Here is a 144,179-nt window from a genome sequence, read left to right on the forward strand (position 1 = left end):
GCTTGGCGGTCTCGAGGTGATGGTGGACCGCATTGATGTTTCCGTGTAGTCCCCTGATGTTACAGAAATCCATATTAATAGTGGATAGGGGTGCCGCTGATTTAATGCGATTCCTTTTCTTTTTTCTGGCCATTTGGGTATTGTTTTTTTAAGGTTGGAGGGGAATGATCGCGCCGGTATTAGAAAGGACAAAGTATGTGTCAATGCACCTCAGTATTGCACAGGTTTGGCAATTTGGTGGCACAGCGGCCGGAAGGGCCCCGGTCCCCCCACTGGTGTAGCAGCCGGGTCCACTCCGGTCTCCTTCTCCGGCACGACTACTACACCAGGGATTATGCGCAGGCGGTGGTTCAGCCTCCCAGGGCGGAGATTAAGTAATCCCTGGGTTCGGGAACCCAACAACCTGCGGGCGGCCAGCGGTTAGCCGTTTCACCGGGTCTCCCTGAACGCTGTGCCACCACGTCGCGCCTATGCAATCCCGCGGCACTGTTGAACACACAGGTCCTCAACACCAGCACAACCAGTCCCCGCGGGGCTCTGGTCACCTTACACACCACAGGAACACAGTGCTGTCGCAAGTACAACACTATTTGGCTGTGGTTTTCTGCTTGGTGGAGGTACTACGCCAGTTCGGGCCGCCCCAAGTCGAGCAAGATGTATCAAAATACATCAAGCTATGCCCTCCCTTCGATAATATTAGGGTACCTGAAATAAAATAAATATTTTGTTGTATTGTAATGAACATTGATATATGTATAACAAGCTGTACCCGCGACTTCGTCCGCGTGGAATTTAACTTTAAAAATAAAAGTAGCCTACTCCTTGTTACATCAGCGACCTACCAAAAAAGCCCCGTTAAAATCGGTCCAACCATTTAAAAAAATAATATTTTGGTGTATGTACTGTATTTATATTCATATGCATTTAGTAAAAAACGGTTATTTCATTATTACAAACAGAAACACTCCAATTTTATTTATATGTATAGATAAGACATTTATGTTGTTTATGTATGATGAAGTTCTTGAATCTCACTTTATATGTATCTTTGATATATTTATATAGGATAGGCAAAAGGGCTCAGCCCATAGCCATTATCTTTGATTTGATGTCATATTTTTATGCAAGTTTGTCAAACTGACATTTGTTTGACATCAATCAAGCCTTCATTTTCATATATTGTCGGCTCTCAGTCTGTTTCTGTTCTTCATGTCATGTATAATACCATCAATATGTGATTTATTATATAAAACATAATATCATAGCTTATAAACAAGAAACAAAATCTAATTTTAAATTTATTCAAGACACTGATTCAGTTTTTTAAAACTGAAACTATTACATTAAGTATCAGAACATGTCCGCAAGCAAATTAGATGCAGTCTACAGAAGTATTCTCTTAACAAAGTTTTTTACGAAAGGTTGGGGTAAACCGGAGAATTTACGCAGGTTTGAATATATATTGTAACTTAAATTACTCGTTTGGAATTATTCATTGATCTAACTACAACGCTATTTTAAATTTTTAGGTTATTTGAGTTCAGAAAAGTAGTATCAAATCGCGAGGAATGCTACAAATTGATTGATAAAGATTATCCAGTTACTATTACAAAAGTAAGTACATATAGGTATTTAGGCAAAAGTTACTAATTTAAAATTTCAAAGGACAGCTATATTTCCACTATAAAATTAATAAATTGTGTATATATTTGTCCTTGAGTGAAACCAAACAAGGTTGCTTATGTAACATATATTTAAAGTTTATAGAAGGTAATAAAAAATATATATAAATATATATTATTGAAACACAAATTATTCACAAATCAATTGTCTACTAAGTCAATTAATATACTTTTCCTTGATGCTACTATTTAAAAAATAACTTCTTGAATAATTCTATTGTATGTATTCTTTGTCTTTATCTGAAATGATATCTTCACCAATTCTGCATGGTTTATGATGATTATTTTTGTAATCAGTTGGATTTTCTCATAATTTAGGTTAATAGCAATTTTTTTCAGTATTAAAGTAGGGTCTATTCATATTAAACTAAATTATAATAAAAGCAACAATTGCTTAATTTTAATTCTTTGGATCATATGACTTCAGTATAATTAGCATAATAATCCAAGATTTTTTTTTCACCTAAACATAATTTTATGTCTTTTATGAGAACCAACCCCAAGATGGACAATGCCTGACATTGTCCATCTTGGGGTTGGTTCTCATAATAATTATGTCTTCAAAGGCTTCTTGTCTATGTTTAATAGGTCGTTATTTATGGCACCTTTTATGGTCCTTGTAAGTCAAGTACATACACACTGCTGATAAAGTTTGATCTTAAACACTTTTCTAATCATATGGTCTTCTAGTCTTCTCACGATATGACCCAGGTAATCTGGACCCAGCTAATTTATCATGTACCTACACATTCGTAAACATTATTCTACTTGCAAATTGTATTTTTACAGGAACAGAACTTCTCAGATTGCAAATTACTGGAAGGATATTTTTTATCACCTTTGGAAAAATATTTACCTGGAATAGTTCCTGAAGTTGCTCAGAAGGCTCACTTTCAAGCATTATTGCCTGTGCATTGGCAAGAAAAAGGATGTAAACCAGTTTGCCTTCATCTTGCGGGCACCGGTGATCATGTAAGTATATCTTTGTTTCCTACAAGAATTATATTATAGTAAACCTGAAAAAGTCAATTTTACTATTTGACTAGACATAGACTATAAAAAATGCATGGGTAACTCAGTCTCACCTATTTCAGCTGCCCAGCAGGTTGCTATGTAAGTTGTTTTAGTTGTAGGTAGTTGCAGGTTAGGCAGTAAAATACATAAAAAAACTAAATAATCTGTTGATTAATAAATTTAGATCACTTGACTGATATAAATAATCAATAACTTATTAACATGAACCTTGTTACAAATGACTAGTCCTTAACAAATCTAATTCTGGAAACACACGATTCTTCTTGAATTGTACTATAAGCTAGGATTAGCAGGATGAAAAAAAAAATATCTAATACAATTGTATGTACAGTAATATAGGAATATCAGTTTGAAAAATTAAAAAATAAATATTCTATAATTTTGAAGATAGTGATAATTAAAGATTCTGTTCTATAATTATATAAACTTCGGAAAATATTTTTAGTATATTATAGCTATGTGAATGTAAGTTTATGTTTTTAATATGTTTAAAAACATTTTATATATTTGACTATAAATTTCGGTCTATATAAAAATTCCTCAAAACATGATGGTCCAATTTTAGCCTCAAGGTATAATTAGACTTTTGTAAACACTTACCTCTTTGTAAACATCTAGTATCTAGCAATTCAAATATCAATTTAGCTCTAAGATCTCTTATCTTAAGCTTCAGTGTTGTCACAGTAGATGTTGACACTGTCTAATGTATTGATGCATATATATAGTAAATGTAAACATGACAACAACAGCAACAACAACCTAAAAGAAAAGTTGGCGCCAATCCATAATATTGATGATAATGTGCGTCATTGTGTTTGTATCACAGATCACCCACAAAGTCGTATATTTTATTTTTATTACTTACAAGTTCACTAACATAGTTTTCGAAAATTTTAGTGTTAGTGAACTTGTAAGGAATAAAGATTTATTTATTATTATTTGTGTATTTTGTGTGTAATAAAATTAACACTATATAATATAGTATATTCTATAGTGTTAATTTTCATTTCATTAGTTAACTGTTCAATCTTCTATTTGAGTATTATTTTCCTTATGTTAGCATGTTCAGTATAAATGAGTATATTTGGTCGTTTCAGTTTTTTTGGCGGCGACGAAATTTAATGGTGAAACCATTACTAAAAGAAGCTGGAATAGGCGGTATTATACTTGAAAATCCTTTCTATGGGCTTCGAAAACCTACCGATCAAGTGTAAGTCTCTGTACAATTATAATCCCTTCCCATATGAAAAGATTATGATGAACTACATAAACATAATCTTATATTATATGGTATCTGTAATTATAACTCTGGTTCAACTTTAATTTTGGTTTTGACATCCTGGACATTACCTTTTCATCAATCTTTTGTACCAACATGATTCCACTGCTTTTACTAGTATGTATCTATTATCATCATCATCTTAAATTAGCACTAATTTCAATATTCGTCAATTACTATAATGTTGTTCATTTGCAGTCGTTCGTCTCTACATAATGTATCAGATATATTCGTAATGGGCGGCTGCCTTATCCTGGAGTCGCTGGTGCTATTCCACTGGTGCGAGCGCAACGGATACGGGCCACTGGGTGTCACAGGACTATCAATGGGAGGTCATGTTAGTATCAATTTAAACCTGTCTCAACAAGTACAATAAGATTAAATACATTATTAACTGAGATATTTAAAAGTAGTACATAAATAGATATATATATATATATATATATTACTGTGTATTTGTATATTTTCCGAAAAAAAAAAAACATTTTATTAGTTAAACACATAATAATGTTTTGATGTTAATTATTATGGGACACAGTCACCTAGATACATAAAATAATAATTGCATTTAATAATGTCGAGTAAGACAAATTCAATATTGTCTACTAGGCACTGCTGTATCTAAACTGTGTCACCCCACCTTATATTTTCCTACTTTTATTTAGTATATAAGATCATTATTTCTATGTACACATTCAGTTTATCATCATCTGTAATATACATCGTCTCGACCAACATCTTATTATTCACCCGCAACAGTGGTGACCCCGACGTGATCTGGCCGACGTGGTCGAGACGATACCTGGGAAAACGACGAGATCAAACAAGAGATCTCTGTCTGACGGCATCCTGCGCACCACCAACGATTGCACATTTCCACCGGTTTCCCAGAAGCGGGTCTCACCGGCTCGGAAATTCAAGAGGCATAAAATTCGTTGGCAATACTGGGCAACAAGGATCCTGCCGTGCTACTGACCCCCCAGTAAACACAACTGCCTGCTGGATATAATCTCTGGACGAAAAATTGAAACTGGAAAAATAAAGCCAAAATTCTGTCTACAAAAGTACAGCCAACAGTTACCGCCGACGTCATTGCACACCTGTCGTCACTAATTGCGACACTGCGATCAGAAATTGCTGATATACGCGAAAAGCGCTCGCCACACACAAACAGACGCAGCAACTACCGATCTAGGTCAAATTCGCACCTACGGTCATTGCATAGTCAGAAAAATTACTATTATTTATATTATATCATCGCAAATATAAAGAAAAGGCATACAAACGTGACATGCCGCGCTCCTATAGACAACCGTCGGAAAACTAGATTCGACACAGAATAAGACGGAACGCTGTGCTGTTCATCCGTCTAACCGCCTAGCTATAACCGACTCTAACAGTGGCTATAGAATGTTGGTGGACACCGGAGCAAAAATCTCGGTGAATAAAAAACAAGCACAGACCAAAGAGAGCGCTAGCGAAATCAAATTATTCGCCGCAAACAATTAATATGAGCAAATGCGAGTTCTTCACAAATGAGTTGGATTTTCTTGGTTATCATATAACGAGCCAAGGGATGAAACCAACGCAAGAATCGACGAGTACCCTAAACCCACGACAGTCGAAGATTTACGTCGTTATTTGGGTATAATGAATATTTATTGTTACTAAAATGGATAACGTCTTAAATTTTACAATTAACCTTTATAATTTTTTTTATGTGTAATATATATTTTTTTTTCTCTCAAGGGGGGAATATCTATGGGACACAGTCACCTAGATACATAAAATAATAATTGCATTTAATAACTAGTAAGACAAATTCAATATTGTCTACTAGGCACTGCTGTATCTAAACTGTGTCACCCCACCTTATATTTTCCTACTTTTATTTAGTATATAAGATCATTATTTCTATGTACACATTCAGTTTATCATCATCTGTAATATACATCGTCTCGACCAGCAAATCATATTATTTACCCGCAACAATTATCATTACATTTTTATTATACAAGTACTAAATGCTAAACCATAGTTTCGCATTGCATTTAGCAATAGGCAAAAAAAATTTACATAATTAAATAGACAGAATTTCCTTTTGAAAATTAAATTTTCATATGGTCATAGAATATTGAGAGTATAATGTTTACAAAAATATATATTTAATGTTTTCAGATGGCGTCTCTGGCAGCAACAAATTGGCCTAAACCCTTAGTTTTAGTACCATGTTTGTCCTGGTCCACAGCATCTGCAGTATTTCTACAGGTATCTTATAACATATTTGTTTTACCAGTACCTATATTATCATAATCCATATGCAGCTTACTAAATTATAAGATTATTAACCTTTGTGTATATAAATAACATACACACACACACACACACACAGTATAAATTAAATATAAAACAAATATCTTTTAAATTTTTAAAATATATTTTCATATAAACAAAAGAATCATACCTTATTTCAGGGTGTTATGTCACAATCAATAAACTGGGACTTGTTGGAGGACCAATATTTGTCAGATGGCATCTACAGAGAGAAACTGTCTAAGATGGTCACAATAATCGACGAGGCGTTCCTGGCCGGCAAAAAGTTTGCACAAACTTACTCTCAGAAAATGGACAACACAGCACAAACAAACGCACAAGCAGATAAAACTCTTTTGAATAGTGTTAAGTGTAATAGTACAGAAAAGAAACTAGATATTACATACAAAGAATCTAGTCGTGCCAAATTAGACCCACCAAATATTGTAGATGTTAGTAAAAATTTAGAACTAAACAATAAAGTGCCTAAAAATGTTGTACGATCGAAGTCGTATGAAGACATAGAAAAATTAAAAGAAGAATTAAAGAGATTATTAGAAGAGAATAAAATTACTAGGATCTTGTATGAGAAGCTGATATCGAATGATAAATTTGAATTGAATCCAGAAGAAATTGAAAATATTAACAAGTTAAATGAAGAGAACATTAAAGGAATACTACTAAAATGCAAAATGGGTAAGTATTGACTATGTCATAAAATTATCTAAATATATCGTGGTATTGTCACCACAGGGTAGGCAGGTAAAACATAGGCAGCCTAAAGACAACATAATATAAATCAATAACTTGGTAAACTTTTACAGATACTCTAAAAATTGATTCCAGTGAAGCACATCAGCCATCACAGAATACTACAGCATCAGCTAACGAAACAATACAAACAAACATATCCACTGAGATTGAAATTCAAAAAAGTCCATCCATCGAAGAAAAACCTACTACTATACAGAAACCAGAAATGAAGGTAAACATATTAGAAAAAGAAGGCAATAGCAAACCAGAGAAAAAATCCTGGAATGTCTCAGACTTGACTTCTGACTTTTGGGTAAATTTGCCATTCCTGCGATCAAGTGGAAAGAAGATTGATATAAACAAGATCCATTGGAGGGACAGAGAAGCATTACAGTTTATGAGAGGCATCATGGATGAGTGCACACATTTAAGTAACTTCTCTGTGCCATACGATACATCATTGATTATAGGTAAAGTAAATGATTTACTAAAACTATTACTATGATTTTCTTTTAATTAATATAAATTTACGCATATCTATTGTTAGTAAATTGCGACATACATACATAAGTACTTAAAATTACCGCTACCAATTACCATTATTATGATAGTTTAATTTAGAAACTCAATTTAATGATTATTTTTTTATATTTATTTAACTGGTTAGAAAAAGGTACGGTCCAAGCAACGGGTACAAGCTACGGTCACAAAAATAGGCAACCGCCACATGTCCCACCATAGGCTAAGTTAATTAGTACCATGGCCTGTGGTTATTGATAATGTAAGTTTTACGTATTGATGTATTCTAAAAACGATATCGTCGACAGCCGTGTGCGCGAAGCACGACGCATACGTTCCTCGCGAGGACGTCGGTCGGCTCGAAGAGATCTGGCCCGGCGCTGAGGTACGATACGTCGACGCTGGACATGTCTCCGCTTATATACTTCACCAGTCACTCTTCCGGTATATATCACATGCAATTTCTTATAAAATAAATAAATAATTGGTATATATAATTGCAAACTTGAGCTCAATTTTATAGCACGCGATCTGCAAGGTAACTAACTATAAAAGCACTTAGCGCGAATTGGACCAGCGTCGCCTTAATGATTTTGTTAAGTTTTATATAATAAACTATACCTTGCATAGATTTTCGTTACACTTCACTTGCCTACCCAAATTGAATAGTAAGTCTCGAAGTAAGTGAAGTCAATTTGGATAAATTGACTTCATTTATCCGCGTCAATTTATTATTACTTCTTTTAAACTTACTCTTTCTAAATTTATATATAAAAACAATAAGATTTGAATTAATATATATCTGATATATTTTTTTACACAGGTCCTGTATAAAGGAAGCTTTCGAGCGCTCAAAAAAGAAATGGATAGATGGTAAACACATTAACTGACACCTGTATATGTGAGAAGCCTGTTTATTGGCTTCTTTATATCTAATGTGATGTTCCTGCCATTTAGTTTGCTCAACGTTAACAAGGGAATTGTAGCAACAGTGTTTTTACTATAATCATGAATTAAATTGTCTTATGAATTCTATTTAATTTCTACTATTTATTAGCTAAAATTTACTCTTTATATAAAACACAATATTTTGCACAAGTTGCCCATTTAGAGAAATCTAGTCTGTTTTCTTAAATATACTTCATATAGACATGAAATATAATTCATATATTTTTTCATATACAATTTTGATGTTCTGTAATTTTTGCAATCAATATCATCGAGCAATAGTTTGTAGTATTGATAAATATTTATGTATTATAAAAAACGTTAAGGGAATTCTATTATTATTCCTTCTATGAAGTACAAAAATGAGTTTATAAACTAGGAGTGATAAATTTACAATCGTGCAATGCTTTTAGGTACTTTTTATTACCGACTCACATGTATATAAGATGTTATTCTCTATTGAGATTATTGTAAAGTGTAACTATATTTTTATAAATAAATATTGTTTTTATTACTCCGGAATTCTATTTATTTGATCAAAAGCAAATCCAAATCCAAATATAGCATTAAAACATGCCAATGGCGGAAGCACTTCACTATTATTAACAAAAACATTGTGCTAACGGTAAACATTCATTAGAATAAACCCATAGTAGTGAAAGGTAAGGGGTTTCTTAGTAATGTGGGCTACTCACTCCATATCTAGCAATGTACAATGCAAGGTTCACGTCCACGCGGTTTCTCCTGGAAACCATTGTGAATTTATGACATATCCTGGTGAATATGCTCAGATGAACTTACTGCTCATCTTATCATACGCTACTGGTGCCCTGCCAGCATAAGCCGCAAGCGAGGCGAATGCGGCATTTCATTATAATCAGTAAAAAAGTAGTTAATTTCATGATCAAATAGCTTTCCATGCGTACCTGCCTATCTACTTCGGAGTCTAACCTCAAACTGGATTTCAATTTAATCCAGTTTCATACTGTTCTTTTGAAACGTAATCGACAGTAAACCGAATAAACAAATAACAATGTCAGTGTGTTCTTTCATTAACCACAAAATATGTCAATAAGTTTCTAGTGTTTAATTTTAGAACAAATGGAATGATTGGTGTATATAGTATTTTGATGCCTTGTTATTGCCAGGTTTCAGTACTTGGCCAGTAAGGGAAATTGGTACTAGTAGGGTATTTTTTGTAAGCAATGATAATGGATTGGTTCCTACCCTAGGTTTACGCCGGCGGACACCAGTGGTGGATAACAAAATGAGTAAGATCAATTAGCCCATTGTGACGAATTCATCAGTACACATTGCCCTTTCCCCTAGTAGGGTAATTACACTTATGGATACAAATGCTGTCTACCCAGCAGTAGGATGTTAACACCATCAGTATTACACAAATACCTCTGCATACTATCGTGGTTAATTCCCCACGTTAGGCTTAGCGTCCTCACTTCATTATCATCCTGACATCGTTCTCCCGCAAGAGCTGTTAGCGCAGTCATTAGCGAAGTCAGAGCATCATTCCATCATGCATTAAAAAAGTAGATTTTTATAACCAATGAAAGATATTGATAGAGAAACAAATACTTTTTATTCAGAATTATCAACCATTATCGCATTGTAACAAAACTCCGACATAAATAAATAGTACGTGTAAGTAAAAAACTGACTTCAACGATACATACAATGTATTTATAATTACAGCTGATTACATAGCCTTTCCGTGTATCCTATTAATATTAATTAAAATTTTAAAATAATAGAAAAAAAGTTTAATCTGAAATCGACCATATTTAAAGCACAATTGGGAACATATTGGAAGGTAATAATCATAAACGTGTGTGGTCATTGATGGCAAATAACATTCAACTTTCTTGAAGATTACTTAAAACTACTCAACATTTGGCCGTCACATTGTTTCTATACTTAAATAATATGAGGCCAACCATTGAATGCTACGAAATATTACGTGTTTTACCGATATAACGTAATAAATAAGATTTCTTTTATAATGTGCAAACATCTCAAAATAATCTATTATCTGAAAAATTAAAACATCCACCGCAGGACTTTAATATTTTAGAATAAATGTGCATTTCACATTTATTCTAATATATAAATAATTCGAAAGAACATATAATTTCTATATATATGCATATATCCTTATAGGACTATCGTAGCCTTATAACAATTTTACTTGAGAGCAAAATAGACAAGAGACGAAAATGTAGGCTTTATTTAAAGCGGATGAAGCAGACAAGATAGTTAGAAATACTTGCAAATTTATTCTAACATTATTAAACTAGACATTATTAAATGCAATTATTATTTTGATGTATCTAGGTGACTGTGTTCCATACAGTGCAATATAGTATACTAGCGACCCACTCGGCTTTACAGAGGTGCAATTATTTTATGGATCTCTAGTTTTTAAAAATATATAACCCATGTTTCTAGCTCGTAATATACCTTTCTAGAGGTGCAATAATTAAGTCAGTTAAGTTTTTATTGAGTTTATCATCATAAACTAAAATTAAATCTTACCTCTATGTCATATAGTAACTATGGTATATGCAGACGATACTTTGAAGATAAAAAATACACTTGCTTAAGAGTCTTATCTCAGTTCTGCCTTATCAAGTAGAATGTAAATATAGTAGCGGCGCTATAGTGTCCATTTAATATAGTTTTATTAAATGTTATTTTTTTTAAGGTATTAAATATTAATATATATTAACAACTCAAAAATTAATACCTATGTTAAGGATCTGCACAAACGAAAGACTTTGTCTGAGAAACAATTGTGTCAGCCGTAGATGAATCCGAGTTTTATTTGATCTAAAAAAATAAATATACTGAAAATGCCCGTCGTTTCCCTATATTTTTTATATACAGGCATATTTCTTAGGCTATAAATAGAACTATTATATAGATATTGCATTGTCTGCGTGCTACAGGAAATAAAATTTTGGAACACACAATTGTATGTGGAAAATCCATTGCTAGTACAGTTACTAAGATTTTAGTAACAGTACTAACAATGGAATTTCCAATATATTAAGTAAAATCATGCAATGTTTTCTGCAATTTTTTTTATATTTTATGATAAAAGAGTCTGTATATCCAATTTAACAAACATTTTTATAATGAAGATGTCTTCATACATAGTGTTGTGTTCAGCCTAGCACACACAACACAGTAGCGCACATCAGCACACAGGAAAATGTCTCATAATTTACTCTACGGAAACAACTGTGAAGGTTCAAATAGGAAAATAACGACTACGTTATGAACTTTCATTGATTAAAATCATAATCTAACACATTCTTATAACAACGCAACAAATACACAGGTAATAAACACAAAGAGGGCTAACTTCTTCGTAAAATTTAATTGCAGTAGTCTTCTACTCTTACGATTAGCTTATAATAATAATTTTAGAGTCTATATGATACATGTCTACAATGCTCTAAAGTTAAAATGTTTCAATATTACTTACAAACTACTGAGTTACCTTACAATTAATTATTCATTTCTTAAGCAGCATGTTTCTGAAATCGCTATTACTGAGCGGCCGCTTCTCCCCGTTAGTGTGGTCGCCATTGGTAGCGGCTTTGCTGGTCGACGGTTTCTGTAGTACGCTCGGTATAAAACTGCTTAATTGTGTCCGCCGCCTATCAATAATATAAAAAAAGGCGTTTAGGGCGTGTTTAAAAAAAAACAAAAGCCCAAATAAGGATTCGTACTGCCTGTAGATTCCTAGTACAATATGTAAGCACATTTATGCTTTGTTACAATATTTATATAGCTTTAAAAACATTTGAAAGTCATTAATAATATCATATTACATTACCAGCCGTTAGAATTAGCCTGTGTGAATTTCGGTAATTAGCAATCTCTGTTTTAATCTAGCATATAGTCTATCATTTTTACATAACAAAGTAACTAACATTCATTCTCACCAAATTCTGCATTTATAAATCAACTTTTCTCGAACTCAAAAACAATATACTCAGCCCCCTGGTGGTATTTTGCTTGTTATTTTTCAGCTTACCAAGAGTAAATCTTTTTAGGAAGAAGTTCGCTTGGTAAGATTTGTTGAATGAAAATAAGATAATAAAATTACAGGATAAAAAGTATGTCCTTCGGAAGGGCAATCCATATACCACGGGCTTCACATGATAACTTGATATTCATGTTCCTGTCCAATACGTATGGGTGATGGTTACACCTTACTATGGGCCTACTTAAGGGCCGTTACATTATTTGTAATTTTTAATAGCATAGGGGACAAACGAGCACTCTCAACACCATGTGCATTGCAAGCTCGTTACCGGCCTTTTAACAAGGAATACACTCTTGAAGGTTTCAATATCGTATCGGTTCAGGTATATCATTGCTAGAAGGTGATTCCACAATGTAGTGTATGGCAAAAAGTTGCTATTCAGTTACATAAAAAAAGTATGGTGTACGTACATGCCGCTGCTGCTGTCCCTCTTGGGCTGGCCGAGGACGGGCGTGGGCGCGGTGGTCGGTCTCGGGGGCGGCGAGCTGAGCGCGACCCCGAGCTTGCGGCCCGCCACCACCAGCGCGTCGGCCTCCGCCAGCGCGGCCTGCGCACCCGCCTCGTCCTCGTACTCCACGTACGCCAGCCCCTTCGGTTTACCATCCCTGAGATTACAAGCACACTCAATATTTCAATTGAATGAAGTTAATATTCGAATACCACCTAAACTCCCTAGACCGGGGGAAAGGGGATTGTTAGCAACGTGAAATAATAACCCCATTCCTAGCAATGTACTATGTCAGATTGACTCCCACATGGCTCCTTCCTGGAAACCATCGCGACAAATTCATGGTGAATTTACCATGATGGAAGACCTGACTTTATGCTCATCTTATCATCCTCCACTGGTGCCCTGTCAGCATAAACCGTTAACGCAGGCCGGTGTATCATTCCATTATCATCAATTAAAAAAACTCCCTAGACCGAGTGGATATGGGGTATATATATACATTACTGTTATTCATATAAAGAACCAATTTTGGTTCTATCTATATTCATTTATCTTTACTTATTTACTCTTAAATATATCCAAAACTATAGAATAAGGTTTTTATTGGTGTCAATGGTAGAAACACTCAGCTACAGTAACTGATGGCCATATCAGATAACAGTTAAACTATAAAATAAACATGTTTACATAAACTACTTACTTATGTGTCACAACCCGTATGTCTTTAAGTTTGCCGTACTTTTCAAATATATCTGTGAGGGCTTCTTTTGTACAATGTCCGAACGGCAGATTCTTCACAAACAATTTATTCTTTTCCTCTGTAGTAGGGTACTTGAAGGTGGGCTTTGATTTTTCCGCTGAGTACCGTGATAAAAACATGGGCCGTCCATTTAGAGGTGTTCTGTCATGTTTTATTGCTTTCTCCACTGCCTCCTGAAATTTTAAATTATTCAAACTAGTCATTAGTGACTTTGGCGAATTGATAAACGTAATCGATGATTCGTGACATAAATATTAAAAACAAACAAAAAAGTAAAAATAGGTATAGTGATATCGGTAAATCACTTGCAAAAAAAATAGGCTGAAGACGGTAACAAAACTGCATGCATGCAATAATGCTGGACTAACCGGTGTTTTGTATTGGCAGTAACATATTGAACCCCCGAATGCTTTGACGCCAGTCCTTACTCGAAATGACACAACGTCACCATATTCTGACAGCTTATTCCTTAAACTCTGTTCATCCACTCTGCAATTAACACAATTACAAAAATTACAACATAATTGATAACCGTAATAAACATATTATTGCGAAATGGAAATACATATTAATTACAAGTACATTTTAATTCACCATCAAAAGAAATTGACAACCAAAATCCACATCAAGTTTTCCACATTTAGCCCTTGCATTTTGGCGGTTGTGCATGTAAAGCCTACTAAAGTACCCATCCGAACTCCTTATAGAAGCATAGAAGCTATCTAGTATCGATAGTAAATGACGATAGTGGTACCAATAAATACAAAACTAATTTCTATATAGCTTTTGAAAAAAACTATTAATTAATATGATTGAATTCAGGGCCTTCTCCTTTTTATGTTTTAAACTTTTTTGTTTTAATTATGCCAATATATTAAGTAAAAAATATATTTATATATAGCTATAAATTAAAAGAATTATAGTTAATGTAAGTATTTGTAACTATTGTATTTAACATACTTGAACTCTAAATTGCTGACAAACAGCGTGCATGCGTCTCTAGAGGTAACTTGGTTGCTTGATTCATTATCAGTCTTTTGACGTTTGCTGTCAGTAGCTGAAAAAAATATATAAAAGAAAAAAATTGTTAATATACTTTCAAAAACAGAATTAATTAACTAAAGTTAAAATAACCGAACTGTACTATGATAGTAGTTAATGATTACTTCAACAATTAATAAAATTATTGTAATAATACCATCAAAATCATTGTTATCCTGTTCATGAGATCTCTTGACTCCACTGCTTTCAGCATTCTGTATCTTGTCGTCGATATCCATACTTTCGTCTTTTTTCTTCTTGGCTTCAATGTCTTTATTGTCTTCGTCTGACTTCCTTTTTCGGTTTGGCCTGTCATCCTCTCTTTTTTTCTTTTTATTTTCAAATTTTGCTTTTTTATTATCCTGTTTCAATTTCTGTTTTTTGCCTGTCATCTTCTCTTTCATGGCTTGGTAGTTTTCACGCCATTCCTTTAATTTTGCCTGCAAAATTATATTACAGTATTAATTGGACGGCATAAGTGGGTACACCGAACAGTACAGATTACTAATAAAATTATTGACCAAATAATTAAATTAAGTTTCATGCTACTATTTGATAATAATGGAGTGAATCTCGTAGAGGTCGGTCCACAGTCCACGGTCCCCGTCGCCGCGCTCGCACTCACCTCGCAGAGCTCGGCGCAGTCGGCGCGGGCGGGCAGGCCGCCGCGGTCGGTCCACGGTCCACGGTGCCCGTCGCCGCGCTCGCACTCACCTCGCAGAGCTCGGCGCAGTCGGCGCGGGCGGGCAGGCCGCCGCGGTCGGTCCACGGTCCACGGTCCCCGTCGCCGCGCTCGCACTCACCTCGCAGAGCTCGGCGCAGTCGGCGCGGGCGGGCAGGCCGCCGCGGTCGGTCCACGGTCCACGGTCCCCGTCGCCGCGCTCGCACTCACCTCGCAGAGCTCGGCGCAGTCGGCGCGGGCGGGCAGGCCGCCGCGGTCGGTCCACGGTCCACGGTCCCCGTCGCCGCGCTCGCACTCACCTCGCAGAGCTCGGCGCAGTCGGCGCGGGCGGGCAGGCCGCCGCGGTCGGTCCACGGTCCACGGTCCCCGTCGCCGCGCTCGCACTCACCTCGCAGAGCTCGGCGCAGTCGGCGCGGGCGGGCAGGCCGCCGCGGTCGGTCCACGGTCCACGGTCCACGGTCCCCGTCGCCGCGCTCTCACTCACCTCGCAGAGCTCGGCGCAGTCGGCGCGGGCGGGCAGGCCGCCGCGGTCGGTCCACGGTCCACGGTCCACGGTCCCCGTCGCCGCGCTCGCACTCACCTCGCAGAGCTCGGCGCAGTCGGCGCGGGCGGGCAGGCCGCCGCGCGGTCGGTCCACGGTCCACGGTCCACGGTCCCCGTCGCCGCGCTCGCACTCACCTCGCAGAGCTCGGCGCAGTCGGCGCGGGCGGGCAGGCCGCCGCGGTCGGTCCACGGTCCACGGTCCCCGTCGCCGCGCTCGCACTCACCTCGCAGAGCTCGGCGCAGTCGGCGCGGGCGGGCAGGCCGCCGCGGTCGGTCCACGGTCCACGGTCCACGGTCCCCGTCGCCGCGCTCGCACTCACCTCGCAGAGCTCGGCGCAGTCGGCGCGGGCGGGCAAGCCGCCGCGGTCGGTCCACGGTCCACGGTCCCCGTCGCCGCGCTCGCACTCACCTCGCAGAGCTCGGCGCAGTCGGCGCGGGCGGGCAGGCCGCCGCGGTCGGTCCACGGTCCACGGTCCACGGTCCCCGTCGCCGCGCGCGCACTCACCTCGCAGAGCTCGGCGCAGTCGGCGCGGGCGGGCAGGCCGCCGCGGTCGGTCCACGGTCCACGGTCCCCGTCGCCGCGCTCGCACTCACCTCGCAGAGCTCGGCGCAGTCGGCGCGGGCGGGCAGGCCGCCGCGGTCGGTCCACGGCGGTCCCCGTCGCCGCGCTGTTCTCGCAGAGCTCGGCGCAGTCGGCGCGGGCGGGCAGGCCGCCGCGGTCGGTCCACGGTCCACGGTCCCCGTCGCCGCGCTACTACCTCGCAGAGCTCGGCGCAGTCGGCGCGGGCGGGCAGGCCGCCGCGGATACATTATTCAAATCAAATCAAATCGGTCCACGGTCCACGGTGCCCGTCGCCGCGCTCGCAACTCACCTCGCAAAGCTCGGCGCAGTCGGCGCGGGCGGGCAGGCCGCCGCGGTCGGTTACGGTCCACGGTCCCCGTCGCCGCGCTCGTTATTCGCAATATAGTCGGCGCGGGCGGGCAGGCCGCCGCGGTCGGTCCACGGTCCACGGTCCCCGTCGCCGCGCTGCACTCACCTCGCAGAGCTCGGCGCAGTCGGCGCGGGCGGGCAAAATATATACGGTGCCCGTTTTAAATCGCAGAGCTTATTTAGGCCGCCGCGGTTATCCACGGTCCAATCCCCGTGTCATCACCTCGCAGAGCTTATCGGCGCGGGCGGGCAGGCCGCCGCGGTCGGTCCACGGTCCACGGTCCCCGTCGCCGCGCTCGCACTCACCTCGCAGAGCTCGGCGCAGTCGGCGCGGGCGGGCAGGCCGCCGTGGTCGCGCTCGTAGTCTAGTCTGCGACGCAGCTCGTTTACGCCGCAGCAGCGCGCGCAATAATGTGGGCGGCGTCGGGCACGCGCCGCATCTCCAGCTGCAGCAGCGCCTCCCAGTACTTCGACATGCTCTTGTTCTCGCCGTACTCTGCGTGCGAGCCGGAGAAGGGGGATAGTACAGTATTATGCGTTAACACCACTACTATCTAAATAAGAGCCACTAAGTATGTGGCCCTTATGTATGTGTTTGATACATTATTCAAATCAAATCAAATTTATTTGCACTAAACATAGGTTTACATTGGTTGTTATTGTAATATAATGTCCCATTATGTTTTGCCTAAAGAATCTTAAGGCATACAATAATATATAGTTTTTTAAATATATTTTTATTAAATCAATTGTCATCAGGAGAATTACAAAGACATATTATTATTATTAGATATTAGAAATCATAAAAATATATTGACTATATACTTTGACAACTTTGCCATTTTATCCCTCTCCTTCATTAACTTCCTATATCAATTAACTGTAAAGTACTGTCAAAAAATACTTACTAAATATTTCTTCAAATATCTCCTTGCCTTGCTTGGGATCATTCATTCGTTTGTATTCAAGTCGGGCCCAATACAGAGGTACTTCACAATCATTGGCTTCTTCTCCCCATGCCTGTAAATTTTATGGCTATTATAATATTATACAAAAAAATCCATATCATGACTACACTGCCAATTACAAGAGGAATCATAAAAATCCACGTAATTTTACCAAATCTAATAGAACAACTGTATAAATTATGTTTATTGTAATTAACTTTTAGTACAACAAAAAGTTAATAAATAATAAATTCAATATATTGAACTTCCTTCTTTTAGAGAATCTACGAAATTTATAATATATATTACTAATAACGTAATAGCATACACTATTATAACATTAGTTTAGTTGAAACAGATATATTTTAACATAAGCATCTTGTCTTATAATATTAACATCTATGTATTCTTTTAAGATAGGTACTAGTGCAATAAAAAAAAAAATTAAAAACCTCAGCAAGTGAATCCCAAGCGAGTCGGAAGGTCCTCCGAAGTTTATCAACGTCAGATTCATTGTCGAACGCGGTGCGACGACGTATGAATTCTAAGTAGCCTAACCATAGAGCTTCGGCTTCTTTGTACGACTCCATCCCTTTTGACAGAGCCGTCTCGAATATCCCTTTCACCTATTACAATAGAAAACCAATTATAGATCTGAGCTTCTGCAGCTCAGATCTTTCATAATAGACAAAGTACTAGGTATTAAAAACATTTAATTTAATTAAATTCATAAACGTGGTAACTCAGTCCTATTTCAGTAATCAAGAAGCTTGCTTTGTACTTTGTGTTTCAGTTGAAAGGTAGTGTAATTATAGAGGTAATGGAAATTTCTGACTTCCAGAACCGTCAGTAATGAACTCAACTGAATATTTTTAGCGTATAATCAGATCAAAATATATTTATTCATGTGGGTCTATTAGACTCTTGTGATATGTCAAAAACTACCGGCATTTCAAAGAGCATTCGAACTTAGGAGAACTGACAAGAAACTCAGCTTTCATTCTTTTCAAATGTGCTTGTACATGTTTACAAAAATACAGGTACATTACATACATTAGTATACATTTTTAAATAAATTAAATATAATAGTAATATAAAAGTTACCTCTTGGAAGGTTTTCTCCTCGTGCTCGGCCTGCTGCATCTTGAGCTGCCAGAAGGTGTGTCGGCGTGGGCAGCGACGCGTGCAGGCGTCCAGCACGCGAGCAACCGTCGCCCGAGAACTGCCGCGCGCCGCCCGCGCCCACCCACACAGCAGCCCCGCCGCCGCCGCGCCGCCGCACGAGCCCGACGCGCGGTCGTACACCACCTGCACGCGCGCACGATGACCGCTAGTGTCACGACTACACACCCCCCGCGCCCACCCACACAGCCAGCCCCGCCGCCGCCGCGCCGCCGCACGAGCCCGACGCGCGGTCGTACACCACCTGCACGCGCGCACGATGACCGCTAGTGTCACGACTACACACCCCCCGCGCCCACCTACACAGCAGCCCCGCCGCCGCCGCGCCGCCGCACGAGCCCGACGCGCGGTCGTACACCACCTGCACGCGCGCACGATGACCGCTAGTGTCACGACTACACACCCCCCGCGCCCACCCACACAGCAGCCCCGCCGCCGCCGCGCCGCCGCACGAGCCCGACGCGCGGTCGTACACCACCTGCACGCGCGCACGATGACCGCTAGTGTCACGACTACACACCCCCGCGCCCACCCACACAGCAGCCCCGCCGCCGCCGCGCCGCCGCACGAGCCCGACGCGCGGTCGTACACCACCTGCACGCGCGCACGATGACCGCTAGTGTCACGACTACACACCCCCCGCGCCCACCCACACAGCAGCCCCGCCGCCGCCGCGCCGCCGCACGAGCCCGACGCGCGGTCGTACACCACATGCACGCGCGCACGATGACCGCTAGTGTCACGACTACACACCCCCCGCGCCCACCCACACAGCAGCCCCGCCGCCGCCGCGCCGCCGCACGAGCCCGACGCGCGGTCGTACACCACCTGCACGCGCGCACGATGACCGCTAGTGTCACGACTACACACCCCCCGCGCCCACCCACACAGCAGCCCCGCCGCCGCCGCGCCGCCGCACGAGCCCGACGCGCGGTCGTACACCACCTGCACGCGCGCACGATGACCGCTAGTGTCACGACTACACACCCCCCGCGCCCACCCACACAGCAGCCCCGCCGCCGCCGCGCCGCCGCACGAGCCCGACGCGCGGTCGTACACCACCTGCACGCGCGCACGATGACCGCTAGTGTCACGACTACACACCCCCCGCGCCCACCCACACAGCAGCCCCGCCGCCGCCGCGCCGCCGCACGAGCCCGACGCGCGGTCGTACACCACCTGCACGCGCGCACGATTACCGCTAGTGTCACTACTACACACACCCCGCGCCCACCCACACAGCAGCCCCGCCGCCGCACGAACCTGACTGCACACGCCGTACCGTCAATACGTATGTAGCCCGTGTAATTGGGCAATACCCCGGGTAATCGTCCACCCCATCGATAGATCCCCTGTTCTATTAAGTAAGTAATCCCCCCCATGATCGCCGCTGCATTAGCACGACGCGCGGTCGTACACTACCTGTACACGCCGTACTGTCAATACGCATGTACCCTGTGTAATTGGGCAATACTCCGGGTAATCGTCCACCCCATCGATCAATCCCCTGTTCTATTAAAACGGCCATCAAAACCTCGCCGACCTGAGACGAGATCGAGCCGAGTCGAAATCCTAGGTATGCCCTTAGAAAGGAGTCGTATACGTCACGCCGAAGATGGTCTTCTGCTGCTTCAAGGAGCCACCTTGGAGCTGCAGAAGAGCATCTTCTACTACCTACCTATTCCGAAGGATAGGAGTCTATCTCATTATCATCCAGTGAAGCAATAAAAATCAATTACCGTAAATAGCACTAGAATAGTTCAAAGAAATGTGATACAAATAATAATAATATTTTAGTATACACATTAGAAACTAAAGTTATCCGAACTTCAAATTAACTAAGCTACTGGCTTGATTTTAATAACACAGAAACAACTATGTAGGTGTGAATATAATAATATACCTATATATATAGTAATAAAATTTCAAGTCTCGTACAGATATATTTGCCAGAGCATGCCTATAGCAAATACGCATAGGGGATTGTCCATATTTTGATAACAATATTACAAAGTGTGTACCTTGAGTATTCCGTTACAGTCGCACTCGGCATACTTGTCACGTTGTGCAAGATCCTTCAACGTTTCAATGTAATCCTGATAAATTTTATACTTTTCCTCAATGTTTCTGCAATAAAAAAAAAATATTAACATTTATCATCACATGGGGCCATCCATATAATTACATCACACAAATTTCATCTTTCATTCAACTCACAGCTGGTCACATATGACTAGCTTTTGCCCGCGGCTTCGCTCGCATTAATTTAACCCTTTAGGGGTGGAATTTATCAAAATCCTTTCTTAGCGGATGCCTACGTCATACCTGCATGCCAAATTTCAGACTGATCCGTCCAGTGGTTTGGGCTGTGCATTGATAAATCACTATGTCAGTTAGTCACCTTTGAGTTATATATATTTAGACTCCCTCACCCTAGAGTAATGTCACATATTCTACAACTTTATTTATTCTTATGTAAATATTTTAAGGTTTTTGCTAAAAGCTTAAATTTTGTTGTTAAATACATAAATACAATATATTCAGATTCAAATGCGACGTCACGAAACATAAGAACCATCACTCCCACCCCTTGTTACAAATTGTCGTTTCTCTCCTTCCCCATAACATATGACGTCATTTATGGACGGCCTCTAACATAAAGGAAATAAAATCTGTTTACATTATTTGTTTGGAACATTCGTTGAGCGACTTTGACTCACACCTGACTAATTTTATTTATATTATATAAACTTACTCTGTTGTAAGAAGCTTATCTTCAAATGGTGTTATTTTTTGCAAATAATCTACAGCTGCCTCGTGTTGCTTCTTTACCTGTAATCAATTCATCAGAGATTTAAAATAAATAATACTGAATTGTACATATTACATTTTTTTTGTAAATAATTAAAAAATATTATTATATAATAATAATAATTCTAATAATCATCTCAAGACAATTCACACAACGCCATCTAGACCCAAGTTAAGCTAGCTAAAGCTTGTGTTATGGGTACTAGATAACTGATGCAAATACATAGATTTTTTTTTGTAAATATATACATATTATACATTGAAAATACCCAGACCGATACAAACGATCATACTCATGAATACAAATGTTTGTGCCGTGCGAGGAATCGAACCCGCGACCATCGGACGTAAAACGGTGGGCTGGACCGCTAGACCATCGAGGCCGTCTTGGATACACATTGGATACTTTGTAATACTACATGAAGCAATAAAATAGAATTAGAAGTCAAACTCACTATTCTGAAATAATTAAATAAAAAAAAATCCAAACACTTTCAACATTTAAATTTAGACAAAAACCGTGATATATGTACATACAACCATTCAATAAATTAACCTTTTCAATATATTTTTCATCATGTAACACAGTGGCCAACTCTTGCAGTTGTGGCCATGCTTCTTCTCCTCGCAAAAGCGGGCGGGAAACGATCTCTTCAAGACACCATAGTACACGTTCTTGCTGCGCTTTATATTCCGTGTCTTCTTCACTGAAAATGATAGCCAATTTACTACCACAAATATTTAATTTAATTATCTACCACCTTCAAAAATAAGAAATTTCTAAGTTTAACTATTTAGTTTATACATGGTTTTTAGTATATTCACGAAATCGGATTTAAAACTTTTTATTCACCTAATAAAGTAAAAATTGGTTTGTTATTTTTATAAGATTTAAGAAAGTGCAAAAAAAACAGAAAACTAAAGATTTTTCTGAAATAAATTCTTTTTCTTTCCTCTTTTTCTAATGAATCTGCACTTACCTCATAGTCTCCAACTGCGATTTTTCCAACTCCAGCTTGGCGTCCCAAAACAACTTCCCAGAGAAGGGATCTGCACCTGCACGTCGCAACACTTCGTCGAGCTGCTCGCGCGCCGCTGCCACATCACCGACCCCCATCGCCCATGTGCACCACTCAGTTAGAATTGAGATTGCTATTAACATATAATATAATACATTAACAAATAAGCAAATTTTCAATAAGTTTTATTTACCTGAGGGCAAAGTAATTAAAATAAGAAATATATTTAGGATATTTGCCTACATTACAATGCAACATGTAGCTTTAGTAAGGATATACTAAATCATTGTAGCTTAATGATTTAGTATATCCTTACTAATATTATAAATACGAAAGTATTTAAAATTTTTTAAAACACTAGTCATAACAGACCAAATATATATATATATATACACATAGAAATGAAGTGAGTAATATTAAATTCATGCATGCAATAGCTTCACATGAAGAATTAGCATTAATTATTTAAGTGAGATTAATTATTTAAATTTTCTTAATTGTACATTAAAACTATACTCTAGTTCTTAAAAATAGGTACTTACAGTAACAGTCTAGTGTAGCCTGCTTAAACAATTCAGCGATACGTTCACGCGATTGCCACGTGTGCGCCAGTGATGCCTCTGTCTGCAACCATAGCAGCCAATGTTCCGCCCTCAGTGCCATCATCTGCTGCAGCCTCTCGAACGCACTTCGCCATCTATCTAGCTCTGTTAAGGCCCTATTAAAAATAAAAAATGCATAAGTCATTTATCTGTACAAAAACATTGAATAATAAAAATGTAATTAATTACCAAATCATGTAAATGTAACAATGAATGTGTAGTTAGTAGTACTAAATGGTATGCTTTACACAATTTTTAATATGATCTAGTTTGTAGCTATTTAATGGACTTAATTTTGATCAATCAAACTTAAGTCTATAATAACCCTAGTTAATTAATTAATGATTTATGTTGTAGCATTTTTTGTCAGTGTTATTTTATTTATATCTTAGCTTTTTTAAAGCAATTACAGGCATTGATACTTTGCATTCGAACGAATTCAAAGTTAAATAACTTTATTACGTTAAAATAAATTTTAATTATGTTTTTCAATATGAAAGCCTTTATTATAGTAGATCATACGGCATCTTCTTGGCCATGCCTTTAAAGCTCGGTTGATCATTATTTGTGGGATTTTCTTGACCTCTTCCCGTAAAGTCTTTTTAAGCGACAATATTGTCTTCACTTTTCGCTTGTTCATTCGCTTCTTCAGATATCCCCAACAAAAGTAGTCCATAGGAGCACAATCAGGACTGTTTGGTAGCCATTGATGAGATGGAATGAAAGTAATTCTGCTTGTCTTAAGGAACTTTTGGGTCTTTTTTGACATATGACTTGGGGCTGAGTCTTGATGGAAGACACAGTCCTTATTTGGGTACAACTTTGGTATATCGTGTCGAATAAATGGATTTAAGATCTTCTTTATGTAGTACTCTGTATTGATCTTTGCACCGGGTGTCACAAATCTGAGAGAAGTACAGCCATTTGCCGAAATGCCCAACCATACCATAACACCCTTAGGATGTGACTGTTGTTGGTATACGTCTAGGTCTTTGCGAGTTTGTCCTCTGGATTTGTACTGGACACGTGTTTGACGATTACGGTTAGCAAGGTAAAACCATGCTTCATCAGTAGTGATGAACTTTTTCCAACGATTACATCACAATTTCATATACATAGGCCAAGAACGGCAGTATCTCTTTTGCACCGAACCCGGACTCAATGCTTGTACTTTCGGTTTTTGGGCCAACTTTTTATTAAGTTTTTTGTCTATTTGATACCTCACAACATGTCTCTTCACTTTCAAGATATCGGCCATCGCTTGTTGTGTCGGAGGGTTTGGGTTATTAACCATAGTTTCCAGTTGTTTGAATTGGCGTTCCGTTAGTGGTGGTTTACGACCCGGCGGTTTACCCTTTGGCTTGATTTGGTTAACATTTTCACTTCTCTTCTTGATCTCAGTTATGGTACTCTTAAGCAATTTGATTTTCAGACCTTTAAAGTGTTTTATTATTCGAGAGTATGACCACTTAATACTTAAAAATGCCAAAACCTGATGTTCCACTTCAGGAGCTGTTCTGGCCACCATTTTGATTGTGATTGGTATTAAATTTAATATAAACAAAAATAGAGAATTCAATATTTATTTTTATATGAAACCTGATTACTAAGCTTTCATTACAGTTTTACAATTAACTATTGAATTCGTTCGAATGCAAAGTATCAATACCTGTACAACAGTAAAACATGGTAAAATGTAAACTGATGACCAACCTGATAACCACCTGTCAGGCACCCAGAAAACCATCCCCTATTTACATAAACAGCACTATAGGCATCACATTACCATGTGACACCATTGATACAACACATACCTTACCTTTCGAGTGTACTAAGATGTTATGCCTCTTATTCTGTGATTTACTTAGTTTTACTTTATTTTATAATTTTCTTATCATAAAGTAAAGCCAATTTGTTAAAGACATGCAGTCTTTAGCAAAGTCAGACTTCATGACTGCTACTTTCTTTGCTACTTTATACTTCAACAGCCACCTTGCCATCCAGTGCATGCAATTTAAGCACTCATATGATAGGTAATTTTTATTTTAGGGATTTTTTTTATGGATGTCAATGGAATGGTGCTCCCGCGATGAGCATAAGGTCAGGTCTGTGGGTAATTGTATTATGAATATTATGTGGGTACTGTATTGCATGTTCCTTTATTAAACAGTCTCAATCAAAACGTCTTTCTGTTAGCACCTTGGTCCTGCACCTTGACATGGCGCAGCCGGTATTAAAATAAATATATATATAAATAAAATTGGTAAAAGTGTATTTTGAAAGTATATACATACAATTGGAGAAGAAGAAAAAAGATAATAATTACGTGCAAAATGGAATCTGTTTTACAACCACCACAACCGTTTCTTTTTGAAAATGACCTTGTAAATGTCACATATTTAAGCAGAGAATGGGAGAAGTGGAAAAAATCATTTTTAATATACTTCGAAGCTTGTGAATTATCGAAAAAAGAAAAAAAGGTACAGATTAATATTTTGTTGCATATAATTGGAGAAAAATGTCGTGAGATATACGACCAGTTCACAGAAACATTCAAGACTATTGAGGAGGTGATTCAAAAATTTGATGATTTCTTTTTACCTAAGAAGAATCTAACAATAGAGCGACATAGATTTTTCACTCGGAACCAGCAAGATACGGAGACGGTTACGCAATATGTTTTTGAATTGAATAAAATGGCGGCTAAGTGTGAATTCAAAGATTTATGTAGCGATCTTGTACGCGATAGATTAATATGTGGAATAAAAGATGCAGCAATGAGAGAAAGATTATTGCGTGAATATAATTTAACATTAGAAAAGGCGGTAGACATATGTAGATTGGCGGAATATGCGCAAGCTGAGCATTTGAAACGAAAATCCTGAATATCATGTACATGATGTGAAGAATAATAATAACGAACATTGGAGGGAACGGATGATATTCACTGGATAAATCGTGGATCTTCAAGAACCAGAGCCAACCGGGGTGTACGGCGGATTCCTTCAGATCGTAGGTCGGGTCACGTACCGACTTCATCTCATGGCGTGAAAACGAATCGGTTTTCGTCGAACAGTGAGTGTAATAGATGTGGTCGCATCCATAATAGGTACAAATGCCCTGCATATGGACAGAAGTGTAACAAGTGTAGCCGCATGAATCATTTCTCAAGAATGTGTAGAATATTTGAGGTGCTGGAGGAGGATTCCACCGATCAGGTAATTCATAACCTTAATTACAAGTTCATTTAGTAGTGATTGGTTAGTAAAATTATATATCAGAGGTCAGCTGGTTGATTTTAAGTTAGATACAGGTGCAGACGTAAACGTTATTCCGTTAAAATTATTATCCAAATTAAGTACAAACAAAAGCGATTTGACGAGTACGAAAATTAAATTACAGGCATATTCTGGTGACAGCATTAAAGTTATTGGTAAATGTTATTATAAAGTAACTCATAAACAGAATAACTATATTTTAAAGTTCATTATTGTTGATGTTGATTCTTCGGCTATTTTAGGCAGGAATTCATGTGAGGAATTACAATTAATAAAACGAATTATGTCCGTAAGTACAGAGGATAGTAATAACAAAATTTTAAATAAATATTTGGATGTATTCACTGGATTGGGCTGTTTACCCGGTAAATACAAAATAAAATTACATAAAAATATTAGTCCTGTGGTACATGCGCCTAGAAAATTACCAATAGCCCTCAAAGAAAATGTTAAAAATACTTTATTAGAAATGGTGAACGATGGTATAATAGCGAAGGTGGATATGATTGGGTCAACAGTATGACTGTTGTCAAAAAGCCAGTGGAGATCTACGCATCTGTTTAGATCCCCGAGATTTAAATAAGGCGATTAGGCGGGAGCATTTTAAGTTACCCACGTTTGAGGAAATTACGTCAAATTTATGTGGTGCAAAATTTTTTACCACTTTGGATGCTAAGCAAAGTTTTTGGCAAGTCATGTTACACGAGGACAGTACCGATCTATGCACGTTTAATACACCATTCGGTAGGTATAAGTTCTTACGGATGCCGTTTGGTATCTCTTCAGCGAGTGAGATATTCCACAATAGACTTTATAATCACTTTGATGATATAGAAGGTGTTATTTTGTTCGTTGACGATTTATTAGTTTATGGGGAAACCAAGGAAGTTCATGATATACGTTTAGAAAAGGTATTGCAGCGGTGTCGTGATATAAACATAAAATTAAATAGAAAAAAATGTAAAATAGGACTAACAGAAATAAAATATTTGGGACATAAAATAGCTAAAAATGGTGTGTATCCTGATGATGATCATATTAAGGCGATAAAAAATATGCCTACTCCTAAAAATAGAAAAGACATTGAGCGATTTTTGGGGTTGGTCACTTATGTAGGTAATTTTATCCCTAATTTATCGGAGAAAACGTCACTGTTACGCGAATTACTGAAGAAAGAAATTGTGTGGCACTGGGACGACAGACATGAACAGTGTTTCAGCAATATTAAACAGTGTTTAATTCGACCACCTGTACTACAATATTATAATTTAAATAAGCCAGTCACTATATCTGTAGACGCCAGTAAAAATGGTTTGGGCGCGTGTCTATTGCAAAACAATTTACCGGTATGTTATGCATCAAAATCTCTAACCAAAGCGGAACAATCATACGCACAAATAGAAAAAGAGTTGTATGCTTGTTTGTTTGCTTGCGAAAAATTCTATACATATATATACGGTAGATCAGATGTAACTATAGAAACAGATCACAAGCCGCTAGTAAGCATAATTAATAAACCTCTGTATAGTACCCCCGCACGTTTGCAACGGATGTTGTTACGTTTACAACCTTATTCATTCAATCTTGTCTATAAGCCGGGTAAGTATCTATATATAGCGGATACACTATCGCGTGCAGTAGCACCGAGTGACGGGGCGCGCGTTACACAGCGCTGTGATTACTTGGACTTGCAAGCGCAAGTGTGTGCAGTGTCTGCCAGCAACCCATTGACAGACACTCATTTTTTGCAAATACAAAAATGCACTAAATCTGATAATGAACTACAAGAATTAATAAAACTAATAAGAGAGGGATGGCCAGAACATAAACATCAGGTACAGAGTAACGTGTTAAAACCTTATTGGGATATTCGATTTGAGCTTACTGTATCATTTGGTATTATTTGGAAAGAAAATAAAGTCGTAATTCCAAAATGTATGCGTAGGGAGATGATAAAAAAAATTCATGTCGGTCACATGGGTGTAGCAAAATGTAAAATGCGTGCACGAGAAATAATGTATTGGCCTAACATGAGTGCTCAATTAGCAGATTATTTATCAAATTGCCAATCCTGTTTGACGTATAAAAAACAGAACGCCAAACAATATATATATATATATATATATATATTTCAATTCAAAATTATATTTATTAGTAGTAGATTATTATAGTAAATTTATAGAAGTGGCGAAGTTGAATTCTCTGAAGTCAAATGATGTTATTGAAAATTTAAAATTAATATTTTGTAGGCATGGTATTCCGGAGATTGTAATGTCCGACAACGGTCCTGAGTTTTCATCTAGTATTTTTAAAACTATTTTTTCTCGTAATTGGAATTTTCAGCATGTCACTTCGTCGCCAAGATATCCACAGTCTAATGGCCAAGTTGAAAGGTCCATTCAAACTATTAAAAATATGATGAAAAAGACAAGTCATGATCACGCTGATTTTAAATTAGCATTGTTAGAATATTTAAATACGCCTATAAGTTTCGAAATTCCTTCGCCGGCTGAGTTACTGTATAATAGAAAATTACGTAGTATATTACCTAGTTCACCAGAATTGCTGAGGCCTAAAATACATAGAAATATAGATACTAAGTTGAGAGCCCGTCAAAATATGCAAAAAATGTATTATGATCGTCATGGATGTAGGAATTTAAAACCTTTAAGTGTAGGTCAAAAGGTTAAAATTAGAATGCAGAAACAATGGGAACCGGGCACAATAATAGATATTGCAGGTATACGTTCCTACGTTGTGCGAATGTTATCAGGGGATATTGTTAGACGCAATAGAAGACATATTATTAGCGACAGTGATCAGCGAGTCGATGACTCATTACCCTTGTGCTCGTCAAATCGTTATGATGATAGTTACAGTTCGCACACTCCAGCAACCACGTTATCAAATCAAGCCAGTGACTACAACAATGAAAATAATTCCAATGTAAATATTAATGGTCATTTTACACGTTATGGCAGGGAAGTGAGACGCCCTGATTGGTGGATAATTCCTGACAGCTGAGCAGGTGCATAGACCTACTACACAACAAACTACATACATACTATGAACCTGAATGAAAAACTGTAATTTCAAATAAAATATAATAAATTGCATGCTAGTGAAATGATATTTTGTTTTTGTATAAATGATTTTTAAGACTAATAAAATGTAAATTGATATAAAATGAATGCAATTAAATGGCAATATAAATAAATAATGTAGAATGTAATGACATTTAAATATATATGTATAACTAAGCAACATTGTTTACTAATCAATGTCATAACATTAAATTCAATTAAAACAAAATTATAAGCATCAAGTAGAGATTCTAATTGTATATGTATTCATCAATGTTGAAAATTTAAATAGCCAATGGCACTAATATGTGTTAATTAATTTATAAAGATTGTATATTATTAATATTTAATTTCTTCCATCAGTTGTGTTTATGTAATTGTGATTGGTAAGAATAAAGATGAATTTAAAAATAAATTTATATAGTAATAAAAAATAAAATATATATATATGTAGTGAAATATGGATATAAACTACTCTATTACTACTACTACTACTACTATATTACATTGTAAATACAAAATTACAAATATAAATATGTCTTAATTTTATTATGTTGAAATAATTATTAATATAATATATAAGTAAGCGTCAAAAGGTATATATAAATATAGATTGTGTAAATTTTTATACATACATACTTCATTTATTTTGATAAGGGGGATGTGGGTAATTGTATTATGAATATTATGTGGGTACTGTATTGCATGTTCCTTTATTAAACAGTCTCAATCAAAATCTTTCTGTTAGCACCTTGGTCCTGCACCTTGACCAGGTCAGTTAGCCCATTATGACAAATTCACCAGGAATTTATCACAATGGCGGGATTGTGATGGGGGCACCGCAGGTCAACCAGACAGGGTACATTGCTAGCAATAAAATCAACAATCCCCTTTTGCCCCCCAATTTAGGGGTTTGGGCAGTTGCTTGCACTGTAGTACTTTAACCTATTGGAATCTATTGTGTTTACTCTGTTTCAGAGTTAGCTATCTAAACCTCTTAGGAATAAAATGTTTGAGATACACAGGCTAGAGGTTGGGTTTTGCATAGGAGACACATATAAGGGAGTATTTTGAGTACCCTATTAGGTCTTTTGAATGTACTGATCCTAGCAGTGATTTAATGTTATCAGTAAAAAGTAACAAAGTTATTTATTTAAAATGTTTTAGGCATTGAAGCATGCCACAGATGTGTTAAAGGCCATATTGGGTCTTTTTTAACATAATATATTGCCCAATTGATCAACATTTTCTACTTCCTACACTTTTTAGTAATATTATACCATATCTAGAATGGATACTAAAGAATTGATAGAAATTGAAATACTAAGAACTAGACAACAAAGTCTGTTAATAATAATAGCTTAACATTTCGAATACAATTTAAAAATATTATTTTATCACTACTATCAAAAAATTTTGTAAGTGAATAGATAACCATTCATCATCTTACCATAATGATTGTATGAGTTCAATATGATCATCATAGTTATATGGATCCTCCCCGATGCGCCGTTCCAGTTCAGCTACTTTCCTCTCAAGTGCACCTTCATCATCATCATCCTAAAAGGAAGTACCTATATGTAAACCTTATTGCATATGATGCTTAAATGTCTACCTAAATGATTGCATGAATTTGATGTGAAGATTGTATCACAAGAACAAACATAGACCATTATTTGTATAAAAAACACAAACATAGTTGCAGGAAAGAGTTATTAACTGAATTCCATCATTAGAGAAAGATTGTATTTTCCAGATGAATCGATGAGAGAATGTTAGGTTACATGGTTTAATTAAAGATGTGTAGATATCACATGCAAAATATGTAAGAACAAAATGTACTTTGAGTTTAATGTTGTCCATGATGTTGTCACTGAAAAATTTTTTTCTATATAAAAATGTTAGTATTTATATTGTTCGAAATTTAAAAAAGTACTGCTATTAATTAAATATAATAATTCTGTTATTATATGTAAATACTAATGTAACAGTAACAGCAGAGATTGACACTGTACAGGAATCACCTAACATAGCACTCTTTGTATGGTGCCACTTGTAACATCGCTTTCTATTTTTATATAGAATTTTATGTACTCGCATGACTATGATGTAAACAAACAGAATGGAATATGTGGTCCTGGTCCTGATTCCTGATTCCTCACAAAGGATTTTGCTTGATATTTTCAGACCTTGTTTGTAAATTTTGATTATGCTTATGGCAAAGATTGAAGATAATTAAATTCTAACCCAATACGGAAGCGAATTACGAATTCTAATTGCAGGTTTGCTGGTAAGTTTTTAAGGATAAAAAAGCTAGTTAGTTTCAAAAATTTGCTATAAATTAAGGTTTACTTCAATCATATAAAGCAATTTAAGAAATACATCTAAGGTAAAGTTTTTTTTTATAAATACGGATATTGCTTACATCTGAATCATCAGAATCTTGTTCCGCATCATCTTCCTCCACAACAACTTCTATCTCATTCTCATCTTCCGATTCATTTCGCACCTCATCTTCCACGATTGCCATTGCTTACAGCGACTGTAAAAACACTACGCAGAGTTTTTACAGTAGGTAATCCGTGTTTGATAACAAATTAAATGCTGCCCAGCAAAGCAAACGATGAAAGAAGAACGATGGCGGAACTGTCAAATAAAATTTGACTTTGATTATTAATTATATGACGTTTATGAATCCTGTTGCTATCTAGAAAAAAAAATAACAGTTTTTTGTATTCAGCTATATAGTAAATAAAAAACAACGACAAGCAGTAGAACAAGCAGTCTTATAAATACTGGATTTATTTGCGTTATGAATTGAAATTACTATTATACAAACATCCGTAGATGTAGACTTCTTTCTAAGCATAATTTAGGGAAAAGTATGATAGTCATTGCAAGGAACATAATACTCTAAAGAGGTCATTTGGTAACACTGCTTTTGTCTGTCAGTATCAGAATAGACTGTGTCAGTCAGACAATATTACAGAGTACATTTGTATCTAAGACAATATAAAACCGAATACAACTACACACACAAACGTCTATTCTATTCTATTTAGTGCTTTGAAGAGTGTTTATGACCACACACATTGAATATTTTCTTGAATTCCTTTTTTAGGTGGTTTCGGGCGTTTACCTTTTTTATATGATTTACAAACAAATTATAGCATAATTGAAAACATTTTATTTTACTAGTAAGTTAATTTGTTGATACTTGCCACGCAGCTCAAGAGCAAATACCAAGAAACAAAATGTCTAACGAAACTGGAAAAAATGTAAGTCACTCATTTTTCATTCTATTTAAGTTACAAAATATTGTAATGCCAAATCATTAATACCTAATTACTTTGTATAATGTTTACAGTACATACTTTTTATGTGTTGCGTCGTATAATGGATTGGTGTCTTGTTCGTGTAGGAATTTTGTGTCGTCGGCGAAATGGATCACGGTACAGTTAACAACGGACGCGTGCGTTGAAGATATCTGTGATTGTTTACAAAATTGTTGCGATTGCACATCGTTATATGATGTTTCATCTATATATTAGTATAAGTGTATGTAGCACAAAAGAATTGTAATGAAGTATCCAACTTTGAATGCTTATCAGTGTTTATTTTTGTTTATTGTTTGTTGGTATGCATAACTTCATTACCTTATCTTTGTGTAATTGTTGAACAATGTAGGACATAGAACTAAATGTTTGAGTTGATTGAATTGAAGAATTGAAAGTTTTTTTTAATATATAAAAATGGAATGGTGTACCCTCCAGTGCTAACAGTTTACGCTAGGCGACATCAGTCAAGGATGATAAGATGAGCATCAGGTCAGGTCAGTTAGCCCATTGTGATAAATTTACCAGGAATTTATCATGATGGTTTCCAGGGGGTACTGCGTGGAGGTCAACCTGACATGGTACATTGCTAGGTCATCAGTTCACATTACTAACAATCCCCTTTCCTAAATTTAGAAGTATTAGCAATCAATAATGTGTGTCATATAGTGTCAGTCAATCTGTGTAATGATGTATCTATGTCTTTGTGAAACAAAATTTATTGGTATGTTTGGGATAACCTCGAGAAACTACTGTACAAATTTTCAAGTTTATTTCTTTTATCAATAAAACAGACAGTCCTGAGTGAGAGGCTCTGATAAATATATCAATATAAGTTCTATTCTGTCCATGTTACTGAAATAATATATATATATTATTCACAGTTTTCCAACCTGGAGACCCCTGGGTATGTGGGGTTTGCCAACTTACCAAATCAAGTACATCGTAAGTCTGTAAAGAAAGGCTTTGAGTTTACACTGATGGTTGTTGGAGAGAGCGGACTTGGGAAGTCTACACTTGTTAATTCCTTATTTTTGACTGATCTGTACCCTGAGAGAGTTATACCTGATGCTATTGGTTAGTATTTTTTTTGTTATCTAAATTATTTTAGGGATTTTGTTACCAAACATGGCAATACCATTATATCTAACCTAACTAACAAAAACTAAACAAAAAGTAAATAATTACTGAATGAGAGTGATCTATTTATCAACTGGCTATTATCAGGGAACACAAACATTGGAATCTTAGAAGAAGGGGATGTGGTATGCCCTGAATAATATCCACATCAAATTTTTTAATTTCAAAAGTTTTAATAAATAGTTTCCTCTGTTTGATTCTTATCACACTCCATTAATAAGTTGGACATCTTCGAGGTTAACATTATGATAATATAAGCTGGCTATGAACCTAAATGCTTCAAATAATATATTCCTATAAATAATAATTCAAAATTACTGTTTGCACTGTTTGATATTTGCTTATTTCTTCGAAATCATACAGGGCATCTTGATAAATGTTTCACTATTATTTTAAGAATTAAAGGTTTATAGGACAAAGATTTGTGCAATCAGTTTATTAAATAGTTACATCCATATAGTTATTACTATATCCATAAATTATACACTTGTGTAAGGTAGTAGTGAGTTCCTAGTTTTAAATAAAAATAAAATAAACACAAGTTATATTTAATATTATTTATAACAAATATTATTTATCTGTCTATATTGTCCTGCTATTAAAGGAACTACATATATTTATAATATAATAATATTTATATTATAATAAGTTATTAATCATTATATGTACCATTTATTCAGACCTTATCTTGTTTTTTTAGTTGTTTGGTTTTATAGATATATATGACTGTCTGCTTCCTTCCAAGCAAAGGCTGCCTCTATTCTGTTTTAAGAGATTCTGGTCCAAAATTAATGATAATGATTATTAATTTTTCTATGTACACATTCATATTTGCAGAGAAAACAAATCAAACTGTAAAGCTAGATGCATCTACAGTAGAAATAGAAGAACGAGGTGTGAAACTCCGCTTAACTGTTGTAGACACACCTGGTTATGGAGATGCCATTGATAATACTGACTCTTTCCGAGTGAGTATAGGCTTACTTTTATATGACATGTCATTATTTGCTTTATATAATCTTTAATAATATCCTCACGACCGGCGTCAAGCAGCTTGCTTTGTAAGATGTGATTCTGTTGAAAGGGAAAATTAATAGTATGAAAGAATGATATCTTTGTACTCTGGAATGGCAATGTGGTCGTATTTAGTGTATATACCACTTAATACCACCATATTGCTATTCCAGAGAACCAAGATCAATGTATGCACAAGTCAGTTCAGTTTGTCTATGTACACATAAATATATAAAGGTTTACCTTATCTTTTACAGTAATAACTTATACAGACTCATCATATTATTAATCACGATATCCTACTTTTGTGTCCGAAATGTTTAATTACAGACTTAAAACTTTTTTTAAGATGGTGCTATAAATGTAAAGTCAATTAATTCTTTCCTAACACCATAACCAGCATAAAAGTTAATACCACTTCTTAAGTATAGTACTATATATACAACATGAAAGGTTGACAATTTACTGCCAAAAAAAATCATCAAGGATAGATTTTATTATGATTCTTAGTTTTAGTACTATTTTAAAAAATTAACTGAATACAAGTTTTATGCTCAACTAGTTATATAAATTTTACTTTATAGACAGTTGTTGCGGGTTTTACTAAACTATGTTTTTTGTACTCAGTCTATTATACAATATATTGACGAGCAATTCGAGCGATTCCTGCGAGATGAGAGCGGCCTCAACCGGCGGAACATCGTGGACAACCGCATACACTGCTGCTTCTATTTCATTTCACCGTTTGGACATGGGTATTGTCTTTTGTATTCTATACTTAAAAGAAATTAATCTCGACTATCAACACGCAACTCTTAAAAACTAATATTTGTGACCAAAATAAAATTTTGAAGTTAGGGAAAATATTATGAATAATACATACTAACTAATGGTTTTTTAAAACTAAAGGACACGATATGGTACGAAAACAAAAAAACGGATGTGTTAAATATAAATATATACATCATTATTTTTCTCCCCTGCTTTGTTTATGAAATATCCTATCCTGTTTACAATATATACATACATTTACAATTTCTAGAGAGCCACGGCTTTGCATGGTGCACCCGAGTTGCTGTTTATTTATTACTAAGTAACCCGCGCAGCTTCATCTGCGTTATATTGTCACTGTTTTTGTAACATTTTTCATTACATAGCTTCTATTGGTAGTAGCGTATTATCCGATAAATGGTCTATACAACATTAAAAGAATTTTCAAAGTCGGATCATTATTACCATATATTACCTGTACCATACATTACCTACATACAAATTCACGCTTATTGTATTTTGTATAGTGTAGAATGTAAAAGTTGTAGGTATTTCTTTTTAATAGTTATTTAGCCCGTATAGTGATGATTTAGTTTTTCAAATATTAAAGATTACTTTGATATTAGTACAAGTATAATATTTCTAATTTATGTGACTTTTTATTTTATTTATGGACATTTACGTCTTTGGTAGATTATAAAATATAGAATATTTAAATGTAACCAAATTACTTTGTTTTTGCGATTATATTTTATATTACTGTTAAATTTTATAAGCAGCAATTTTAATAGTATATTATTTGAGACATATAAAGATTTTAGATTATTACTATTATTATAATGTAAATATGTGATTAACTTTACTGATTTTTTATCATAGGTTGAAACCTCTGGACATTGAATTTATGAAACAACTCCATAATAAAGTGAACATTGTTCCTGTGATAGCGAAGGCCGATTGTCTCACCAAGAAAGAGGTGCAGCGTTTGAAGACTAGAGTGAGTTCTTAGTACTTATCTATGTACAGTCTTCCTAAAATACAAATATCTTTAAATTGCCTGAAAAGTGGTTTACAGGATGTAAACATTTTATGAATCACACTCTTCACCAGAATCTGACTTGCAAAATTAATAGTGGCTAGTTGTCCTCTATATAAGAATAGTATAAATATTCCGCAGATTCATTTTATATATATATATATTTTGTTAACATATTCATTGGTAGTGTTTTATTTCATGCAACTTATTGAAATATTTTATTGCCTATATACTATACCTATTAATATGTATTGTATGGGAGAATGAGATTATATGGATACCTTGTATTAAAATTACAGTATTCACAACACTGTTTGAAATTGTTTATAGTATTGTCACCATGCCAAAGTAGTAAAACGTTTACTCATTATTATGCGGAAGTGTAAATAACGGTATCACAGAATTAGTATTACATTCAGGTATATTAAGTAGCTATCTATTTATGTATGTAGGACTAGTAGTTTATCACAACTTCATCTGAATATCCTCCTGTGAACATTGGCTATCATTTATCTCGAAATAACAGCCTATTTCCGTTCTCGTGATCAATGTACCTTCACATTTTAATCTAGAAAATGTAACAGATTAATACACTTTGGCATTTATAATACTACTTGCAGACCCGGCCACGCGTTATTGTAGCTAAGGTTCTTGAATAAAATAATATTGCGACTATAAATTAGAAGTAAGCTGAGATTTGAAGTAAATCTTAAAGTTGGATCAATATTGCACACAATGTGCAAATCAAATTTGCAATCGGTTCAGTAGTTTAAGAGTCCATCGCAGACAAACAACGTGACACGTAATTTTTCTATGTAAAGATTAGCTAGTACTGCGCGCTACTTCTGTATAATCTTGGAGTCATCTATTTTTTTTTCGATTCGAAATTTATTGATTCCCCATACAACAACAAACTACTGTTTTACCCCTTCAAGTACAAAAAAATCATGGTTCCATCTATCTATAAACCAAAATTCATCATAATCGATTTAGCGATTTAGGTGTGTAAGCATTACAAAAAAAAATGATATTATGATATCAATGAGTTGACATAATTGTGTGACCACAACAGACATTGTTCAAATGTGTGTATATGCCCCTGTTTTCAGGTTATGGAGGAAATTGAGAGAGAAGGTATCAAGATTTATCCACTGCCAGACTGTGACAGTGATGAAGATGAAGACTACAAGGAACAGGTAACATAATCATATAATACATGAATTGAGACTATCATGTGTCAGTGGCTTATTATTCTGAATTACACCTAAGGTCGCGAGATCAATTCTGGCCAATACAAAAAAAAAACTGTGGTAAAGGAAACATGTATAACGCCAAATATTTAATGGAATGTTGACGGGTACACCATGATGAGAATGAAGTCAAATCAGTTAGCCAACTGTGCCAAATCCACCGAGACTTAACCACCAGTTTCAATAGAGGACTGATATGGTATTTATATCCATATAGTACTAGTGCCTATTACTAACAATACCCTCAACCCTGTTCAGAGTATTTTTTTTCCGCCCGCAATAACGGTATATGATGGCGGGGCTCCAATGGAGGATGATAAGATGAATTTATCATATTCACAATGAATTTATCACTACGTTTTCCACGTAGATGTCAATCTGACATACTACATTGCTAGTAATGGTGTTATTAGTCCACATTATGAACAATCCCCTTCTCCCATCCATCATGTGTTTTTATGTTTATCGTGTGACACATTTCATTGTCAGGTACGTCAGCTGAAAGCGGCGGTGCCGTTCGCGGTGTGCGGCGCGGGCCAGCAGCTGGAGGTGCGCGGGCGGCGCGTGCGCGGACGACTGTACCCGTGGGGTGTGGTCGAGGTCGAGAACCCCGACCACTGCGACTTCATCAAGCTGCGCACCATGCTCATGTAATGCTCCCTTTACACTATCACGCACCCCTTCCCATCGATCCCTCGCCGAATTCAAACGGAGATCGAAATTACGACAGCCTGAGCCGAGGTTCGAATCCCTAGCGGTGCCCTCAGATTAGTGGTATACGTTAGGCGGAAGTTGGCCTTCAGCCGCTCCGAAAATCCTTCCGCGGGTTTTGAATGCCATCTGCGCTCGCCCCCTATCATCCGGTGAAGCTGTAAAGGCCAGATGAGGGAAACAGCATCAGAGTAGTCTGAAAAGAAAAACCATTATACATTTTTCAAATATAACCGTATGGTAAACAAGCTACCCAACTGATGTTAAGAGGTAATCATCACTTATATTCATGGAGGACTACTAGCCGAAGGGGGTGGTGTATCGGCGCTACCGTGGCAGATTGCCGTTATCACTGTCGTGACCACAGAGACCATTTATATTATTATTACATCACATATGTATGTAAGTTAGTCTATAAAGTATTTATAATATGGGCTATTAGTAGCCTGAAATAAATAAATAAAAGTAACCAATCAAATCAAAATATCTTTATTCATGTAGGTTTGTTTTATATGTGTATATATTTTTTTATGTAACTAGAATGAATCGGCAAATCTTAGGATGAGTGTCAATTTTTGTCCATATACATGAACTAATGAATGAGTTGCTATACAAAGGAAACTGCTTGGCAAGTGAAATGGGTGACAGAGATGACTACGCACAAAGTTTTCATCGATGTATTTTTAATTTATAATATGACTCCTGTATATGATATTTAATGTAGAGCAGCTTAAAGTGAAGAAATTGTATAATGTAGAAAGATATATACCATATAAATATATGAACTTTTTTGAATATGAGCTTGATTATTTTATTTTAAGTATAATTTACAGAACTCACATGCAAGACTTACAAGAAGTAACCCAGGAGGTGCACTACGAGAACTATCGCTCCGAACGTCTCGCGCGCAACGGACAAGTTCCCAAACGGCACACGTTAGTACTTATACTGCATTTATGTCTATTCTATATAGTTGCATGTAATCTTGAATTGACATTATTATTTTATTTTACAATACTTGTACTTAATATTTTTATACCAAGACTGATATAAATACTTGTTTATTTATATCAGTCGTTTAATAATAAACTGCATTAATATAATTGTTATTTTGGGAAATCGACTTAAAAAAAGATTTTTAATTTTAAAGTAGATTTCTTTTTATTTGTATTAATTCTATGATATATTATAATATTTATTGAAAATAATTCTACTGTTCGTAATATATAATTACTCAATAAGTGCTTATAGATAAATTGTGTAGTTAATACTAGTGTACACTGTTACCACATTAATTTGTTAATATATAAACAATGATATTTTTTTACAAAATAGGACTTTAGATTTGTTGTTTTCTACATTAGTATACACCAAAAATGGTTATATACAAAAAAATAATGAAAAAAGATTTACTAATCATTATTAGACACAGATAACCGGAACCGACGTGCGTCTATAGAACAAGTTATGAATGTAAATGAAGTAAATGTTACGTGCAAGGATAGAATCTAATGCTGTGATTCCTCCTGCCAACCCGACGTGAATTTAGATTATAGTTCTTACTTAATATTATGAATGCGAATTTAACTTTTTATATGTCGCGCTTGTTCGCCAAAACTACTGAACCGATTTAAATGAAATTTGTTACACGGATAGTCTGAATCCTAAGAAAAACGTAGGTCACTTTTTAATGCTAAAAATTGTTTATAAAGGGAAGATGAAAGTTTGTAGGGCAGTATCGTTATTATTATAGCTTATTTTTTTATGTCGTTAAGTATAAAGGAATGAGACATTCAAAGTTTGTAAAAAAATTACCCTTAAGGGAGTAAAATAAATACGGGTGAAAGTTTGTATGGAAATTCATCGTTTATTCAGCAGTAGAAAAATGCCAATATTTATCTATTGTCATTTATTTTAAGAATTCGGTTTAATTTTGAAAACCTGGGTTGAATATTGATACCAAAAGAGGAGACTCTTAAATTCTCCTCTTTTGTTGTCCTTCTTGCTGTTTATCTTATTATTTTACATATTATATAGTTGTTTTGTACTTCTATTATTTTGTGTATTTATATATGTATATATATATTGCATGTAGTTTTCATACCACTTTTGTTGTTTTTTCTCTATGTGAAGGTTGACTAGAAAAGATTGCTTACTTGCGGTGAGATCACTTTTTGTATATCTATATCTCCTTTCTGTATAATTCTTGTGTAAAGTGCTTGGTGCAATAAAGAGTTTATAAATAAATAATATTATTTCTTACAGTTCCACTGAAAGCGGCTTGAGCGAGGCGGAGTCCAACGGACTGGCAAACGGATCAAGCGAGGACACCGCTGAACGAGCATTACGAGAAAAGGTACGTAGATGTTTGGCGGTATCTAATGTAGCGAACGTATTTGAACTACTCAATATTAATCCTTATAAAGACCACAACAACAGAGAACATTAGTTCGCACAAAATTTTGTTCTTTTTTTCGTACTACTCTAATCAAAATTGGTCGAAGCTGACCGTCAGCTTCACCGGACGATAGGCGGCGAATGCAGATGGCACTCCCAACTCGCGGAAGGACTTATAGAGCAACTGAAAGCCAACTCCCGTCGGACGGATACGACTTTAGTCTAAGGGCAAGGCTAGGGGTACGAACCTCGGCTCAAGCCGTCTTAATCCCCGTTTCATTTGGATGGAGGATGGATCGGAGATTAAAGTAACACCATTTTTTTCATAACAGCAACGTATAAGATATTTATAAAATTTGTACCGGCACTGAGAGCATTCTTATATGTAATTCAACGTAGCAACGGGTCTCATAATCGTAGTCTCTTATTTGGTTTGTCTTCAGTTGAACAATAATCTATGTTGACTGATTTGAAGTCACAAAATTGGATAGTAAACCAATTGTATGTGCATTGTTCTAAAGGAAGCCGAGTTGCGACGCATGCAAGAGATGCTGGAGCAGATGCAGCGCCAGATGAAACTGCAGGCCGCTAGCACCACCACAGCATAGTGCACGCGAGACGCACAGGTATCACTAGTACAACGATATCTTTACATAGTATAAAATTAAGTAGCTTCCGCTGTCTGTTCGCTTAGATCTTTTAAACTACGTATCCTATTTAATGCAGTTTTTAGCCATATATACAGTGATTCCAGAGGAAGGTTTATATGTATATATAATACTAGTACTCCGAAACCAGTGCGGGTAGCTAGTTTCAAATAAAGCTAAATCAAAAGTATTATGCAGAATTAAAACAGTTTACAGATTTTGGATTATTATTCCATTAATTTCATTATCAAATAAGCTGTCCAAATGATATAATAGTAAAAACCCTATTAAAATCAGTTTTGTGAATTAGAAGTAAAGTGAGACTCAAACAGCCTATAACAATTTTGCTTTATAGGATTTTTTTATTATTTATGGATAGATATTATATTGGTTCATAAAGTGTCATATACATTTTTAAAATTCCAAACCGGTAGACACTAATTGTAATTGTAAAAGGTAATAAACAATAATAGATACTTACTATTTATTTCAGTTGCATGCTGGTACGACGATATATCTTCCAAACGCCTGCGACGTCGTCAACGCGATACTGCGCGTCATACCCTACTGTGTTACAACCAATTAACTCGAATATAAATATAGTAAGTAACTAACTGTAGTAACATATGGAAAACATTTTATATAGGTAACATAATTGACGGCAATGTATTATATACATACGTGGTTAACGAAGTATCAGAAATTAGAAGTATATTAATGACTTTACTTGATATCGATTCTAAGAATGGACTATGTAATCGCGCAAACGTCTACGATATGCGGTATGTGTACCCTATTTGTTTATGGTAAGGTTTAAAATATAATACATTCGTTTCAGACTACGTTCGGATATCCAAGATGTTATAAAATATAAGAAAAAAAAACAGTGCTTAGACACAATTACCTGGATTATTGTTACTATTAAAAACAGAAAAACAAATACTATATAAAGTAAAGACAAAGCATTAAAATGGTGGCAACTCTGCATTTTGAATGTGCCGCTGGTGGCACCAGTGTGCATAGAAAATACGTATGTCCCGTTCGTTCCCATGTCGGGTTTAACAGGTGATTTACCTATAATCTGTAATGGATGCGTAATTCCAAGAAGTATATTATTACGGCAATGTAAAGATTGTAACATTGGAAGAAAATATTGTATTCTGTAAATTGGCCTAATGAATACACTTGAGACTGAAAATGTGTGTTATTGATATAACGATATAATGCGATGCTCGAAGTATTGGATGTATCCAAAAATATTAATTTTAATATGTATTTTTTTTACTCTATTATAATCAGAAACTGTTAAGATTACGATTTAGTGTGAGCGAGCAGGCGATAATATTCATTTTTCGTGAATTTATGAATCCCTAGTTTACGATAATATTGATTTATAATTATAGTTGTTATAAGTATTTGCAATATATTTAACTTTATTCTTTATTTTAAATGTTCTCATGGTACTGATAAATTGAATTTTCTCGCTCTACAACAGAAATTGACGTATACGTGATATGACTATATTGTAAAAACAATATAGTTATAATTTGTTTTACTACAGATTTTTTTTTATTTTTAAGGGACGTTTTATTTTTTCTATGAATCTTGTGGTTTAATAATGTGAAACTTAAGTTTTTGTTTTGTTACTTCGTCTGCATTTCTATTGTAATATTCTATTCAAATAAACGCAAATGAAGAACGCCGTGGTATAACTCGAATTACAATACTTTTGTAAACTAGTCTGCACTTTATAACCCCGTTGTTTGATGTGGGTATAAATATTTATTAAAAAAAAAAGGAGTTTGGAAATAGTTACGGCCAATAAAATATGGATAATTATCAAATACCAAAAGTTTTCAATATCTGCAGAATAGTACTGTGGATAGCTAAGGGAATTTAATGAAGCACACATTACCCGAGTGATTGACCCAAGACCATCGGATCTAAGTACAGAGACGGTCCAAGGTCTAAGTCGCATTGGGGTAACCTGACAACATACCAACTTTATATCAACGATCATAAATGAAGTTGCGCCGTCTTTGATTGTATATTGTCAGCTTATGCCTTGTCAATTCATCGTCTACGGAGTCGTTTATCTTACGCAATTGCAATATACACAGGCATACACAACATTGGTCTTGTTCCAGTTTCTGTGAAAGGACAGATATACAGTGTATTTTTATCATAGAGGATAAAAATTTTATTACTTGTTGCAATGTTTAAAGAAATAGAAACGTTTCGGAATATTGTCGTTAGTCAGAATTCTAGTAAGTATATTAGTATGTTAACAAATCTATATTAGAACCTATAGTATATATATCCAATCACTAGTATTCTAGTTTCCTCTTTAGGGTCTCACATTAAAATTTAAATAAAAAGGAATTATTAAAATATGTTGCACTTCAGAGGTATATTAATATTAATCAGTGTCATAGACTAAGACTTCCAATTGAATTAATTATACAGTGTTAGTCGAAAAGGGTAAACTAAGCCTCAACGATATGAATTTCATATTAACCCTTATATAATTTCAGCATATTATATGCTAGGGTAGAGTAAATTTGTTTAACCTTGGCTATAGGTATTTGAGTTATCATTCGGAACTGATTCTAGATTAAAAGAGTTTGTTTCCGGACCATATTCAAATATATAAAATTTATAATAGTATATTACTATCGTTGTTAGCCTACTATCGAGAGCAATAGCAAATAAAGTGACCCTGTAACGTAAATAACACATAAAACATGCGTACTGTTAAGGGGTAGTCAGAGACATAAACAAGTGTAAATGATGTCGATGTTGTGGAGAACGCAGTACTTGACATGCTCATATTTCGCTCGGTTATATGTGGGAATAGTTTCCTGAAATTCCTCTCGATTCTAGTACGTTGTATAAAAAATTGTATCTTTCCAAGTTATATTCCTTACTAGACCAGTACGGTCCGAACAAAGAATTAGGCTATCATATAACATAAAAATCAAATTACGAATCGATAATTTAGTCTGCAATTCAAATCATTACATAGAAAATATAAATATGTAGAAATAAACTAGCAGTATGATATTTCAAATAATAGTTGTGAGATACGATTTGTGTATGTAGGTAAAATGTAATTGTATAAAAATAAATTTCTATTTTAAATTGTATATGCTTACAATATGTTCAAGTCCATTCAGAGTGAATTTAACGACACTCGAATGTTAATAATCTGATATTATTGAAGTTGTTTTTGCTAAATTACTTTGTTAGAGCACGAGATACTATACAAACCTTTTTTTTTTTAATGTAAAATATTTCAAGATTTAATTTAGATCGTATTAAAGCAGAATATTTAATTAAATTTTTATTATTGTAATCAATGACTTGTCTATTTTATGCATTTTAAATATTTTATAAACTTATGTAACCGCATGTATTCGTTTTAGTATTAATTTGAATGTCTAGTGATGTTAATGGAAGGCTGATATTGCATTGCGTTATGGAGAGGATAGTTCTAAATTATGTTAGGTACTTAAAGATCTTATTCAGTAGAATATATATCCATATTGGTGCATTTATATTTACTTCCAATATTAATTAAACAACGTAAATTATTGCATTGTGGTAGTCAATACAATTTAAATTATTATGATATTAATTGGTGCCAAAGTATTTAAATCATAAGGTTTTCTGATTCTAAACAATTACATGAATGAAATTTTAATAATTTACTGGCATATCTGCGAATTAGGTACCCTAGTATGCAATAGACATATGTAATCACTATTATATTTTTTTATAAATAAAGATATATGAATTAATCAAATTGATAATTTTATTTATTTTATTTCCAGCTTGAACCCATTTGCAAAAATGGTGACTACGGTGTGTTACTTGAGTGTCTAATAATATTATTAGACACTCAAGTAACACAGACAATATAAATCGGAGTTTAATTTGGTGCATAATATAAAAAAACCTTTGATAGTAATAGCACTAATGGACCCTACTACGATTAGTATCCCCACCCCTCCCTCTCCATCTCAACAGATAAGTATATAATCCAGTTTTAGATTAGTACTTTCTGTAACTCTCGTTTTGTTGCAGATTGCAAAGTTTATATATTAATGATGATTCTTATATCGTAAATTAATATACTCACATACAATTGTAGGCTTACAGTGGCATAGCTACCTAGGGGCTAGGCGGGGCAGTGTCCCGGGGCCCTCGAACCCTCACCAGAAAATCTCAGTCAATCTGAACTTTTCAAAATATCTCTCATTTTCAAAATACTTATGACAGGTTGCAACCCGACATTAATCGTGGAAAATCAGTTGAAAGAAATTCGAAAGTTATACCTGCGGAATTCCCCTAAATTCCTTCTGTGGGTTGGCAGTGTCAACAAACAAAACAAACTGTAATTTATTAAAGTTACCTAATTATGCCACGTAAAATTACAGGTTACGAAGGCAAGATACTTTAATCCTTTAGAATAGCAAGACGTGAGCGGTAGCATGGTCGTCACAGTTATGATATGACGAGATGGCGATCCATAAGCTGCTAAAATGTCCTACATTAATAAATGATTTTTGAATTTGATGTCCCTGCTGCTTTTGTATGTAGGCTCCTAGTAGGTAGGTGAAAATACAGTTCAAAAACTTGCGATTGCGTTTATTAGTCTTAATTATATTATTAAATGCAAAGTTATACAGAATATCCCTATTAATATTAATTAATACATATAAAATTAGAAACCATTAAATAAAATGTATATAATAATAAGAGTAACATAAGAAGTATTAACCCGTAGATATCTGCATTGGTTTTACTATTATTAATTCATATTTATGTACTTGATTACTTAGTAAGTTGTGAAACTGTTTGTATCCCAAATAAAATACCTTGATTTGATGTTAGAAAAATGCAAAAACATATTATAGTAGGTTTCAAAGGTACATCATTGTCTTCTCCTGCAAGTATGTGGGTGATCTGACTGAGGGGCTTGGCAGTATCGGGATCGGATGCTCAGTCCGGCGTATTATTATTGATAACGTAAGGGCTAGATTTCAATAGATAAAATTTTCAATTTAAATAATAATTAATATTATTTTGACAACACTTCTTACAAAACTATGTTAAAAATACTAATAGAGGAAGAAATGCTTGAGTAAACACTAAAATATTAAATATGATAAAAATAAGAGATCAATTATTACACAGAATCAAATTTAACAAATTAATTTTCAAAACTAGAAATGAACATCACATAAAATGTATTATTAAATGTAATGGGAATGTTAAAAAAATTGGGAAAGAATTAATTATCTTATAGGAATCATTAAAAAAATCGATAGACAATTGTGAAGGATGGAGACCAAGATGACAAGCAAAAAGTAAAACGGCACCGTTGTAGTTGTAGAATATTTTTGTATTGAATTGACTTATGTCATATAAAAACAATATAATATTATAAAAAATATAGACAATAAAAAGGTATATAAAATAGTTTCCAACAACAATATTATATGAAATAATATAAATAATATGAAAGATAATAATCATAATTCCCAAATTGCTAGTAACTTTGCCACAACATTCCAGTCAGATGTTGAAAACATTAAACACTTATGTGACGAGACATGTTTCCTAGATCTAGTTATGTGAGTGAATCATGAGTGCATATGAGGTGGAAGCTAGTTACGCAGTATAATGTCCAAAAAATAATCAAGCGTCTAAGTCACAGAAAGGACCTATGTACCATTCACGCCGGTTGCAACGTAGCCGAGGTCTCGCGTCTCGTGCAGGACGACGGGGACAATATTGTAAAATGGTCTCATGACAATGGTATCATACTTAATATAGAAAAAAAAACAAAATGTTAATAATAAAATCACCCTACTGTATTATAGTCACTCATAGTTACGATTATTTACACAAACAAGCAATTGCATCTGTAAACCTATAGAGTGTGTAACTTTGGTATGCAAATAGACGAATATTTTAACTTGGGATATCATATAGAAACAACTTTGTGATAAAATGCGAGTTATGTTATGTAAATTCTGCAATTTGGAATTTAAAATACCACAAAAAGTATTTATTTGTATATGGATCTCTATACATTCTATGATCGAGTATAGTCTTAAATGTTATGGTTTAACCTTTAAAACTTATATAGAAAAAATAGAAATATTACAAATAAGACTTTTAAAATTAATGGTTGGGGATAAACTAAAAATAAAATATAAAGAAGGCTATAAATAATTATATAAAATTTGTAACATTCTGTCTGCATCAGAAAAACATAAATACTTATTAGCTACTAAAAACCACAGCAAGCAACACCATACGACGAAGACAAGCCAGAGTATTGCAACTAGGAAATGTGTACAAGGGAAATACGAAACCTCGCCCTTACATCTAAATAATTATTAAGGATGTCGATTGTTACAAATAAAATTAGCCTTAAATATTTTATAAAATGTCTCAAAATATATATAAATCCTTTTGTATACATTATAAAAACCATTTATTAAAAACATAGAAATAAACATACATAAAAATCTTGTCCTAATTTAATTTTATCTGATACTTAATATTATGTGTAAGTGTATTTTATGTGTAAGTACGTTAAAATACTGTCTAAAATAATATATATAAACAGGTACCTATTTAGTAAATAGTGCTGGAATGGCGTATTAACAATGTAATGAAATTTATCTATCTATCCATGTTTCATGGCAATAACACCTCGGTCACATGATGTGTCAGAAGACTTAAGTGACGATTATGATATACTTAGAGAGGAAGCGAAGAGCGTTGTCGGTCCGATGTAATATGCTGGCCCGTAGGTTTGCAAGGTGTCATAACGACGTGAAGCTGGAGGAGCTGTATGATCTACCCCTACTATACGCTCTAAACCAACAGCTCACAAACGATCATCTGTACCTCGACGGCGACTTATCCCCGTCTGCCCGTCTTGCTAGACGCCATGGCGGCGTCCACCACCACCATAAACGAGACTTCTCGCCGTCGTGAGGAGCTCAGCAGCATCAGGACCGGGCAGAAATCGTGGCACAGCACCTGGAGGGGCAATTCACGGCCAATCCCGTCGCCGCCGACGCACCACGAGCGAGTCGTACGTCGCGTATGCGGCCGCCGGCCGTCTCGTCAGCCGCCTGCCGGCTCTACAACGGCATACTCCGGACCGTCCACTTCCCCAACAGCTGGAAGTTGGGGCGAGTCATAGTTCTCCCGAAACCCGGCAAGGACAAGCGCCTGCCGGCAAATTACCGGCCAATCACTCTGCTCTCGCACGTAGCAAAGTCGTTCGAGCGCCTCCTGCTCTGCCGCTTGAGGCCGACACTGTCGCCTCGCGACGAGCAGTTCAGCTTCAGAGGCGGCCACTCGACGGCTTTGCAGATGACGCGCGTGCTCCACCACCTATGTGTCGAGCACAATCGTGGCCACTTCACGGTCGCCGTCTTCCTTGATATCGAGAAGGCGTTCGACCATGTCTGGCACGATGGCCTCGTGTCGAAGTTGCACGAGCACGCCGCGCGCATACGTGCGGGTAGTGGACCCATTCCTCTCTGGCCGGAGCTTCTATGTTTCGGTCGAGAATAGTAACTCCACCACGCGCCCAGTCGCCGCCGGAGTCCCGCAGGGCAGCTGCATATCGCCAGCGCTCAGCAACGTACACAGACGAGATCCCCACCTTGAGGGATGAGCTCCGAAAGGGAGAGAGGAATGTCGCCCTCGCTCTATTCGCCGACGACAGTGCATTCCTCACGTCGTTTCGCCGAGCCTATGTTGCCGCTCGCAAAATCCAGCGGCTGTTGGACCTGCTCCCCGAGTGGCTGGATAAGTGGCGAACCGCCGTCAACGTGGGTAAGACGGTGGCGCTGCTCACCCGCAACCGGTGCGCTTATCCGCCGCCCCTACAACTGAGAGGTCAACCCATAAAATGAGAATGCACAGTGCGTTACATAGGGGTTAAAATAGACCGGTCGCTGCGCATGAAGGCGCAGGTAGACCGGGCCGTGACCCAGTCAAGGGCCGCACGCGCAATGCTGCGACCGCTCCTACAATCCAGGCTGCAGCTGCGAACGAAGGTCTACAAATCTACAAAACCTACATTCGTTCGCGGCTCACATACGCCGCCCCCGCATGGTACGCACTGTGCTCGGCCTCACAGCGGCGGAGACTGCAGGTCCAACAAAACGCCGCCCTCCGTCTGTGCACAAATGCCGGTCGGTACGTCTGTAACGACGTGATCGCCCGTGACCTCAAGGTCTAATCGGTGGAGCAGTTCGTCGTCCGGTTGACATGCGCGATGTTCTCGCGAGCGGACAGCGGGCGCGAAGCGCACCTGCGCGACTTCGCCCCCCTTCACGCGCGCCCACCGGACGCGACTCGCGCGCTCCCGCGCGATCTACTCTCCACCGAGTGATCACGTCACTTGCGTGACATAGCGGCGTTAAGCCGGCTCGGCGAGCGAAATTATGATCCCCGCCACACGACGCCTACAGGCGGCTGCTTAATAACAGCCGCCCTCGACTCGGCCCGGTAAACGAATGACGCTGGGGTGGTTCACCCCAGCAGTACGCCCGGGCAAAGAGCCAAGCAACAAGACAACGTTGTTTAAGCGTAAGCGTTAGTCGTATTACACGTGCAGCCTGTGGTTTAGGTATATAAAGAGGGCATGCAACGCTCATCGCGTACTATATAATAATGGGTTTAGGATGTTGTTTGGGCTTCCTCGGTTCTGTAGCGCATCAGAGCTTTGCAGCAGCGCGAATAGATAGCTTTGAAGCTATAATACGTAATAGAACTGCATAATTGATGTGTAGAATTCGGGGGATCGCAAACAGCCTCCTAACCACCATAGCAAATATGTCAGATTGTACACTCAGAGACACTGGACATCACTGCACTGCTGCGAACCCAGTACTTCTGGACATGGAAATAGACATAAATACATGAATTGAATGTATATAAATTGTAATTTACTAATATAGTTTATAAATTGTTTACTAACATAATATGGGATACATGTCCGAATTAAATGAATGAATAAATATGTATTTCGGTCCTGATATTTATATATGTATATCTACTATTATATTTCTTATTGGATTTGCAAGTCATCAGAAAACGTATATCGGAATATCATAAATTAATCTTTGTATTATCAAATAAGTCAAGTGCTAAGATTTATATCTAATTCTATAAAATGTTAGTAATGTATACATTATTTAAAAAAATGTTTACAGCTATAAATATAGTACAAAAATTTTTTTTTTCTCTTACTAATAAGAATAAATATATACAAAAAACAAATTGAAAGAAAGTTAAGTAGTGGGTGTATATAGGTGGGTCATAATAGTCGCTATTTTATTATATACTAGCTACTCGCCCAGGCTTTGCACGGGTTTATCTACATGTATTATATATATAAACCTTCCTCTAGAATCACTATCTATTATAAAGACCGCCTCAAAATTAGTTTCGTAGTTTTAAAGATTTAAACATACATAGGGACAGACAGCGATAGCGACTTTATTTTATACTATGTAATGATTAATCCTGATATTTATTAACGCATCATTTTCTATTGTTATTTTATACAACAAAATACAATAAAGAGCACTATCACCAAGGCAAATAAATTTCCAATAAATTCTATGACCACCATAGGGATAAGGAAAATTTAATGAATGCCTATTGTGTAAAATAGGCATTCATTAAATTTTCCTTATTTCTATAAAAGTACATATGTATTGCATAACATTTAGACACGTTATAAATGGGAATACACATTTTTTTTTACTTTTAGTATTATGAAGAGCCTTGTACAATTTATACAACTAAAACTACAACGTATAGCGGAGGCTTTTTGAAGCTCACTTGTTTCTTTCACCAAGGAAAATATGTTTCTAATTTCTACTTAATTCTAAAACATTCAATCTCGTATATTGACTTGATAGTTCAGGCAATAAAGACAAAAATAAGACCGAACTTCGGAATCATTAGGGGAAAGCTAGATTTTTGCATGAACCTTACTTTTAGTGTTCTAAACAAAATCTCAAAGTCCCCATTCATCCGTTTTCTGCTAAAATAGTTATTCGAGGTCAAACGTCACAAAAAACAGTTTTTCGCGAATATCATTAACGGTCACAGTTATAGAAAATTTAGTGGTTATCAAATCATTATTCATTATTTTGTCCGTAGATCTAATAGTTTTCGAAAAAAAATATATTTAAAATTAATGTTTGTTTCCTATAAAACGTGTAGTCCTTTCCACGCCTTCCTTTTTTCCACGCACACAATACTTGTTCTTCTATCAGATTTCTCAATAGCAGTTTCAATAATGACAATATCAGCATCTTTTAGAGTTTGTTTTACACTGATCTTAGCAGCTTTAAATGTTTCGCATAACATAAAAATAAATCTATGCTATTGTTACTTGCAAGGATTTTTTCTTGACTTGTTTAAATAGTCATAGATTCATCAAAGACAATATCAGCATATGAAGAAAGTTTGATATTTTTTTAGTCATCGTTACAACCATGGAATACGATTACAACATTATTTTATTACCGTAATATTTATTTACATAATGAACACATGTATCTAATGTTTCTTCCTTATTCCAAACAACACGGTGTAAAAGAATTACGCCACCAATTATATGTAAGTAAAATTGGATGTATCTAACTCAACGTTTGCTGGCTGGAAGCATTTATAAATTTATACATTCTATTCTCATCAAAGAGTGATAACGGAAATATATCTAGTTCATACCTATTCCAAAAATTATTGAAGTTGATCGTCAAATCTTAAAACTTATGCATTGGAATAGTAATAGAGGATCAATAGGTTCATTCGCCAAACTTATCCAGCTCACTTTCAGAGAGCTGGATAAGTTTGGCGAAATATTGTTCTCTGTTGCGCTATAGAATAGCTTCCAACGTAGGGTGTAGTATGTGTTTATTTTGGTTATGTGTTCTTAAACTGTAATATAAATAAATTTTCGGATATTTTAATACATATTCGACGTTTACTTACTTATACATATATGATTCATATATACTATTAAGGAGTACATGTTGTACGATATAACTTTTTATATCCAATTTTCTCGAACACTATCTGTTTTACTATAACTGTGACCGTTAATGAGATATTCGCGAATTTGTTTGGTAGCAAAGAAAAACAGTAAAAACCGTTTTTGAAACTTAACATAACAACATATTTATATCACCCAGATAAATATAATACATATATTTCTAGTATGTACTTCAAACACCCAACGAAACGCAGAGTAGGCACTTATTAAAGCTTTCTAATTAGTATTAGGCATACCTATTTAAAAATGGTATATAAATATATTCTTGGATACGTAGGTCCACTTATTTAGCATAGATTTATCTTATTATTAACTTTAGCGTGACTTCAAAATATCGAAATAGAAATAAAGCAGACACAAAATTAATAATAAATACTACTAGATTAACATGAAAATTTTGGTAATTTTATAAAACTTATTTTATATACTAGGTCTCCATTACATTGATCGGTACTCAAATGTTGTCAAAAAAACAACATAACATATCAGTAATACCAAACCATTTGTAGAGAACAAATATGTAAGTAATTAAGTAGAAACGCACGGACAATATTATTGAGACTAAATAAACGCTCTAAAATAATTGTAAGACAATATTCTTCATATATGTACTGTATATTTTTAATGGACATTGAGTTTGCTTTTGTATATTGAGATCTAAATTACAATCATACATCATAAAATCAATAAAAAACACAGTTTAAAACAAGCCATAAATAAATGTGTAAACATATTAATTAATATACAATGCAATTATAGAATGGCATTAAGTTCGCAATTTATTTATCCTTTATTGAATTAATGGCAATAATTCAATAAATGCGTTTCGGTTGAAGAGTGAGATATAAGGTATAAGAAGCCTGAAATCTCAGTCTTGAAGTCAGTATTTATGAAAAAAAAAAATTGTACAGTCATGAAGGTTATTCTCGTCAACGATATCAGGAATAAATAAAACCATGATAAGAACGATCCGAAAATGCGGGACCATTTTATCATATTATTAATAACATTGAGAGACCGTATTAAACCTAAAATAATTAGATATGAGTCAGTGACAAAGTTTTCAGTTAGTAGGTAGAGTTCTATCTACTAAAAGACGCTCGACACTTCTGATTTAATTATATACCAAAATTAATTAAATTCATGTTCAAAATCCTATAGTCATTTAATACTAAATATGCCTATAATTAATAACATTTGAGTATCAAAGTTTTTTTCTTTACCTTCTTGTCAAATAGTCACTTACCTATAAAACATCATAGATCAATAAAATCTATAACAAACGTAGGATCCACAGATGAAACATTTTGATATTTACATGTGCATTATTTATATTTAGGCTTTGGTTATATGTATATATAAAAAAGCACCAGTTATTTAAAACAAATTACATATCAAATAGATATGTAATATATTTTAAAAATTTTGTCTGTATCTTTGGGTCACGCAAAATTTACTGGACCAATTTTAATACCAAACTGGGATGTGTACTGGAAGTGATTAAAGTAGATAAATAAAGCAAAAACACGCATTGTCAATGGACATTCTGTAACACACTGCTTAACATGCCCATATATAGATGAATATATATTAAATTGTTTGTTTGTAATACTTCAGTTACAGAGAGGAATAGTGGAGTGGTGGAAATAGGTACAATAAATAATACGCGTCACAATGCAAATGCAATACATGCAAAAGATAAGCAATAATATATAAATTAATTTAGTATTTGGTTTGTACTGATAACGTTTTAATTTTTTTATCTATATAAATATCTTGCTAAAGAAATACTATCTATTGTAGATTCATTCATAATGTAGATATCTGATGCGTAAGAAGGACCTAAAAAAATCTATTTGATGATTGTAGATTAGATAAACGTAAGTTCAATGCATTCTGTATTTTGAAATGCGTTGCTGATGTGAATAGTTCTAATAATTAAAGTCTGTAGTCGTCAGTTTATAAAATTATATATCTACTATAATTCACTGTATATACGAATTCTAAATTATTGAACCATATATGTGATGTCATTTGTATGGTAGTTCTGAATGATAATTAGTGGTTTTATATTGACTGACGAATGCCTGTTTATCAATACGACTACTGTATATGTATCTAAATTATTAATTATATAATGCTGCGTATTTTATAACTACTAATTTAGATACATACATATGTATATGTAGTATTATATCAAATACTCATTCTTTCATTCTTTACTGTTCTTTACTCGTCAGCGTACACCGTTAGCGCAAAAGCTTTACCTTTTTAATTAGAAAGTCTACATATATGCCTTCAATTTTTTTTGTGAAGTATATTTTTATAATAAAAGATAGCACTTATTATAAATAATAAGGGTCCGAGATTCAGCAGTGCTATTCCTGTTCCCCGTTTATACCTATTCTCTTCAATTCGGTATGTTGACAATATAAACATCCTCGTTCCATTGTATTCAGTTACTGGGTAATCTGCAATGAATATGTAATAATAATATCCCAAGCCAATTAACACAACGTTCTAGTTCCAAGCTATGCATACTTATACACGACACTTAGGTACAGAGTGTGTATCCATAAGTTACTAGATATTAAACTAATCAAACTATTATACATTACGATCCATGAAATTGTCATAAGAGACGTGGCCGGCATGGTGGAAATTGAACTGTAAACAGGGGTAGTGCTGTACCTGCGATACCGATTTCTTAATCGGGAATATTAATTTCAACATATTAGTTTTAAAGCTTTACATGACATTTCCACAACAGATTTTCAAAATTTACGTACTGAGTTAACTACCTATAGTTAACTACTTAAAAAAGCTAAAGTTAAAAACCTAGCAACATTGGTAATGTCAAATTTGCCTCCGGGGTTAAAAAACAGACTATAGGCAACTGACAAATGCTTTTTTTATAAATACACAACAAGACAGATATACACACACATCCAGACCAATACAAACAATTATACCTACTCATAAATGATTACTCACAGATCGTCATAGTCCCCCCATGTTTATAATAATAATAAATTTATGCTAATAAGTAATTTATGGATGGACGATTAATAAAATAATGTTGATTTTTAAATTAAAAATCAATCTTTTTTATTGATCCCGATCTTTTTTGTTAGGCATTTTATTTTAAGTAACTTTCAATATATAATATACTTTCAATATATATCTAAATGCTGTAATGAAATATGTATATCTGTGTATAAACCAGTCAAATATGCTAGTAACGCAAGCGAAGATTTAATTCGGCAAAAATTTGTTTGCGATAAGCCAGTCTAACGACAAAACTCTCCAATAGGATCTTCTTTCAATAGGATAGTGCTCCAGCACTATCCTATTGAAAGAAAAAGAGATCAATTCGATAGCTAAACCCCAGCCGATACACATACATATACAGCTAGACATTCGATAAATAAAAGCAAAATCGTTTTCATTGAATCATGCAAAGTGCATTCGTATTTAATACCTATTTTGTTATTAAGAATATTATCCAAGCGAAACAGTGTAAAAAGTTGTCTGCGTGGGTACCTATTTAAACAGCAAAGCTTTGTAGCTGCGTTCCGGAGGTAGGTGGTAAAATAACAAAAAGACGAATAACACCTTAGTCCTCTGGAATGGGAACGCATGAGTGGTGTCACGGATATCACATGATAACGTGATTTCCGTAGTTCAAGAACATACCGGCGACGATCACCGTTGACTATCAAGTGTATCATCAGCTTGTTTGCCATTTCATGTACATTTAAAAAAGTCTATCCTAATATAGTCACAATAGTTTAATATTCTAAATTAGGTATTTAATATAATTTGAAATAATGAAGTAATGTAGTTAACATTAAAAATTACAAAAAATATAAAACTCACTGTAATCAATGCGCAATTTATAACTTCCACTTTCAAGTGTATTAGTGGCATTGAGATACCACAATCGATTTTCAAAACAACTCGTATTCAACGTCTGTGTGTAGTCTGAAAATGGATACATTTTTAATTATAATTTTTTGTTGTTTTAATATATCTCTTATTAAAATTAATACTCTATTCCCCTACAATTAGAAGATCGATTAAAAATCCAATCGAATTTTATTAGAATTGAAAATAGATGTAGATAAGTTTTATAGGATAGCAAGCAAACGAACTAGCGGTATACATTATGGCAAACGTTTACCGCCACCCATAAACTCCCAAGACACCAGGAAGAATTGCAGGAGTGTTGCCGGTCTTATTTAAAAAGGGGTGAGTAGGGGATGGAATTAGAAATAAATAGGGCGAAGAGAGGAAAGCGTACGGAACTTGAAATCGCATGTGAAACGCCGATATTCTGAAGAGGTGTGATATTTACAGCTATAGCAACCATCAAGCTATAACTGATATATCTGGAGTGTCATACTTTCTTGTGGTTATGTGTCTAGATTATTTATGTCTAATTATATATGACTTATGCGGAATGCATGCTAAACGTTGATACGTACGTGTCCATTTTTTAGAAGCCATCTATAATTTAAGTAACACGATTTTCATGTTTTTTTTCCTCATTCGTCCATGTTACGTCTCGTAACATATGTGACTCTCCCTCCTACTTAGTTTGATGTCACATATTTTGCAAATTTTTTACCAGTGCTAGCAACCCACATGGGTCCAATATTTAAGCTTCTTCCGTTTTATTATTTAATATCCAGTTTTAAGAACATCTTAGCAAAAGATGCATTATTTTAGAAGAAATTTGATTACCATAAAAATTGTTGTAGTAAGTTAACCTTAAACGATAGACATGTTGTCGCAAACGAGAACTTTTAGAGGAGAACAATTCCGCCATACATATTTATGCGTAACTTTAACCGCTTACGCAGCGCCCCACAGCGGAAGCACTCAAAATGAATATGTTTTGCTACAATATTCATTGCTACTCCGCTCCTTTTGGTTGTAGCGTAATGTTATATAGCCTAAAGCACTCGGTGATAATATACCTTTCTAACAGTGAAATAATATTTAAATCGGATCAGCAGAACCGGAAATTAGCGCGAACAAACAAACATTAAACTTTACCTCTTTATAGTATTAGTATAGATGAGAAATTAAATATATATGGAAGATGGAAATATTTGAAAGTTATTTGTTAATAGTTCGTTAAAAAATCATGAATATCGTGTGACATACTTTATGGATTATCCCTATTAGGACTAGTATTGATTATAATGAACAGACGACATCAAGATATTCATAGACATACAGGTATAACGTTTTTGGATGGAAATTTATGAAAAACCTAAAAAGAAACTATTTACAGCAGAAAAACGATAAAAAATGTAAGTTCTTTTTTATCAATGGCAACTTTACACGTAGGAATTTTGGGTGAGGCAAACGTGTTGAGCGTACTGTCCAATATAATTCAATAACGATTACATTGACCTTAGTAATATCCTGTGGACAGTCAAGTGTATGCTAATAAACGTGAACATTATGCCGGTATTGAAATTATTGTTAATTTTAAAATTTTACTAATAGTATAAACGCGACGTAATACTTATAAATGCGAAAGTTTCTGAGTATGGATGGATAGATGGATGGATGTTGTATCTCTTTCCCGTAAAAAAACGGGAAAGAACGAACTTTAATGAAACTTTACAATATGTAATATAATTTATACACCAGAATGACACATAGGCTATAAATTCATGCGGGTAACCGCATGAATTTATAGCCTATGTGTAAAAAACGGGCACAGCTAGTAGACTCATATATAGCATTTAGGTATGTGGTTACTGCATCATACTATGTGAATAACATTAGGGATAGGGAACAAAAGAGTTGAAAAACCCAGAGAACTGACACACTCATACATCTATCAGGTAACGATTAAAGTGTTTCGTTAATATGTATAAAAACTGAAACGCCTAGATAAGGCATTGTTTTAAAAAACGATATTGCAGTAGCAGTATACCATAAATGCATAGTTTTGTTATATTATATTCGCACAACATAAAACTAATTAAAACAAAATATTACTTGGGCCTCCTGATGACTCTCCTTTACTAAACGGTTCATCCGTCACTGTCTCAAATTTATCTCGAGAACCGTTTATTTTTAAGGAAAATCCATCTAAAAAAAAGAGATATTATTAAATAATATAAATTCCCTCAACACGGGATCTTCGACTAAAACTAAGTGAACAAGGTGGACCACTACGATCATCAACGCTTACCATTGAACCTGTTGTTTATACATGGCTTATGAATTCCTGCAGAAGTTTGTGATTGGTCTTCGTTCCTGTGAAAAAATAATAGCAATTAATGTTGAAAATCAGTTGAATGAAATAATCTTCACGTATGTAAATCGTAGGTACTTTAAATTCGGCTAAACAATTAACTACAATGAACTAATTAGCGTGTATTTTTAAACTATGCTTAGGGGAAACCACTAATAGATTGAGTATACCCACACAGGGACATTTTTAATGCAAATATACGTTAGTAAGTTAGAGTATATATGAACGTTATATAAAGAAGAAGCACTGTAGATTCGTAGTTAAACTACAATTGTAATTAATGTTATTAAAATTTTCTTTGAAAACACAGACAATTATATTTGGATGCGGGTCTAACTAGCACATACCTATCTATTAAACGGAATTATTAAAAGGAGTTATGTAGAAACCAAGAAGGGTATATTAAGGTTTCTTAAGGGTCGGCAACGCGCACGTGATACCCCTGGTGTTTCAGGCGTCTATAGGCTACGGTAACCATTTACCATCAGATGGGCCGTATTCTTGATTGCCACCATCGTAGTTTAAAAAAAATATGTATTTATTTTATAAACCTTCTAATTTTAGGCTAATAGTACAAATTACGAATTAATAATGTATCCTACATATTTTTTTGTTCATTAATTAAACATTCAACTATGAACAGTTTTATATGAGTTAGGTACATGTTTTATCTTATCGTATTTAACGTTAACGTTTTACTTTATTTAGGTTGTAATTTTATTTATGTAACTAATAACTCACTGATTGAATGTACTGTGGAATGTATGTATACCGGATGAGTATATACCGTTCAGAGAAATTAAAATTTTTTTTTCAGTATCAATTTTCACCAACGTAGACTTTCTACAAAGCCGTCTGCGTGCCACTCCGTACGCTGTATTTCTGTTGCGTAAGTAAAACCTCTTTCTCCGTTAAAAAATTATAACATTTATTTGCAACCAAACATATTCGTTTTGTCTCTGTCATTAAATAATAAACGAGCATCATACTTTAACGGACATTTTAATTAATACTACTGGTCAACATGTGGTCGGAATTCATGACCATAACTATAATAATTTAAATTATAAGTTTGAACATTAGCGTTCTATTGTCACAGATTATACTTCGATAAAATCATAAGCACTGGCAGTATCACAGACAATAAAGAAAAGGATATATACACGTGTTTGTGTGTCATATACATGGTAGTGTGTGTAAAAAAATATTATTTAGTTATTTCATTTGACCGTTTTTTGCATTCCTTCTCTATATAAACTTGTATGAAAGGAGTACAAAGTTTTTGATTCACGTATATAGAAATTAATAAGTACCTATATCGATGTCGCATTTCGTAGGAGGCGTACGATGGTTCTACGATGACATTATGTCAGTGGTGGTATTCGTATACCGGATGAAATGTAAGGTAAATGAAGGTGTATCAACTGATATGATTTATGTTTTCTGTTTTTTGTGTAGTTTGACTGATTTTTGTTTTTTTTATGTATAAATTATTATTTTTGTAAAGTTTACAAAGAAGTAAACAATATACGATGATTAAGTGACTGCTTATGACTCCTACGTTGATTATAGTAATTGGACTAGCCCGCCCCGGCACATACGTTATCAACAAAATTATTACGTTGGTGAGTCACAATAATAACTTTACAATTACAACTTATTTTACATTAGAGCTTTATGACAACTCTCTAGTAAAACTCAGTATCCACTATATATATCTATATACATATTGAACATGAATACACATTGTAGATGATTACATGGCGACGAGGGGACATAGATATACATATATAGGTATGTATATATTATATAAAACTAGCTGAACTGCGTAACTTCGCCTATATCACATTATTTAAGGTTTTGCAACATTTTTCATAGCAGGCCTTCCATTCACATTCCTATTGTCTACGGTAGCACCGGGAATTACACAAAAAAAAGTAAATTCCTCGCAGCTAAAGAAAGACACGGGTAACATAACAGCTAGTTATAGATATGAATATTATTTTTACTGCTATACTGAAAAGGACAGAATGTGGGAACCATTATATTGTATTGTTCCCACATATGTATATCAAAACAAGCAAAATAATATAAATGTATATTAGACTAGCTTTCCGCTCGTGGCTTCGCCCGCATGGACTACAGGTTATCACGCGAATAAAGATAGCTATATTTTAACCAGAAATTGGAGCCGTTTAAATGTTATTGGCTTATGTTGATCAGTTAGGATTATCGGTATTCCGATTTTTAACGTCAATTGGTGTGGTGGCAATCCAGAAAGGTTTAGTGAATTTATTAATGCCGGTAATAACTGAAATATTAGGCACGGTGTCGTTTATCTTATTTTAGCAAGTATCCCCTCTCGTACCCCAGTGACCACCTACATCGTTACATACATTGGATTTAAAGCTAATCGAGCGGGGTTTTTTTAATACTTACATTTTAAAATACATACGTGATATCTTTCGAATGGAATGTCCAAATTAAATAATTCAGAAAGTTATGTAAAAATATTGAACCAGTCGTGAATAAGAAGTTAAAGTGAATTTATTTTGATAAGGATCAATATTAAAGTTATTAGTATCTTGCTATAGCAAGATACTAATAACTTTTCAATGAAATTTATAAATTAAACACACTTATTGTGACATAACTATAAGACATGCTGTCGCGACACTTTTGTAGATAATGATGTGTTCAATAATTTTATTCTATCATCAATACTTTTTGCAGCGCACGGGTGTTAGATATTTTTTGTTTATTTTTTACACTTTGGGTACTAACTCTCTCTTTCTATATTGGAGTCAGTAAGGATCCCTAATTTTTTTGGAAATATAATATAGCCTATGTCACTCAGGGATATGAAAAGTATATCAGGGAAAGAATTTTTCAAATCAGTCCAGTAGTTTCGAAGCCTATTCAATACAAACATATATACCTGTACATACACACAAAAATACAAATCTGTCCTCTTTATAATATTAGTATAGATATAGATTGTATGTCAATAAGGTCAAACGCTTTGAAACTCTATTCGCATCAATAGCCAAATATTGTAAGAAGCTCGCGCTCGGACCCCGCCTGTTTATACGTTCCCTCGACCGTTACACAAAAATAATCCTTATAACATGATATATCTATACCGATTTATATTATTCTTTTAATTAAATAGGTATATATGAGTCAACCATTTCCGTCATACACGATTTCTGTGTAGCTTTAACCATTAAGGCTGCACACGCGACGTAAGCTTAAAAATGGAGTAACTTCTCCCGTTTTCCTAACATTTCCTTTAACTGCTCTGCTCCTATTGATCCTAGCGTGAAGAAAAGTATACTATAACCTGCCCAGGAATATGAAGAATAATTGTACCAAGTTTCGTTAAAATCCGTCGAGTAGTTTTTGTTTCTATAACGAACATACACAGACAGACAGAATTGACCTCTACAAATTCTCTTATCAATAATAATAATCTTATAAGTATAGATATAGATTACGTAATTTCTACATTTGATGGCACAATAACTAGGCAAGGAAAGAGCCGAATTAAAAATATCACAAAATTACGCCAAAAATAGGATCCCCGTTCATAAAGAGAGCTTAAATTAAAGTTAATTGAATAAAGATTTTTCTATTATATTCTAATGTGTTGTATTTTTCTCCCGAGGACTAATGTATGGTCGACTAGGTGTACCTAATGACCGAAAAAATCTCTGATGCACGACGGTACGGCCGCAATGAGTATGACGTGACGGTATGAGTAGGTACAAAATAAGCGACAGGAAATTTCCCGTTCCGTTCGGTAGACGCGCACATCCATGGGTTGATTAATCTCAGGGTTATGAATCTTATAGGTTTTTTAATATTGTAGATTTTTTAATCTAAATATCGCGTATTGTTTTCAGTGAGGGCTGGGGGCCCTTTATATCCACAAGGCCCTGGGCTGCAGCCTATAGAGCCCGTAGGTAGATCCGCCCATGCTTTGTGCAGTATGTAACACGGAACAAATATAAATATCATCAAGTCATCACCATGGAATGAAAATATTGTAAAAAAACTTTTTTCAAGCAAAAAGGTCCGAAATGAAAAATTCAAATGGGTTATGAAAACTATGTATAGGGATTGATTATACCTCAATATAAATTTTTATTTACTTGCATGGCACGCAGTTTCCTTTTTAGAATAAAATATCTAAAAAAATACCATTCTACCTTCTATTTTATTGTTTGGCATGGCATTGGCATGTTTTGGCTGACCAAGGATTGCAAAGTATTTAATTTAAGTTTAATATTTAGGGCTAAAAACCCTTTGTAAAATTAAAAGTAATCCGAACTTACCCTACATATCGTGATTTTACTTAGCAAAATAATATAATAAGGTTCCCCCTGGAAATCATCGTGTTAAATTCCTGGTGAATTTGTCATGGGCTAACTGGGCTCATCTTATCATGCTCCACTGGTGCCCCGCCAGCGTAAACCGTTAGCGCAGGCGGGTGCACCATTCCATTATCATCCTCAAAAAAAATACATCATCTCTTTGTATTTAATACTAGCTGTACACGCGACTTCGTCCGCGTGGAATTAAACTTTATTTTACTAGAATAAAAGTAGCCAAGTTACTCCTTATTACATTACCTACCTGCCAAAGAAAGTTCCGTCAAAATCGGTCCAGACATTTCAGAGATTAGCCGGAACAAACAGACAGACAGACAAAAATTGTAAAAAATGTTATTTTGATGTAAGTGCCGTATTTATATTCATATGCATGTAGTAAAAATCAGTTATTTCAATATTACAACCATACACTCCAATTTTATTTATATGTATAGATATATCTATACTAATATTATAAAGAACTTAAAAGTTAAATTTGTTTTTAAATTGTGTTGTTTTTAAAATATAACATCACGCTACGACCAATAGGAGCAGAATTAAAATAGCACAAAACTTGTTTCATTGTGACTTTTTAAAAATCTTTCATTGTTATATCCTTACTCCTTACTAATATTATAAATGCGAAAGTAACTCTGTCTGTCTGTCTGTCTCGCTTTCACGCCAAAACTACTGAACCGATTTAAATGAAATTTGGTACACAAATAGTCTAGACCCTTAGAAAGGACATAGGCTACATTTTAATGCGAAAAAGGGTTGTAAGGGGTTGAAATTGGGGATGAAAGATTGTATGGAAGAATCGTCATTTTTGAAGATGAAACAATGAAACTTTTTTATTTGGCTTTTATTGGGTTAGGTCGTTAAATATTTTTTTCATTATTTAGTCAAGTTCACTATTTTACGCGGACGAAGTCGCGGATAAGGCTAGTATGTGTATATGTATGATATAGTTATATTTTAGTCTACCTTGCTAAAAATCCCATTGAACAAAAAACTTAGTCTACTATTTTGTTCTGTGGATGCCCTCATTCGATTGCCCCTTCCTCCGATGCCCTCATTCCATCCATAACCAACCATTGTCGGTGTTCAATTGACATCAGATTACTAATGAAATCTAAAGAACACGACATACCTTTTCAAGAAAGGGTTATATAGACATAAAAGTGAACTTACTGATTATTATTTGGCTCCTGATATGATGGCAACTCAAAATATAACTTAATCCGCTCTCCATAAAACTTTTCAGTAATCTTAATGTACAATATACAGGTGCAAGTTTTGTTGGGTTTTGTAACGGATTCTGCACACTTTTTGTTTGTGTTTTTTTCTATACATTCTGTGTAGTTGTTCTCTATCTTCCTCTCGATTTTCTGTAATTATATTAATGTGTGACTTAAGTTTGTATAGATATCTACTGTAATAATAATCTATCCAAATATTACGAACTTTTGTAAATAAATGTAGCCTGTTGTCCTCGCCTGTTATCTGTTGGGGTAGTCAGAGGCAATTAACTTTCGACGTCATTTTAGGCGAAATACAAGAAATCAGAAAGAAATAGAAATTGATACCTACGCAACCGTTTTTTGCTCCTGAGCAGACATGAACTCGCGTACTTCCGGTCTAAGTTGGTGTAAGTAAGTCGCCCCAGCAATGATAGTCAATTCTATTTTTTTTAAGAATGATAATGGTATGGCTGCCCTCCTCCTGCGGCGGGGCACCAGTGGAGGATAATAGGAAAGGACGACAGATCAAACCCATCGCAACTACTGGCCTATCAGTATCGCATCTCTACTATCCAAGGTGATGGAGCAGTAATTAATACACAGCTCTTTGGATACCTAGAGGATCACGATTGATTGTGCGATCGTCAATATGACCTTCGCCATAATCGCTCAACTGGTGATCTTTTAGTGTATCTCATACACCACTGCGCTCTTGCCATCGAGAGTAAAGGTGAGTCGTTGGCAGTCAGTCTAGTCATAGTGAAGGCATACGATCGAGTTTAGCATCAAGGTGGGATTGATTGATAGACCAGTGGGATTACGCAAATGGGTTGCTTGTCAAATGCAGTTTTTCCCCTGGCAGATGCGTCAAAACCGTGGTCGATGGTAGAAACTCCGATAGCATGGACATTAACGCTGACATCTCTCAAGACTCTGTTCTCTCCCTGGCACTATTTCTGCTACATATCAATGATTTGTTAACTACAGTTAACATTCATTGTTATGCGGATGGGATTACTGGGGACGCATTTTACACGGGCCATGCTAACATCCCTCTTTCCGTTGTGGAGGCAAACCGCGAACAGCTTGTGTCTGAAATCAAGAGCACTCTTACCAGTCTCCAATTGGGAGCGATTGAACTTAGTCAATTCAACGCTACCAAGACACAAGCCTGCGCGTTAACCACTAAGAAAATCTCTTTTGCTATGGCTTCAGAATTCTAGAACACGTCCATGGCCATATCTAAGAGTATTGGTATTCTCGTTGTCGACATCTCTAGCACAGCTGAGTTCCGTAGTCACCTCGAAGAAATGGTGAAGCTGGACTCCAAAAAGGTAGGTGTGCTCAAAAGAGCGAAGCGGTACTTCACTGCGGATCAGAAATTTCTCTTATATAAGGCGCAGGTTCGGCCACATATGGGCTACTGCTCTCATCTTTGAACCGCAACATCTGGATAACAGCTCGGTCCTTTGGACTCGGTTCAGAGACGTGCTTTGAGAATTGTCGATGATCCCGAGAGGCGAGACTGTTTGACGCTTTGTGTATTCTACCGAATATACAACGGACTGTGTTCTCATGGGACTACAGAATGGGGTTTTACAAGAAGGGTATATTAAGGTCTCAAAAAAGTTAAAAATATATTAATCCCGACAATATACTTTATAACATCAATTCATTAGGTATTATTTATAATATTCTTAGTACATATACTACCTACTATGTAAATAACATTGAGGAAAATTTAAGATACCTATACCCAATTTGTTTAGGTTACTTATATAATTTATGTCATTTTCCTTTATTGAGTACAATAACTGGCTTGCTTATACACCAATGTGTAACGTTGTATGAGAGGGATATACTAAAAATATTCCATATACACAACACTCTGTTGTGAATATTGTATTGGGAATATTCTTAGTGAAAGAATTATAATTAAGACTTAAGAACAATAAACAGATTCTGTCAACATTTCAAACTGATATTTTATTTATATAATATTTTATATTAAAAACCTTTAATATAACAAAGGGATACCAGATTTTGCGACATCACATTTCAAAATCTAATAAAACATTGAAATATGTCCTATTAGTGACAAATTTAAAATGTTTATATAATATTGAATAAAATTGCAAAATATTTATAAAAAAAATATTAAATATTATAAGATTTTCTATTTAATTTATGGACGGTTATTACTGTGTTATTATTATTTAACGTTATTATATATGTATTAAATAATAAATATGGTTATGTACCTGTATATACGTCGTCACTAAAATGCACCCCACAATTAGCAAAATTATACTCGACACTACAGCGATTCCTAGAATATACATGTACTTTTTCATATTGCTGGAATGAAAAATATATAATAAGTCTTCTGCAGATTCCACTGATAACAAAAGGAAGAAAGCTAAGTACGTTATTTATATTGTTTGTTTTTGCTGTTTGGAGAAAATTATGTATACAAGTATTGGTACAATAAAATATTAAATTAAACCATGATGCGACCAGTTTTGCGCAATATATAATAAGCAAAATAGTTTTTTAAATTTTTGTGGCTGTTAATGTAATTAACAGCAGATAATGAGAAAATGAAGAGGATCTTTTTATGTAATATATTTTTCTCTACAACTTTTATTTGAGATATTTTGTTACATTTCTTAGCGTTATCGAGTTATTTTCAGAAAAGGCGTTTTTCAACCCTTTTTTAATTATTTCATCCCTTTCCCGTCAACTTAAAATAATTTTCTTTCTGTATATTATTATTAACGTCTGTATTTGGGGACTTATTTTTATATATTACTCCAAAACTGGTCACATCACGGTTTAATTTAATATTTTATTGACCAATATAAGCAATAATAATATATACATAGATGTGAAACTGAGACAACAATTACATTCATTTATAGTCAAATCATTATAAAATAAATAGCCCTGGCTTTCGAAATAGGTAAATCTGTGCCACGAAAGCCAGTTCCAGACAACATACTATAGACATTTTAAGTAAATTTGTAGATGATTGAGTAAATACAGGTATATAATATAAAAAAATATTTTTAAATATAATAAGAAAAAAATGTATAAAAAACACACTATTCTTTTTTACATGCTACATTGTTCATGATTTGAGGTTAACATAAAACATAGAAAACAAAATAAAGAAATGAAGAAGAAAAAAATATTATATAGTGTCCATGTAGTCGATTAGGAGTGTGTGTGAGTGTGTTGTTTATATAATTTATATTTATGCAGTTTTTTTTTACTATGGCTTCTTTTATATGTAATTAATTAATACCTGGGCAAATTTTTTAATATATCTTTTATTTTACAGTATTTTAGTATCTTTCTTAATTGTGTTTTTTCGTCTATTTTATTCTCTATAATTTGTTTACTACATTATATAACTGAGGTGCGTGGAAGATATAGTGTCTTTGGACAAAACTTATTGTGGCGAATAGTACTGGGCAACGATCGATTCTTTGTTTTCTACTATAATTAAACATGGTACAGTTTGTCTTTGGTACTTCATTCTACAGTTAACGATGTATAATTTTCTAACGCTTAGAACCTGATAAAGCTTGTAGGTAGGAAATAGGAAAGACTGAACGAAGCAATACTTTCAATACCACTCTTTTGTACAGGTTTTTCTTGCGCCACCCCATGAACGAATAAAGTAGTTTATTAGAGACACACAGAGTTCTTTATAGACCTGTATTATGAGAGTTTCATGTGCAACATCTCTAAGATTTTCAAACACGTATCCCATTTCAGTCCCTCATCTGTCATAACATCAAGGTATTTTATATTGTCGACTGTCGTACAATTTTTGAGTACCACGATTGTAAGGAAATGTATGTATGGTCAATATCACTGCTTACTATTATTGCTACATACGCCCCTAAACTTTATATCTAAGGGCGTTTGTCGCAGTGATATTAAAACATAAAAATGTAGTATTTGTTGTATTTAATGTTAACAGACTGTCTGCTAGCCATCTGGACGCTTTCGAGAGTCCGTGTTCTGCCATATGTCAGCTACACATGTGTTTGCATGAAAGAGTATAATCGTATCATCTAGGCTAGAATATCCGCATTTTGTATCATGAGTTTATTGAGCTCGTTTATGAATACCAAAGCTCGTTTATGCATAGTAAAGAGCCAGCGTATTTCGCTGTGGGTTCCATAGTTACAGATGGCTCTCAATTTATTGACTTTAATAATGATAATTTTTGAACTAAGACAATACTGTACAACTATACCACAATTCTCAATGTCCACTACTCTCAACAAATCTAACGATTGTCTATTTTGGTCAATTCATTATCTGTAATTCTGAATTTCGTCAGCGTGTAATTTGTTAAGTTTTGCCTACATTTGGAAAGTATTCGTTAATTATATCTAGGGAACCACTGGATTACTTTTGATATTTAAGAGATCTGTACAAGAATCGTATATTAGTTTTAAGTTACATACTTCTTTGACAATTTTCCAGGCTTCGTTACTACACCAGTGTTTTTTAAATTCTGTTTCACAATATAACTTCTTGACCATTTTATTGCATGTATTTCTATACTGTATATGTTTGATATAGTTCTGTGTCATTAAAATTATTTTTAGTTAATTTATCACGATGAATAATTGTCCTATTGTAACCATTCCTACTGTAATCCATGGTTTTAGGGGGCGTTTTTTCTTAATGCATTTTATTAATCGTTTAAACCTATTAATAAAGATTGAATTTTATTTACTAGATATTTAGCAGTAATATTATTATCAGTAGTTTTATATGGAGGATATGCCATGTGTCCTGTTTAATATTTTATGAATAATATTATAATCAATTATTTAAATTTTATAATATTTAGTTTCTCTATTCAATATTAAGTTTTTTGGACTATGTTGTTTGCTATTTATTTCTAGTTTTTATAAAGAAATGATCGATATATGAGTCGGTTTATATCCGGACATAAACCATATGAAAGATACTGTACACTTGTAACATTTTTGTCAACAATTGAAACCCTTCCATTAGTTAACGTCTCCACTAAAATATATTTAATTTCAATGTCTAAATCAGTCTACATCCCGACTCCACGTCGAATAAACGCGTTACTAATAAGCCATAAACTTCCTAATATCACAGATAACATAATATTACATACTAATATACAATAAATAGTACAATGGTCGCGGGTTCGATTCCTCGCACGGCACAAACATTTGTATTCATGAGTATAATAATAATAATAATAATAACTTTATTGTGCAAAAAAACAAATACAAAAGGGACTTAACTAAGGTTATATATTTATATTAATTCATATATATACAATAGTTCTTAAAACTATTTAATATCAGTCCAGTGCAGTAGTGTCTAAACTAGGCCTAGCCTGTATCTCAGACACCATTGCCCACCTAAAGATAACATGCTATACGATTCTTTAGAGGTCTTTTAGTATGATTGTTTGTATCGGTCTGGATGTTTTCTATGTATAATATGTTTGTATTTACAAAAAAAAACAAATATACCTATGTACATATGTATGTAGAAAACCGGTCTAGTACCCATAACACAAGCTTTAGGTAGCTTAACATGGGTGTAGGTGGCACTGTGTGAATTGTCCTTAGATTATTATTATTTCACTCACTACCTAGATACTACATTAAACAATATATTATGTAGCGACAGCGCATATAATATAATATTTGGTTCCACGACAGTGTAAAATGTTTAAGATCTTATGTACATATATGACCACCACCAACCACTCAGATAACAGCTTAAAATAGATAGTGACCTTTTTGTTTTAGAACTGTATACATGCAAAGTCGAGCATTTTATTGGGTCGTGGAGAACAGCGCAGAGTATTTCATTCGTACTAGCGATGTTAGACAGTACGGATGTGTTGTGGAATGAAAGTAAATGAAAGTCAGGCGAGTTCATTTGCCAATTTTTGTAAACAAACAAAATCACTTGTATTTTATTAATTACAGTTATGGCAATACTAAGCACAGTAGTAGAAATATTGAAAGTAAAGTGGGTATTATCAAATTAAATATTATGCTGATAAACAATTATATTGTTCTATTTATGTAGTAATGTATTTCAGATAAATGTATGCATATATTAGATTGCCAGTAAGTATGAAATATGTATGTTGTTTCTTTGTGTATATTAATAATATCTGGGACTCTTTGTTAATTTTATTATTGTAGTAGTGTAGGTGAAAATAAAATGGACCATTTGGACAGATTGTATTAAATTGCGTTTGACAGGGCCATCAGGTATTAAATTACATATAGATGACAGGTTGCATTAAATTGCGTTGGCTGGGCCGTCTTTAATTGTGTTTAGTACCGATAGTTTGCATTAAATTGACTTGGCCATCAGCCCATTGGATGTTGATGGATACCATACATTAAATTGCAAATTGATAGGACGTTGCAAAAGTTACGGTTGAAAATGACTAAAAAAAAATTACGACGGTAAAGGTGGATTTATACTTGTTTGATGTGTCGTGACATAACGCTTCAGAACAGTATCGTCCAAAATTATTCCGGTGAGTCAGAGCAGATGGGCGAGGGAACGGGGCGTCATGACACGTCAGACACATGTACAAGCGCCAGAGTCATATTGTAATTTGTCGTTAATTAAAGAATGTACCTACTTGTTCAAACTGCGCTTTCGAAAATATGAAATACTGATGAATTTTTCATCATCGTTTTAAAGCTCTTTAATGAGACAATGAAACTCGCCATTAATTTCTCTTTTTCTATTGAGTAGATGAATCCAATATCTTCTTCTCTTTCTTTCTTTTGTTAAAAAAGTTTCCAGTATCAAAGGCCAATCGACAATTGGCTAAGAATATACACACTATAATTATAATAATTCATCATCTGCTTCATCCTTATCCCATTTATTTGGGGTCGGCGTAATATGTTTTTCGTTTCCATTCATACCTGTTCGCAGTCATCGCGTTATTTACTTCCTTTCTTACCATATCATCTTTCACACAGTCCATCCATCTCTTTTTTGGCCTTCCTCTGCCCTTATAACCATCCACATTCATTTGTAACATCTTTCTTAAAATATTATCCTCGTTCCTACGCATTACATGTCCATACCATGATCCAGACGATTACTCTTCAACCTCTCTGACACCGGTGCCACTTTCATACTTCCTCTAATGTATTCATTCTTTATCTTATCCATTCTTGTCACACCACACATCCACCACACAATAATTGTAGTGTGTATATTCTTAGTAAAGTTTGTATGTTTTATATGTATTGTTTTGGACGAATATGTATACTTTTCTTAAAACAGAGATTAATAATAGAAGAACAATAGATAAAAATAGACAAACAATCATAATTGAAAAGATACTTCTATAAAATAACATTATATTTATATTAAAACGAAATGTAATGACGTTATGAAAGCTTAACAGGTAACAGTAACAGGCTTAGGTATTAATTAATTTGATCAGATCATCTTCGAACTTAATTTATTTTTGTTATGTATCTTCGGCTTGTTTCACAAAAAATCGGCCATGTTTAATCCAACAAAATTCATAATTATTTTACAAAATTTAGACAAGAAATATAGTCTTTTGTCTTTATCTGTTAGGTTTTCTGATGATATATATATATATAATTTCGGTCCTCTTAGATGTAGATTAGTCGTGTAAAACATGGCGACTTCATGTTCTTTATCCTATTTTTCAAAAAGTTTTATCAAATTGTTAAAAAATCATAACACTCGTGAATTTCACTCGTATGGGTTTTGCGTCGTTACTTTTTGTGTTTACACTTAAACCCCTTATATCGAATATAAATATTTAGAGCAGTACTAATTTTAACAATTAAATTGGCTAGTTAGAAGAAAACCAACGTAGATATTTTCTAGTAATTTTGCTACGATTAATTGACCTGATTTCATACTCGTACTTATTATCCTCTGCAGATCTCCCGCCAGCATAAACCGCTAGCGCAGGCGGATGCACCATTCCATTACCATATACATATTAGAATTCGTCTAAGCAGCGTTTAAATAATGAAATAGCCTTTTGCTGAATAACTAAAGTAACAATCTGATATTAATATCGACTTCGGTTTTTTTTTTACTAAATGACATTGGATTGGAGCACCCACATGCACTAACAGTTTACATTGGCGGGGCGCCAGTGGAGGATGATAGGAGCAAAAAGTCAGGTGAGTTAGGCCATCGTGTCAAAATTCCACACGAATTAATTTCGATGTGTTGATGATAGATTGCTCTGAAATAAAATACTCTGAAAAGATTTTATTAGTTTCCGTAACGATCATAATGAACCGTCATACTTACAATGGTGACGGTTCTATTCTCGACCGATATAAATTATATTATATATATATGGTTGCTTTAATTTTTTGAAATATATTTCAGACAAACTTCATATTAATGTAAAGTTCTCTTATGAAAGAGGAAGTGATAATTATTCTATCCCTATATAGACATTACTAAACAATGTTGTTTTGTCTATTGTTAACCTGACTAAGCGCTGAGACACACCTATGTTTATACAAATAAATGTAACGGATTTTAAAAACTCTTATTAAAAACTATACATTAAAAATATATTTTACTTATACGTACATCATCAAATAATCATGATGTATTTTTTTATAAAATAATATACAACATAAGTTGCATATTATTTTATAAATAAATAGCAAAACAGCCTATAGAGGCGATATTTCCTTTACTCTTACTCTGTGTTATACTACTCTACACTACCACTCGGTTATAACTTAGGTACAGAAAACGCCCATGTCATAGATGTCAATCAATACTATTCTAGTAGTAAACACTTACCGAGATTCTGAACGAGATCACGAAAACTAGTTAGAAAAAGATCTAGCTGTAATAAGAGCGTAATATTCACTACTATTCGATTATTAAATGCGTCTACATTAGTATATAGTACGCATTTCTACTTTATGTGTGATTTTAGTTATACTCGATATATATAGTGTTGGCAACTTGACTAATACTAAATATGCTAAACTGCTTTTAAAATTATGCCGAAACGCTAATTGTTATAAAATATTGCTAAAAAAATGTGCTAACATTTTCCAACGTCATATAAGACTCATTTAATTTTAAATATTTAATAATAACCAAAAATTTAATTTATTTTCTTTATAAGGATTGATGTGTTAATGTTGGGCGATTATCTCGCAACAAATAAAGAATTTTGCTCGTCTGAGTACAGAAACGTGAAAACCTTATTGGTAGTAAATTTTGTATTTATCTTCAGCACTATTATAGATTGTTTGAATCACAACCAAGTTATCAAACTCTACTAGCTACTTTTAACTTTCGACTAAAATTATAACCTACATTGGAAAATAAACATTTCGAAACATTCAGAAATTCATGATAACATACATCAAAGTGGTCTTTACAGAAATAAAGTGGTAAATTACGAAAGTGACGACGTCGTTAGCGTTTCGCCGCGTCGTGTGAGCTTCAACTATTTATCTCTTATTATTTTCTTATTCAGGACATGTACAAACACGGGTGTTTTTATTGATGTGTTTTTACAATGAGGTACTGCATACCACTTATATACACTGTAGTTCATTTTTATCACCCGAAATACGTTCAGTTTTTCTCTAGCTGCGCCTACAACGTTCAATGCACAGAGTACATTGCTTGATGTTTACCTAAGCGTGACGTCACAGCTGACGCCATGACAGTGCAAGCTGTTATCACGCGCTTTTAAAAAAATACACGGAAGAGCATTAAAAATTATTTCATCATGCTTATTAATTTTAGGGCACAACGGGACTGGCATATACTTAAAGATTGTACAAAAGTCTCTGAATTAAAAAAATACATATATCTTGGTATTTATCGACAGCTGATGCTGATCGACAGATTGCCAACAATGACAAAGGAAATTTTCGTACTAATATTTCCGAACCCTTATTAGGTTTCGGAAATAGGGTAAAAATTACACTGACAAGAGTCAGTTCTGTTCCCTTCATACCAACGTCCAAGTGTGATAGGGACAAACTTTTGTCAGTGGAATTATTTTATGCTTATATTTTTCTGAAACAATTATATGCTAAAAAAGTAAGCTATATGCTAAACAATTAATATGCTAAACAACGCAAAAATATGCCAAACTAGCATAAAATATGTCAAATTGGCAACACTGGATATAGGTACGATGTAGGAATTGCTTTTTATTATTCAGACAGATGCCTTGCAGACAGGCTATGTTAGCATCAGGGGATATACTTCAATATTCTAATTTGTTTATCTTAAGTCTTACTGTTATAGTCGTAAAGCTTAAAATCGTATAGCAAAATAATTGAGCATAGAATGAGGTGCCCGAGGAGATAAAAACCATCGCTCTTAAGAATATCCTTCAATTCTTGTCCCTGACGGGTCTAGGTAGCGAACTCTAAAAAAGGGCGAGCACAATAGATCTCTGTACATTGTACATATATGTATTGTAGGTCGCAGTATTACAGAATTTAGGGATGGCGATCTGAGATCGATTAATCGTAAAATCGATTTTTAGAGCCATAAAAATCGATTTTTTAAATCGATACGTAGCACTGCATCGATCTTTTGGATCGATACATCACCCTTGAAAATCAACGTTCGATTTTTTCTGTTTTATGTTGTATAAATAAATCATATAAATTAGTTGAAGGTACCAGTATTACAAAGAGTGCTGCCGGTTAATTATTCAAAAACTCGCGAGATGGCTGTGTTTGGTCTCCTTCGCTTAACTTCTCTTCTATAAAAAAAGTTTATATTCTTTAATTTTTGTATCTGATTGACATTGCGTCCCGAGATGTTAATTAGTACTAGATGAAAACCCGGCTTCGCTCGGGTGAAATGTGGATTTCTGTAGTCATCGGTTCTCAAGGAATATGAAAGGTAAGCAAGGCATAGATTCGTATAGCTTTATTTATTGTTTTTAATAAATATAGTAAATAAAAAGTGCACAACCAAATAATTTTTATTTTAAATCAACATTCAAAATAAATTAACAAAACATATAACTTTTAAGGTTTATTCTCTGTAAAACTCTTTGTTTTAAGCACTCTCTACTTTGGCAGATATTTAAAACCAATTGCTTTATCCAAATATCTTTCCCATTCTTGATCGTCAACTGAAAGTAAATAAATACTTATTTTATTTCTATTTCTATTTCCCTTCGCTGCACCCACTTTCCACAATTGTGACAATGTTTTCCAAATGCAAGGAGATTCGCATGTTAACAAAATGATACAGGTATCATCAAACAAAAGACCAAACAAAAACACGACCAATGAAATATTTTATGAAATACTTACGATTTTCGGCATAATGTGTGTAATCCAAACAAAGTAAATCACTATGCAAAACTAAATGACAATGACATTTGACTAAAACTTCTACTGTTCTGATTATGGTTATAGTGACTCTCTGGTCTTCCGCACCCCTCTATGGAGGTGAAGGTTGGGGCCCCGGGGACCCCTTTGTCCCGGCATCTACTCCGGGGACAACAACCCCCGGGTGGCCAGATCAAAGCTCCTAGGGCAAGTTTACATAAGAAAAAGAAATAAAGAAAAACTACTTAAATCTTACTACACGTTGTGCCACTTGGGGACAGAAGTATTTTTTTTTTATTTAGTCCGCGCGACTCTCAGGGACTTGCTAAGTTCCTAGTTCTGTCGCTCTTTCAGTACGACGACGTGGTCCACCACCGTCCTTTTCCCCATCCATTTCCTCTTCCTTTCAACCTTCCCTCTCGCCCCGCGTTAGCCATTTGCTATGCCCCCACTTTGGGGTCAAGCCCCCATACACATGCGGGGCGCGGGGCGACAGGGACACCGGTTGGACACCGGACAGGGGTTATAGTTTGTTTTTTAATCCCGGAGACTAAATTGACAGATTGAAATCAAATTTTCAAATAATGTTACCACCTGTAGCGGAATAGGGGTGTACCTGCGATACCGATTTGTTTAATCGGAAACTTTTATTTTAACAAATTAGTTTTAAAGCTTAATATGACGTTTCCATAACAGAATTTTATAATTTATTTTTGTCGCAGCACAAAAATATATTTTTGTCGTTTCCGTACAAATAGTAATTTTACAGTATTAATCTACAAACCAACATTTTTTTTATTACAAGCCGCTAAATAATTTAAATAGTTTCATAATATATGACACAACGAAAATATCATTTGTTTTATAAAAAAGGCAGTTAGTCTTTATTTTAGTGAAAAATAAGAAAATTCAATTTTGATACAACAACCATATATTTATTAATACTTATACTTTATTAATTTTGTGTTAATGCTTTTTAAATAAACACCCACACATTATTCCTACAAAAATGGGTAAATAATTTACATTTACACACCACAACATTATTTAAAAAATGCAAATACCTGGCAATAATAAAATGTGAAGAATTTGTGATTGTTATTAAGTTTTTTTTTTAATAAGTTCAGTCATTCGTTCGTCAGAACAGAGAAACAACATTTAACATTTATTATTATTTGACATTGGACATTGACTTTAATTTTTGTAATTTATATTGTAAAACTTTAAGTTGGGCTAAAAAGAACTTGTATCCAGAGCCGTAAAACAAATTAATAAAAAAAATTGTTAAATTTGTCTCGCAATCGGCCAATTTCAGGTTTAAAGAAAAAACACATACACACGATATACGATACACGATTTTATCATAAAAAAGTGTCAAAAAAGAATATTTTAGCGAAACGTCAACGTCATGTTTCCGGCAAGATCTTTCGTTTTACATTATGTTATCTTATTGGCGCAAACGCACGTGATGTGTTGATTGGTTGTTAGCTAGTGAAATGAAAAGATGGCGACTGCAGTTTTTTTGTCAGTGTCATTAGAATTTAACGAAATACTCCATAATCCGAATTTTGCGGATATATGTTGTCGACTCGAAATCAATATTTTTAATGTTTTGTTATTCACATAAGGTTTCGTTCGAGTATACCGTACCCCTTGACGGCATTATTAATATAATAAAAATGAGTGCTCCCAGTAGACTTGACAGACTGTTGTTTTTAAAAAATTTGCACATTAAACATTGGGATATGGGAACTATAAGCTAAATTATTACAAAGCAAATATATTATTTACTAGCTGTACCCGCGACTTCGTTCGCGTGGAAATTAACTTTATTTTTCTAAAATAAAAGAATTTTTCTAAAATAAAAATAGCCTAAGTTACTCCTTATTACATCAGCTACCTGCCCAAAAAGTCTCATCAAAATCGGTCCAGCTATTTTAGAGATTAGCCGGAACAAACAGACAGACAGACAAAAATTGTAAAAAATGTCATTTAATGTATGTATCGTATTTATGTGGAATCTGACGACATCAGTTGCGATATTCTGAAGCAACTTGAATATGATAATTTGGACATATTATTGCATCTTTTCAATAGCATTTATAAGACAGGTGATATACCAGAGGACTGGTTGAAATCTACCTTCATTACACTACCAAAAACAACTAACGCCAAACAATGTCTCTAATGAGCCACGTCTTAAAGATCTTTTTAAAAATAATACACGCAAGAATCTGTAGGAGAATAGAAGAGAATATCTCAGCTACACAGTTAGGTTTCCGGGGAGGTTTTGGAACCCGTGAGGCACTTTTTGGCTATCAAGTCCTGATGCAAGGAAGTTGGGATATGAATCAACCTGTTTACGCCTGTTTCATCGACTATGAGAATGCATTTGACCGTGTCCAATATTTTAAACTTATCAAATTTTGGAAAAGATTGGTCTAGATGCGAAAGACATTAAAATCATCCGCAATCTGTATTGGAAACAAAAGGCAAATATAAAAGTAGACCAAGAATTCTCTGTAGATATAGATATTTTTCGTGGTGTCCGACAGAGCTGCATACTGTCACCGCTGTTATTTAATATCTATGCGGAAAATATTTTTTCAGAAGCTTTGGATGACGCGAAAGAAGGCATTGTTATTAATGGTAAACCTCTTAATAATATTAGGTATGCTGACGATACCATAATTTTGGCTGCTACTCGGGATGATCTGCAGAGCCTGATGGGCCGCGTTCAAAATGAAAGCACAGCACATGGTATTAATATAAACATCAAAAAGACTAAATTTATGGTTGGAAGTCGTGCAACTCAGACTTTAAACAATGTCATATTTTTGAAAGGTAGTCCACTGGAGAGGGTAAAGTCTTATAAATATCACGGATGTATTGTAGATGAACAAGGAGACCATAATACGGAAATCAAATGCCGTATCGAACAAGCGCGAAATGCATTCATGAAATTGAGCAGTCTACTTTGCAATCGATCTCTAAAAATAGCGACTCGAATTCGATTACTGCGCTGCTATGTCTTTTCTATTCTCCTGTATGGCGTTGAAGCGTGGACTCTTACACAAACAATGTGTAAGAGAATAGAAACTTTCGAAATGTGGGCTTACAGGAGAATGTTAAAGATATCGTGGAGGGATAGAGTGCGAAACGAGACCGTTCTCCAAAGAGTACAAAAAAAGACAGAAGTACTAAACACCATCAAACGCCGTAAACTGTTATACCTGGGTCACATAATGCGGAATGAAAAATACAGTCTTCTGCAATTAATAATACAAGGAAAAATCCAGGGTTGCCGAAGACCAGGCAGACGCCGTACTTCCTGGTTAAAAAACCTCAGGCAGTGGTTTGGGTTGAGCACCATGTCCCTTTTCAGGACCTCCGCGGACAAAGTAAAGATCGCCATAATGATCGCCAACCTCCGATAGGAGATGGCACCTAAAGAAGAAGAATCGTATTTATATTCATATGCATGTAGTAAAAACGGTTATTTCAATATTACAAACAGATACTCCAATTTTATTTATATGTATAGATTAATCTATTTGCTTTGTAACCAATAAATTTTGAAAATAAATGTCTTGTTTTCTACCTGATCTTATACTTAGATATGGTATAAAAATAATTGTTATTATCGAATTCCCTGAGTTTACTAATTAAAAGATCGTTAATTATAATATTTGTCTTGTTTTTAATAAAATTGATTTAAATTTACATTGTAAAAGCAAATTTGAATAAAGATTGATTAATCGGAAATCGATCTTTTGGACAGGTCACGATTCGGATTGATTTAAAAATCGATCACTTTCGGAAAGAATCGCCATCCCTACTGCAGATTCTACAAATATCTGAAAATAGCCCAAACAACCTAATAAAAAAAAAAAGTGATGCCCTCTACAAGTTGCTATAAATACTTAAAACGAATGAGTTTAAACCTTGGTTCTTCAAAATTAATTTGAACAAAAGCGAGACTACGTCAATAATTAGAATGAGATTGGGGCATGTATGCTCTCCTGCACATCTAGCTAAGCTAAAAATTGTAGATAATGATATATGTAGCTGTGGTACAGAAGTGGGTGACTTGAACCATATCATTTTCAGTTGTCCTCTGTATGATCATTCCTACCTTTTTAATGATCTCCTATCTCACCGAATTCCTTTACCTACATCAATTCCAATTTTATTATATCTTAATGATATTGATGTGTATAAAAGTATTTCGATTTTTCTAAGTAGTAATAATATAAAATTGTAAATATAAAACTGACTGCCTCTATATAAATATATCATATGTAAATAGATGTCTGTTAATATATTAAGGTCTTATATAAGTATAATGACATATGTATATAATTAATATGTATAGTGTAGTACCTTAGTCTAATCCTTATAATTAATCCTATTGTCAACTTACCTGATCCTTTAAACCTATCGTCCAAAATTTCCTTTACCTGAACTACTGTTTCCCAAATTTTGTATATTGGCAAATGCACAGACGTGCCAAGCCATAAAGAAGAAAAAAAAAAACGAATGATTTTAAAACTGTCTCCTTGACTGATAGTTCTCTCAGTTTATGTCATTCTGTTGGTTCATTCATCTTCAGTCGGTTGTATTGAAGTTCTTTGCGTGTATGTTACTAAGTTTTGTTATTTTTTAATTTTTAACTCTTAATTGTTACATTTTTGTTATAATTTAGTTAAAATAGGTCGTGTCTTGAGTTCTACTTCATAAATGGTGACGTCTTAGTTTATAATCTTATAATAAATGTTATTACAGCTGCTAAATAGGGAATAAGTATTTGAAGGGTTTTACGAGAAAAATTGGAATAAAAGAATTTTACGTCTTTACAGAACAACTATTATATTTAGACAGCTTTTGTGACATCCTTTAAAAAAACAAAAAACAAATTAATTTCTTCTTTTTTACACTCTCTTCTAATTTTCACACGCGTGAGAATTATTTTTATAACTACAGTACATGATAAAATTAATTATATACGAAACTAACTTAACAAGTACTTCGCCTTAACAGAGAGAATTTATGTTTATCAAACTTTATTTTATTTAAGGCTTTTGTAAATATATCTGCTATTTGCAGTTCTGTTGGACAATAATCAATGCTAAATTCATTATTTATATACAATTCATGGATGTAGTGGTAACGAACATCTATATGCTTAGACCGTTTATTAAATACGCCCGGTATATCCGGTCTAGTTCTTGTTGACAAATATAGAGGACTGCCTACAGCTTCTCTATAAGGGTACATCAACTTTTCCTCTTTGTCACACTCTACTTCTCCCTCTCCTGCGGGTGTCTGCACTTATCCATATTAAACTTCTTTAAAAGTGATTTGGTGTATTCAGTTTGTGTTAGATGCCATCCTACATTATCTGCTTTTAATTCCATACCCGAATACCACTTAGGTTCAGAACACGATGTAATCTCGAATTTCTCGTTTAGTCTAAACAACAACTGTGTTAAGTCTTCTGCTTTACCAATGATTAGTCCATCGTCAACATATATAGCTAAAAGAACTGACGTTTCTTGATTTTTATAAATACAAGGTTCGTTTCTTACTTGACTAAATCCCAATTCTTTTATTTTTTCGTTGAATTTTTCATTCCACCTTTTTGGAGACTGTCTAATAGCCCAAGAGCCCACGACTGCCAGACATACGTCATTTTAATAAACGTGAAATTTCTTGTATGTGTGTCAACACAGTAGAACGATCCCCAAATATAAACCTGGATTGGTAAATATAAGGTAACAAAGGTGTAAAAAAAATCATACCAAATTCGTTATATAATTTTCATATATATCACTATTGTAAATGCCAGACACGTAGTGTGGTTAATATATTGTAAATAAACTTACGTCATTTTAATAAAGCTTATATATATATTATGACTCTCAAACTGAGTTTCCTAAATTGTATATAAACCGTATATTGGTTAACAACGGTGTATACAATTTCATATCAAATTCGTTATTTTAAGATGCTCCATTTTTTCACATATTGCTCTATTGTCTTGCTCTGCTCATTGCCAGACCCTTAGTGTGGTTGCAACCCTCCGCCGGACCCTCCTAAACTATACTATTTTATAAATAAACTTACGTCATTTTACCTGAATTTGTATATATTCCCAGAGTTTTCTATATTGGCTAAATTGCCAGACAGTTTTCTTGGCTCCTTATCCTAAGACTCATAAAGATATTGGATAACAACGGTGTAAAATTTCATATCAAATTGATTTTAAAACTCCATTTTTTCACATATTGCTGACAGTATTATAAGTTCTCTCTCGTTGTACTGTCTGGCAATTTCTGTTAGTTCTCTCAATAACATATATAAAGTCGGTAAATTTATTTATAAAATAGTATCTTTGCGTGTATGTTACTAAGTTTTGTTATTTTTTAATTTTTAACTCTTAATTGTTACATTTTTGTACCCAATATAATTTAGTTAAAATAGGTCGTGTCTTGAGTTCTATATATATAAAAATAAAATGACGTCTTAGTTTATAATCTTATAATAAATGTTATTACAGCTGCTAAAATACGGAATAAGTATTTGATAGGGTTTCAATGAGTCGTAGGATAAGGAATAAAAAACTGTCTGGCAATTTACGAAACTCTTTACAGAACTCTCAATTATATATAAATTTCAGCTTTATTAAAATGACAGTTTATTTTAAAATACAAAAATAGTTTAGGGGGGTCCGGCGGGGGTTGGGACCACACTCTCTGGCAATGAGCAGCGCAAGTTTTCAATGCTGCGAACAATATGTGAAAAAATGGAGCATCTTAAAATAACGAATTTGACATGAAATAAAATTGTTTATATACGGTTTCAATGATTCTGGTGGAATAAGGAACCAAGAAAACTGTCTGGCAATTTAGGAAACTCAGTTTGAGAGAACTCTCAATAATATATATAAATTTCAGCTTTATTAAAATGACGTAAGTTTATTTATAAAATAGTATAGTTTAGGGGGGTCCGGCGGGGGGTTGGGACCACACTAAGGGTCTGGCAATGAGCAGAGCAAGTTATAATAATGCTACGAACAATATGTGAAAAAACGGAGCATCTTAAAATAACGAATTTGACATGAAATTGTATACACCGTTGTTATCCAATATACGGTTTCAATGGTTCTGGTGGAATAAGGAACCAAGAAAACTGTCTGGCAATTTAGGAAACTCAGTTTGAGAGAACTCTCAATAATATATATAAATTTCAGCTTTATTAAAATGACGTAAGTTTATTTATAAAATAGTATAGTTTAGGGGGGTCCGGCGGGGGGTCGGAACCACACTAATCTGGCAATGAGCAGCGCAAGTTATAATAATGCTACGAACAATATGTGAAAAAATGGAGCATCTTAAAATAATGAATTTGACATGAAATTGTATACACCGTTGTTATCCAATATACGGTTTTTTCAATGATTCTGGTGGAATAAGGAACCAAGAAACCTGTCTGGCAATTTAGGAAACTCAGTTTGAGAGAACTCTCAATAATATATATAAATTTCAGCTTTATTAAAATGACGTAAGTTTATTTACAAAATAGTATAGTTTAGGGGGGTCCGGCGGGGGGTTGGAACCACACTAAGGGTCTGGCAATGAGCAGAGCAAGTTATAATACTGTTACGAGCAATATGTGAAAAAATGGAGCATCTTAAAATAACGAATTTGATATGAAATTGTATACACCGTTGTTACCCAATATACGGTTTCAATGAGTCTGGTATGATAAGGAACCAAGAAAACTGTCTGGCAATTTAGGAAACTCAGTTTGAGAGAACTCTCAATAATATATATAAATTACAGCTTTATTAAAATGACGTAAGTTTATTTACAAAATAGTATAGTTTAGGGGGGTCCGGCGGGGGGTTGGAACCACACTACGTGTCTGGCAATGAACATATATATGCTACGAACAAAAGAAAATATGGAGTTTCTTAAAATAACGAATTTGATATGAATTTTTTTGATTTTTATACCTGCCAAAGGAACCACGAAGGTTTCATGTTTGGGGATCGTTCTTTCCTGTGTTGGGGACACACATACAAGAACTTTCACCTAAAATGACGTATGTCTTTTCTTTTTTCGTATAACGACCTCACTAATTTTTTTATTTTTAGAATCGCAGTGAACTCCCTTAGGAATTTTTGAGATACCTGTTCTAAGTCCCCCGTATTCAAACGGGGATAACGAGCCTCGAACCCCTAGTGGTTACAAAGTCTATTATTTTTAGAATCGCAGTGAACTCCTTTAGGAATTTTCATGTCCGACAAAAAAAAAAAAAAATACCTGTTCATCATCACGCAACTTACCATTGAGAAAGGCTGTTTTTACATTAAACGTCATAATATTGTAGTTTTTAGCTGCGGCAATGGCGAACAATGTTTTTATTGCGGTCTACGATGCAACTGGACTAAATATATCGTCGTAGTTTACGTCTTGTTGTTCATTACCTCTTACGACTAATCTTGTTTTGTATTTACCATCTTCTTTAATTCTGAATACCCATTTATTAGTTAATGTTTTATGACCATATGATTCAGATTGATCTACTATTTTCCAAACATTATTTTCTTCTAAAGAATTTAGTTCACTTTCGATTGCCCTTTCCCACTTCTCTTTTTCAGGACTTTTTAATACTTCTTCGTAGGTTAGCAAAACATAGTCTTTATATTTTTCTGGTAGCTTTCTTGTCCTGTGTTCCAGACTTTCTTCTGGTTGAAGTCTGTATCCATTATTTGTATATCCTATCATTCTATATTTTACTGCTCTAGCATCCAATTTCTTACTAGGTGGCAATATCTTTGCAAACGCATCACACCCAAATTCTCTAACATTCGAAAGATTTGGTAACCTTCCATACCATAGTTCAAAAGGTGTTTTATTATTTATTGATTCACTTGGTAATCGATTCAGCAGATATACACTGCAATAAAGAGCTTCACCCCACATTTCCTTTTTCATTTCAGACATGTATAGCAAAGAACGAATCTTTTCGTGTATAGTTCTGTTTAGATGTTCGACTTTTCCGTTTAATTGTGGGCAGTATGGTACAGAGTAGTCTAATTTTATTCCCTTTTTAATGCAATAACTTTTAAAATTGTGTGAAGTATATTCACCATCATTGTCACAACGAATTGTAACAACTTTTAAATTGGATTCTCGTTCTGCTTCTGCAATAAAATTCTTAAAAAATGTTGTAACTTCGTCCTTAAATTTTAAGAGATACACTTTAGTGTAGTGGCTATAATCATCTAAAACAGTTAAAAAATATCTATAACCATTCCACGTTTCCGTTTGTAAAGGGCCGCAAACATCTGTGTGTATTATTTCAAGTTTCTTACTTGCTCTAGTTCTTACGGTTTTGAATGGTAACCTTGGTTGTTTGGCTCTTATACATACTTCACAACTCGTCATCATACCTTTTTTATTTTCTATTTTTACGCCATTTACTACATCAGGTAAAATTTTTTAAATTTTCTCACCTGGGTGTCCTAATTTTCTATGCCAACTTTCAGCTGAGTTTTCATTTTCTTCATTAGACAAGTATGCCTGTTCTTCAAATTTTATTTGTTTATCCAGTTTTACTACAAATAAGCCGGAATCTTCTTTTTTACCAGCTATTATTTTACCACTGCTCCGAATTTCTACGCCATGTCTATCAAATAATACGGTACCACCGTTTTTAACAATCTCTGGAACAGATAGTAAATTACGAGAAAACACACACACATAAAACGTTCGTTACATCACATTCTGTTGCTATAAAATCACCTACATATTGTGATACCAGAGTCGCATCTTTTTTAGCTATACCAACATCAATAGATTTGGATTTAGTATTTGAGAATAAAGTTTTATCGTTGACCATATGTACGGTACAACCAGAATCAAGAACAAAATTTGTTCTCTCACTTATAACATTGTTACTTGCGGCTAAGAGCGCAACTTTATTTTCGTTTTTATTTTTCCGAAAAAATCAATCTTTTTCTTTATGATTTGATTTCTTACAAATTTTACAAAATAAAAAATTCCTGCAAAATTTTGCTATATGACCAGTCTTATTACATTTAAAACACACATTAGTAGAATACGAGCTAGATGCCTGACCGTTACCTGTATTTTTACGCATTCTACCTTTATTTTCAGCAGCTAGGGCCACTGATTGTATATTCTCATTTTTTCTTTTTTCTTCTTTTACTAATCTTATTCTTAAGTTCTTTAGCGTTCTTTCTTCTTTAGGAGTACTTTCCCAAGCTGTTACAAAAGATTGGTAGTTGTCTATATTTGAAAGAATGTTTAGTATTTTAGATTCTATCATTGCATCATCAAATGGCATTTTTAATTGTGTCAGTCTATGTATTAAATTTTCAAGCTTTGTAAAATTTTCATCCATGGATATGTCATTTTCAAATTTATAGTTGTAAAAATCTTGAAGCAAATTCATTTTTTTTCGTTCCTCTGTGCCTTCAAAAACATCACAATTAAATATTTCGTATGCAGTTGTGCATTGGAACAATTGAGTTTTATGCTTTTTTGATACACTTTGCAGAATAATATGTTTTGTCATAGCGTCTTTACCTGTTTGTATTTTTTCCTCAGTATTGTCTGCATTATCAATATATTGTAATAGACCTTTTGCTTCGAGAAGAATTTTTATTTCAAATTTCCATAGCTGAAAGGAAGTGACATCGTCCAAAAGACAAATTCGGTGAATTTCTTCAGCCGTTGCGACTGCCATTTTAATATTTTTACCTACTGTTGTTCTACACTATTTTTATTTCTATATTATTTATTTTTACTTATTATTTGCTCTGATAGCCCATAACCTGAAGGGTTTTACGAGGAAAATTGGAATAAAAGAATTTTACGTCTTTACAGAACAACTATTATATTTAGACAGCTTTTGTGACATCCTTTTAAAAAACAAAAAACAAATTAATTTCTTCTTTTTTACAGTATTCATAAAATTCTATCTGGAAAAATAACTTATGCTAGTGACGATACCGTTTAAACAACCGCTATGTATAAACAAAAATTATAAATTATGTAAATAAAATCTTTTTTTATTTATTAAAATACCTACCAAGTAAACCATAGTAATGTATCATATAGTTCCATCTAACAGTTTAATTTTATAAATTCTATTAAATCGAATTCAGTAGAATTCATATATATATAGAGCTACCTCTATGTATGTGTATATATATATTACAGCTACTCTCCATACATAGCTAAAACCATAAACAAGCCACTCTTTTTCTTTTGGTATATGTATTTTATCATGTTTAATATTACTATACATATATATACATACATATAATGTAAAGTTGTCAACTCGAATTGAACTCGAGTTAGCAAACAGAAATTGAGTGTATTGTTGATTACAAATAACCTTTCGACATATTTATTCCTCCACCCAACTCTCTGTTAGGATAGTATCATTGCCTAATTAATTTTTTTTTTACTGCTTATTGTTGATGATCGGGAGCAAATGTATTAGATTTTGTAGCTTTTTTGTACCAGGTAACATTTTTTTATGTTTAGTGTTGTATAATCTGTGGTTCTGTTTATTAAACCTGCTAATTGCTCTGTGCTTCTACTCTAAATCGTAAACATCTCTATACAGCACTAAACAGTATCTGAACAGATTTGTAGAATACAAGTATCTTTGGCGTAGCTCATTTTTAATTTAATTCTTTATATATATATATATATATTCGCTTAATTACATTTATTTTTTCACATATAGAGTTTCAAATCTTCAAGGGCCATTATTTATTTCCATGGCTACTTCTAGCGATACATCAGACCACAATGTTAAATCCAAAAGGCCTGCTGGTAAGAATGGTGACACACCCAATGACCTTAAGTCTTTATTGATTGCTTACATTTACACCATTTTTTTTCTTGTAGATTCTGCGTTCAAACAGCAACGACTTCCCGCATGGCAGCCTATATTAACTGCGGGCACAGTTCTCCCTACGTTCTTTGTAATAGGAATTGCCTTCATTCCTGTTGGTGTTGGATTACTGTACTTTTCAGATGAGGTAGCAGTTGTATACTGACTATGTTTAACAGCTAGTATTTTATGGTTCAGAAGAAATAATGTATGCATTATGTATATATATATAATGTATAAATATTAATAAAATTTACTTTTTCCAATGTGTATATAATGTTTACATAAAGTAAAAAAATATAACACATAATCATAGAACTAGGTCTAAACAGTCATGAACATATTTGTACTAGCTGTTATCTGAAATGAAATGGTGATCATGACAATTTCAATTTTGATGAAATGTTATTTTTTCATCAAACAGCTTAATGTATCTCAAATTGGTGAAATTTTCATGATGCATGAGCACATAGACATTTTTTATACAATTATAGTATTTTCTTATTTATATTTTATCAAATTAAGTTGATATATTGATGTTATTTTGCCGAAGTCCATTTCATTACTTTGTTTAATTACACTACTATTATGTGAGTCAACAAGCATTTAGTGTAGAAACCTGACCACTGCTACTGGAAGCATTATGACCATCCCCACTAGTGATTATTCCCACTGTTTGATGACCAAATTACTACTGTCATTGTATATAAATATAACCATTGTCAACTAACATTATGAATCATAAAGTTCTTGAATATTAAATTTTATCATAATTAATTCAGGTGAAAGAGCATGTTATAGATTACACATACTGTTTGAAAGATGATGAGAACATAACCTGTGCGGAATACATAAAACAGAACTTCATGGAACCTTGTACATGTAGCATTCCCTTCAATCTTACGGAAGATTTCAAAGGAGATGTATACTTTTACTATGGCTTGAGTAATTATTATCAGAATCATCGGCGATATGTAAAATCCAGGTAAAGAAACATTTATTTAATTATCCTAGCAATGACATGGTTCAGCACTGTTGAAAACATATTACTTTTATCTTTATACTACATATAAGTTTTTTCTTTGCATCAAATTTCACTCATAATTGTTCATAATCTTATTCTTATATATAAAATTCACAATGTTAGTTACCAAACTCCTCTGAAATGGCTTGACTGATTTTTATAAAATTTTATATGCATATTCAGTAGGTTTGAGAATCAGCTACTATCTATTTTTCATACACCTAAGTGATAAGAGTTGTCCACCTAACATTAATTTTTTACTTTTTGGGCAAAAATTTTTTATTTAATATGTGTCATTAAAAAATTCATACAACCCTAAATTTTCACCCTTCTATCACCAACTCCTATTTTATTATAGCATTATTAATTTATATGGCAAAACAGTGTTTGCCAGGACAGCAAGTAATGTATATAATTCTAAATCAAGTATGTGATGAGCATGTCAACTCAAGCTTTCTTTTGACACCTCTTGGAAAGCCTAGAGATGACCAGAGAAAGATGCAGTAGAAGGGGATACATAATTATATGTACAGTAGAACTTTGTTTGCCATTTTGATGCCTGATACTTTATTATTGACTGGGTGAGGGTTTTTTTTTGTGATAAATGTTTGTTATATAATTGAGCATGAATGAGTAGAATGAGTTGGCATATTACTAGAGATACATTCATAAAATGCCCATTTCACAGAATTTCTTTGTCACCCTCTTTACCCTACTTTCCTTCATTAAAAGCTGGCATATCTGTAATTTCCCAGGTGTTGTAAGTAGTTATGAGTTATGGTTTTAGATGTAGTTACAATAGCAAACAAGTTGATGTCCTACTAATCCTAATCACATCTAGTATAAGAGTTGAATGATATTAGTAGACAGCTTAATCAGCTGTTGTCAACGTCTTAGAGTCTCGATGCGTACGAACGGACGCCATGCAGATAAACAGTATGGATACGTATGTACAACAATATACACAGTAATCCAATATTTATTATTATTATTAAACAGAATAGATGACACTGATGGTAAGTGTTAAGCATTGCCTATATACATGTACAGTACTATGGATTTCACATTATTAGGTGACACCTGCTATATCATTTGTGTGTTAAGAATTACTTAGGCTTACCATTTACTAACAGGTAAACTTCTACTACAAAACAGTTTGTTAGTAAATAATATTATTATTTATTAAATAGCTGTTCCCTCGACTTTGTACGCTTGGAAAATACTTTATTTTTCTAAAATAAAAGTGACCTAAGTTACTCCTTATTCCTTACCTACCTGCCAAAACAGTTCCGTCAAAATGGATCCAGCCATTTCAGAGATTAGCGGGAACAAATAGACAGACAGACAAAAATTATATTTTGGTGTATTTATATTCATATGCATGTAGTAAAAATGCGGTTATTTCAGACGCTTCAATTTTATATATAAGTATATATATAGATAATTAACTGAGTACTTTATGTATATATGAAGTACTTAGTTATATGTATATATTAGATAAGTATAATTTTATAATATTTATGTACAATGTTTGTAATTTTAGGGATGACAATCAATTGCTGGGACGTTTGTCATTAAATCCATCATCGGACTGCGAACCTTTTGCATATGACAATAAAAAAAGACCCATTGCTCCATGCGGTGCAATTGCAAACTCCCTTTTCAATGGTAAATAATTTATTTTCTTAGAAATCTACATTGTATTGAATACCAAAAACACTTGTTTATCTATATATTGTATGCATGGCTGAATATCTATATCCTTTGGTCAGGGCATCATGCATAATCGACTGAAATGGTTTCGCTAATTCTCGACCTCTTTTCTATTGTGTTTCTTATTGTCTGGAGAAGTTTCTTAGAAAATCAATGAATATGAATTTTTAAATCTACAATATTATAACGATTTTTGTTGTTCACTTTTACAGATACCCTTACAGTGCATTCCCAAGAACCGACGACAAAGGTTGTGCCCGTGTTAAGAACAGGTATTGCGTGGGATTCCGATAAACGAATTAAATTTCAAAATCCTCCCGGGGATCTTAAAAGTGGTAAGACTAATATTTAATATTTTTATTATATTATGCACATAGTGGCCACAATTACGTAGACGATTATATATCCCGTAATATTTTGATTATTGTTCATAGTAATTATAAATACGAAAGTGTGTCTGTCGGTTGTCGGTTGTCGGCCACATCGTAAATTTAAAATAATTAGATACTTTAATTTTGTGAGAATTGTAGTGTAAAATCATATGATTTACAGAATTTGCGAACTTCTCGAAACCTGTAAACTGGCGCCTTAATATATGGGAGTTGGATCTCGCAGATCCTAACAACAATGGTTTCCAGGTTAGTATCTACTATATAAATAAAAACAACAACGATCTCTTAACTTTTCCCTGAATAAACAATGCACAATGTTCTCAATCAATAGTATTTTTGTGACATGTTATGTCTTAATTAAGATGTTGGTTTGCTATAATTTACCGTATTGATTATCACAATAATATTATTCTGATGGTAATCATATTCGCCTATATAATAATAATAACAATAACCTTGGACAATTCTCACAGCGCCATCTAGTCTCAAGCTAAGCAGACCTTATGTTATGAGTACTAGATAACTGATATAAATATGTAAATAGATTTTTTTGTAAATAAACAATCATGCTCATGAATCCGCGGAATGGGACCATCGACCATTGAAGTCAGGCGGTTTGTAAGCATTGTCTGTATTTGCAGTTGACCTTTTAAATATCTACCTCCGTAAGTTGTGAAGGTATTTTTAAAACTATGTTTTTGTTTGTCATTCAGAATGAAGACCTGATAGTGTGGATGCGGACTGCCGCACTACCTACTTTCCGAAAGCTGTACCGGCGCGTCGATCATAGCAAAGTTGGTTTCAGTGATGGACTCATGCACGGCGCTTATGTACTTGAAGTGGCTTACAGTGAGTATAGATATATTCTACAGGGTTAGTAGTACCACAGATAATATAATATTACATACAGATACCCCATCCCATACAAGAAAATGGTTCCTTCCTAACTCGGGCTATTCTTCGGGCTATTTTATTTCGCCACCGTAGCCGCTAGATGTCGCTAGATCTGAAGCAGTTCGGATTACTAGTGGGTGCTTAGTAACAAAGCATGAAAATAGATGGCAGTCAATTCAGTCTACATGACATCTGTTTTGCAAAGATATGTATATAATAGATATGTAGGTAACTGTATCGTGTACCTCATTAGGGACGATTCAAGATTCAATGTAAATGTGTAGGTATAATATCGTTAGCCGACACTCTGCAGATATGGCTTATGTGCCAATGTATATACCTATTATGTTATGGTTTATTTTACATTCCATGCCTATTTTTTTGATATGTTGTAACGCGTCTGCGCTATACGTATAGCCTGATTTTGATACGTTTATACTCGTACAAGGGGTCTGACATGGGGTGTTATGTACCTACATTAAAAGATACTTTTTGAAATGTATGAAATGTATGTACCTACATTAAAAGATAATTTTTGAAATGTATGAAAGAAACATATTGTATGAAATTTTTGAAATGTGTGAAATGTATGTACCTACATTAAAAGATAATTTTTGAAATGTATGAAAGAAATGTATTGTATGAAATTTTTGAAATGTATGAAATGTAAGGACCTACATTAAAAGATAATTTTTGAAATGTATGAAATTTTTGGAATGTATGAAATGTATGAAAGAAATGTATGTACCTACAGTAAAATATAATTTTTGAAATGTATGCACCGTACAATAACAATACACGTTAAACATCATACCACAGAGTCATACGCAAGTTAAAAATAAACTGCTATGATATTAATGAGAAAGGAAAATCAACTTTATGGTATTCGAGTTAGGGTCGATTTCTCTCTTTTTTTTAAATACTATTTTAATCTTACCAGTTGCCAGTATTCGAAGACAGCTACGATTCGTACTCGATATTTTAAATTATTATGTAATCGATTTTTCAGTACAAATGTAAATAACCAACGACACTAATAATGTACTACCACAGATAATATAATATTACATACAGATACCCCATCCCATACAAGAAAATGGTTCCTTCCTAACTCGGGCTATTCTTCGGGCTATTTTATTTCGCCGCCGTAGGCGCTAGATGTCGCTATATCTGAAGCAGTTCGGATTACTAGTGGGTGATTAGTAATAAAGCATGAAAATAGATGGCAGAGAATTCGGTCTACATGACATCTGTTTTGCAAAGATACGTACATAATAGATATATAACTGTATCGAACTCCTGATTGGGTACAATCGAAAATTCAATGTAGGTATAATATTGTTCGCTGACAGTCTACAGACACGGCTAATGTACCTATGTATCTATGTACTATGTTACAGTTACTTTTTTACATTAGGCATGTGTGGCTTTTTTTCTCCCGACGAAGATATGTCGTAACGCGTCTGCACTAAAATCGGGCTATCGGTTAAGGAGCAATAGCTCCTTAACGAATAGCCCGATTTTAATACGGTTTTTTTTATTTAAATTGTTATGTGATAGTGATAGATTTTAGCTATAATCAATTGATGTGCATATGGGTACCTCATATAATTTTCAGTGTATAATTATTTCTCAATATATAATTAATTATGGTAAACTGGCAATTTGTAAAACTGAAAATAATATCTGCAAACCATCAATCTGTTATATGTATAGGTTCTTTCAGGGATACTACATCGGTGCTAATGACATGTAGGTACTTATTTTGATGTTATACCTATTTGTAGAACCTTCGATATCTACAAACTACGCCTTTACTGCTAGTTTTTTTGTATTTATGTAAGTTGCTATTCAGGTAAAATTAAGCTGCGAAATTACAGGATATTTGGACATAACATCTATGTTCTCCGGAATGATAACGTATGCGGGATATAGCGGGCACGACATGATGACGTAATGCTGTTTAATAATATATGTGTATGTATGTACGTCGGATAGCGTCGTGGTTGGATGGATCGTCAGCTTATTTACCATTTCAGTTAATAATAGTAGGTAGTAACTTTTGACAATATGGATGAGGGAGGGTAACGGTGATGATGATGAGATCAATAATGACTGTTGACGATAGTGACGATGGTATTTATTTATGACCACCATAAAATTCATCATGGCAGTATTCTCAACATTATCATCATTGTTCATCATGATGATTGAGATCAAATTAATTAATTGATTAAAAAAGTAGCAAGTATTAGGTAGGTACTACGTCCTTATATGACTTAAATACAAGGTTCTGGGATGCTGTGATATACTAGTCTCTAGATTTAGTTTCTTATTAGTATTCCACAACCAGTCTATAGACAGAGAAATATAGATTTACACAAAGTTTTTTGATGTAAATGGGAATTATTATACACATTGCATTAAAAAATATATATGATTACCATCTAATACAAAATCATTATGTAGTAAATAATTCCTGACATTTTAAATCGAATGAGGTGAAACTAACATTGCATGAACACAACACTTGAAGATCATAAAATTTTTATTTCAGGTAACAAAACACTTTTAAATAATTTATTAATCACAGAATAAACAAATGTTGTTAATAATTTACAATAATATTTCTTTCACTGCTTGTCTGTTATACCACTAAAACTTCAAACACTTCTGTTATTTTTATATTATATTCCAATCATTTCATAATTAATTCCTGGTACACAAAATATTCCTGGATTTGTTGATGAAGCAATATAATAATAATCATGTGTTTAAATCATAAACTTATTTGCAGTCGGTTACACATAATATAATTACTTGGAATTTCTTCTCATCACTAGTGCATTGCTTTCTTACTTATTTAATTATATCATTAATTGCATTGTGATTAATAATTTACAGATTTTTCTTCTGCTTTTTTCTCTTATTTTTACTTGCATTATTATTTTATACAGTAAAATGTTCATATGTATATACATATATATTTCTTATTCTTTTGAACTCCTGTTCTTCACAGTAAAAATGTTATTTATCTTCATCTGAATGACTAGGAGATTTAGAATATCATCTCTTATTTGTTTAAACTTTGTTCAGTATTAAGTTGTTGATGTCAGGAAAATCTGAAAACAATATCATATACCTATGTTACATTTTCATGAACTTACATGAATGAATTTACATGAAAGTAACTAAACTGTAACCTTATTAGCACAATAAACATATTATTCATACATCATATTCATTCAGTTCTAATAAAATATAAAAATAATACTACTGTTTAGTACTTTATTTTGATTAATAATTTTCAGTATTTTCTCAATCAATCAAAAATTATAAAATCAGTGTTAGTTTTTTGAAGTTACATTCATAACAATAATAAAAACATAATAATACCACATTAAAGCGGTCACCAAGTACATATGTTTATTATATTTTAATATGAAAGATACACACGCTACATATGCAAGTTTTTAACAACTTATAGTTATACCTGGTATAAGATAATCCTCAAAGACACGATAGTTTACTAAATATTTGTAGTATTTCTTAGACACATTTAAATTATTGAGTTTGACAAAAAAATAAGAAGTTCAATGAACTCTGAACAGGAACAATTCAAAAGTTGAATTGTTCAGTACCTACTTAACTTAAATGATGAAAAAAGAGAAAAAATCCAATACTAGTGAAAATATGTTTTAAGCATTTGACTTAAAGTCGTTTATCCTATTCTTTTATTCCTATATTTTATATTTTTAACCTTTCATTTATGTTGCCAGTACTTGTTGTCATTTCGATATAATAAAAAAATATGGACCAACCTACGATTTTAAATCGATATTTTTATTTGTGATGAAATCTAATAATATAAATTATGAATAACCTACACTCGAATGGAGATATTAAAAAACTAATTATCATGAATAGTAGGTATTAGGATAAGTAATATATCATAGTATTATGAATGATTATCGTTTCAAAACCTTGTACAATTTAGTAAGGTTGAAAATATCCTTCTACAAAAGCAAAATTCGAGTATTTGTAAAGTTTCTTATGAGTATTTGTAAAAATTCGAGGATCCTCATATTTAGCTATCAATGTCAGTAATTTAGATACCATATAACACTTGTTTATTGAGGTTTCATAAAGGTATAGCTGACCTTATATACTCTATACCACATTCAATTCTCATTCATTAAATTACAATAAGTAGGTATTTATTTTTTTAATAGAAAAACAATGTCACTAAAGTCATTAATTGCTATAATTACCAGGGTGACCGCGTGGAGGTTGATATAATAGAGTACACTTGTATCAGATCAATCTAATTAATATTTCCCTCTTCAAGTTTTGAAGTTATGAGCGAACAGATAAATGTATAGTACTTGCATACCTGTCAAAATCTCTCTATTTTGCCGTCGTCGAGTAAAAATTACGCATTGCAATTCGTTCCAAATAAGAGTATAATACAAAATGATGAAATTTTACTGTTTGCAAAGACTAATTAAAAGCACCATTGAATAATGCGTTGTAATATCCTGTTATCGATTATTCGAAAAAATCGGTAATCTATGCATTTATTTTTGATATGGCAACACTTTCTAAATAAGTATTACTGGCATAATATGGTTTTCTTGTTTAGCTGTTTTATATTTACTTAAACTTTTTTTATGTTTAATTTATCATAATAATATAGTAAGTACTTATTATTTGAAAATATAAAATAAACATTTAAAATACGGTGATACAAATGAAAACAGCGCCATCTATGAAAGTCTTTTGGAAACAATAAGCCCCAATTAGCAATGATTAAATTGTAAACAAATACAGGGCAACAACAAAATGAGTAAATATATGAAAATTACTTTTTAAAACGCATTATTTCATTTTAACATCTATATATGACTTTTTAAAAATAGATTAAACCTTTTTAAAAACATAGTTTTGGGTTTTAAACGATTACAAAACAATGTTGAATTCCATTCGATACCAATGACGCCATCTAAATCCGTTTTTCGAACTAAAAATGGCTACTATGCCATTGTTCCCCACTGGTACTACTATATTCCGTTCTTTGAAACGGAACACTGCTATAATACAAAATAATGAAAATTTACTGTTCACAACGACTCATTAAAAGCATCATCGAATAATGCACTGTAATAAAATCCTGTTATCGATTATTCAAAAAAATCGATAATACATGTATTTATTTTTAATATGACAACACTTCATACATAAGTATTATTGGAAATAGTATTACTTGCTTGTTCGGCTATTTTTAATTTACTTAAAAAAATTTTATATGTTTAATTTACAATAATAATATATTAAGTGCTTATTATTGGAAAATATAAAAAAGACATTTAATTAGGCCGATACTAATGACGACAATGCCATCTATGAAAGCATTTTGAAAACATTGAGCCCCATATTAGCACTGATTAAAGTGTAATTAAGTACTGGAAAATAACAAAATGAGTAAATATATGAAAATTACTTTTCTAAACGCATTATTTCATTTTAACATGTATATATAACTTTTTAAAAATTGATTAAACATTTTTGAAAACATAGTTTTGTTTTTTAAAACGTTTGCAAAACTATGAAGAATTCCATCGATACCAATCACGCCATCTATAGTAGCAATAATAATGGCTACTTCCTCATTGAGTGCCACTGGTAGTACAGAATAACCATGTTTAAACCAACCTGGCTTTTGCTAGGAATACAAATAAAACTAACCACTTTTATATCAAATTGATAACGTGATATCTCAGTTTATAGGTAATTGAAAATATTTTTAATTTTCTTGGGCAAATATGTTCAGCATTATGTGTACTAACCCTAAGTTTCGTCGTGGTATACTCTAATACAGCTAATCTTATACATATAAAATTGTGTTATAATATATGATTTAATTATTATTGTGATTTTGGTTTCCTTGAAAATAGATATATTACGATTATTTAAAGTAAAACTTCTTTAATAAAGTCTATTCTGCGACGACCTTTTCTAAAGCTATTTTTAAGCTTAAGCTTTACTTTAACAGCATATATAATTTAAAATTATAATTTGACAAAAGACCAATATTAAATGACAATTATACAATCTTTAAACTATTAAAAATAGCTTTAGAAAAGGTTTCGTTTCGTAATAGACGTGAGTATGTTTGGTCCTTTGCTGCATTTGTAACCTAGTATGCCCTCTACAGATTACTCCGTTATTGATTTTGACGGGCGCAAGTCATTCATAATATCGACGACGTCCCTGCTCGGTGGCAAGAATCCTTTCCTGGGCGTAGCGTATGTCGTCGTGGGCACGCTGTGTCTCCTGCTTGGCATCGTGCTGCTAGTCATACATGTGCGCTGCTCCAAGAGGTGAATATATTATCTTTCTTATTTATTTCAGCTATTATTAGCTGAAATCGCAAACAACAGTCCATTTGATGATACTTTACAAGGATATTACATAATAACAATAACACTGGACAATTCACACAACGCCATCTAGTGTCATGGTAAACAGAGCTTATATTTTGAGTACTAGACAACTGATATAAATACTATATATATTGTAAATACATGCGTAATATATTTAGTAAACACGCAGACAAACAATAATACTCATGAATACAGATGTTTGTATCATGCAAGGAATAGAACCTGCGTCCATCGGAAGTAAAGCGGTAAATCATTGAGCCAGTCATGAACAGCACAGTGCCGTTCTTACGCCTCGTATATTAACCACCCAGAGGACAGGTGTTATCTCTTCATACTCTGTAATTTTACTGCCGTATCTCATTATTCAACTGAAACACAACTTACGAAGCAAGCTACTTGGCGTCTGAAGTAGACGGTGCGTAGGAAGCCGCGCAGCCGAATCTTTATAAAATGTAGATCGCCGTTAGCACACACTGCGTAGACTTTTTTTGTGGGCGTGCATAGTAAAACTGACGCTGGTCTCTTAACGAACCCATGCGTACCGCACCCAATATATAAAACCCTTATATATATAAAATATACTTGTATGTTAGATACCCACCTCCTATCGCCTCTTCTTGTTTCCTCGATGAAGAAACTAATTCCCAAAACGCAACTGTGAGCTCGTAAGTTAAAACTACTGGTACATAATTATGTAGAATTGTAGTGCTGGTCCTAATGTTTTAATGTAATTCTACATTGAAATTGGACACCGCTTGTATTTAGAACTACCTACTATGTATTAAGATCACCATCTTCTGATTGATCTGATCACAATTTTCTTCATTCAGAAGATGGTAATCGTGTAGTTTAAATTATTTAACATTAAGTGACGTATTTCTTCTTATCCTGTATTTTCACTGCTTAATCTGCACCTTACAACCGAAACATAGCCTGCAAAGCAAGCTGTTTGATGGCTGAAATAGGTGAAACTAAGGTATCCACGCAAATGACTTCACGGTCTATCTCTGGTTACTCTTATTCGTTAGAAGTTAGCTTTCAGCAGCTCCATATAAACGGAGTTTGAAGTGCCTCCTTCAATCGTTAAATCGTCCATTCGTCCGGTAAAGCTGTAAATGACACCTACAAAAGTATAGCATTAGAATAGGTAAAAAAAGCAATAAAGTATGTATGAACCCAGTAAAATATGAAAAGTACATAATATATTTTCAAATCCCTGCTTTGTTTCTTTTTAAAAGTTATTTCAGTATTCTATCTGACCTTAGGCTTGGTAAAACAGACAGGTTACATGGAAGTTATTTAATATTTTAGATTCTCAGTAAGTACTAATGATAATGTTTTTGTTACAGCACTACAGAAATGATCAACGTCAATCCTCGTACACCATACTCCTAATTTATAGGAACATAATTGTACAATATAAACAGTACTGTGGGCTTAAAAAGCCTATGTCGTTATTACCAACCAAGATAAATAGGCCTCTGGTGCATAGAGCGTTAAATTATTAGCGGACTGATACATTTTGAACGGTAGACATTTCAAAATAAAGTTCTTATTCGTGTAATTTGGAGTTTCAGCCCTCTGTCGTTAATATTATGCACACCCAATATAATGTAGGTAAGTGAGTTAGACATTTTCTTAACATTTTTCACTATTTTAATTAGATAAAAAACTATTATTATTATAGCGTATTTGGTAAGCACCCTACTGAAAATAAATTGTTATGTTCATGTTAAAATTGTTTTACTTTATAATAATATTATATTTGTTATAAAACAAACAAAATCTTTACATAAAATAATTATGTAAAGTAACCCATGAAATTTGTTTAAAACTCTGTACATTGAGGCATGAGTACCGATTGTTGCTGTACACATGCTATGCTAGAAGCTAAAACTCGCTATCTGTTTGCATTTATTATGACTAGTTTTATGCGAAACATTTAAAAATACTATGAATATGTAATAATAATTCAGTAGACTGTTGAGAGTAATTCCACTCGATCTCCATTAGAACGCCATATCTAGCTATTCAATATCTACATCAATTAACCGACATAGTACTCTATTTACCACAGATATTATTGCAAAACACCGGTGCGACGAACAACATTGTATTGGATTGATATTGAGATTAAATACTTAAGTAGATCGGCTAGTCAATGAACGAAAGCTACAATAGCTTGATTATATATCATAATTGTTATACATCAAACCTGCGTATAATCGTACTTGACAATTACATACAATTCAGCTTGTTACTGTACATTATAGCGAGGGAAATGTAATAAATAATTGCTATTTATTACTTTAGCTTTGTTTTTTCATAAAACTGATAAATAACGAAGTAATTTAACTTTGCAACAAAATTGATGAGAACTGATACCTATTGTATCCGAAGAACATGAATATGTGATAATCTTTCGAATTCAGTAGATTAAATTATTGTATAAGACAGTATTTTATTATTGTAATAATTTTTGATCTATTAGTGTACTTATGTACACCATTATATTTCATTGTTAGTTAGTTTTACTGATGTCTGTGTTAAACTATGATTAAAGTTTATTAGTGTTTTTGCATTACAAAATTCACTTATATTGTACTATTATATAAATTTAGAGTTAGTTGCTAGACTTTTATATCGCAGCACATTTACATATTTATTCCTTAAATAATTTTTCGTCGCCTCAGTCGCTCCTTCAATCACCAGTTAAATTCCAACGGAAATTACAACCTCCCGGAGCGTAGGTTTGAACCTCTAGCGATGCTCTTTGACAGGAGGCAGGCAGGAGTTGATCTTCAGCCACTCCATAAGTTCTCCTGTGGGTTTGTAGTAACCTACAGATACTACGCACACACTCGACATCTTAATCAGATGAACCATAGAAAAAAGGCTCCTACCGGAATCTTTACAAAAGTTTAGCAACGCGTTATTAATATTGACAACTGGACTATAATAATATACTAGTATACATATTTAAGAAATTAATATTAATTATTAATCTCAAAGTCCGCATTTGTTAACACCTTTATAATGTTTATTTAACTTATGTGAATCATATAAATTTATATATACATGTATATAGTGAAAGCATTTTCTTTTCGTATTTTATATAGTTGTATCATTATTACAACTTCACTATGTCATAATTTTATTATTTTCACAAATATATTTATATTTACACAGTATTGTGAACAGCCTTTGGTAACTTCTCAGTTAATATTTTTTTCTATTTTCTATGTCTTTGCTGCATATATAGGTATTTTGCTTGTAATTTGATATTCTGTAAACACTTGTTGTAATTATTCTTAAAATGTGCCTTCTAGAATTAAAATCTCTTCAATATTCTTATATTATTACAATACATGATATATTTATTATTATAACGTTATGTTTATCTACGAATATTATTTCTGTATAATAATAACATTATATATATATACATGAATATATATAAGCTTTTGTACAAGCTCTGTTCGTCTTATATAAGGATAATTGACCGTTTTTGATTTATTTCATAAATAAAAGCACAGTACCTGTTTATGTTATGTAATTTGCATTTTATTGGTATGTAATAATATTTTTGCTAATTAGATATTAAAGTGTTTAAAAATTTAGATCATGTTAAACGTAATAAATTTTAAAAGTATTCACAGTTATTGTTTTATTATGTTATTTGTACACTACCTGGTGTAAATATATGCCTCCATATGATCGATCTCCCGTCCAATTCATGCGGGGACGACGGCCTGAACCGAGGCTCAAACCCCTAGCGGTGCCCTCAGACTAAGTCGTATCCGTTAGGCTGGAGTTAGCCTTCAACGGCTCCGTAAGTCCTTCCGCGGGTTTGGAGTGCCATCTGCACTCGCCCCCTTTCGTCAGGTAAAGCTGTAAAGGCTAGCTGCGTCCAACAGCATTATAGTAGTCCGAAAAAAGATAGTATTCTGTATAATTAAAAAAATATTTATTAATTTCGACTATGTCGAGAAATTCCCATGAGTCTATTTCAAAATATCCTAATTTTAGTCACTTATGCAAGTAAGTTTTTGTATTAAGTTTTGAATGAGTTACGATTACAGTATATATTTGGAGTATCGACTGTTTTTTTTCCCTATAATAATGGAATATTATTGTAGGGAAAAAAACAGTACAATATACTATAGATATAACTAAAATAAACTAAGCTCGCAGTACCTATATAGCTCTTAACATTAATGCTAAGTAGGTACCTACACCAAAAGCAGCAGAACGCAGTTTCGGTGCATGGCTCTGATTTTAAGTATGACCCGCATTGAGATTTATTACCGACTAGCAATACCCGCGGTTTCACCCGCATGAAATTTTTAGCCTATATGTATAAGCTATATATAAGCTATGTATAAGCTATATTACTGTAAAGTTTCAATAAAATAAGTTCAGTAGTTTTTGTGTAAAAGAGTAACACATTCATCCATAGTCATAAACTTTCGCGTTTATAATATTAATAACTAGCTGTTCCGGCGACTTCGTCCGCGTCGAATTTAACTTTATTTTTCTAAAATAAAGATAGCCTAAGTTACCTACTCCTTATTACATCAGCTACTTGCCAATAAAAGTCCCGTCAAAATCGGTCTAACCATTTCAGAGATTAGCCGGAACAGACAGACCAAAATTGTAAAAAATGTCTTTTTGGTGTATGGTACATACTTATTTATATTCATATGATTAATGCAGTAAAAAATTATTATTTTAATATTACAAACTGACACTCCAATTTAATTTATGTGTAGATAATTCGACAAATGTGGGTATTTATAATAGAATTGGAATTCATGGTCTTGGTGGTCTAGCGGTTTAGCTCACCGCTTTACATCCGATGGTTGCGGGTTCGATTCGTCGCACAGTACAAACATTTGTATTACTGAGTATGATTGTTTGTATTGACCTGGGTTGTTTTCTATGTATATTATGTATGTATTTACAAAATACATACAGCACACCACCAACCTCATAAGATGACAATGTGTGAATTGTCCAGGGGTATTATTATCATTATTCCTAAATGTACCTACAGGTGTAAACTATTTAGTTTTCCCTTGTCTACGCTCTTTCACCAAGACTTCTTCATACTACCCAACTTTGGTTTCATCGCTTCTTCTCCTCGATTTAACGCCTTTATTTTATCATGTAGGCATAAAGGCGTAAAATTTTTGGAATATTGTATTGCATTGCAGCTTGTCTTACACTCAGTTCTTTTGACATAACTTTATCAATAGCAGTTTGTAAGCTCTATGTCTCCCACGATCCTTTCTTTTTCTTCTCTTCCATTTCAATTCTCTTTGTTCTTCTATACTCTAAAACAAAATTAAATAATTAGAATAAATAACGTAAATTCTCACAAGAAATGTCAATATGTTTACTATCCGGTGCTAAAGGACGGACAATTTCGTACATTGAGTGGTACCTACCAAAATTGTTTGAAAAATCTAATAATACCTATTCTACCAGTTTAAGAATAACAATCAAGTCCTACTTTTATTTTTTAATATCACTTAAATGTAAATGCTTAATATACCAGAATTGCTAACATGAATATTTAGGTGACGCCGTGATTTCTCGCCAAAAACAGCGAAAAATCGCTCCTGCCGTGGCCTTGTGTACCTATCACTGGCGAGCCTAAAATTTAAAATCAACTGTTCCAGCATAGAAGTAAATGTCAATTTTGTCACTAAACTGAAAAGGAAATGTAGTAGATGAGTTTCGTAAGTATCTTGTTTTACCTAAGTATCGTTTGACGAAAGTCAGTTATTCGTTTTATAGAAATTGCATAAATTTTACAACAAACTACCAGAGTCTGTACTCAATTTGCTGGAAAAAAATTCATGTGTCATAAAATATATTTTTTTAAGCTTATTATAAAATTGAAGAATTTATAAATGATAATAATGTTTTTGTAGAAAATATCTAACTTAAAATTCATAGCGCTGACAATGTTATCTGATTGAACAGAGATTAAGTGCGTGCGTTCTATGTTGATTATCGCAAGCCTAATCCTTGTTGTTAATTAAATATAAGTAAATCAATATTCATTTAAAAGAGCAACACACAAGTTTCTTGCTTATTCTTCTTGTGATGAATCTGCATGCCGAATAAGCGGTAGAATAAAAAAACTTGACTATTCAAAAGTGCGTATATTAAGTTTATTTGAATAAAGATTATTTCTATTTCTCTAAAACTTGGCGCATTTAATAAGGAATCCAAAATATGTACTATGACACTTGTTAATTTATAATCTTTCCGGCAGATTTTATCGTAATACCTACCTACCTCGCCAAATTCCTCGTCTGGTTTAGATATAGAAAATTACCGTGTAGCTTGTACCTATACGAAAAAAGCGACATTCCTTTGTATTATTTATAGATAAATTGTTATTGTTGCTAACAAAAGGGAATTTGTATTATTGTAATTTATTATGAGATTGTTAATGTATGATTATGAGCGAAATATTAGGCTAATAGTATTTAATATTATTTTATCTGTAATGTATGTAATTATTGTGTGTTATCATCTTATCATTTATGAATACCATTTTGATTATGAACATTTGTCGAATTTCAGGCTAGAGTACATTATAAGACGATAAGATACTCGGTTACCCGTAGATTAAATTGATGCTAGATATTTTGTCTATAGCGACATGCGGCTGTGGCCACAGTTTGCATATTCGACACACACATAAAACTGTGAGCTCATGATTTGCGGACTTATATTAACATAAATTTGTTGCATGAATTTTCGAAATGCAACGCGTGGTTTTGTTTGTAATGTTCCTGGGAGCAGCAGTATCACAAAACAACAACGAATTGTTTGAGCTGAATATTATACACTACAATGATTTCCATGCTCAGTATGTATTTCCAATTAATATAGCACTTTTTTATTGGGTTATTATGCAATTGTGCGCCCGTCTGCACCATCGGTATAAGCTGGCGAGGCACTTAGTATTGTTAGGAATAGGGCCCCATTACTAAAAACGGCTGTACATATATTGAACATTATTTTAATATTAACATTTACAATCAACTTTAAAAAAATGGCAGCGTCGTAGTTTAGTTATTACTCTTTCCACTTAGGTATACCTACCTACTACACTTTGTGTGCCAATTGAAATGGTTGAATAACTGTCCAATTATGGAAAAAAACACAACAATTGAAAACGCTTGTGAATTACTTCCTGCCACGAGAATTTGAGCATTTTTAAACTATGTGTCTGTGATATACGATTACAGGAATTCCATACATTACATTTTTACATCATTTTTTTATGTTGTTTACATATATTTCCTTACAGGTTGTTGTTTATAGATATTTAAATCTTATCCTTTTATATTGTTCTATTGTTTCTTCTATGTTTTGTTTAAAAAAAGGATACAAACCATCATTTACCATAACAATTAAATATTATTTTATATTTTTCTCAGTTACAGTTTCAACATGAAATTTTACATAAATGTATTTGAGATAAAGAAGGTAGCAGGCTACTTAGGTACTCTACTTTTATATCATTCAATCATGCTCATGCAAACATTGCCAACCTATGCAATAATGAAAACGTTGTTAAGGGTGTTTAATATGTTTGTTTCACGGACAGTTTCGACGAAGTCAGCCCGACGGGAACGGCCTGCAATCCCACAGTGAGCCCCTGTATTGGAGGATTCGCCCGTCTATATACAGCTGTGAACCAGGTGCTAGAGGATGAACCTGACTCGCTGCTACTTAATGGGGGGGACACCTTCCAAGGCACCATTTGGTACAATTTCCTCACGTGGAATGTAACACAGCACTTCATGAATATGCTCCCGCACGATGCTCATGTTAGTATTTTAATTTTTTTTCAATTGGTATTATGATGATATATATGATGGTAAGCGGTAACCATCGTCCAAATCGTTGCTATTCCAGACAACTAACATACTAAATAACCCTGGACAATTAACACATCGTCATCTAGTCCCACGTTAGAGCTTCTGTTATAGGTACTAGACAACTGTTATTTATATATTATATATGTACCTACTTATAAAAAAATCTAAATATTTAATTCGATTTTTTTTTGTAAATATAGTACATACATAATATACATAGAAAACACTCAGACCGATACAAACAATCATACATTTGTATTTATAAATGTTTGTAGCGTGCGAAGAATCGAACCCCGCGACTATCGGAAGTAAAGCGGTGTGCTAAACCGTTAGACAGCCGAGGCTAAAGATGTTGTACTTCTTATCTCGGAACTAATATGGAATTAATATAATTTCCCAATAAGGTACCCGATTCCACTAAAATATTTACATGTGTACGATATGCTCCAATTGCATTAGTAGGTAATTATGCTATATAATGTTTTTTTTATCCATTGTCGATCAATTTGTCTCATAATTCAAAGGATTTGATTTGAAGAGGATTCAAATTATTATTTTGAATGTTATTAATATTTATATAAGGCTCAAAATCACCAAGGTGGCAAATTCCAAGTTCTGTTTTATGATGAATTTACCTAGCAGCTATTACTTTGATGATCAGCCTAAATGATCCATAAACTTATGTTTAAACAATATTTACGTTGGCAGAGCATGGAATTGATTACAACTCTTGTAATTTTATTTTTAAAGAGACCTATCGCTGAAAAAAATCATTACGGGAACGTTTTTGTAAGGTTTATAATAATATTAAAATATAACATAAGTATTTATTTTTTTCCTTATTCAATAGCGGATATATGTTACCTATACATAGAAATTAAAGAAATCTAATGAAATTGCCAATAAAGACGTTAGAAAGCAAAATATTGTGCAAATGGGTGATATTATGACTATTTTTTAGTCTAAATTATCTAAATATGAGAAATAGATGTGTCTTGTATATTAATTAACATGCTCTAGGTATGAGAAGTTCGTCATATTTTAATATTATTAGAGCTTTTTTTTAAATATCTAAAATAATCATATATTATCTGCGAGTTTGGTGATGTTCCCGTGTGTTCCTTAAATGACGATATAGATACAATTTAGGGTTAAAAATCATGAGCAATGTTTTTGGAACATCGTACCTATTTAATAATATTACCAAAAACTGCAACTTAAAATATATCTTTTAATAACCTGTACACAGCTGATTAGAAAGTTTTAATAATCATATTAAACTTTTATTACAATGGCAATAATCTTTTATTCCAATGTAAATAAATCAAACCATCTAAACATTATACTTATTATTTTTTAGTCATTATATACACGAATTTTGATATCGGTCTTCAGAATCAATGTACTGGTTCTTTCTTTGGCATAAAAGTCTTAGCCATACGAATCAGTTTATATTTCTTTGCTATCGCTAACACATTTTTGGAAGACTTCCCTCTCTTTGGAATTTTTTCATAAAATACAGGCCTTTTCTTTTAATTGCGCTGTCAGTACTTCGTTGAATAAGAGATTTTTGCGCACTTTAGGTGGCATTTTAAATCAATGCGTCAACTTTGCTGTTAAGAGTCGTTGTTGGTACCTGAACTAATTCCTGTTCTTTTTTTTCTTTTCTTCTTAGTCTTTTCTTTACATTTTATGTTAGGAATTGTTTTCTCTTGTTGTTTTATTTTATGCTTTGGCTCTATCCTTCCGAACAATTTTTCTTTCCGTTGTTTTTCTCCCTAAAAACCGTTCTGCATTTAATTCATCATTCGAATCTGGCAAAGTATTGTTTACTATACCTGATATTGCCTTCCTTTCTTCCCTGTATTTTTCTAATGCAAGGGGCATTAGAAAAATACAGGGAAGAATCCATCCCTATTTCCTAATTTTTCTAAAAATAGGCTCTATCCTTAGCCCTTTTTATTTCTCTCTCTTTCACCATCATCTTATCTAAAAAATTTTTTTTCCTGGCATTGGATTCTCCCATTGTCGCAAGTAAGCCGAACTATTCTTATTAACTTGCTATTTCGGACGTTTCTTTATTTTTTTCAGCCATATGAGACTCCATATTGCTAAATAACATTAAACATATATTAAACAATATGTTAGCACAACATACACTGAATTGATTAACCGTTAGTAATAATAACAGGGTGCGTTTATTTAAAAAGTCATTTCGGGAACCCTCCGTCAACTTCAAACGGTCCCGAAATGACCGTTCCAGAAATGACTTTTTTAAATAAGCGTGCCTTTTTTAGATCGCAGTAATCTTTGACATCATGTTTGGTTTTATTATTGTAAAATATTTGAGATTACTATTTGCTATAAAGTACTACAAAACTTATATTTCAATTTCCCGAGTTTAGAAACGCATTCCCGGTATGATGACGTATTGATGTACGCTCTATAAATATTGAATTGAAAGATACGTACCTCTTATTTTCAATTGTTTTGGCAAAAACGAAAGACGACAACCGTTTGTTTACATCGTTCACATCACTGTACCATAGAAAACTAAGGGTTGCGATAAAAAACAAAATTTTTATTGAGAATCAAAATTGCGTTCACTGAAATGATGCTTACACTGCGGGACACAATATATTGACTTGATTTTCTTTAATTTCGTTTCTTTCTTTAGTAATAACAATAATTAATTGATTTATGATAAAATTGTAGGCTATTGAGTAAGAAAAACATTTAAAACTTATTTAATTTTATTAATATTTTCGACGTTAGTTTTTGAAGATACCAATCTTCAAAAACTAACGTCGAAAATATTGGGACGCGTTCCCGAAATGATTTTTGAAGTTATTTCTTTAGATATTAATAAATGTGCTTTACTTTTTCAGTAAAAAATATTAGGTACAGTTAATATGAACATAGTTAAGTAATATTTACAATATCAATTTGTTTAAAAACACCAAATTTAGACTTTTATTTGCTGATAAAGCTAATTCTCCACCTTGGTGATTTTGAGCCATAAACAATAATTTATTGGCTATTTTTTAATACGCTGTACCTACCTCTGTTACCTTCATTAATTTAACCAACGCAAGTAATAAATATGTTTCCTTCTTCTACACTGTTACCTGTGACTTTTTAACTAGTATGATATTTTTTTTTTTCTGGTTTATATGTGTAATATTTGATTATGTATAATTATTTGATGTATACTATATTATTATATTATATTATTGTGTATTCGTATGTATGTATATATATGTAAATTTGTGTATGTACTATATTTTATTTTGTTTACATAAGTGTATACAATTTTTATGTTTCCACTAATGCGCCACCTACTCTATTTTTTTTTTTTGTAAATACTCTCTTTCCAAAGGTTGTCTGTAAGAGATTGCATTAGCGATAAGACCGCCTTTTGTACTTAGTTTTTTTTTTTTTTGTTTTTAATTCGTTCATGTCCTTTATATGTTGGTGCAATAAAGTGTTATAATAATAATAATAATAATAGTGGAATTTACATTTGAGTGTCGTAGCCCGAAGGTCGTGAGTTCAAGTCTGGATGATACAAATATAATAATTTAGCCTACGACTAAAAATATGAGCTTGCAAATATATATTTTTAAAAAATTACAGGTATTGGGTAACCACGAATTTGATCATGGCGTGGCGGGGTTGCTACCATATTTGAAGCACTTAAAGTCTAATATGTTAGGAGCCAATGTAAATACGACTCTGGAGCCCACGTTAACGCCGTACATCAAGAATCACGTGGAGGTGACGCGCAAAGGAAGAAAGATAGGCATTATCGGAGTACTACTGAAAACGGTGCGTTAATTGCAATTACCAATTTTTCATTGTTTTATTATATTTATGTCTATGAAAATACAAAATTTATATGTTTATATTTTTTTGTTATTGCATGGCAAATAAGCTGACGATCCACCTGATTGTCTTGAACAGCACGTCCGTTTGTAGGTTACCGTGCACACCAGAGATACCACTCATGCTGTCCTGAGGATTTGCATACTTCTTAACCTGTAATTTCTACGGTTTACTCACTTTTCAATCGAAATACATTTTTTTTTCGGACTACTCTAATGCTGTTGGCCGCAGCTGTTTACAGCTTTAGCGGACAAAGGGGGCGAGTGCACATGGCACTCCAAACCCGCGGAAGGACTTACGAGCCGCTGAAGGCCAATCCCACCTGACGGATACGACTTTAGTCTGAGGGCACCGCTAGGGTTTCGAACCTCGTCTCAGGCTGTCGTTTGAATTGGACGGGAGATCCAATCCCCCGTCCAATTCATCTAGACCCAAGTTAAGCTAGCTAAAGATTATGTTATGGATAACTGATACAAGTAGGTACATAGATATATTTTTTTCGTAAATACATACATATTATACCTACATAGAAAACACCCAGACCGATACCAACAATCGTATTCATAAATACAAATGTTTGTGCCGTGCGGGGAATCCTACCCGCTACCATAGGAAGTAAAGCAGTGAGCTTAACCGCTAGATCACCGAGGCCGTCTAATTTTTTTTTTAACAAAAATTAATTAAATCATGAAAGTTGTTAGTTTTCAGCACCCATCGGTAATGTGATAATGGAAGACGAGATAGAGGCCATAAATCGGGAGGCAGCCATTCTGAAGGAACGGGGAATTGATATCATCATTGTGCTTTCGCATGTCGGTTACACTAGTGATATGTTAGTATTATTATTTATGTTTTGGTTTAACTAAAATTTTGTATTCTTTTTAGTTGCAGTCGTCAAATTAACACGGGTTTTGTTACCTAAATTTGTAGGGCACAGTCAATAGTACATAATCATTGAATTCGTTGAATATGAAATTCTCGTGTCGTGATATTTGTTATCTCTCCAAAACGGTTTTACTGCTTTTTATAAAATTTAGTGTGCATATAGTAGGTAGGTCTAAGAATCGACCAACATCTATTTTGTCATACCCCTCATTGATAAGGTTGACCCACATCAATTTTTTTATTTCACTCTTCTACAATCAACCTTTACGAGCATGCCATGAAAAAATGTCTTGCCTCTTATCGTATTAATTTCACTGTCTTTCCTCACCCTACGAGTATATATAGTATACAAAGCAAATTGCTTGGGGGCTTAAATTGGTGATCCAGAGGTACCCACGTAGATTACTTATTTACGAAGTTTAGGTACCTCGTAACTTTAGTCATAATTAAAAATATAAATAGAATAGAAAATTCTTTATTCAAATAAACTGAATTTATGCCTTTCTGAATAGTCTTCTCAATTTTTTTAACCTACCGCTCATTCGGAAAGCTGTCTCATCACAAGAAGAATGCACAAGAAACTTGTGTGTTGCTCTTTTAAATATTCAGTGGAGTTTAAGTATTTTTACGTCAAACCGTGTGAATACAAAATACCAACTAGCACTAGTTTATTAGAATCAAATATAAATACACAATACAATTTAATCTTACATTAGTTGTAGTGGTTAGAGCAGACTAGTCCCTACAAGCTGCACTCGTTCAGTATGATGTATGAATAAACTAAAGCGTAATTTGTTGTAAAGGAATATGGCAAGACATATATCGTCAGACGTGGATATCATCGTGGGCGCACATTCTCACACTTTACTCTACAATGGCGAAACACCAAGCGGTCAGAACCCCATTGGAGAATACCCAACAGTCGTCACTCAGCAAAATGGCCATAGGGTAAGATTTACAATGGCAGATTAAAGCGAAGGTAATGGGATGGAAGGAGCGATTTGACACGGCCTCCATTCCTAAGGAGATCAAGTCTAGTTCCATAGTTTAAAAGGTAAATCAAGAGGCGTATACATCCTCTTATACATCTATCCTAATAGTGATGTAGAGATTCGCCTATATCCTTTCTAAAGTCCATGTATATGAGGTGCATGGTGATGCATAGAGAGATACACATATTCGCATCAATTATTCTTTTATTTTAAGATGTATCTCTGTAATTATAGGAATGATTATAGAACATCCATTTAAATAATCCAGTGGAATGTGGACAGGGGAGGGAGAGGGCTGACCGCCCTCCATCCAACTGAAAATTGTGTTTGTTACAATATTTTATATATTTGCTTTGAAAAACCATATTCCGGACTAAAATAATCTGACTCATCTCCCCTAGGTCAGATGCTGGAGTTGTGAAAGGTCTTTTAACAGATTTAGACTAAACAAAAATTAGAGTAAGCACAGGAAAAAGAAAACGTAAATGAGGAAAAATCTTAAGCATACTTAAATTTCTACTTTTGATATTCAATAGATTCCAGTAGTGCAGGCCTACTGTTACACACGTTACTTGGGCAATATCAAGTTATTCATCGACGATAAGGGCATAGTCCAGAGTTGGGAGGGCAGCCCCATATACTTGGGAACTAGCATTGTGCCAGGTAAGATAAAACGAACGTCATAGTCATACACACTGACTACGACGTTCACTATTTACCCATTTATTATTGTTTTGCAAATATCGTAAAATAATATTGTGATTTATTATATTTTGTATAATACGCCGATGAAAATATGTATACTAGTCCGCTAATGTTAATGAAAACTGCGAAATATTTATACCGCAGATTTTTCTTATTAATTACAGCAGTAATATATTAAACTAAATATTACCCGCAATTTCGTCTAACTAATAAAAGGTTTTCTTATATATCCATCCTTGTGGTGAAATCTATCTGTCAAATTTCGTTAGGCCATTTAGTAATAAAAAGATAACAAAGACTGAACCTTACATATGTAGAATATCAATGTCTTTCAGTTATCTATACGAATATGTTGTAATATGATAAATTAATCATATTATTTTAGACCCGAAAATTGTGAAAGAATTAGAACCCTGGAAGCAAGTGGTAGATGCGATCGGAAAAGAGGTTCTCGGCACTTCACTCGCAACACTAGATCGAAGTTGCACGCAACGGGAATGTGCTCTAGGCTCTTGGGCCTGCGACGGCTTTCTAGAGGAAGTGAGTTTTTTTAATGTATACACTTTCAGTTCTCCATTGCAAAACGAGTCAAGTTAGTCCATTGTGGCGAATTCATCAAGAATTAAATATTCTAGTTATTTTAGTTTCTAGTTTCTAATTCAGGTTGACCAGTTGACGTGGAGATCGCGTAAAGGTTGATATGATAGGTTAGCGTGTTTCGTTTTCACTAATTCTGGGTCGCGTATACATGTCATTAGTCAGTCACTAACAACCCTTTTATATTTTTGTTCATGGTTTATTCGTTTTTATCAGATAATTATAAATAGGGTTTCTAAGAGACCCTATAGTTGACAACAATGTATTATTGATTATAGCTATTGTTGAAAACAGAAGGTCCCGGTTGGCATAACGTTCACGTGTGTATGATCAATTCTGGTGGATTGCGTGTACAGATAGACCCCGGCAGTGAGTATATATTCATCTCTAGATATAGTATTTATAATTTTATTATTAAATATCATCAGCAGTTTTATTATAGTTATTAGGTATAACTTTAATGTATTACAATTACGTGAGAAGTAATTTCAATAGCCAAGAAAGAATCGCATCTTGGGGGAGCAACACGGTGCCCGTGCCCCGGGCGGCAATTTCTGGGGCAAAAAATTCTTGGCAATCTTGGCAGATCTCATCATTAATACACCTTTGACAACTTGACCTCTGACAGACGGATGTCAAGACATACAAAGTTATATCTATAACTGTAAAAAAACCACAATAATTAACAGTAAAAGTAATTGGACAAATTGTATGGGGGAAAGCGGGGGAGTCTTAGGGAGAAAACATTTTTAAGTTTTTGATATGAAATGAAGATCTGGGGGTGAATATATCAGGTAATGTCTAACCTACAGACACAAAGGTTACATCGGTCGAATTGAGAAACTTTTTACTTCAGAGGTCTTCCTTATATTTTTTCTAAATCCAAATTTGAAATAAATAGAAATATGAAAAAGGAATAATAACCAAGGCATATTCCTTCAATTTTTCCTTTTTCTATACCATATACCTGTTGTATTGTATCGCAGACGAATTCTATGGCTGTGACAATATTTTGATTTCCATATATGTATACCTAATAGTTATAAATATAAGCGGTATTGCCCGCGTAAGTAAAAATCAAATCCTCTTTAGAACATCAATAGGATAGATAGAAATATATCTACTCAGACAGTGAGTTATTATTAGGTAGTATACATGTTATTAGTTATTTAAACATAAATATGTCATTAATTTACTTATTTATGTATAAATCTTTACAGACGTAACGACAGAAGCGTTGTTGATGGCTATGCCATTTGAAAACTACGTTCAAGTGTATGACCTGAAGGGAAAATACTTATTAGAAGCACTGGAATTCTCCGTAGGCGTGAATGTATCTGGCTCCTTTAACAGTGGCAGGATGCTGCAGATTGGCGGTATTATATGATAATAATTTAAAATTTTGTACCAATAAACGAGATAATTATTTAAATGCACTTAGCAAATAATCGCTACGTTGTAAGAGCATAGGTACATTCTTATCCAAGCGCGAATCAAATTATGTGAGAACAAATCAAAATATATGACAAATGCAAAAGTTTGTGAGTGTGGATGGATGGATGTTTGTTACTCTTCACATTACACTTTAAAACTACTGAATAGATTTTAATGAAATAATAATTCTACATAAAGCTTATACATTAGAATAACACATACCTATCCTATAAATTTAATTTATCATTTTTGCACTACTAATAATAAAATATTTAAGAAATTAAAATGAGTTTAATGCAAACAAATTTAACTCGATTTCAAAATTTTAAGGCATTAAAAGTAGCAAATTCCATTTCAGTTAGTTTCAAATAATCTCCCAGCATAATTTTTTTAGTAAGATATCTACATAATTATATAAGATTAGTTGATTTGCGACACTTTGTCTGTGTTAATTTTCATTGATGTTCGCTCCCATTTTCTGTTGCAAGTATGATGTTATAAAACAATCCTAGATAAATAGACTTTCCAATATTAAAGAAATTTTGCAAATAAAACCAGTAGTTCCAACCTCTCAAATACTTGTCTTTTTATTCGTAAGTAGGTAAAATATACTAGCTACATACCTAGTGGATTGTTGAATTACACTCAAGAGGTCTTGGGTTCTAAACTGGCCGACATAAAAAGAAATGGAAATGAACTTAATATTCTGGTGAAGGAAACATCGCATCGATAGAAACCGAATAATAAGTGCTTATATATGAAATTGGCGTTTTGTCGTATTGGCCACTTTGATCTCAAATATCTCCTCTTTGGTTAGGAATTCCAATTTCAAATTCATACAGCTATTCGGGCATTTATTTTTCGAATATCGCAATCTATATGTTTTTTCCATATTTTGTTTTTTTTTGCGTCACTCAGTTGAGAGTAAATATGGAGTTAAATAAAGTACGAGTTTCGCCGTGCAACTAGTGCTGCAGAAACGATTCGAATGATTAATGATGTGTAATAATAAAACACAAACACATAAAACACAGTGCGTTTTTAGTTCCAACATTTTTTTATAAAAACATATATTAGTTAGATAGAAAACACCCAAACCAAAACAATGGTTCTGACTACCCCATTTAGTATAACAGGCGTAACGAGAACTATTTTGCATGTCTATAAAATATTTATAATTTGCAGGTATGCGCAACGTGTATAACGTCTCGAACCCGGTAGGTTCCCGCGTGTCGTCCACAATCCGCTGCATCGAGTGCGACGTGCCCCGCTACGAGCCACTCGACCCCGACGCCACCTACCGCGTAGTTACGCAAAACTATATCGGCGATGGCGGCGGTGGATACACGGTAAACTTAAATCGACGCGACGCGGCGATGCCAATGCCTCGGTGGACTAACCATTTAGCACAGCGCTTTACTTCCGATGGTCGCTGGTTATTAGATAACACCCAGACCCATACAGAAAAGCATACAAATCTTTCGAGTTTCATACTCGCACAGTATGAAACTCGAAAGATTTGTATGCTTTTCTGTATGGGTCTGGGTGTTATCTATGTGTATTATGTATGTATGTATCTACAAAAACATATATATATATATATATATATATATATATATATATGTATCAGTTGTGACCCTGTGTATTACTTATATATATATTTTTTTATGCAACTTCAATAGTAAACATGTTGATGACCACCTAATGGAATGTCGCTTAACAGTTAGTGGTAGTACAGTTATCTATATCTATTAAGAACAATTTAACCGAGTTCGATTGTGTCAAAGTCGTCTGCGTCAGTACCTCTGTCTACATACTTCAGCCGTCAAGCAGCTCGCTTTGTAACTATGATTCAACTGAACGATGAGATATGAATAGAATAGAAAATAATTTATTCAGATAAACTTACATTGAAGTACTTTTGAAGTCATCACATTTTTTTCAAACTACTACTCATTATGAAAGCTGTTTCATTACACTGAGGCAATGAAATTACAAGACAAGAGGTATGATTCATCTTAGTTCTCTGAAATGGTGACGCAGAGTGGTATCACGGGTGTCACGTAATAATTAATAAAATTCGTAGTGTTAAAATTTTTGTCGCCGGTTATCTACCACCTACCATCAGGTAGCCCGTATGTTTGTTTAGTATTATTACAAATTATACAAGAAAAATCAACACCACTACAGAACATTATACCTAACAGTGCAATTATTGTTCCCTACAATAATTAACCCTTGAATCTTATCAATCCCTTGAAAATAAAATAGAGCCAATATTATTAAGCCCCTTACAGAATTAGGTATGAATTTGTTTTTGCATTGCAAAGAAAAAATCTAATAGATATATACAAGTTTATAAATTGTAGGTAGGTATGTACCAGTTGCAAACTCAACATTTCTATATATTTATTTTTGTACCAAATTTGAATGTCTTTTCCTTAAAGTTTTTAGAATTGTCATTTTTTTGTCACTTTTGCCTTGATTCATTCTTTGATTAATATCATACAGACGGTCCATTTATTTTATCGCCTACAGTACCAGCGTATGTTGTAATGCTAAAATACACACATATGCCCTTGTAACTATTTTTAATTTTCGCCAGATGCTAGCAGATAACAAAGAAAACCAGGTGGTGTTACCTCGCGTAGACTACGTGATACTGCAGAAGTACATGCGCAGACAGAGAACAGTCCTCCGTGACCTCGACCAAAGGATAAAGATCGTATATTAATGGCTGCAAATATTGCCCACATCTGCCTTGTTCTTACGTTGTTTTAATATTTACCTGCTGATAATGTACAATAGGAAGATATTGCTTATATAGAAAATAAACCTGATAACATGTTTTCTTTTTCTGTATCTTCATGTGTATTTTTCGAATGGTTACAAATTTTCAATTAGACTGTATTTTTACCATAATTCATGTATATCGGTGTTTAATTAGGTTACCCAATTAGTGGTACGCGTACCCCCAGGAGTACGTGAAGTTGTATCAAGGGATATGTGCGGCTATCAGTAAAAACAAGAACAATTTCCAAAATATTATTTTATAACAATCGTCATAGTGAAAGCATGAAGCATCGAGCACTATGACCGACCGTGCGCTATCCCGCGCTTGCCGCATCTCGTCATTCGGCTATCCCCGTCACTCGTACCCGCTTCGTTTCGTTCCCGAAGGCATTTGAGCGTATTAAATTTAATAATATTTAACAAACATATACACACTCCAAAACTTTCACATTTATAATATTAGTGTGATTGCTACAATCTGGGTTACGCAAGTTTTGAGATCTTTTTTGAAGTAGTACACAGCAAAAACTAATTGGGAACTACTGATGTATATGATATTACCTATCGCCAAAACAAAGCATTTCCAATAAGGTTGGTGGAAAATTCAAAAACTGATTGTGACAGCAACTCTTCCCAGCTCTGAATTTGTTAACATTGTACGAAAAATAAAACAATATTTAAACACAAATCTCATTTATTTTGTTCGCGTCACCAAAATTGAATTTATACATTCTTTTGCGAATAAAATTGTATATTAGTTACAATATTTCTATAGTCAACAAAACTACAGCTCACAATAGAAAAATAGCTCTATCTATATGCGCATAAATGGATACATACGTATCATTTGGAACAATATATAATATAAGGTTTTGGGTAGAATCATTGTTTTGTCATCATGAACGCAATAGGAAATTTATTCGACCTATTCATCCATGTCTTTACGTGGTCGTATATTTTTATACATTACCACTAAAATTAAATCATTCTATAACAATATTAATTAACAATTTTTTCCAGTTATGGAAGCTGAAATAAAATTTAATTATGATACAAAAGTCTATAAATAAGTATACACTAACGTTATTGATAACTATTTGTGGAACATAATCTATTTTATTCCCTGTGTATATTTCTCTAGTAACATATCATTTATTATACTATTATTATTCAATAAAGTGAGTGTAACATTTTGTAATAATGAACTATTTAGGAACAAATTAGGTCAATATATAAACTAATAAAGAAACTAAAATATTAAAAATAAAATAAATTTCATAATTTCAATATGTTAAAACAGAGACTATCTATTAGGTAGTAATCGTAGGTATATCACACGTTGATTTAAATTCTAACATTGGGCTAATTCTATTTCGGGGACGGCTATAATAGGTAAATCTTTCTTAAAGGTCTCTATATTTTTGATGAAGTCAATATTGCTCTCCGTCGTGTCACCAACGGGGTCGTCCGCATCCAAATATGTGAGCTCGTAGTTGTCAGTTTCATTGTCGTTTATCGATGTGACGCTCTCATTTGATTTATGACCCATTATCTAAAATATTAGAAATACAAAATCGTTACATCCATACATAATATATAATCGTACGTTATGTATGTATGTCTATTTATTTGTTATCTTTTCATACCACAATCTTTATGTAGTTACCATAGCGACATTGTTTAAGGGGCGGAAAAATATATGGAATGGTTATATAATGGCTATTCTATTGATATATTATTATTTTTATTAAGTAAAAAATATGATAAGGTTATAAGGTTGCCTGTAAGAAATCGCTATTTAGCGATAAAGCCGCTCATTGTTACCTCTGTATTGTAATTGTTTTATATATATATATTTGGTGTACATAGTTATTTATGTAATTGCTAATTTCTTTCTGTGAGAGGAACAAAAAAGTGTTTTTCATTCATTTCATTCATTCATACTTTCTCGTCATTCCACTCGGCAATAACAAAACACTTTTTAGCTATGTATATAGCTCATCATGGCTAGTTAGATACATACGTCGCACTATACATAACGTGAAAGATGGAATATTTTCTGTATTTTTAAAAGAGAAAATTGTATTTGTTAATTCAAGTCGTATAATATGGATTGTAATTTTAGTTTAACTGTCTGTCGCCTGTTCCACATAATTTCTTGTGCGTGTTAGCATGGGTGCTTGATTTTCGCCCACACATTTCTTCACCCAATTGCCATAAATTTTTTATAATGTAAAAGCAATACCTGAATTGACAATTTTCTGAACTGCGTCCTGTTGCCAGTGGTGAAATGATTATCTACCCAGCCCCTGATGTCCGACAGTTTAATTTTTTCTATTGCATCCGCCTGTAACATAACATTAACAAGTCAATCATGCTTTACACTCATATTTATAATAACAGAATAAGCAAAATATTTGTAATGAACAATATCAAATAAAAATCATACGTAAAAACGCGTAAACGCGAAAATGTCTGTTACTCTTTCGCTCAAAAACTACTAAACTTTTTATTTTAATAAAAATTTACAGTATTACTAACTTATACATCAGAATAACACAACTTAAAAAGGTATTATGTAAATTGGGCGACATATATTGATGAATGTCAAGTCAGATGCAGTCGCAAGAATAGCTAGTTCATAATATCATACATATGTATGTAAATATAAGGTGATGATACAGACTCCTAAAAATGATTAAGACGACCTCGGTGGTCCAGCGGTTTTGTACACCGCCTCACTTCCGATGGATTCGTTTCCTGCCACAGCACATACATTTGTTTTCATGAGCATGTATGTATGAACAAATCTTGGTATTTGTATCAGTTTTCTAGCACCCACAACACAAACTTTAGCTAGTCTATATGGCGCTGTGTGAATTGTCCTGAGTTTATTATTATTAAGTACAAGTGTTTACCCATTATTGACTGAGACTGTACATACCTCTATAAACAACCTTTGGAATTGATATTCCCTGCTCACAATTTCTCTCCAATTTCTTTCCACCTGAAATAAAAGTCGCGAATACAGCACTACAGATGCCTAATATATACTTATAAAATCGATAATCTTGACTGTACTATGAATAAATAGTCAAAAAAACTAAATTTAGAATATATGTTATTTTATAATGTAAACATGCGGTAAAAAATGTTTATAGTACGATGTGGTTTAAATGTATAAGTTGTCGATAAACAAATTGACGGTCTGGTCTAGCGATTTAGCAACACAGCATTAGTTCCGAAGGCCGCGGTAATCGAATGGATGTGAAGGAATTGGAATCGATCCATTCGATTCCTATAGTCACGGCACATACATTTGCATTCATGAATATATTTTCTATGTACATAGGTAATTACAAAAATATCATAGTATTTATTTTATTTATATATTAAAATTACAGATACAGATATAGTGCATATGGCGGACTCTAACACCAAGAGGTATCATTGGGCAAATAGAGATTCTACTAGTTGTCTATTATGCCAGTTGTCTACCCATTACAAAAGCACTGCTGAGCTTGAGACTAGATGGCGCTGTGTTATTAGGGTTATTACATATATAGAGTATGTATGTCAAATACTATGTATTATTGATAAATTGGATATGTGTGTGTGTGAGTTATGACATAAGTTACCATGTACCATGTAAGGTATTTTTGTAAACTATAATGCATCGCTTACTAATTTCTCAGTTTACCTTATGGTTGACTGGTTGAGAACGTCCTTTTGTGTTAAGTTCTCCATATGTACATTTATATACTGTATTTGTTCATTAAAGTTAAAATAAATAAATCATTATTACTAATTACCTCCTCCTTGAGCTCGTAGTCTGTGGTATGCTTGAGTTGTACAAGCGATGTCTTAGTAGTCTGCAGCGCCTTCTCGCTGAGACGACGCATGTCCCTCGCGAACTTCTTCAGGAAGGCCTCTACTCGCGTATCCACGTGAGATACACTGCGAATTTATTTATTCATGTTACGACTGTATACGACCATGGGCGTAGCCAGCTATGTCATTAGAGTGGAGCAACAGTCTAAAATATTATGTAACTAGCAAACTATACCCGCGGTGCGACAAGCCCCCACCCTGCCCCATCGTACCTACGTCCATGTATAAGAGCACTATGCCGTTTATAGTTAGTTTTTTTGTGTCAAATACCACAACGATATAATTATAGAATTAGAGAAATATACAATTCTATTCTACACATGTGAATATTATTTATTTCACCATACCAAGTGTTACATAAGTAATCCTTTTTTTAATAACAACGGGCCAAATATTGACTAATTGTTAAGTTCACTACGACGACGATAGTTGACTGAAAGAGAAGAGAACTGAACTGACTGAAAGATTTTTCTGAAAGAGAGTAAAAAAGAAAGTGCCAAAAATGGAATTTTTAAATCGGTTCATAAATAATGGAGTTCTAAGGTAACAAACATTAATTAATCTATATCAATTTTGCCTCCTCTGTGCAGGCTGAATACATTGGACTAACAAACAACGTACTATTTCTAATATATAATATCACTGCTTTACTTTCAATGATCGCGAGTTCCATCCTCGAACGATATAAACATGTTGTATTTATTAGCATAATTGTAATTAGCATTATAACTGTCTTGGTGTTTTCTATGTATATTATGTACGTATTTACAATAAAAATTGTATCTCAGTATTTATAACATTTGTCTAGTACCCTCTACTTAGCTTCGTACTAGATGGAGTTATGTGTGTTGTGCAGGGTTATTATTAATATTATTATACCATATGCGGTGCTACTATGATTCTTACCTGAACTTGTCGACCTGTGTATTCACGGTGACGGAGAACCCGAGCACGCCGAAAGTATACCGCATGCGGCTGAACACCGAGTAGCCGAGTTGTTCTTTAGTACGGAGTATATTGAACACCGGCTCTTCCATCATCATCTATAAATACGTACCAAACATTATAAAGACGGTCAATAAGGGTAACGTGGACTATCAAGAAATTTCTCACGTGAAACCTTTTTATACGTGTGGAAAATTCTTCAAGGATCATTCGTTTCATCAAGTTGGACAAATTTTAGTTCCATTGACTAAAACTGACACGAAATCCTCCATCGGCCGGAGAATGGCCATGCTAGTACAGTACCCAATCAGGCGCCAAAATAACTAGAAACTACCCACGTAATAGCCAAGCTAATTTACTGCCAATTTTATCTTGTGTGTCGTGTCTTTATGTAGTGAAGCGTATAGATAATGGTATCGATGGTCTAGCAGTTTAGCATACCGTTTTAACTTCCTAGCAGGTTCGATTTCTCGCACGGTAACATTTGCATTCATGAATATGATTATTTGTATTGATCTGGGTATAGATCACTTTGTTTATTATGTATTTAAAAAATGTGTCTATGTACATATATCAGTTGTTTAGTACCAATAACACAAGCTCTGCTTTAGCTTGGTACTAGATGGCGCTGTGTGAATTGGTCAAGGACATCATTATTGTTTCTACATATAATAAAATCGTAAACGAGTTATGAGTCTATATTAAATATTGCTTTGTAAGCTGTATTCCTAAGTTTTGTTCGAAGTTGAGATATAGCAGTGAAATTAGAGGTACGAAGACATGACTAACTTAGTGTAACAACGCTTGTAAACTATATCCGTGGTGCTGTTCACGTATAATGTTACAACAACGGTTACGTTTTTCCATTAGGTTGCCGTCAATTTGTTCTCCATTCTGATGAAATAATGCCACCAAGAAGCAGGACGACTATATCCGGACCAAAAGTAACCTGATATTGAGGACAACGCAGCTGGAATCGAGTCATAACACGAGCATCAAAGCGTTCCTGGCCTGGGTTCCCAACGACATGAAGGAGGACTACTGGCCGAAGGGTGTGGTGTATCGGCACTATCGTAGCAGATTGCCGTTGTCAGTGCCGTGACAAATAATAAAATATAAATTCAAATTGTCTCTATTACAATTTGAATTTATATTTTATTATTTCTTATGTATGTTCGTCTATAAGGTATTTAAAATATGGGCCCCGTAGCCCGAATTAAATAAAATTAATTAAAAAATATAAAAGATAAAAGTTGAGTTGAGAGATACCATGAGGGCTTCCAGCGTGGCGGTGTCCTTCGGAGTCGCCACTTCGGCTTGATAATAATTAGTGACGATACTGTTCGGCGACTGTGGGTTTAGATTCAGTACGCGGATCTTGCGTTCGCCCAGTGGCAGCTCGTGCACTAATAACTGATAAACATACAACCCAATTATTTACAGTCATTACGGGTTTCTTCGGGACATTTTTCTAACTTAATCTTAAGGCAGTTATTCGGAATTGATTAAATAATTTTGCATACTCATTTAATTTGAAGTGATGTCATTATAAATTCATTACATATAATACTATAAGAGTCTGTAATAGACCTACTTGAATAAAGATGTTTTGATTCGATTTTTTTTTATTTGAATATGGCAGATCAAGATGTATGGCGGTCTACTTATTTTTAATGTACTTCCATTATATGTAAAAATAATATTATATTTAGACTGTTGAGAAAATTTCGAAAAAAAAAGGCAATCAAAGATTAGACGTGCATTGACTGCCTTTTTATTTTTCGAATTTGCATTCATTTGCATATTTTGTCACATCCATATTTTCAATATAACTTATATTGAAACTTACTTTAGGTATTTCTGCTTCAGAAAGTCCATCCCACTTGATATTATTCAATACACTCTCCGATATATTGATGGCTTCATACCATGGCAAGTTACCTTGCACTAGTACCTGGCAAAATTAACATACAACAATACATAAATGCATTTACATATATAGCAACCGACCCTCAACATACGGTACATATGTATGTGTACAACAAAAAATCGTATTATTACATATTAGAACATGTTAATGACAGAAACAAAGTGTTCTAGCACTCTTTTTATGTAATTAGAATAGCAACCCAGCTGACGGGCCACTTAGTAGAAAATGGTAACCATTGCCTACATAAATGAATAGACCCCTCCTATCGATCCTCCGTACAATTCAAACGGGGATTCAAATTACGAGGGCCTGAGCCGAGGTTCGAACCCCTAAAAGTGCGTCAGGCGGAAGTTGGCCTTCAGCCGCTCCATAATGCACTCACCCCCTGTCGTCCAGTATAGGCGTAAAAGCCAACTGCGGCCAACAACATTAGAGTAATCCGAAAAAAAATATGAATAACATTACGGACATGATGTTATCATGTGACACCTGTATCACCACTAATGTGTTGCCATTCCGGAGAACTAAAATTACTTCATTCCCTGTAATTAAGGCCCTCACCCATCTCACCCATTATTACCCATATTAACCAAAATTGTTCATACAAAGCTTGGCGCCCAATATAGGTGAGACATAGGTATCCCCGACTTTCTAATCGGCATTGATCGTCTAACACTGTTTTATTAACAAGAAAAACCGTACGAATATTGCATAGTAGGTGTATATATCTGTCAGTTATCTTTTCACGACTAACGTGCCTAAAAGACACAGTAAACACAAAAAGTCGCGGGTTACATATAGTAATATATACGTTAATGGTATGTATGACGTAATAACATCTACTTATAATAGATGTTATTATAATTGTTGTCTATGACCTGAATAAAAAAATCAAGAAAAACCGACGATTAAAACGATACAATCAAACGCCGCATAATATAACCGTATGTACCGCATCGATATTCCCTAATAAAATAAATATGCAAACATAAGCGTAGGTAGGTTGGTTAGAGACATTTCGAAAATTATGTAAGAACACTGTTTAAAACTATGTTATTCACATTTTTGAAGTTTGTATTATTATTGTAAATATCTCGTTAATGTAATATGTACAATATGTACCTATTGTACTGACCTGTAGGTACATCTTGTTGAGTAGTCTCTTACTGAACGCTTGCAATTCCTCTAGCGTGATATCCTGTATCTCCATGGCCTTGTCTCGCGGCGATATATACGGCTCCAACAGTATATTCATGCGGACATCTCTGTATATTGAAATAAAATATAGCTTTTGCATTTTAAGCAGGTTTTAGAAGATGAAAATTATGTATAGGGAACCTAAAATTTTTATCTGATTCCGATTGAGTCACTCACTCGCGTCTTTACATTAATTAGCTTATAGGTACAATGGAATTTAGAAGCTGTTTTAATGTATGTATTCAGTTAATCCAAAAAGCATTTTTTTGTATAATACAGTTGTTTCTATAATCACAATCAAGGTATTTAGGTAAGACATATCTATTTAAATGTTAAGTCTTGTCTAATCTAGGGTTATTTGTTATTACTAGTGGTCGCCAAGCCAAAATGCAACAATAATGCCAAACAATGCCAAAATAAATAATAATATAATATAAAAGAAATAATAGAATTACACCAGGGAGGTATTCAAATAAACGGAGAAAGGATACATTTTATAAGATTTGCTGACGACATAGCTGCCCTAGCTGAAGATTACACACAGCTTCATACACTTTTGGACATAATGAATAAAATATTTAAAACATATGGACTAAATATAAATACCAAGAAAACTAAAATGATGACAGTAGCAAAACATAAACCCCATAACAGAAATACTACAAGAATAAAAAATATATAATTTGAAAATGTAGATACATTTAAATATTTAGGTAGTTTGATTACCAGTGACTCCAGATGTACTAAGGACATTAATATCAGAATAGTTATAGCGAAAACAGCATTTAATGATAAAAACATCTTTTGAGAGCTAATATATCAAAGTCCTCTCGGAAACAACTTATCAAGACCTACATCTGGAGTATAACCTTGTATGCCAGTGAGACGTGAACATTGACACAATAGGAAAGAGACAAACTGGAAGCCTTTGAAATGTGGTGTTGGAGAAGAATGGAAAGAATTAGCTGGAAAGATAAAATAAGGAATGAAGAAGTGCTTGAGAGGATTAAAGAAAAGAGACAGATCATAGATATTATTGAGAATAGGCGGGGAAAAATGTTGGGGCACTTGATACGACACGACGAACTAATTAACAGCATTATAGAAGGAAAAATAGATGGAAAGAGAGGAAGGGGAAGACCAAGACACAGCTATATCAAGCAAGTTAAAGAAAAAGTTGGAGTCGTGTCGTATCAACAGCTAAAGGGACTGATAGAAGATCGTGGAAGGTGGCGGGAGCTCCACCGACAAGAGCACAGCTCTTAAATTATGAATGAAGCAATAAATAAAAGACTATATATACTTGTGTGTCAAATACATACATGTTAGTATGTGTAATGGTTATTACAATTATTTATATATTTTTTATGTATTATTACATTTAAACTGCTTTTTTAAAATTATATTAATAAAAATATTACCATTCTGAGCATTCTCTATATAAACTATAAGCGAAATTTCATACTCCTCCGTCAGCGCAATTTTCGTAAAGAGGGCTAAAAAGTTTTTGCTATGTGAAACAAAAATTTTGTACCTCTTTTTACGAAATCGAATATAATGATTAGTGAAGTAAACGTACTTGGCGAGCTTGTGCGGCTTGATGAGCACGTTGTGGTAGGAGCGCGAGCGAGCCTCCCGTACTGCGTCGAACAACGCCTCCGTCACCGCACCACTCGCAGCCGCGCCCATCTCGCGGGATATAAGCTCCACCAGCAACTAACAACGTATTTATTATATTACTATTACCTTCTACAACCACAGTGAATATTACATGCATATAAGGCTCGAGTGTCTTATTAATAATAATAACCCAAGACAATTCACACAGCGCCATCTAGTTCCAATCATATTTCCGGGCATACATATTTGCACAAATCACAAATCTACCTTGGTAAAATTATTATTTGATTTGTTTTTTATTGAAATAGTAGTATAGTAGAAAATATTTTTATATTGAAAATAAAACTTACGTGGAGATTTTGATTGTATCCGCTAACTTTCAATGTCAATCCTTTGTCTACTATATACAGCGAATGTGACAAATCCGCCATACTCGCCGGATACACTTCTTCCTAAAAAAACGTAAAACGAATAAAGTGGTAATAAAATGTTTTGAAGACTGCCATTCCTTCCTTTGTGATCGTTTTTCGTCATAACTGCCCCAAATCGCTTTCTTTATACCTAAAGGTTATCTGGTGGGGAATGCCATACTGCATTAAGCTCGCCTTTGTACAAGTTATATTGTGCTTTAAAGAATAAATAAATAAATAATTCCAGATGAGACAGTTGGATATATATACATATATGAGGACTCATATCAATCATACAGCGTGATCTAATCCCAAGTTAAGCAGCTTGTGTTACGGATTCAAACACTGATACAAATTAAATACATTATTCCTGTAGACACATACATAATTTATATATATGTGTCTACTGTATGGGTGTTTTCTATTATTGTTTTCTACTATTATTTTATTGTCAGTAACAATCATACTTATGAATACAAATCTTTACACTATGCGAGGAATCGAACGCGCACAATCTAACCTGAAGTGGTAGCTAGCAAGCTAAACCACTAGACCACCGAGGTTGAACTGCCGACGTTATGGTGAAAGGGACTTTTGACATGGTCGCATTTAGCTGGTTATAATAGAAGACAATGCGTCAGACAGTAGACCTACCGCTTCTTCAAGGAATAATATGATTCGTTATTCGTATCTCCACCGAACAGTGTCATCACCATAATTTGATATATAAACTAATTGGGATGTCGGCCAGGTTTTAATTTATGACCTTTCAGAAGGAAACTACTACCTAGTAGTATACACTACTAGGTCATGTTACGTTAAGAAACGGAGAACTTTACAGAAGTAAAGTTTGACGTTAATCTTTGAATAAGAAAGTCACATGCATAATATATTATTAAAAATGACAAACATACCTTCAACCCTTGATGTAATACATCCGTCCATAGGTCTAGAAGGCAAGATCTGTAACAGATATACTGACATGCTTTTAATATTGCTAAATATAGTGTAATACAATTGCTACAATAACTTGACACAATATTTATTTGACACACTACTTTAAATAGTGACAAAAATTGTATAGCACTAACGCGGAAATGCACTTAGTAGACTGCAAAAACAGTTAATGATAACAATTATATTATGTAAAGTATATACAACCAATATACATTTAGAGCATACTATATTCCTTTTGTATATTTGTTACAATATTACTTGTTACTTTATAGACAAACTGTTTAATTTCGAGTTTTAACTATACCTAATTATTATAAAGTCGCCGCGTCTATCTATCACACAAAAACTACTGAACGGATTTTGATGAAACTTTAACGATAATATATCTTATGCATCTGGCACACACATAGGCTATATTTTTTATTGAAATTTAACATGGGTGAAATCGCAGTCACAGCTTCATATACAATATAATTTTCATTAATAATTTCGACAAAAAATAAGAGATTTCGCAGCGACCTCGTCACGACTAAACAGTGTTATTAAACAGTATAATGCGGTATACTCACTCCCTGGGCGATTTGAGGCTAAGCGGCGTGATAAAGTAGAAGTACAACAGCGCGGTCGGGAACCGGAACTTGAAATCGGGCTTGTACCACAGTTCCATATGACGGTTCTTGCGTAGTAAGTTTGGCTGATCCAATCTATGTAAAATTTAAGAATTTCATTGTCAATTTTTTTATCCTTTCAACTATTAGCTGTCAAAATGATATTAACGCTGCATTCGTGAAGCCAATTACAGGACTTCTCACAGAGAGACACAGCTATAGTGTCCGAGTCCAATAATTGGCTTCTTCTAATTTGCTTCTTATGTAATCGGCACGTCAAACAAGCTGGCGTTCACCTAATTTAACCGTCGTTTTTTCGCTACTATACCAAATGTCGTGTTGTGTCGTGTCGTGGAGTATTTTTTATGAGGAGCATCCCAATTAGTTTATATTTATAAATTACATGTATGTACAGGTATATCATTAACTTAAACACACTTTTGCGTTTATAGTATTGTACAATCAGTAGTTTAATGAATACACAATATTTCATATATTTTTGTTATTTATATAAATAGGTCCTTATTATTGCCAATATTAAACATTATTTTTTAAAGTAATTTCTTTAACTAAATTAACAATAAGAACAAATTGTAATAATGAAAATGTTAAAAAGTAGCGTGTTATTTCTAACTCTATGTACCTAAAAAACACTAATGGGAGAATCGATGCACTTGTTGAGTAGCGCAGACTGGTGTATTATTTTTTTTAATGACTGTATTACACTACTACAAATGCAAAACCGTCTATAAATTCATTTTCCTGTAAGTAGTGTATTACGAGTTATTTTTATATTCAATCTGGTGACGGCAGAAAAAAAAACTGCTGGCACCTAACTACATTGACATCGCTGTTACTCGAGTCAGCTCGTAATCACGGCTAGTGCAGCCAATCAAAATGTCGAGAGAGGTAAATACCTTTATTTGCCATAAAATTGTTCGTGTTAATAATATAAGTAGTGGACGAACCTGAAATTATTGATAGTGGCTATAAGTTCGCCATGTTCCAACACCTTAGTGTCGTGAGTGCTGACCGCGACCTTTTTATGTATATCTTTCACGGTGCTGTTGGTGAGGTCAATACCCAGCCTCTCTGCTTCATCGAGGTACGCTTGGTCCGGAGGTAGCAGGTCGAAGTTGGTGGTTATGTAGATATTCTTGTCGGGAAGGTGGAAATCGGGATATGGCTCCGCTTTCATCCAACGTTGTAGCCAGTTTTCAGGTATTTCTACAAGTAATATACTTCTGTAGTTATGGTCCCGTGATGGCGTAATCGAGTATAGTATAATAATTATTATACGTATAACTATATTACATGTTTTTATACAAAACAGATATAAATCAAATAAAACTAGTAAAGTGCAACTCTCTCTCGCACGCCGAGTATTTCTAATGTACGGTACCCAGACACCATAACACAACTTTATAAATATATAGGACTCCATATTTGTTATTATGGTATATTAAACTGCAATGCTGTGATAGTGTTTATGTTCAGTTTCAACCACAGAGAAAGATGAAATACATTAAATATTATATCATGGTTTACAAATCTTAGTCTGTTGTTGTTTATTTGTTTCATTCTGTTATCTTCTGTTACTGTTAGTTATACATTACCTTGTCGCTTGTATTCGGTACCGAACCACTGCTCCTTCGCATCGAAGTCGATAGGCTTAGAATGTCTATTCGACAGGACCATTATGTTCACCAATTCCGGGCGCATGCAATCCAATAAGTCAGTGATACCCTGTTTAAATAATATGTTTAAGTTTTTATTAAAAAAATCATTGTTGTCAATATTATTGTTGGTATTTAGATTTTTACAATTACCACTTACATTACATTGTATATATATATGCTTAGTGGTATATAATAAAAAAAATCTAATTGTGTGGGAGTTACTACCACATTTATTTTATATTATTTTAATCATATAAAATAAATGTGACCATCAAAACCAATCTCCATTAAATCTCCGTTAAATTTCATCCAACTGAAATAACATCATAAATTGTTCAATACTTAGATAAAATATGTATGTTATTTTCAGAATAAAGAGTCAGTCATCAGTACAGCGAATATGATTCTTATACAAAGAATCATATTCGCTAAACTGATTCAAAGAAGTAAGTTTAAGTTAGATTTTCCATATAACCCTTTTATTATCAAACAGTTAGTAACGGCAATTAAGCTCATTAAGTTTTAGATAAGTGTGTGTTGATTTATCTATTCGGTTTTTGTGTGCCTGCCTATCTACTAAGCGCCATGGCGTGGAAATACATAGATGACTGTTACCTTAGGGTCATATTTGTAATAGAGTCTATCACCGGTGATGTAATGCTCAGGCGGGTAGTAGCGCATATTCTCCACCAGTGACTCAACGTAGTCTGATGGCTGAGACTCCTCTTCGAAGCGGAAACTCGTTTCCTCTATTGTCTAAAAACATGGAGAATTGTTATTCAACATTATGTAAATAGTATAAAGCAGTTGCTATTGTGGTATGACTTACTTTTTCTAAAGCACGCAACTACTCTTAGTACAGTTTTTACAATGGTTTCGAGACTTTTTTCCAAATAGTTTATATACACGCATAATCGAGAATATAGGTATTAATACAAGAAAATCAATCCATTCAAGCGGATTGATGTATATAATACAACTAATTATATAATTCTTTGTTCTAAAGATACCACACAATTACCATTTTAATTTTAACTCTCTTAATATTAGACCAGCTTATACTTTACATACATATCCATACATATAAATAAAATTGGAGAGTCTGTAATATTAAAATAACCGATTTTTACTACACGCATATGAATATATATATATATACGGTACATATACTAAAATATCATTTTATACAATTTTAGTCTGTCTGTCCGTCTGTTTGTTCCGGCTAATTTCTGAAATGGCTGGACCGATTTTGACGGGACTTTTTTGGCAGGCAGCTGATGTAATAAGGAGTAACTTAGACTACTTTTATTTTGGAAAAAAAAGTTAAAAACCACGCGGACGGGTGTCGCGGGTACCGCTAGTATACAATAAATTGTATACTAGCTGTATATATATATTTTAATATATACTTCAAATAAAGTCGTCTCCGTGGATATTTCAGTCCCACCTATTTTAGCCGCGAAACAGCTGGCTTAGTAAGCTGTGTTTCAGTTTTAGGTCGAGGCAAAGCAATGAATTTCATTTACAATAACGGTAACTGCTTCGCAACACACGAATTTATTATACGAATTTATATTAAGAATAATTATAAGAATAAATAAAATATTTGTGTGTATATATGTATATAAATTGTATTATATATATATATATGTAAGTAGTATATGTAAACTATTATAATTTAGTATTAATATGCCTTTTTTATTTCTCTAGTCCATTCTTGCGCCATCTACCACTTTCTGCCTTCTCTCCTCTACACAAAGGTTGTCTGGAAGAGATTGATTAAGCGATAAGACCGCCTTTTGTACCTTATTACTTATTACTTGTTTTTTCTTTGTTTAATTGTTTGTCTTTTTGGTGCAATAAAGTGTTAATAAATAATAAATAAAACAAATCAATATCTTTTTGAAAGATGATCTTACTTTTATTTCTTCGTATATACGTTCTGATGGTCCCAACTTCTTTAGCAGACTTATGTATGAGAATATAGCTTCTAGAACCTGAAAAGATAAATTAACAACCAGTAGAACATATATTTAATTTTGATAAAGCAATTAATACACAATATAATCCATATATTAATTTATTATTGTCCTATAGTCGTATTTTTAATTAGACGAAGTCAACTGACGTTTACTGTGTTGTCAGTATTTGATGAAATAAAAATAGTGTTGTGACAAAGTGAATAATTGAAAAAACTCCTGAATTAATGGAATTGCCTCGAGTGTCTAGTGAATAGTTAGTGTGCCGAACTGCCGATATCGGGTACGGGGTTCGAATTTTAGCCGTGCTTTATACATACCAACGAGTTTACGACGACTATGTTCCTATAGTATCTACCTATACTGAATACCGAGTATTTTAAACATAAAGAAAAAATTGCGTGGAAACTTTTAAGACTGTTCTATTTACAATTCATCATGTAATTGAAACTATAGATGTATAAAATATAACAATATATAACATAATATAGTTAGGTAATAAAAATAAAAAACTTCGCTTATTACAAAAATTTGTTTTTATTCATCATCAGATAAAAAATCATTGTCGCTTTCAGTGACATTAATTATAAATCTGTCTAAAAATTGACAATAATTTATCTTTGAAACAGTGTTTCGGTCCACGTTTCTCCGGAGACTTTGTATTATTTTAATACATTGTAGACTGAGGTCACACCAATTCCCAAAATGTCAGCTGTTTTCGAAATACATTTGTTTTTTGGGAGCCTCAATAGGTAATAGTGAAGCAGCTTTCTCCTCAATAACGTATTTGTAGACGTTTTTTATTATAAGTTTTTCGGTAACGTCTTGGAGACAAGTTTTGGCTTGACGTGCTTGGTTGAGAATTCATATTGTTTGTATGAAACAACATAGTACATACATATATAATATATAGTAAATATACAATATACCCAACAATTACCACAAACACAACATGAGGAAAAACTTAACAAAACAGCGTGAGCGCAAAAAAAACATTGGTGCTCTCAGACCAGAGGGTAGAAGCCGAATTACGAACAAAATGGCGACCGACGCTCGAGGCGTTGATTTGTGTTGGCACTAGTAGCCGCGCGCTTTGTAATAAGCCATCAAAAAACTGATTGTAGTTACTAGTAACGTATATCAGAGCACTTTTATACAATTTTATTGTAAAATAGAAATAATATTCTTTTGTAGTTTGAAATGATTAACTATTCACACTCATTGTTCATTCATCTAACTGAGAACTGAACGCAACACTATTACTTTAAATATGGCAACATTATTTTACAAAGTGACATTACCTACTGTCAGCTAGCTTCGTCTAATTAAAAATACGACTATAATTGTGTAATGTCTGTAAAATTACCCTTTTTTTTAAAATACTGTGACTATTACACTTTTTCGATTAATATATAATAATAAATTTTAGTCCATTTTATATTTAAATAAGTAACATTAATAAAAGATACAAAGAATCAGAATATAAATTAAACGTACCACAAGATGTGCTGAGTGTTATATCAGTACTCATTTGACAATTTTTTTATACCAAACTAGCATATAATAATTTACTATAACAACTTACTATACGCCATTGCGTGGTAAGTGTTGGTTACCTGATCAAGATGGTCGAGTCCGTCCTGCGTGAGGACGACCTGCACAGGGAACAAGCTGTGCATGGTGGTATAGTCGTAGCCGTTCTCAGACGTGCCCGTGTAGATGTCCAGCGCCCACACCCTGTACACAACCACGAATTACAACTATCACTGTGTCATCATTGTAAATAACCAACAAATAAATAAATTATTATTATTAACCTTGGATTATTTACACAGTGGTTTCTAGTAATAAGTACATTAAATAAATAATATAAAATAACTGTAGACAATTAATACAGCGCCGTCTAGCCCCACTGTAAGCAGAGCTTGTGTGCAGGTACTAGACAACTGATATAAATACTTAATAATAATAATACGTTTTCCTTTGGTAAATACATACATAAAATACATAGAAATCACACAGACTGATACTAACAGTCTGACTCACGAATACGAATGTTTGCACCGTGCGAGGAATCGAACCCGCGACATCGGGAATAAAGAGATGTGCTAAACCGCTAGACCACCCAAGGCCGTTAATTAAACATTAACATTACTAGATACAAGTTGTCTTACTTCTTCCTCAGATACGAGAGTAAGCTGCCTTTTCCTTCGTGTCCGAGAAGATATGAGATGTACTGGTGTGGTTTAGATTCGTACTCTGATATTAAAGATCGCATACACCAAGTTAAATGAACCTGAAGAGATAAGATCATTATTGATTGATGTTGTTTAGCTAAAACTGCAGTTAAATTGAGTTCCTCCAAAGAGTTTTTATTAAAATTTGATGTTTTGTCAACATATTGTAGTAAATAATAATAGTTAGTGTAAAATAATAAGACATAGGAGTCTCTATTATTTTTTTATAGTGACTAATTTGAAACCAGTTTATGGTACGACTGGCCGTCCTTACTTGGTAAGGAACAATGCTATATATGTAATCTCTGGAATTATATGTGATCACTAACGTGCATATTTGTTTTATTACATTATCGAGAAAGGTCTAAATTTGGCAGTGGCTTACATATATATCGCGACATTCTGGCAATATTGTATTTGTTAATTATTTTTTTAATTAACATGAATGATGAAATTGACATGTTTGTTCTAATAACATTAATTTCATAACGCTTAAAAGTTACAGTTCAACTGTTTTATGTCTTAAATATCTAACATAAATTAATTTACCTCAGTGACGTCACTAATTGGACTGATATAGTACATGCTCTTGAACTCTGGCGTGATGTTATTCAACTTAAATGAGTATGAAGTAAAATCATCGGAGGGTAACTTATTGGTCGGGATCCTGCCGAATGTATTCACTACGTACTGCTCTAGCGCCGCGAGTTCCATACGGGCCTGATAAGGAAATAACATGCTTATTACTTTAACATAAGGTTTTCTTATTTATTCACTATACATCTCATCATAACAATATTAACATCAAATTAGTTTTCTTAAAAATTTTACAATGTTTTCAGAACATTGTATGTTTCTTTGGACACTAATTTCAGAAATAGCTTAATCTAATCTAATATTGCAGTAGAACATTATGAACATTTAATGTTTGTTTCATGCCCTCTGGTTCAAGTTCAAACAGGTAATATAATTGAAATAGTACGCGTTATTCTAATAGTACGCGTTAGACACAGCGTTTGAAGTCGTGGGCTCAGCTATTTCTATAAATAGTAGTTATGTAGTTTGAGTGTACATTTGTAGATCGTGATCAAATGGCAACAATATTTAAGAGTTAATTTATAATATTATAGGTTTCATATTGAAAACTTACATAACTTACCTGTACAGCTACCGTCATTCTGTGTGCACTGTAATGTCTCCTGCGGAACTCATGCGCAGCCTGGTATAGTTTCTCATCGTCGTTGATGTCATCTCGAAGACTGCGCAGATTGCCCCATGTGAATGTACGCATTGGGTGTCCTTCGGGGAACAGACCTGACAGCAACTGGTCTTTGCGATTCGAATCAGAGGGGGATGCAAGTGAAAATTCTGCAAATAAACAGTAGGCCATTTTAAACAGATTGTAAAACAATATATACAACAACAACAACAATATTAATGTAACAATATTATGTAATGTATTACTTCAATATTTTCTTAGAGAGGAATACGATGATCCCGGCAGTTTAGCGATTTATATATTTCTATGAAATTACAAAAAAATGTAAGTATGTCTATTATTACTAGCACATGTTCTGCTTAGTATGTAACCCAATAACATTTTGTGAATTGTCCAGTATTATGCAATATTTATTATTAACACATAATTACAATACACTTTCCAACCAAATTCAAATTAAATGTAATTATCTACTCCACTGTATTTGAAAATAAAGTTTCGTTGGTAAATTCTGAACCACTAATGGAGCATTCAGTCGTTTTTGTTTTGAAAACAAAAACGTTTTAATGCTGCGAACACACCATGTAAATGAAATAACAATAAATCATTCACTTACACTACCACTAATTGATTAGTACCTTTAATAATTAAAATAAATATTAATGAACCAAAGTTAATTTCTTTCATTTTAAACAAATTTTGGACTTTTCATGTTAAGTTTATCATGTGACCGCGTAGTTTCTGTGAAGGTTTCCAAATATTTTTGTTTTTACACTGTGTTACCTCATAATTCATTTAAATGTATTATTTAGATAACTTTTGGTTTGTTATATCCTTTTGCGACTAACCCCTATAGCGATTATAAAATATTCACCAGACTCGATGGCTTCCCGTTCACGCTGCATGGCCTCCTTCTTCATGAGAGGACTGACGAAAAACTGGCTGAACATGTCCATCGCTTGGGGCAAGTATTTCTCCTGTATCTCAAAATAGAATGTTGTCTCCTCGCAGCTAGTGTATGCGTTGTCAGAACCGCCTTTTTTCTAATGATAATAATAGACAATATTACAATTAAATTAAATAATATAACATCATCTTAGAAGACTGCTATTTCTTGGATCCTCTGTTTGTGTGCAATTTGAAGTTAACCAGTTGATTTAGTCAGCAATTAATGAAAGAAATAAATGTTAATTTATAATTGCTCCAAAAACAATTAATTTCTAGACCATCTAAACTTGACTGGTAGATTATGTCGCATAATTTTAAGACCGCCAAATTTACTATTATTGTTTTTTTTTTTATAACACAGGAGACAAACGAGCATGCGGCTCACCTGATGGTAAGTGATTACCGCCACCCATGAGCACCCGTAACATGATGGGAATTGCAAGTACGTTGTCGGCCTTTTAAAAAGGAATAAGCTCTTTTCTTGAAGGTTTCAATATCGTATCGGTTCGGAAATACCATTGCTGGAAGGTGATTCCACAATGTGGTTGTGCGAGGCAAAAAAATTCTAGAAAACCGCACTGTGGAAGACCGCCATTCATCCAGATGATCAGGATGGTATTTCAGTTTCTGGCGGGTGGTACGGTGGTGAAACTCAGCAGCTGGTATTAATCCGAACAATTCCTCAGAACAGTAGCTGGTATTGTGGTGCTCCCGCCCAGAGATGAGAACAGTATTCCATGTGCGGCCGGATCTGCGCCTTGTATAATTGCAAGCGATGGGCCGCCGTGAAATACCGTCTCACTCTACTGAGCACACCAAGCTTTTTTGAGGCTATTTAAGCCTTGTCGTCCAAATAACCGCAAAACTGAACGTCACTGGATATATCAACGCCTTGGACCTCGAGATTTGGCTTCACATCAAGAGGAGTGTCTTGAAACTGGACATACGATAAATGGATTCTTTTTAGCGGTAAACGCGCAAACTTGTGTCTTCTTGGGGTTGAATTGAACACAATTTTCCTGACCCCAAACCGAAACTTGATGGAGTGAAGTTTCGATTTCGGACACAAGTTTGTTCCGGTACTCTACAGCTTTTGCCTGCTTTTGCCTCACAGCAATGAATGTTGTTGATTTGTAACATGTTATTGATATGCAGAAGGAACAGAGTCGGAGACAGCACACAGCCTTGTGGAACACCAGCATTCACAGAGTGTGGGTCGGAGCAAGCACCATCGATAACGATCTTGATGCTCCGATCAGCGAGAAAGCTGGCGACCCATTTGCATAACTTCGCAGGCAACCCGAAGGATGGTAGCTTTGAAAGAAGAGCTTTGTGCCAAACCCGGTCAAAGGCCTTCGCATTATCCAGACTAACAGATAGGGCCTCCCCCTTACTCTCAATATCCTCTGCCCATCGATGTGTCAAATACACTAGAAGATCACCAGATGAGCGACCCTGGCGAAAGCCATACTGACGATCAGAAATCAACTGGTTCACTTCTAGGTATCGTAGGAGTTGACGATTGACAATCGACTACATAATCTTTGAGAATAAGGAGGTGATCGCTATGGGCCTATAGTTAGCTGGATCTGAACGATCTCCCTTCTTAGGGATCGAATGAACCAAAGCCGTCTTCCAAAGTTTCGGGACTACACCTGTAGAATAGCAGTACCAGAAGACGCATTAGTACCGGAGCCAACTCCGGTGCACACGTCCTGAGCACAATAGCAGGAATACCGTCAGGCCCACCCGACTTTTGGATATCAAGGGAGAAAAGAGACTTACGTACCAGCTTTTGGGTAAATTTTACCTCTGGCATAAAAGTCTCACATCGCGAGACGATCGGCTCCCTATCGTCCAGCGTCGATGCAAAAAGAGACCCAAGGAGATCGGCCTTCTCTTTAGCATGTTGGACCAACGAGTTATCCTCTCTGTGCAGTGGTGGAAAAGATGGCTGACAGAAATTTCCCTGAGCAGCTTTGGCAAGAGACCAAAAAGCCCGGGATCCAGATGGAAGACTGTTTAGTCTCTTACCAATTCTGCTGATGTGCCCCGACTTTGCTGTGGCTATAACTCTTTTGAAGGACCTGGAAGCGGATTTATACTTCCTTTTATGGGCACTGGTATCTGGATCACTCGACTTCACAGCTGCAATCCAGGTACGGATGCATTCCTGCCTATGGCGAGACGTAGATCTACAGGATCCGCCATACCAGGAATGAGATCTACCACCGACAGGTTCCTGGGAATTTGGAATAAACATCTCCATTCCCTGAAGTACTACATCGGTGAAAGATTCAGCTATTACATCGGGATCGTCCAGTGCAAAGCAAACTCGCTCCCATGGATAAGATGCAAAAAAAACCTCGCATCTCATCCCAATCTGCCGACTTAAAATGCCAAACACGACGAGTAGATCGCGGCAAAGAAGAACGCGTGAGAGGCACTTCGTCAGACAATGATCAGAAGATCCCAGTGGGGCTTCCACAGAGATCTGATATCCGTCCGGATGAGAAGTCAGCAGAAGGTCCAACAGTGAAGGTATATGGTCAACAACATCAGGAATTCGCGTAGGCCAGGATACCAGTTGCGTCGAACCATATGCCAAAGCAAAGCCATGAACAGATCTCCCCGCATAGTCGGTGAATGGCTCGGTACGTGAACCGAGCCATTCAGCGTGATGGGCGTTAAAGTCACCTAGAATCACGACCTCAGCGGAGGGAATCTGTTGGAGCAAAAAATCTGTAGCCATTTGGACGTGTTCAATGAGTCGGTCAGTTTCGGTGTTACCGCTATGGGACCTGTATAAGCATGCATAGATGCGGGGGTGGTCATCGCAATCTACACGCAACCATAAAATGGACAGGTCAGTACCTTCAAGTGTACCAAGACGGCGACAGCAAATATCCTCTCTGACATAAGCGCACACACCGGCCTGTGGAATAAAATGGTGTTCCAATTTATATCCAGGGTAGGTCAAGTACGAAATTTCGTCGGGACAGGATATTTGCGTCTCCGTAAGGAAGAGCAAAGCCGGCCTCGCCGTCTCTAGGTGGTGGTGGACGGCGTTGGGATTGGAATGAATTCCCCTGATGTTGCAAAAACTGACTCTGAGCAAGGGAAATGTCGATGGAGATTTGCTCACCCCAGAATACGCAGGGCAGCCTGAGTGTGATATCTCATCCCTGGGGTAAAAATCTCTTATATTCTGCTGCCATGGTATGTAAGAAAGGGGTGGGTAGAGGAAGGAAGTAGGAAAGGAATGGATAGGGGGAGGGGGAGGGGAATCCGGAACCTACAAAATTGTGTGCATTAAAGTTACATAAATAAAATAGAAGTAGTTATACTTTGATAAATGCGTCAAATTCATTCTCCTTAGGATATTTCTCGCTGCCCATGAACACCATATGTTCAACAAAGTGAGCAAGGCCTTGAATGTCGGAAGGATCGCTGAAGCTGCCCACGCCGACGGACAGCGCGCACGCAGCCTGAAACAAGAAAAAGCTAAAATTATGATTTGTCCTAATAAACTTTTAAATTACATGGTACGATGGCCTTAGTCTTTAGAAAGGCAACGCTTAAGGCTGTACTTCCCGCCTGCGGTATATTAACCAAAGTTCGTGGTGCTATTCATGTATACAGGCTTAATTTTGATATCTCTTTAAATCCACAGTACACAATCCCATATAACTAAGTCAATAGAAGAATATCATACTTAAAACCTTTATACAAACTGTGCGGTTAAGTAATCAACTTAAGATAAAAGTTTAATCAATTAATTTCAGATTTTCATGGTAAAAATTATTCTTGGTATAGTGGTCCAGTAAATCCAAGTATTCTATCTGGATTTATAATAATTTACCATATTGATACCATACCTTAAATTAGTTTTATAATCCTTTAGAACTAACCCTGTATGTAAGCTGTTGCCACCAACCATAAGATTACCAGCTTGTTTGCCATTTCGGTTACATTATATACAGGTACATTAAAACAACGAGGAAGACTTGTATTTTTGTGGTATAGTGGCATCTACCGAAGAAACTCCGCATCCACTATTATACCTTAACACACCAGGCCTCAGTGGTCCAGAGGTTTAACATGTCGCCATATATTTGATGGTGCGGATTCGAGTCCTCGCTTAATGCAAAATTTTGTATTCATTAATGTGATTGTTTGTATTGGTCTGAGTGTATTCTATGTACACATGATGTACATAGAACTACTATACTATGTATTTAGTTTCTCTCAGATGTTTAGTGTGCATAACACAAGCTTTGCGTAACTTGTGACTAAAGGGCGTTGTGTTGTCCAGTTTTATTATTATCTTGATAATATTATGAACGCAAAAGTTTGTGAGTATGGATGGATGTTTGTTATTCTTTCAAGTAAAAACTACTGTGATTAAACATTTCAGTAATATAGCTTATGCATCGGAATAAGACAGGCTACTATTTTAAAATATGTACATTGGGCGAAATTTAATGATAAATACCATGTAGACGAAGTTACGCGGGTCAGCTAGTTATTAATATTTGGACGGCATGCCTGATGATATTTGGCAACACCACTTCCACTTGTCATTCGGTAGGCCAGTTTGTCTATCATTTCAATAAATCTGAACTCAGATATGTTCGAAGAGTAGAATGATAAGATATCTTTTAATTAATGATTATCATTAATTAAAAGATATCATGATGTGGTGCACCAGTGGAGGATAACAAAATAAGAATGAGATCAGGTTAGTTACCCATCGCGGTGAATCCACCAAGAATTTATCACGATCACGTCATTAGTCCACATTACTAACAAAATCCTCCCCCCAACCCTTCCAAAGGTTAGATGTTATGTTTTAATTCGAGTTTCCCTATTTTTCCGTTACTACATGATGGATCATGAAATACGACATTCCATTATGAATAAGTAATTTGTTACCTAAGAAATAGGAAATTACGTATACAGTGTAAATTATTTACTAGTTAATATTTTCAATAATATTCTTTTAAGTATATTGAAAGTATTAACAAGTAAAAACTAATTGTGCTCTCGACCTAGTATAATTTTTTGTTTTGTTTGAACAAAACAAACTGAAAATTTTAATAACAATAAGTGAAAACCGCACCCAAATGGGTAAAGCAGTTTCCGAAATGAGCATGCAAGTTACAAACGCACAGAAAAATAATTAAATTCTAAAAATCATTTTTATGTGTTCTATGGCTTTGATAAAGTCTTTAAATACCAAGTTTTTTTCATAAATCTAACATCTACAGAAAATTATCTGTTACTAATAAATCAATAACAACGATACCAGGCATTCCGACTTGCCAATTGGGTTCGGACACCTAATTTTTTATTTAAGTAAATATTTTAATTACTCTAAGTAAATCCGTAAGTAACACCATCGTTATCATGTTTATTGCAAATTAAATGTAGAACGAATAGTCGTAAATTTATATAAAGCTGAAGAGATTAATTGAACGCGAGAATCTCAGCGACTGAAAAATGTTGTAGTGTTGACCTATCCAACACTATCTTATCAAGAAAGGCAACTAGGAGTAACAGAAGTGAAGCATTAATGAAAAATATTGGAAAAAGTAGCAAAATGTGGCGCAGTCAGTCAGGGTCAGTTAATATGAGATAATACTTCTTTTTGAACAGCTCATAACTAAACTATACGATTGTGTCCGAGAAGATCAAACGAAATACAGCTACCGGTGATATGGAACTGGTTTTCTATTTATAGTCGGTTAATCTGCACATAAAATTAGCATAACTGCGAAAACGATTTCAATAATATCTTATGTAAGACTAATATATGAATACATAATGCACTTTTATGAGTGGTTTTATACGACATATTTGTAAATGTTATATACACATAACGTGTCAATTAAATTTACTTTTAAAAAATTAAACACATAGTAAGTTTTTTTTTAACTATTGACAAAATTGATAACCATTATGTATCTAAATAGAACACCCCTTTTCCATTTTTTACGAACTACTGTTTATAAGTACTATTTTTGAATCCAGTAGGAAAGAATTTCAATAAAATACTATGCGTGCATTGCTAGCATATTTCTGAATCTGCATTTTTGAATTCTATGTCTAATTCACTGATAATGTTATAATTACTGGCTAAAACTTCATTATATAAATTTTGCACTGCGTATTATTAAAATTGTTTGCATTTAGTATTTTAAATAAGAGAATATAAATATTATTTTTCTAATACTCGTACTTAGCGGAAGGTTTTCAAATGTAAATTAATATTAAATTTTCTATATTGGTTATGCCACAACTATAAACCGGGTCATACCGTGTCGAGT

At 34.2% G+C, this 144,179-nt stretch overlaps 8 protein-coding genes across 12 annotated transcripts in view; 4 read left to right on the forward strand and 4 right to left on the reverse strand.

Annotated features, from left to right (window-relative positions):
• The first annotated feature begins 1,198 nt into the window (after window positions 1-1,198).
• LOC131845496 (protein ABHD18) lies at window positions 1,199-9,020 on the forward strand. The gene is made up of 10 exons (XM_059194566.1): window positions 1,199-1,449; window positions 1,530-1,614; window positions 2,472-2,654; window positions 3,815-3,927; window positions 4,195-4,333; window positions 6,175-6,264; window positions 6,471-7,005; window positions 7,134-7,532; window positions 7,890-8,025; window positions 8,405-9,020. Exons 1-10 carry the CDS (start codon window positions 1,358-1,360, stop codon window positions 8,469-8,471), a joined length of 1,839 nt encoding a protein of 612 aa, XP_059050549.1. The 5' UTR covers window positions 1,199-1,357; the 3' UTR covers window positions 8,472-9,020.
• A 2,342-nt stretch (window positions 9,021-11,362) lies between these two features.
• LOC131846223 (squamous cell carcinoma antigen recognized by T-cells 3-like) lies at window positions 11,363-32,569 on the reverse strand. The gene is given in 18 exon segments (XM_059195478.1): window positions 11,363-12,209; window positions 13,012-13,206; window positions 13,753-13,985; window positions 14,181-14,301; window positions 14,773-14,869; window positions 15,011-15,293; window positions 17,316-17,404; window positions 17,407-17,505; window positions 17,918-18,029; window positions 18,409-18,582; window positions 19,061-19,264; window positions 21,160-21,265; window positions 21,894-21,970; window positions 22,506-22,656; window positions 22,930-23,101; window positions 23,511-23,686; window positions 31,382-31,491; window positions 32,357-32,569. Coding segments are annotated over 18 exon segments (2,649 nt in total). The 5' UTR covers window positions 32,462-32,569; the 3' UTR covers window positions 11,363-12,064.
• Window positions 32,570-32,983: 414 nt separating this feature from the next.
• On the forward strand, window positions 32,984-60,616 carry LOC131847212 (septin-1). 3 transcript variants are annotated; one of them, XR_009357702.1, is made up of 12 exons: window positions 32,984-33,209; window positions 34,151-34,343; window positions 35,244-35,374; window positions 36,048-36,175; window positions 37,071-37,188; window positions 38,337-38,423; window positions 38,967-39,127; window positions 40,022-40,123; window positions 41,454-41,544; window positions 42,107-42,211; window positions 42,726-42,834; window positions 60,440-60,616. XR_009357702.1 is itself a non-coding variant. In XM_059196705.1 (11 exons), exons 1-10 carry the CDS (start codon window positions 33,186-33,188, stop codon window positions 42,191-42,193), a joined length of 1,122 nt encoding a protein of 373 aa, XP_059052688.1. In that variant the 5' UTR covers window positions 32,984-33,185; the 3' UTR covers window positions 42,194-42,211; window positions 42,726-43,895. The 3 variants fall into 3 exon arrangements, 1 of the variants encoding a protein (XP_059052688.1); XR_009357701.1 differs by lacking the exon at window positions 60,440-60,616 and adding an exon at window positions 43,071-43,895; XM_059196705.1 differs by lacking the exon at window positions 60,440-60,616 and having other exon boundaries at window positions 42,726-43,895.
• Window positions 54,037-65,386, reverse strand: LOC131847227 (uncharacterized; the record flags this gene model as incomplete). Its single annotated transcript, XM_059196725.1, has 5 exons — window positions 54,037-55,813; window positions 57,222-57,326; window positions 59,364-59,456; window positions 59,560-59,624; window positions 65,187-65,386. Coding segments are annotated over 5 exons (636 nt in total), but the record flags the coding sequence as incomplete, so codon positions are not given.
• Window positions 65,387-81,244: 15,858 nt separating this feature from the next.
• Window positions 81,245-100,959, forward strand: LOC131844683 (cell cycle control protein 50A). 3 transcript variants are annotated; one of them, XM_059193634.1, is made up of 10 exons: window positions 81,245-81,263; window positions 88,417-88,505; window positions 88,581-88,714; window positions 89,349-89,551; window positions 91,134-91,258; window positions 91,516-91,638; window positions 91,856-91,941; window positions 92,409-92,544; window positions 98,804-98,969; window positions 99,626-99,716. In XM_059193634.1, the coding sequence occupies exons 2-10, from the start codon at window positions 88,451-88,453 to the stop codon at window positions 99,699-99,701; spliced, it is 1,104 nt and encodes a 367-aa protein (XP_059049617.1). In that variant the 5' UTR covers window positions 81,245-81,263; window positions 88,417-88,450; the 3' UTR covers window positions 99,702-99,716. The 3 variants fall into 3 exon arrangements, with proteins under 3 accessions (XP_059049617.1, XP_059049609.1, XP_059049625.1); XM_059193626.1 differs by lacking the exon at window positions 81,245-81,263 and adding an exon at window positions 81,277-81,369; XM_059193642.1 differs by lacking the exons at window positions 81,245-81,263; window positions 99,626-99,716 and adding an exon at window positions 100,382-100,959 and having other exon boundaries at window positions 88,311-88,505.
• LOC131843970 (uncharacterized) lies at window positions 85,062-88,287 on the reverse strand. Its single transcript, XM_059192760.1, has 3 exons — window positions 86,781-88,287; window positions 86,150-86,359; window positions 85,062-85,837 (listed from the first exon to the last, which is right to left on the reverse strand). Exons 1-3 carry the CDS (start codon window positions 87,403-87,405, stop codon window positions 85,062-85,064), a joined length of 1,611 nt encoding a protein of 536 aa, XP_059048743.1. The 5' UTR covers window positions 87,406-88,287.
• Window positions 100,960-105,814: 4,855 nt separating the features above from the next.
• Window positions 105,815-118,369, forward strand: LOC131843979 (apyrase-like). The gene is made up of 11 exons (XM_059192770.1): window positions 105,815-105,921; window positions 106,666-106,888; window positions 110,576-110,767; window positions 111,526-111,656; window positions 112,513-112,657; window positions 113,238-113,364; window positions 113,792-113,946; window positions 114,282-114,372; window positions 115,224-115,379; window positions 116,623-116,786; window positions 118,043-118,369. Exons 1-11 carry the CDS (start codon window positions 105,815-105,817, stop codon window positions 118,169-118,171), a joined length of 1,620 nt encoding a protein of 539 aa, XP_059048753.1. The 3' UTR covers window positions 118,172-118,369.
• A 556-nt stretch (window positions 118,370-118,925) lies between these two features.
• LOC131847421 (nardilysin-like) overlaps window positions 118,926-144,179 on the reverse strand; it is a 29,642-nt gene continuing 4,388 nt past the window's right edge. Inside the window, exons 3-24 of the mRNA XM_059197005.1 lie at window positions 141,198-141,338; window positions 137,777-137,945; window positions 136,843-137,051; window positions 136,233-136,403; window positions 135,621-135,742; window positions 135,063-135,183; window positions 133,387-133,464; window positions 132,083-132,223; window positions 131,405-131,534; window positions 130,757-131,015; window positions 129,750-129,884; window positions 129,138-129,186; window positions 128,164-128,265; window positions 127,773-127,909; window positions 126,132-126,261; window positions 124,916-125,020; window positions 124,336-124,479; window positions 123,028-123,164; window positions 122,043-122,187; window positions 121,175-121,237; window positions 120,476-120,577; window positions 118,926-119,782 (exon numbers count right to left, since the gene is read on the reverse strand). Of these exons, the coding sequence (XP_059052988.1) occupies window positions 119,582-119,782; window positions 120,476-120,577; window positions 121,175-121,237; window positions 122,043-122,187; window positions 123,028-123,164; window positions 124,336-124,479; window positions 124,916-125,020; window positions 126,132-126,261; window positions 127,773-127,909; window positions 128,164-128,265; window positions 129,138-129,186; window positions 129,750-129,884; window positions 130,757-131,015; window positions 131,405-131,534; window positions 132,083-132,223; window positions 133,387-133,464; window positions 135,063-135,183; window positions 135,621-135,742; window positions 136,233-136,403; window positions 136,843-137,051; window positions 137,777-137,945; window positions 141,198-141,338 (2,991 nt within the window). The 3' untranslated portion in view covers window positions 118,926-119,581. The remainder of the gene's footprint in view (window positions 119,783-120,475; window positions 120,578-121,174; window positions 121,238-122,042; window positions 122,188-123,027; window positions 123,165-124,335; window positions 124,480-124,915; window positions 125,021-126,131; window positions 126,262-127,772; window positions 127,910-128,163; window positions 128,266-129,137; window positions 129,187-129,749; window positions 129,885-130,756; window positions 131,016-131,404; window positions 131,535-132,082; window positions 132,224-133,386; window positions 133,465-135,062; window positions 135,184-135,620; window positions 135,743-136,232; window positions 136,404-136,842; window positions 137,052-137,776; window positions 137,946-141,197; window positions 141,339-144,179) is intronic.

This window comes from Achroia grisella, unplaced genomic scaffold (assembly GCF_030625045.1).
Source record: "Achroia grisella isolate CSIRO2021 unplaced genomic scaffold, CSIRO_AGI_Agris_v1 utg109, whole genome shotgun sequence".
Classification (NCBI taxonomy): Eukaryota; Metazoa; Arthropoda; class Insecta; order Lepidoptera; family Pyralidae; genus Achroia; species Achroia grisella.

Bases quoted from the DNA above. Each gene is read 5' to 3' on its own strand.
- LOC131847212 (XM_059196705.1), top strand. From the start codon at position 33,186: ATGTCTAACGAAACTGGAAAAAAT. The intron at 36,176-37,070 runs GTATTGTCTTTT...TTTTTATCATAG, and splicing joins ATTTCACCGTTTGGACATGG to GTTGAAACCTCTGGACATTG. The intron at 37,189-38,336 runs GTGAGTTCTTAG...CCCTGTTTTCAG, and splicing joins TGCAGCGTTTGAAGACTAGA to GTTATGGAGGAAATTGAGAG.
- LOC131843970 (XM_059192760.1), bottom strand. From the start codon at position 87,405: ATGGCAGTCGCAACGGCTGAAGAAATTCACCGAATTTGTCTTTTGGAC. The intron at 86,360-86,780 runs GTAACGGTCAGG...TATCTGTTCCAG, and splicing joins TAGAATGCGTAAAAATACAG to AGATTGTTAAAAACGGTGGT. The intron at 85,838-86,149 runs GTGAGAAAATTT...ATTTTATTGCAG, and splicing joins TAGAAAATTAGGACACCCAG to AAGCAGAACGAGAATCCAAT.
- LOC131845496 (XM_059194566.1), top strand. From the start codon at position 1,358: ATGTCCGCAAGCAAATTAGATGCAGTCTACAGAAGTATTCTCTTAACA. The intron at 2,655-3,814 runs GTAAGTATATCT...TGGTCGTTTCAG, and splicing joins TTGCGGGCACCGGTGATCAT to TTTTTTTGGCGGCGACGAAA. The intron at 8,026-8,404 runs GTATATATCACA...TTTTTTACACAG, and splicing joins CTTCACCAGTCACTCTTCCG to GTCCTGTATAAAGGAAGCTT.
- LOC131843979 (XM_059192770.1), top strand. From the start codon at position 105,815: ATGCAACGCGTGGTTTTGTTTGTAATGTTCCTGGGAGCAGCAGTATCA. The intron at 113,365-113,791 runs GTAAGATAAAAC...ATATTATTTTAG, and splicing joins GGGAACTAGCATTGTGCCAG to ACCCGAAAATTGTGAAAGAA. The intron at 115,380-116,622 runs GTATTATATGAT...TATAATTTGCAG, and splicing joins CAGGATGCTGCAGATTGGCG to GTATGCGCAACGTGTATAAC.
- LOC131844683 (XM_059193634.1), top strand. From the start codon at position 88,451: ATGGCTACTTCTAGCGATACATCAGACCACAATGTTAAATCCAAAAGG. The intron at 88,506-88,580 runs GTAAGAATGGTG...TTTTTCTTGTAG, and splicing joins TAAATCCAAAAGGCCTGCTG to ATTCTGCGTTCAAACAGCAA. The intron at 91,259-91,515 runs GTAAATAATTTA...TCACTTTTACAG, and splicing joins TGCAAACTCCCTTTTCAATG to ATACCCTTACAGTGCATTCC.